We start from the raw sequence: 135085 nt of genomic DNA, 5'->3' as shown, positions 1-135085 counted from the left end.
CTGGGAAGGACGCTGTCAACAGTGACACCACGTGGCAGTGAGAAGCAAAGGCAGGAGCAGGCTAAGCCTCCAGGCTCTCTAAGGCGGACCAAAGAGCCCGAAAGACCCCTTCCTCCCTCCTGTTTAGGATTCACTGTTCCATGGAGCTCTGGGCTCATGAGGTGGGGTTCGCACATGACAGCTACAGACCTGATGCAGCTGATTCCAAGACACTGAAATGGGTAAAGATTCCTGGATGATGTAACTCTGTACTCCTTTCTCGAACCTGTTTTCTTACTTCCCCAAGCGCTCAATTCAGAAAAGTGGATAATTGCTATTACTCACACGATGAGAGAGCAGTGCCTAATTAGAAAAATGGAAGCGGAGGTCATTTGGAGGGTTGCTGTTGTACAAATTCAAACAAGGTATTTCCCAGCTCCCCCCGGAAGCCTTCCTTGACCCTGAGTTGGGTGTTCTGCCAAGGGTCTGTGCAGCCCCATTCCCAGGACTGTGCTTTGCTGTTGACAAGCTCTAGCTTCCAGTGGCAGGGACAGGGCTTTGTTCACTAGTATATCCCCACTGCTTTGTGTGTATAAAAACCAAAGGATTATTTTATACCTAATCCACAACTCAGACTCAGGGAAGGTCTGGGAAGAATGAAACTATTTTTACTTTGATGCCTGTTGCTGTATTTTCTAGGTGGTGTTTTCAATTTGGGGAAGGCTGTTGCCCTCTATCTGGAAGTCTGAACTTTAGTTTTGAAGGCAAGCCAAAAATGCTACTTCCTGAACTACTGCACCACCTGCCCTGGGCTGGCTATGAACATTCTTTTCTTAGAAATTTTACTCAAAATGCAACTATGTGACTTAATAAAAACTTTCACACACAGAAGAAAACTACTTTCAGATAATGTAAAATCACTTTTATTTTTATCATATCCAACACTTCAGTGACCCATATATAACTGATTTGGGAGAAAAGACTGGTTTTAGAAATATTTATATCTTCTCTAAGGGTTGAATATAATCTTTCCAATGAACAGAAAAGCAAGCTCTATCATATGGTGAACAGTCATATGAGGAGTCCTCCTGAAGCTTAAAGGAAAGTTTGCAGACATATAAAAATATATACTTATATATGGAAAAGTAGAATAAACATTGGGATTCTACCCTAAGAGCTTGTACAGGTAAAAAAAAATATGTTTAATATGAACTCAGATGATTTACTCTGTAACGGATTTCTAGAGTAATTCAGAGATGTTTAGAGCCCAATTTCAAGGAAGAACTCTATCTTCCACTTCAAGGACAGAACACTGGGCTAGGAAAGCTGCTTGTCTGACCCAATGTGGAATTTCTTATGATCTGTATACTCTTCTAGGAAACGCAGCAGATGGTTAGGGAGTTGAAGCCTAACTAGCCACTGAGCCTTAATGATGTTACTAAGCTCAGCTCTGGAGCCAATATTCCTGAATTCCCCATTAGGGGAGCCCAGAATGTGTAATATATAGGCGGGAACTGGCTTTTGATTCCTAGCCCTTTGCTGGGTACTGACTACCTTCAAACTCTGGTCCCTAGACTAAGAAATTGGTTCCCATTTAGTCATGAGGAAATCATGAGAAATGCATTGTATTTCAGAGATATTTCTGGCTATCTCTTCCATCTGATGTTTGGGAGCAAAGGGCAGTGGGAATGGGGATGACAAGGCACTTCTTTTCTGAATCTGAGAGTGGACTGATGAACACACAAGGAGCAAAAGGCCCGCTCACTAGTTGAACACTGGGACCAGATTCTTACAGGAGCTGGGCTTGTGGCTGGATTGGATCCTCAGGATGAGGACCAGAAATATTGCTTTATGGGACCACAGAACAGAAGATAACGTCTCCCTTTCTCTTCCACCCCCTCCTTCCTTCCCTCCCTTAGGAAACCCCAGTGGTAGAGGTTGCCTTCAACCAAGTAACTTTCTAATTAACAAGTATGTTCATTGTGCTTTTCTGCTTGTTGAACAGCAAATTGGCTTTCCTCTTCTTTGTTCTTCTCCTTCTGCCTATAGGGCAATTTCCTCCTCTCCACTTTGCAGGGCCGATAGTTTAGATACAGTGCTACGGTGATCACACCCACTCCAAGGGCGACAATAATAATCACCAAGACGGTAGAACTGATTCCTTCATCCAGTCCTGCGGAAGCACAGAATACAAGAGAACTGGGAGGGTTAGCAGGCAGGACAATCACCCTGCCTCAGCCCACCAGGCTTAAGTGTCGGCCTCACCCTCCCCAGCCCACTGAGCTCTTTCTTGTCTCCTAAGAATCCCAACCCCCTGAGGGATCTCCACCCTGGGCCTGGCAGCAGGGGAGCCGAAGTCACCTTCAACAAGGACCGCAACGTCTTTGCTGACAGAGCCCAGCTGGTTGGTGGCTGTGCAGCAGTAGGTTCTAGAGTGGTTCTGGGTCGCCTTCTGTGGTACTTCAAGGTCAAAGACTGTTCCATTCCAGGTACATATCAAGACCGGTGTCGGGTTTCCCTTTGGGACACAGGCAAGCATCTGCTCCATCCCTTCCAGCCAGGTCTGGTTGCCAGGGCAACCAGATTCCTCAAATCGTGGCTTGTCTGGAAAGAGAGTCCCCAGAGGAGTCAGTTCAGTGTGCCACATTTCCTCATGACCGCCATGCATTAGCTCCCTCTCCCTCCCCTAACCCAAATGATGTGTCCCCTCCACCCAACAGCTTCCTTTCCCAAGGGGAGGACCATCAGTTCCCTGCTTTGAACTACACTTTTTCCTCCTTGGATGAATCTGAGATGCAACAGGGCATTTTAATGGGTTAATACTAAATGAGCTTGTTCAGTGGTGGTCCTGGGGTCCCTGCTCCTCATCTTTGCTTCTCTGTGAGGGATATCATGGGTAGAGGTGAACCTAGAGACAAGGATTTTTCTACTTTTCAAAATACAAGTTTTCATGAAGAAATCACCCTCCTCAGCATAGGCTTCAGCTGTTTTTACTCCCTATGTTCTCAGCCTTTGGCCCTCAGCCGGATCACTTTCTCTTTTGTTCCAGTTTCCCCCAGGTTTCTCCCTACTCATTTTCCCATGAGTAAGGTAAGCTTGCAGTGCTTTACGTTTTATTTTTTCCTTTGATTTTCTTTTTTAATGAGAAAAATGTGGCAACTCTAACAATGCAGCTATTGGCTAAGATCTCTGGAAATGTGAGACTAACAATCCATGTTTTGACAAGAAAGATCAGGCTTCTACTCACACAAGACATGGAGTTGGATCACAGTGGTTTTGCTCAACTGCTGACCCTGAACCTCCAAAGAGGCCTCACAGGATAAATTCCGGCCATCATCTTCCTCACTGGCATTAAGTGAAAGCCAGGCAGGCTCCCCAGGCGCAGGAAGATCTGGGGCTCCCTGAAGCCGCAGAGTAGGGCTCGGGGATGTTAAAATATGCCCCGAGCAGGTCACGTTAATTTCTGTTCCTGCCAATGGGTACATTTCTTCTATCTCTAGGATTGGTGGAGGGAAGCCTGTAAGGAAAGGAAAAAGAGAATCAAACATATTTCTCAAAACTGGCAGCGACTTCTGTACTCAGCTGCTGGTGGTACCCCTTGGGTAGGCAGACAAGAAGGGAAAGGCTTTGGATACCATTACTGCTTCTATGCTGACTGGCAGGAGCAATGAGATGGTTTTGGAAATTTGAGAACTTCTCTGTAACAAATGCCACATGAGCCTATTTGGCTGTGCCTCTGTGGCAAGGAGAACAAGATGTCTTTTCATCTTACGGATTTCTTTCTCACCTCAAATCACTGTACCTAGGAATAAGTTCAAGCGTCCACAATCACTCTGTCAGTAGGATGGTCTAAAGAAACAGGGTGAAGGCTGGATAGAAGTGCTGCCTCAATGCATCCCTGCACTTATCTGAGAAAGATGAAGACCAGAGTTCACTTTGGAGTATACCAAGCAAAGGTTCATGGGGACACCTGCAGCTGAATAACCAAGCCTTTACTCTGGAAGTTTTCAATGGCAGAGAACCTTCAAGGGAAGGGAAGAGGCAGGTCACTTACTATAGACATACACTGGCTGGCTTGTTTTCTGTTCCACTGGACCCAGAGATGTAAGGCAAGACAGCTCCTGATCACCAATCTCCATGGCCCGAACGGTGGCATTGGCCCATATTGTGTCTCCCTCCCAGAAGAGAAAGGGGCTAAGCTCCTGGTCTCCCAGGAACATGTGGATCATTACCTCTTCGGCTGGGAACACCCTAGCCACCTCGCAGCTCACCGTTTCTGCCATCCCAACCTCCAGAAGTGAAGAGACCCGGATTTGGGGGCTCTGAGAAAATTCTGTGAAGAAATGAAGAGAAGGGAAGAAAGGAGAAAGGCCATGATAAATTGTATAGGACCCCACAACGTAGGGAGTGCGGCTAAAAGCTCTCTGTTCCCCACAGTGAGTTTAAAACTCAAGTAAAGAAGCTCAATTACTCTTCCACCCATATCCTAAACCATATGGGAAATGAGTCCTAAAGGCCAAGGTAAGATGAGGAAAATGAGCCCCAGGATTCCCTCCACACCTGGGCTCTGACTCACCAAAGATTCGGAGTACCTGGAGGGCTGAGTTGCTGTGAAAGAGCCCCCCACCATGTGAATTCAGGTCCAGTTCTGCACGGCAGGAGAAATTGCACCTGTCATCCTCCCGTTGGGCTTTGACACTGATGGTGACCTCAGCTCTCTGGGAAGCCATAGCTAAGCTCCTAAAATTCTTCCGCTGTAGTTCTTGGTCATCCTGGAGAAGGGTGAGGGTGAGGTTCTCCAGGGGTGTGACACTGGGCACATGACATGTCACCGTGAAAGCTTCATCCACGGCCACCCACGCAGGCTGCAGCTCCACAATCACCTGCTCTGGTGGCTCTTTAAGACCAAGAGATAGGTTTGATGAGAGAAGGATACTTACCTCTCCAGAGAGAAGGTAAGAGGACAGGAAGCCTGTGATAGAAGGTAGGACTGCTACTCTTAGACCATCTGACGAACAGCATCAGCTCTCTGCCCTGGATGAGATGAGTCAGGCTTCTTCCCATCGAACGGGGCTAAAGTCAGAGCCAAGACATGTGACTGCTGAGAGGCCCCTTGCTTTGCCATTTTGGAGAGCCCCTTTGCTTTGGAGGGGCCCCTTTGCTGCCATTCTGGAGAGCTTCTCTCTTTTACCCGAAGTGCTTCCGAGGTGTGAGCAGCATCTGAGAAGCTCCTGGGCATCACATGAAAACTCTACCATAGCTAACCAAGCTCCAACCCCAGAGGCCACACTCATGGCTACATCTTTGCCGATGCTATTTGCTCACCTGAAAGATTCTTCTTACCCATTCCCATCACTTCAAATCCTAACCATACACAGGGGTGAAGTTTAAGAGCCTCCTTTTCTGTGGAGACTTCTCCAACTACCACAGCCTATAAAGACCCTCTTTTCTCTAATCCCTATTTATTCTAAGAATTTGTGACAATTCAACACTAATTTTACACCTTTTTTTTTTTTTTGTAATTTACAGATCAGCATCATTAGCATATGCCTCTTGTATCTGAACATATTCTCAAGCCCAGATGCCAGGATGCACTCTGTGGTCTGCTCCTAATTTAAAAGCCTACACCAAAGGGAGACAGAAATAATTGGCTAGAGAATCCCTACTGTATGACAAAAATCTTTAGTAAGGGCCCCAATTCTCTCCCCTAAAAGAAATTCTCTAACTATTCCCTATGTAAGGCATAGTAGTCACGTACCCCCTCGCTTCCCTTCCTCCCCAGCCCTCGGCTCCACTCACGGTACACAGTGATGCCAAGGTTTATGTCCTTTTGGATCCCTGCACAAGAGAAGAAGCATTGCAGGATGGAATTCTGTGTGACATCTTCCAGCAGAAACTCCTTCCACTGAGGCCCTTTGCCCACCTGGGTTTTCTTTAATAAGGTTTCAATTCCACCGGGTCCTGGGTCTGGACAGGTAGTGCTGCAGTTGACCATAAGGGACTGTCCATACTTTACAAGGGCCTGATCTGGCCAAACAGAAACCTCAAATTGCTCTTCTGGGGCTCCTGAAAAGGTCAACCAGACATGCCAAAGTCTCTGGTGAGGACCACAAGACTTAAAGGGAATACAGAGCCTAGTCTACCTATGTACAGGTTAGAGAATAGGAAACCCACTCTGAATAAACAGGAACAGGGGACAGGACAAGAAAAGGGCCCTAAAAGGACAAGTTAGAATCCTGACTCTACCACCATTCCCCGCCTTGTCATCTTCTAGGGATTGATTTCTCCATTAGTGTCCCTATGGAAACTATGGTGTTGCTAAAAATCATGCCCATAGAAGCTAAAGAAACCTTCCCAAAGAGACTCACCTGGGTCAGGGATCAAGGCCAGCAAGGCCCAGACACCAAACAGTAGCATTTCCATCCTGATGAGAAGGGCCAAAAGCTGGAGAGGAAGAAGGAAAGCAGCAATGCTGGAGAAAGTGACCAAATAAAGAGGAAAAGGAAGTAGGAAATTCTTTCTTTGATACTGCTAAAAGTTACCTCCTTTCCTGACAACCTACAGGGTCTGGAGAAACTGCAGCAAGAGTATCAGTGCTGTGGCTGTATTAAAAGAAATTCTTTCATCTATCCATTTCAGTTTGGTTTATGTACACAGCAAAAAGACAACAGGAAAATATGGGAAATAATGAAGGGGTATTAGGTTAAGTGAGACTTCTGTATCAGTTTGTGCTGCACTTATCTGTTTACATGTTTGGTTCTATTTGAGTCAATAGAAAATGGCTGTCAGCGTGGAAATATGAAAAATGAGGTTTAGAGAGATGAAATTTGGCAGTGTTTATCTGGCCCTGTCCAGTGGAAAGTGACCCAGAATCAAGAAAACATGTTCACTAGACTCTTGTTCTCTTATGGGAGAAATGTTTCATCAGGCTTCATGAAATATCCCTCAAAATAATCCATCTTTCTGATCTGCCTCCAGGCTCACCAAGCAACACTTGGATTACACTTTGGCTGAGTCAAGTCTTAAACGTCCACTTCTTTTCTCTGTCAATCTATACCAAGAGTTTCTTTCAAAATCCAATTCAAGCTAATTTCTTTTAAGAAAGGAATTTCTTGACTAATGCTATTTTACTTCATAATCCCTTTACACATTATCTGTACACTTGATTCCAAAAGTGATTTCTGAAGCTATCTACCTTAAAATATAGTTCACCTCAGTGGGTTATTTTAATGATGTAATCATAACTGTACTGCTGCTGCTGCTAAGTCACTTCAGTCGTGTCCGACTCCCAGCCACCCCATGGACTGCAGCCCACCAGGCTCCTCCATCCATGGGACTGGAATTCCTTAAGAACAAAAGATAATTTTATTACCTTGCTTCTGCAGCACCTAGCACAGTTTCTAGCACATCATGCGTATTCCATAAACAAATGACAGCCCTATAATTCTGCATTTTTTCATACATTAGGTTTTGTACAAGACTACCATTACCTGTATGCTGGTCTGAAAGAGGGTTTTTTCGGTCTCTTTTATTCACACATAAAACAATAGGCTTATCAAAATTTACCCTCCCAAGTAAACACTAACATCCAAAACAATCACTTCTGCAGGCTATAAATTTAATCCAGTAACGACACCATTATTTAAAAATTTTTTGGAAAGTGATCTAGAACTAGATTTTAAGCTACATAAGAAACACCAGTCTCTTTATTAAGCTATTCTATTATTCTTTGTGCAAAAGTGATATTATTCACTCATCTTATTCCCCAAACTTAACTTTGAGTGACTTAACGTCTCTTTCAAAGGAAGATGTCCTATCATGGAAGAGATAATAAAGTAACATCAGACTGTGAAGGAAATCTCAAAACAAGAGTTTTGAGTAATAACAGCTCTGTGAAAAAAGTACAAAATCCCCAATTGGGGCTACTTATATTTATATTCATACATTCTTTCTGCAAACAATTATTGAGCCAGGCTTGTAGTAAGATGTTGAAGTTACCAAGATTTATCCTATTACATAAGAATTCCTGGGAGTTAGTAGGAAAGACAAATGTAAATACAAATAACAATATACTCTGCTGAGCGTTATTGGGAGGGAGTACACAGGCAGGTACTCCAGCCACTAAAAGGCTGCGAGGAGAATGGTGGGCGGGACTTCCCTGGTCCAGTGGTTAGAACTCCGCCCTTCCAGTGCAGGGTTTCAGGGATGCTGGATGGCTTTGGCTGTGTAGCTGAACTGGACTTCCTGCCCAAGTTTGGGATGCTCACTATCCATTTACATTCCAAGGGTATTTGCAGTTTCTTATACAGATTGAGTCACATCCTACTCTTTGATCACTCTCTCTTGCCTCTGCCTGGAATTCACTTCTTCCTCCCTGAACACTGCTTCACCCAGCTCAATGTATCTTTGCAACAAGACCCACAAGCCCGAGCTTCCAAGGCCGTATCCCAGCACACCCTCGGACGCTTCGGCTGCTATCTTCTCCCTCAGCGGCACCACCTTCTAACACCCTCCTCCTGATCCGTTAGGCCTGGGAGTCCGGTCTACTTCCGGCCTGGACTGTAAGGGCCCTCTGAGGGCAAGGCCTTTTTCACTGATGGATCCCAACCACCCAGAACGGTTACAGACGTTCAACGACTATAAAATGAACGAATGAACTAAATATATATTGACAAATATGTGAGTGAGGGGCTGTGCCCATCGTTCGTATAAGAGAGTATAAAGGTCAGTTCTGCCTCAGATGGAGTTTCCTGAGAAGCGTGTGCACTGCCCCACAGGCCCTGAAGGCCTTTAAAAGCATATAGTATTTAAAAAATTTAACTATGTGGGAAATATACTCAGTGAACGCTCCTCAACGATTCCCAAGTGTGAGGAGGCAAAGCCCGCCAAGAGGTCAGACCCCCACAAATTTGACAGGAAAGCCGAGGTCAGACCCCCCAAAATTTGACAGGAAAGCCGGGAGGAGACCCCGGCAGGAATCTAAACGAAGAAAACAAGACCTAAAATCTCACTGAGGGCCGCTCCTCGCTGCTCCAGCCGCTCCTCTATCAGCTCCGCGGCTTCGCCCGCTACGCCTTCAAGAGCCGGCCACGCGCTCAGACCGTTTGGTAGGCACTGCCGGGCGAGGGCGCAAGACGACGCTCCTAGCCGGAGGATTTGCCTATTCTGCCTAGAAACCCATGACGTTTGCGCAAAAGCTTAGCGAGGGTTGGCTGAGGCAGGAAGCTAAGACGACCGAAGGGGGTTACGGAGAAGATGAAAGTAGGGTTGCCTGTATCCTGCTTGGCAGAGAGCACATATTTGACTCAAGGTAATGCTTACTGCATAAAACAACGTGAAAACAAAAGGTAAACGGTCGCTGTAGCAAGTAATGGCCCTATAAGGAAAACAAGGGATTGTAGGCAGCCCTGCCTATTCGAGGGGTGGTGCGGCCTGAACAGGTGGACTCCCGCGCGGGAGTGGGCTGCGCGCGCAGCTTTGTTCCTGCCTTGGTCCTCAGCGCGGGCTTGGCGTTGTGTCTAAGTTAGTGACTCGCACGAAGCCCAACTGGGACTCTTCCCGGCTCTTCCTGGGTGGACTGGGAAAGGGATGCCCTGCCAGTGCCTGCTCCCGTTTCTGTAGCCCACTCCCCACATAGAAGTAACACGCTTGAGAGAAATATTGGTTCAGGCTTCACTTCCTACCCAATATGCGTGCGCCCTTGCTCCCCACCTGCCCCAGTCAGGTCCTATCAATAAGCAAAAAAAACTGGGGTGAGCTTATAAATCTTACTTTGTTGCCTCTTTCCACCCTGACACCCTTTTGTCAACTTCCACGTGGAACGTCTCCGGAGGGTCGTGTCTCAAAACCCTTTCCCTGAGCCGAAATTAGGCCATTTGCTTCGGCATCCTTTTGCGGCTCTGGCTCTCCTGTAACCACTGGTCTGATCCTAAGCCGTGGGCTGAGTTTCTTGATGGAGTGAAATTTGAAGATTTGGAAGGTTTTTTTGGAGCGCTTACTTCTCTAGTACCCTAGTACTACCTAGTACCACTACCTCCTCTCTTTCCCTACTCACAGTGTCAGGGAGAATGTTGGATAGAAGAAAAGCTTTGAGGCTAAACAATTTTGTCCATGAATATCTTACTAGCTTTAGGACTACGGGAAATGTAGGTAACTTACAGTGTCCTCCTCTGCCAACAGGAGTGGCGTTTAGTTTGTTTATATGAAAGTGCCTACCATTGTTTTTGACACTAAACATAGGTGTGCAATAAATGGTCATTAGTTTTTTCCTTTTCCAATCTCAGAAAGGCTTTTCCTGATTACTCAAACTGCCGAGCTTTATTTTTCTTTATAGCACTTAACACTACCTGACTTTGAGCTAAATATCCAGCGACCAACTTAAATGGGTGAGCTGTTCTCTTCCCAAGTCTGCATTTAGTGATGTTGGCTGGTTACCTGAAAACCAAAAACTCTTTAATTGAAGTATAGTTGAGTTACAATGTGTTAGTTTCTGGATATATTCATATTCATGTATATAGAATAAACTATGTATATTCTTTTTCATATTCTTTTCCATTATTTATTATAATGGAAGTATATGTATATTATATATACATATATGTATGATACATATATATCACTGAAATTGTTAGAGGTTACAAATTAGGGTTTGATTGTATTTTTCTGAGAAATGGTTGGTAGACATTCACTAGTACACCACCATATATATCTGTTTGTTTACCTGTTTATTATTTTCTCTCTAGAATATTTTTTTATAATTTATTTTTTATTTGTTTGTGCTCTGTCTTTATTGCTGCACCAGGGCTTTCTCCAGTTGCAATGAGCGGGGGCTACTCTTCCTTGCGCGCGGGCTTCTCATCTCAGAGCATGGGCTCTCAGGCACACCGGCTTCATTAGTTGTGGTGCATGGGCTCAGTAGTTGTGACTTGAGGGCTCTAGAGAGAAGGCTCAGTAGTTGTGGCGCACTGGCTTCGTTGCTCCATGGCATGTGGAATCTTTGTGGGATCTTACCCGAGCAAGGATCAAACCCGTGTCCCCTGCATTGGCAAGTGAATTCTTATCCACTGTACCACCAAGGAATTCCTCTCTCTAGAATCTTGTGTCAAAACACGAGGGCATGATTTTCATCTATCTTATTTATTGCTGTCACCTTAGCACTCAGAACAGTGATTGCACATAGCATGCACTAAATATTTAGTAATTGAGTGAGCTAGGAGTCTGTGAAGAGTGGTGATTTCATACCTTAATTTTCTTTGTGGGGAGGTGTGACGTAACTCCTTAAGAAGACTTCCAGTTTTATGATGCCAGCCTCTTTGACTGCTTTCCGTTTTCCCTCTGCTTCCTCATCCATTGTTGCCAAAGGTAGGGGCGAGGATGAGAATCTGGATCTGTCAAGAAAAGATATCACCACCACCCTCTTTTAGGCAACAAGCTTGGTGCATCATCCCCACCCTTGGTGTCCTTTAAAAGTAGGAGAGAGTGGAAGATTTGTGCTTGTCAGACACATACTTTCAACTTATCCTAACCCCAGATGACTCAAAAGGCCAAAACGGGGATGACCCCTAACACTGTTTTTCAAAGAAGTATTTCTTTTGCCTCTTCATAAAGTTCCCAACAATTACTATTGTATGGGCTAGTTTTTGGAGAAGGCAATGGCACCCCACTCCAGTACTCTTGCCTGGAAAATCCCATGGATGGAGGAGCCTGGAAGGCTGCAGTCCATGGGGTCCCTGAGGGTCGGACACTACTGAGCGATTTCACTTTCATGCATTGGAGAAGGAAATGGCAACCCACTCCACTGTTCTTGCCTGGAGAATCCCAGGGACGGCGGAGCCTGGTGGGCTGCCGTCTATGGGGTCGCACAGAGTCGGACACGACTGAAGTGACTTAGCAGCAGCAGTTTTTAAAGCATTTGGAGATTTCTGAGAAGTTTTAATTGATAGGTTTCTATTTTGTTTTCATGGGAATATTTTAAGAAATATTTCGTTTGTCTGAAGTTATAGAGTAACTTAAAGAGTTTATGAAAATAGGGACTTTCTTGGTAGTCCAGTGGCTAAGACTCTGCATTCCTGATGCAGGGGCCCTGGGTTCAATCCCTGGTTGGGGATTAGATCCCGCGTGCTGCAAAGAAGAGTTTACATGCCACAACTAAAGAGTTTGCATGAGGCAACAAAGACCGAAGATCCCCTGTGCCGCAATTAACACCCGGTGCAACTAAATAAATAAGTAAATTTTTTAAAAAATAAGTATTTTTAAAGAGTTTATGAAAATAGAGTATATATCAAAATTTATCAAGCTGCAATTTAAATATGTGAAGTTGATTGTCAATCATAATTCAACAAAACGTCTTAAAAAGTCATTATAGAAACATTTGGGGCTTCCCAGGTGGTGCTAGTGGTAAAGAACCCACCTGCCAATGCAGGAGACATAAGAGACTCGGGTTTGATCCCTGGGTCAGGAAGATCACCTGGAAGAGGGCATGGCAACCCACTCCAGTATTCTTGCCTGGAGAATCCCATGGATAGAAGAGCCTGGCTGGTTATAGTCTATAGGATTGCAAAGAGTTGGACACAACTGAAGCGACTTAGCACATAGAAATACTTAATATTCTACATTAAAACTCTTATTTTTTTTTCAGTATTAGTAAACAAATTTCAGTTTCGTGTGAGAATGTTTCAGTTTTTTAACACATTACTTTAGTATGTTATTTCTAGCAAAATGTATTTCTGATGTGATGCTTCTGTTGCTTTACCTAATTTTTAGCATGTTCACTGTTTTTTGTTTTTGGTCCTTTACAAATTTATTTTCCTGGTTAATGCATATCAAATGTAAGGCTAGTTCATAAGCTCTAGCACAGTAACCTCTTCAAGCCACCCTCATTTCTCTTTTGTGGCTTTGAATAGTTTTGCTCATTTATGTTAACTGTTTCTGCAAAGTGGTACCAAGTCAACTTCCTAATCACTGCTTGTGAGAAATAAAAGTTTCAGCACTTATAGTTGGCAGAATTTTTTTCAGCTTACTTTTTTCAGGTACTTTTGAATGTCATTTTCTATATTGTCATATGCTCATATTTTTACTATGCTTTTTCCAGTTCCTCAGCAGCATATCATCCTTAACTTTAATTTCTTCAATTAAAATTTTAAGCTTCAACATGTTTAAGGTTGTTTATATAATCCCATGTAATAAAAATAGCTGTGTCATGTAAATATAGCTGTTCTTAAAGTTCTGATAATTTTATAAAATGATCACTTAGTGAATTGAATTTTGGCAAGTAAGCTCACTCCAGCCCACCCTTCCTTTTTATGAATGGTGCTTTCCTAGGGAAGTGGAGAAGTCATGCCTTCAGATGTAGAATTGCTTTGGTTCAGGTGGTTCATGGTCACGTGACTGGGTTATAGAAGCAGCAGGTCTGAACCTGACAAAAGCAGAAGAAACCCCAGCTAGAGAGCTATCCTTTCCTGTACCTGTGTCTCTCATTTGACTACTTTTTTACTTGATTTCTATGTTCTCCAAATCTGCTGCCTCCCTGATCCCTCAAGACTCTCTCTCTCTCCCTCTTGTTGTTGACTAGTTGCTAAGTCATGTCCGACTCTTTTGTGACCCAGTGGACTGTGGCCCACCAGGCTTCTCTGTCCATGGGATTCTCCAGGTAAGAATACTGGAGTAGGTTGCCATTTCTTTGGGGATCTTCCCAATCCAGGAATTGAAACCGTGTCTCCTGCATTGCTGGCAGATTCTTTAGCACTGAGCTACCTGGGAGACCCCCTCTTTCTCTCTTACCTGCTTTTTATTCCTGGGACTGGCAATACCTGACTCAGGGCAACTTGTTAATAGAGGCTAAATAGCTAGTTAGGATCAATATAGCCTTAACCAGAATCAGAAGAGCTTATGATTAAGGCTTAAACATCAGGAGTTAGTATGAAGTGAATCAACCCTGGCGACCCATCAGAGTCAAGGTAAGGATAAGATCTGAGTAGGGAGTAAACAAAGAAAAATCCAGGAATTCAGGTGGAGGGTCACAAGTCAATACAATACGTCCACGGGAGTGAGACTGTAAAGCTCAAGAAAGATTTGAGTCAAAGTTAACTATTATGGTTGTTGTTCAGTCACTCAGTCTTGTCCAACTCTTTGTGACCCCATGAACAGGAGCATGCCAGGCTTACCTTTCCTTCACCATCTCCTGGAACTTTCTCAAACTCATGTCCACTGAATCGGTGATGCCATCCAACTATCTCATCCTCTGTCATCCCCTTCTCCTCCTGCCTTCAGAACTGTTATGGTTAAGCTGGTTTTACTGAACCTTCTGTCCTGATGGATTACCTCCTGATTGGAAACAACTTGAAACAGAGTTCTGGGATGGGGAAGCAGAGGTAACTTTTATTAGAGTTATTTCCTGAGCAGGCATTGTTTCTGCACCGTCCTGGAGTTCACACTGCAGGAGTGTGTGGATGGAGACAGAGCCCCACACAAAAGTCACAGCACAATAGGATGAGTACTCTTAGATTTACAGTGTTGGTGGGTGAGGATCAGAAATGATGGAGACTTCTAGAGGCAGTGACATTTGAGTTGGTCTTGAAGAATAAACAGACTGTTGCATAGCAGGGAACTGGGGAAGAATACTTACTCACTTAATAAATATGTATTGAGTACTTTACTCTATGCCAGGTATAGTTCCAGGCAGTGGGGACACAGCAGCGAAAAAGTCCCCAGCTTAAACGAGCTTACATTTTAGTGACGTCATAGAAGAACCACAGCATTAAAGGCATGTTCAGGGAAGGGCAGGTTCAGTGTGGTTTGATGGTAGAATTCATGGGATATTGTTGGGGAATAAAGCTATAGAGATATGAGGAGGACAAAGAATAAAGAGTCGATTGTGCCATGTTTATAGACTTTTCTGTACGCCATTGGCTTTTAACATTTTAGAAACCTTTTCTGCCAAAGATATCTTTTCAAGGTCACTCAACATAAAAAACAATAAAAGTAGAGCTCCTTGGTTACAGCAGGGATATGGAGGCGGAGCAAGGGAGGAACTCCTAGCTCAGCCCTCTCAACCTCACTTTCCGCTCTCCACAAGAGCGCTGAGAAACCCAAAGGACCCCAGTGGGTTTAAAACCCACTAGTGAAGGTGATGGCAGACACGAATGTGGGAGCACTGTTCCTCTGCAGCTAATAACAGACCAGAGGTAATGGAACAATAACAACTACCAACAAGAAATCATATACAGTGGGTAAGTGCCTGGATTGTGGATTCTCAGGTCAGATTAGAACCAGATTTGAATCTCAGCACCATCACAGGAAGAACAAGCAAGTATCTGAATCTCTCTGCCTTGATTTCTAAAACAAATGTAAAAGTAGTATTTACATTATATACATTGTAGGGATTAAATGTGGAGAAGGCAATGGCACCCCACTACAATACTCTTGCCTGGAAAATCCCATGGACAGAGGAGCCTGGTGGGCCGCAGTCCATGGAGTCGCTAAGAGTCCAACACGACTGAGCGACTTCACTTTCACTTTTCACTGCATGCATTGGAGAAAGAAATGGCAACCCACTCCAGTGTTCTTGCCTAGAGAATCCCAGGGACGGGGCAGCCTGGTGGGCTGCCGTCTATGGGGTCACACAGAGTCGGACACGACTGAAGTGACTTAGCAGCAGTAGCAGCAGCAGGGATTAAATGAGGTAATGTGTAGTAAATGCTTAATAAATGTTAGCTATTCTCTGCCTACTGTCTAGGAAATCTTTCTCAATTTCTACCATGTCTTAGATATATGTTTTCCCCCTAAAACCTTGAGGATATTTTTTTCATAGCAATTAACTCATTGCTGACATTATCATTTTATCTCATTGCACTTGAAGATCATTCACTTGTTTACACATACACAGAGGGTTGTACCAGAATTATTTGGGAGGTCTTTTTCTGAATACAGCACAGGGATCCAGTAGTTGTGTGTGTGTATGTATAGGGGGGTGGCTTGGCAAGGATAGTCTGGAATAGCTCCCCAGCGGATTCACCCCTACTACTTCCTCTGGAACTGCTGTTGCTCTAGCAGCTTGAAAGGGCTGAAATGGACATCAACTGCATTGTCAAGAATTCTTTACCCACTCTGCAGTGGTGGGGAAGGGCCCTGGTGGAACAATTCCAGTGGTTTGTTCTCAGACTCGCAGGTAACCCACTTTTAGGGAGAAAGAGGAGAGGGATCTCTGAGAAGACAGGAGAGCAGCAGCAGCAACAGCAGGGTCTATCACTGAAGGATAAAGCTACCAGGAAGTAGAGATGGGTAGAACTAATAAAAAAGGGTTGCACTATGAACAGGATCTGGGGTGCTTTGGTGCAAGACTTGGTTGGGGATGAAAACATAAAACAGAGAACTTATATGAAAAATTCTATCTTCGTGTACTGAGTAGCAACAGCATTGCTTGAGAGCCTGTTAAGAATGCAGAATCTTGATCCCTAGCCTAGAACCCAAGCTTACAGAATCATAGTCTGCATTTTAAACAAAAGCCCAGGTGTTTCTTATGCTCCTTAGAGTTTGAGGAGCACTGGTCTGTATCATGGAAAGTCACAGAACACCTGGCAAGGCTGAAGCACTTTTGAGTACCTCTGACATAGGGCTGATTTCTGAAAAAGTATTGAAGTTTTGAAAGTCGCTATAAATCTTGGAGACAGACCTTATTTAACTCTAGGAGTCTTCTCGGAATGCAAAATTCCTTTGCCTAGAAACATCTCTTGTGGATTAAAGTTATTACTAGGCTTCCTTAATGGGAGGCAGAGGCACATTAAAAATATGCGATAAGAGCTCGGCGCTTGGCCAATTCAACCCTTCACACAGTGGATCGGGTCCGGAGCAGCCAAGTCCGTTGGCAGCTCTGGCTTTTAAAGTCAAGTTGGCAGCTGCCCTGCCGCAGAGAGAAGCTCGTTGTCTTTAATTCTAAAAACGTAGAAACGAGGACAAAACTTTTTTAGGGAGCGTGACCCGGTACCTCGGGGATTCGACTGCACCGATGAGAAATCAGCAACTACTCTTACACCGTAGTCTTACCTCCTGACCTTCGACCTCTGCCCCCCTTCCCCCGGCATTTCCGTGTGCCCCTTCCGCTCCCGCCCCTCCGGTGGAGGGCCGACCCAAGGGATGTGGGCGGGGCTTCGGGGGCCGGAGGTTAGGGGCGGTGCCTGTTGGGGGCGGGTCTCGCGAGGGGCGGGATTTGAGGAGACATCCTCGCATTGGGCGACTAGGTATAGGCGGGGCTTAGTGCTGGGCTGGGTTAGGCGGGGCAGGGAGTTAGTTACCGCCTCTGGGTAACTGGACGCTGGCGGCCAAACCTCGGAGGCCCGGGGAGGCAGCGGGCCCGTAGCGGATCCCGGATCCGGAATTTTCCGGGCAGGACCGGAATCAAGATCGGCCCTGCCCCAAAGTGGGTTTCTGAAGAACTCGCTAACTTGGATTAGGAAAGCCCGGAATCCGGATCAACAAGCCCCAGAACCCGGAATTTAGATCGGAAAGTCCCGGAGCACGGAGTGCGGAGCGAACTCAGCGCGGAGCGAACTCAGCGCGGAGCCCGGAGTCCGGACTGAGACACCGCCGGACGGGACGGAGCGATGTCGGGCCGTGGCGCGGGCGGGTTCCCGCTGCCCCCGCTGAGCCCTGGCGGCGGCGCGGTTGCCGCGGCCCTGGGAGCGCCGCCTCCGCCGGCGGGACCCGGCATGCTGCCCGGACCGGCGCTTAGGGGGCCCGGGCCGGCTGGAGGCGTGGGGGGCCCCGGGGCCGCTGCCTTCCGCCCCATGGGCCCCGCGGGCCCGGCGGCGCAGTACCAGGTGAGGAGGGCGGATGGGCGGGTGGCGCAGCGAGCACTCCCGGGTCAGGGGGCCTCGAGTGAGGGCCCTGGGGCAGCCTCCTGAATAGGGGGCACAGAGGCTCTGCATGTGGATTTCACGGGGCATGGTGGGGGGCAAGGCTGGGGACCCTCGGGCTCGGCCAGGTGGGGGTGGAGGACTTGAGGGAGAATGTAAGAACGACTCGGGTGGAGGGTTTGAAGCATTTGGGAGCGTCTCGGGATCTTCCTTGGAACAGGGATTCTGAGTGAGAGATGGGAGGCGTAGTCGAAGCTAGTGAGAATGAGAGATCTAGTATAGATTCTCGGGTAAAGGGTCCTGGGAAGTGATGAGAAAGTTTTGGGAAAGAGCCCTCATTGAGAAAGCAGGGTTACCCTGCATCGGTCTTGGTCCTACTCCAAGTCTGCTCTGGGTTTTTTTTTCTCCCCCTAGTTGGGAACTGGCAGAGTTTTAGCGTGTCTGAGATGGCTCCCAGCTGCTAAGGAGGAGGAAGAAGGGCCTGGCTTCCCAGGGGCACAGAAGGCAGAGCGTGGGGATTGCACCCCGTGCAAGGGGAATCTACTCCTGGGCCAGGCCCTGGCACCTTCACACAGGGATGCCTCTAGGTTAGATCAGAGAGGGTCGTGGACAGGCCTGAGGAAGGAGGAAAGCTTAGTCCATTTTGGACAGACTTTCTGGCTTTCTGCCTGGTGTCAGAGTGTCCAGGAGTTGATTAGTCTGGAGGAACAGAGAGGCACCACTGAGTACTGCTGGTCTGGGACTGGAGGAGCCTGCAGAGAGTTGCTTCAAAGGGTTCTGTCTGACCCCTTCTGGGTCTGGCTTTGCAGAGGACTTCTCGGGTTGCAGCTTCAAAGGCCATCAAGAGACTGCGGGGTCAGTGTGTGAGGAATCAGCCTGACACTGGGGGTGGGCTCATCAGTCCCCAAGTCCATTGTTTCTGATTGCCCCAGAATGCTTGGGAATTGCCCTCATCCTTTTCCCCCCGCCCTCCTCTCCACTTTTAATTAGCCTTTAGGTTCTAAACAAGGACATATCCCAGTCTGTGTGCCCTAGCACTTGACACTGACGTCTTGCTAGTCTCTCAGGGCACCTGGGAGATTCTCATGTCTCCTCTCCCTTTCGCCCCCAGGTAGAGGTCCCGTAAGTGGATCCTCATAGAGTAGGAGCCCTGGGTCCCCACTTTGTGAAGAGATGCTTCACTGGGATGGTGATTTTTCCTCCTTGCTCCTCATGTTCCCTCTTCTCTCTGAACCAAGGATCTGGCTATTGACAGAGACAGACCTGGTCCCCAAGACTCCAGCTGGGATTCATCTTTCCCATCTTGCTCTCACTCCAGGGGATTCATGGGCCCAGAGTGTCACTGAGGGATCCCTGTGTCTGTCATTCCAGCTCTTAGATGAGTTAGCTGAGGAGCCTCCCTGGGGGCCATTGGCCCCGGGGAAGGCTCCAAGAACCAGATAGGAGCCTCTCTAATTTCCTAAGCCTGGGGAAATCCCTGAGAGGACGGATTCCAGGATGATTTTGAGGGAGTGGCCTTGGACCTGTGGCAAGGCTGAGCGAACTGGCTGGGTACCCCAGGCTTCCAGGAGAGGGGACCTTGAGGAAGGCACGGAGCCTCTGCCTCCCTGGGCTTCCCCTGCAGCTTCTCACGGCCTCCTCCTCCTCCAGGGAAGGGGCATGTGTGTACGTGTAGGGGGAGGGGTGCAGAAGTAAAGATAGATGTCTGGGGAGGGAGGGCCCAGTTCACGTCTGCTGACTTCAAGGAGGATCCTGTGTGGCCTCTTTCCAAGTCCAGTTACGTGACTTCTGGGAGAAGGGACTTGAGATCTGAGGAGCAGGGGGTGTGTCTCTGCTGGGGCATGTGAGGTGAGCTGGAGGAGCGAGGCTCTCAAGCTCACGTGGGGCAAATAGGGGAGCTTACTGATGGAAGGGAAGTGATGACCCCACCTCCTTGCAGAGTGTTTCAAGCTGTGGGTCACGGTCTACTAAGGAGCTTAAAGAAAACATAATTAAAAAAAAAAAAAAACCACTACACCCCCTCCCCCGCCCCCCGCAAAGAACACAGATTGCTGGGTTCACACCAGAGAGTTGAAGGTATTTTGTATGTCTGCAGAGGTAGGTTCTCTTCTTGGTCCTTAGGCCCAGCCTTCAGAGGCACCAGGGGCCAGACTGGAGGCGGCAGCATCAGCCTGGCCTCCCACCCCTGCTGTCGTGGGCGGTGGAGCCAGAGTCCGGTTGAGGACATGGGCTGTGCTAGGCTGAGGGAGAGGAGGTTACTGCTCACATCTGAGGCTCAGGGCGTGGAGCCAGGCCTCCCTAGCCCTGCTGCAGGAAAGGGGTCAGGGAGCCTAAGAGATCAGGGCTCTGGTCTTTTTTTTTCTTTTAAGTCTTGGGTTGTTTTTTAGAAGAGGAGGAATTACTGGTGCTTCAGAGCCCAGGTGTGGAGCTTGGCCAGGCTGAGCTGGGACTGCAGGAACTGTAAGCCGCCTTTCCAGGGGCCCCTTACCCCCTCGGGAGAAGCCTGGGGCCCTGGGCGAGCTGGGGGGCCTCGCAGGCCTCCTTTAGGCCAGGCCTGTGCCGCCTGGTTTTGGGACTTCCTGTTCCGGGAGCACCTGCCTAGGCGGGCTGCGTGGTGCTCAGGACCTCCCACTCTGCAGGTTCCCTGCCTCAGTCGTTCCACCCCCTCAGCTCAGGCACTGGTGGGAAACACTGGAGTCTAGGGTGCAAGGGGGCCGGGCTCTCAGCTGTGACCACCCTGAGTTTTTTTTTCCTAGCATCTCTAGCTGTGTAGCTATGGCTCATTAAGGCAGAGAAGCAGGCTGTCTTTGCCTCTCAGCAGCTCAGAGGAGCCTCCTGCTGATGAGGAGACTTGTGGCAGGACTCCAGAGGTCCCTGACAGAGCCCCCCACGTTGAACCCCATCCTCCCAAACGCTTCCTTCCCACCCCACTCCTTTTCCCCTCCCCCTGTCTTTGGGTCGTGTTTCTTATGTTTTTCTCTGTGTTTGCCTCTGGTCAAGAATCTGACCGTCCTTGGTGAGAACGTGGGATGAGTGCTGGATGAAGAGTTGGAGCCGGAATCTCATCTCTGTGATGCTGGCGGGGAAGGGGGTTGGGGGGGCGGGGGTCCTTTGATTTGGTGTGAGTCCCCACCCAGCCTGGCTTGGTTGGCTGGTTGTGCTGGTTGCATAATCTGGGCCCTGGGGCCAGCCCTGTGAAGCTGCCAGGGACAGTGTGTGCGAGGCAGAGCTGCCAAACAGGCCTTGCAGGCAGCAGCAGCCACGAGGAAGGGGGTGGGGGCTCCTCCCCAGTGGGTTCCACAGTAATGTTGGGGAGCCGGACCTCAGTGGGAAATCCCTTCTGCAGGCCTTGAAAGGAGCCACCTCCCACCCAGCTTCCTCTGCTGATCCTAAGACTTTGATCCTTGCATCCCAGGCTAATCTTATCTCCATTCTCCAGCTTGGCATTGCCAAGCAGCCCCAGCCACCAGGTGGCGTGCGGACCGCAGGCAGAGGCCAGATGCCAGCTGCTCTCCCTTCCGCAGACCACTGGGGAGCCACAGCTTCCCCTTGGAGTCTTCAGGCCTAGAGGTTGGGGGCTGGGCAGCAGGGAGGTGAGAGAAGGGTCCAGTTCTGGATGGTGAGTAGAGTAGGGGCCATATGGCGACCAGATGGCCTGTGTACTCTGCCTGAGGCCGCCCCCACCCGTCGGGACAGGCTCCAAGCCATCCTGTTGCAGCTTGCTCACCTGGGGTACCGCTGCCGATGGGCCTGCCAGCCTGTTGGACTGCCGTTCCCTGCTCGGTCTCACCACCAGGCTGGTGACGGGGACGGGCACTGGGGCTGTGCCCCATCATCCTGCTCGCATCACAGCCACAGCCCACCTCCTGGCTACAACACTGCCCCCGGCTTCTGCCTTAAGCTGGGGGAGGAGAGGATGGAGTGCTCGGTGGGACCATCTGAGAGCCTTGAGGCCAGCTGGTCCAGGGAGCCAGGCAGAGTGTTGCTGGGGCCAGAAGGTGGTTGCAAGTGGCGATGGGCCCTGAAAAACTCCCCCAGGCCCTTCTTCTCCCTTCAGGCAAGGTTCTCCTCCCACCCCCTGGGCTCTGCGGGCCTCATTCGCTGGCACGGCTGCCAGGGCGGTTGAAGGGGGCGGGGCAGGTGTGGTTTACACTCCTGCTCTCAGGCGCCTGCTCCCCTTTGTTCCTGGCACTCCTGCCCGGGCTCGGCGGCCCTGCCGTGTGCTGCTCAGGACTGGACCCTGCCGAGGAGAGGGATGGAAGGAATGGGTTACGGGCCCCGTTGGGCCCCACCCCTGACCTATGCATCCCCATTGGCTCACTTCCCCCAGCGGCCTGGCATGTCCCCAGGGAGCCGGATGCCCATGGCTGGCTTGCAGGTGGGACCCCCTGCCGGCTCCCCCTTTGGCACAGCTGCTCCACTTCGACCTGGCATGCCACCCACCATGATGGACCCGTTCCGAAAACGCCTGCTTGTGCCTCAGGCCCAGCCCCCGATGCCTGCCCAGCGCCGGGGGTAAGACCATCCTGTTTCTTCTTCCCTTCTAGCGTAGCTCTGGCAGTAACAGGGTTTCCGCGTGTCCTAAGGGCTGTGATGACTGAGGAAGACTCCTGGTTGTCTTGGGAAGGTCCTGGGGACTGGAGCGGTGGGGAGGCGGGGAGGTCCTTTGGACCATGGACCTCTTCATTGGGTTTCTGTCCTCTTAGGTTAAAGAGGAGGAAGATGGCAGATAAAGTTCTACCTCAGCGAGTGAGTATGTTGGGAGAGGGCCTACGAGGCCCACCCAAGGGCTGGTTGGCTGAGGGTGGACTCAGTCTCCCCTCACCTTGGGGTGAGGGAGGAAGTGAGGAAGGAGCCAGAGCTGCAGCTGAAATGAGCTGATGGATCCTTGCTCCCTCCACACCTCCAGATTCGGGAGCTTGTTCCAGAGTCTCAGGCGTACATGGACCTCTTGGCTTTTGAACGGAAGCTGGACCAGACCATTGCTAGAAAGCGGATGGAGATCCAGGAGGCCATCAAAAAGCCTCTGACGGTGTGTGCAGCCCCAGCCGCTCCTGGGCCTTGCCAAGCTTCTCTCCCTCTCCCTGGCCTTGTTTTCCAGGGGCCAAGTGAGGGTCTCAGATGGGCTAGAGCAGGATGTTTTATACTATAGGATACAGCCCATTTAGCATGAATTTGCTTTAATGTGGTGAGGCCAGCCTGTTTTTAATGGAACATTAGGGTTGTAGAAATGATAAAACTTCACAGTAGCAAAGGAATTATGACATTTTTGTTTTATGTATTTGCATATATGTGCAGATCCTGGATCGTAATTTAAAGCATTAATATTATACATCATGGTCAGACGTTTGAAAGGCAAAGCTGGAGGGTAGATAAGGATAGTTCCTGTCTTCTTCCCTGTCCCTAGAGAAATTTTATCTAGATAACAGTTCCTTGAATGGTGGAGGCTTTCCAGGAGATGATGTTCTGTGGCCATGATGAGTGTTTGAGTTTCACTTAAACTATGAGCCAGCGACTTCTGATAGCACCCTCTGTGCGTCTGTCATACCACCGATCCCCTGTATTGGACCTGTTGGTACTGCATCTGTTTCCCCGTAAAGTTGTGAGTCCCTTGAAGGTGAGGGATGAGATATCCTCGCCCAGTTCCCAGGGCCTCACTAGGGGCCTGACCCACAGCCCTCTGTATAGGTGTGAGACGAGTTCAGACGGGAGGATTGGGTAGCAGCTGGTCACTGTCTAGTTAACCTGTTGTCTTTCTTTAGCAAAAACGAAAGCTGCGGATCTATATTTCCAATACATTCAGTCCCAGCAAGGCAGAAGGTGACACTGCAGGAACCACAGGGACCCCCGGAGGAACCCCTGCAGGGGACAAGGTGGCTTCCTGGGAACTCCGAGTAGAGGGAAAACTGCTGGACGATGTGAGTTGGGGAAGGAGGTGTCTGGAGGGGCGGTGGTGTGTGTGGGTCTCAGACTTGGGCCAGACACTTGGGCACTTCCGGGGTCATCCTGCTGGAGGGAGAGGGCACAGCACCCAGTCCAGAGGTGGGAGGTTTGTGTGGTTGTTACAGTGGTGTTCCTGCAGATGGCAATAGAGTGTCCTGAGGAAGGGGTGCCCTTGCTAATTCCGGTCCTTTACTGACTGACAGCGGGGCTGCCTCAGGCCCCTTTCCGTGCCTCAGGTCTCACTTTTCCCCGCTTCTTTTGGGGCCTGAGAATCCTCAGTACCCTGAGCTTTAGGACTGAAACAGTACTCCTCTGTTCAGGGCTTAGTATGTGGCTTAGGCTCGAACCTTCAGCGGCACGCGTCTCACCCTCTTTACATCCCCAGCCTAGTAAACAGAAGCGGAAGTTTTCTTCCTTCTTTAAGAGCCTTGTCATCGAGCTGGACAAGGAACTGTACGGGCCTGACAACCACCTGGTGGAGGTGAGAGCGGGCCTGGGGCTCGGGAGCACAGGGTGCCGTGCCAGGTGGGCAGAGAAATGGCCTCAGTCCCCTCGCAGGGCCAGGTGCGTATGTTGCCCGCCCCTTTGGTGATGAGCTTGACTCCCCTTCCTCCTGCCAGTGGCACCGGATGCCCACCACCCAGGAGACAGATGGCTTCCAGGTGAAACGGCCCGGAGACCTGAACGTCAAGTGCACCCTCCTGCTCATGCTGGATCATCAGGTGACAAGTGCCCTGAGGCCACGTCTGGGGTCGCGGGGACTCTCGTCTGGGGCTAGGGGCAGGTGCCTATCGTAAACCCTTCCTGTCCCTGCCCTAGTCTGCTTTGGTTTTTTTTTTTCCCTCCTCTGACTCCTGTCTGTCCATGCCAGCCCCCGCAGTACAAGCTGGACCCCCGCCTGGCGAGGCTGCTAGGGGTGCACACGCAGACGAGGGCTGCCATCATGCAGGCCCTGTGGCTCTACATCAAACACAACCAGCTGCAGGACGGCCACGAGCGCGAGTACATCAACTGCAACCGCTACTTCCGCCAGGTTAGCGGGGACACCGCCCCCTCCCCACCGGCCCCCGCCTTGCTGTCGCGCCACACCGCCCCGGGACGGGCCACTGCCCCGTGTGCCCGCCAGGGCGTCACCCACCCTCTGGCGCCCTCCCCAGATCTTCAGCTGCGGCCGACTACGTTTCTCTGAGATTCCCATGAAGCTGGCGGGGTTGCTGCAGCATCCAGACCCCATTGTCATCAACCACGTCATCAGGTAAACGGGAAGGGGAGGAAGGCTGCTCGCAGGGCAGTTTACCTTTGGCTTGAATTAAAGCCAAAGCAAAGCAGCACGTTTGGTTTCTTGCTCCCTGGGTGTGTGTGGTTTGGCCCCGGGCGGGTGGGAGGGAAGTTAGCTCCCTCTCCCGTGTGCCGTGTAGCGTGGACCCTAACGACCAGAAGAAGACAGCCTGTTACGACATTGATGTGGAGGTGGATGACCCGCTCAAGGCCCAGATGAGCAATTTTCTGGCCTCTACCACCAATCAGCAGGAGATCGCCTCCCTTGATGTCAAGGTGGGCCCCAACCTCCTCTGGGCCCCAGTGAGCGTGGGCAGGTGTCGGGCATTTCCATTTATATAGCACCTTGGGATGAGACCTGAGTCCTTTGGGGTTGGGGCTGGAAGCGGATCTTGTCGGGGTGGGAGCCAGTCTGACATGTACCCCTTTGCCCAGATCCACGAGACTATTGAGTCCATCAACCAGCTGAAGACCCAGAGGGATTTCATGCTCAGTTTTAGCACTGACCCCCAGGACTTCATCCAGGAGTGGCTCCGTTCCCAGCGCCGGGACCTCAAGGTGTGCCCCTTTTTCCTGAGGGTGATCCCACGTTAAGCTCTGGGGGTTCTGTCCCCAGCACCCTTCTTCTGGCTCAGGGGTGGGAATCGTGTTCAGCTCTCCTCCTGGCGCTCTACAGATCATCACTGATGTGATTGGGAACCCGGAGGAGGAGAGACGAGCAGCTTTCTACCACCAGCCCTGGGCCCAGGAAGCAGTGGGGAGGCACATCTTTGCCAAGGTGAGGCGGCTCTGCCCTGGCTGGCCTGGAGGGCACACCGGAGGGCAGGGTGGGCAGCCGGGCCTGAGCCGCTGGTCTGTCCCTCCTCCAGGTGCAGCAACGAAGGCAGGAACTGGAACAGGTGCTGGGAATCCGCCTGACCTAACTGCTCAGGGACCCCTTCTTTTCTTCCCAGACTGGAGCCACACCCTCAGCCTGGAAGGGGACCACCCTCTGGGGCGCAGACACGTAGGATAACGAGGGGGTGAGGGGCACGTCCAGTCATCCTCGGCTCCCCGGCTTTAGTTTCTTAAGTGTAGTGATAGGATTCCTTGTTGCTTGGTCCTCCAAAGCCTTTTACTTACACATTGGCTTTAACTGGGTTCACGAGAAGCCTCCTATGCCCCCTGCAGGCAGGCCCGAGAAGGACCTGGAGGCTCTGCTTTGACATTGTAACCAAGACCTTTTGGAACCAAAGGCCCCTGGCTTTGCTTGTTTACAGACCCCCTTGGGGCGAGTGTCCATGCTGGCTCCAGGGAGCGGGGAGAGGAAGAGGGGCACGGCTCCCTTTCTTCCCAGCCTTTCCAAACCAAAGTTCTTTGCCATTCCACCAGCCCAGCCTTGCTGCTGGTAATTTCCTTTCTTTCGGGTTATTTGCACTATTTGTGGAGCAGGATTTTCTATGCGGGAGCCACTTTTTTATGGGGATGTGTTAGGGGTTTTCAGGGAGCCCTACTTGGGGGTCCCTCCTTATTTTCTTTTCTCAATCTATGCAAGCGGCTCTGGCCGCCATCATCTCCTGCGATGCCAGAGGGCTGCCACCCCGGTTCTTGGGCCCAGAGGGTAACGCCTCCTAGGGAGAGGGCACCCTAATTTCTCTGGCGTGGCCCGAGGCATGGGTGTGAGTGTGCTCGGTGGAGGGCAGTGGGAGACGGGGAGGACTGTTGCTGCTCTTTGGAGCCTGGTAAGGAGGGTGGGCCGAGGGCTTGGCAAACGCCACATCTGGCAGGTTTGGAAATTTCCAAATAAATCTTTGTTTATTGGTGGTACCCAGACTTGGTGATTGAACAGTGCGGCCGCTGATTAACAGACTCAAGTCCTCAAGGTCTTGACTGGCAGAGCTTTATTTGAGGGATCCACACGAAGGACATCCACCTCACTTCCATAGTTTCTTGATGGACATGTTTTTCTCACTGTCCTTTTGCATGACCTGGAGAGAGAGAGCATTTGAGTTAGAGAGCCAGTGAACAAGTACCCGACCCCACTGCTCCAGAGCCACCACCAGCAAAGGCAGAAAGGTGTGGCCCCGTACCTTAGCCACTGCCATCTCAAAGTCCTCCTGCGTGACGTGGACGCGGCGCTCCCGCAGCGCGTACATGCCAGCCTCGGTGCACACGCCCTGAGCAGGGAAGAAGGCGGCGCTGCCGTTGTGCCCTGAACCCAGTGCTTCCTGCCTCTGCCCCCTTTCCCTTGGGCACTCCTGTTACCTTCACTTCAGCCCCTGACGCTCCTGGCATGAGCTCAGCAATTTTTCTCAGGTTGATCCCCCGGGTCAGGTTCATTTTCCGAGAATGGATCTTCAAAATGTCCAGCCGGGCCTAGCGATGGGAGGGGAAAAGCCTGAGCCCAGGGCCTACCACCACAGCTGGGGCCGCTGCCAATGCTGCTTATTACAAACCTCCTCGTTGGGGGGTGGGAATTCAATTTTTCTGTCTATGCGCCCTGGGCGGAGCAGCGCCGAGTCTAGGATGTCAATCCTATTGGTTGCCATGATAACCTGAGTGGACAAAGCAGGTGGCGTCAGCTAAGCCCTTCCGAAGGCAGGCTGCACCTCACCCAGGGCCTTCCCTTGGTCCTTCCCCCAGCCGACCCCACCGTACCTTGATATTCTTGGTGGCCTCAAAGCCATCCAGCTGGTTGAGCAGCTCCAGCATAGTGCGCTGGACTTCACTGTCCCCTCCAGAGCCCCCCTCCAGCCTCGAGGAGCCAATGGAGTCAATTTCATCCATGAAGATGATAGATGGAGCGTGTTCTCGGGCCATGACAAACAGCTCCCTCACCATCCGCGCCCCTGTGCGGAGACCAAGCCGGGTGTCAACGAGCTAACGAGTTCCGCCCCCTCCCCACCTTAGTTTCATGTTTATGACCACAGTTACCTTCCCCGATGAATTTCTGTACCAATTCAGAGCCAGACACACGAATGAAGGTGCAGTCTGTATGATGTGCCACGGCCCGGGCCAGCAGTGTCTTCCCCGTGCCCGGAGGTCCGTATAGCAGTACCCCCTAGAGAGCAAGGGTGGGGCTCAGGGAAGGAAGCTGGCCCCCATGTTTCATTCAAGGAACATTTACTGAGTGTTTGCACTGTACCAGATTCCATGTTAGACACTAGAGATAAAGAAGTGAACGTCAAAGTCCTTTCTGGAGCGTAAACCCAAACCATTCGATGGCCTGGTAGCGTCTCTTCCCCCAGCCCCTGGCTGAGCAGGACCAGTGGAAGCAAGCTCCAGTCTACCCGGGGTGGGGTAGCTGTACAGTAGCAGCATGGCCCTCGCACAGAAGCTCTGCTCACCTTGGGCTGCGCGATGCCCAGTGCTTCAAACAGCTCAGGATGCTTCACAGGCAGCTCAATCACTTCTTTGATCTCCTTGATCTGTTTGTCCAGTCCACCAATCATCTCGTAAGTTGAGTCTGGCACCTTCTCCACCATCATCAGGGACACCAGCGGGTCCACCTTGTTAGGCAGGATCTTGTGCAGAGTGTAGCTATCATTTCTGAGGGCCACCCGGCAATTGGGTGTCACCTGGGCAAGGGACAGAGGTTCAGGAAGTGGTGTGGTGAGAGCTGACCCCCACCTCCCACCTCCCGGGCTGCACTCACATCATTGATGTCGATGTTCTTGTCCACGTCGACGACAAACTTGCCCTCCGGATGTACCTACAGAAACAAGGGCGTATGACCGTCCCTGACAGTTACCAAATCACTAACCTCACCCAGAAGACCCATGAGTCTTACACCAAGGTGAGAACAATGTCCTCACGGCGCATAAAGGTACGGGAATGCAGAGGCAGGTGGCTGGTGCCGGGTCCTGCTGCCTTTACCTTGACTAGCACTTTTTTCTTATCCATGGCCCGGACTACTTCCCCCACGTAGGAGCCCTGTTCCTGCAGCAGCTGTAGCTCCTCCCGCAGCAGGCGAACTAGATGGGAAGCAGACACCATGATTAATCAGAAGTTTTGAAGGGAAGGACTCAAAAAAGAAAGTCTAGAATTCACGTGTTTAAAGAGATTACAATGAAACTCAAGAGAGAGATGAAGCAGTGGGCACTTAGGTGAAGACTCGCTTCAAGGAGACTGAACACTCAGACCTCACACCAGTTGCCTCCATGCAGCCCTCCCATCTTTCCCTCCTCACCTTTTGCATTAAGCTCATTCCTCTGTGCCTGTAGCCTCCGGAGATTTTGGCTCTTATCATTCACAATCAGCTATTGGAGAACAAGAAGCAAAGGGTGGAAAACAGGAGGAGGTTAAAATCTTGGCTAAGACCCTCATAGGCTGATATGAGCTGAGTGAGGAAAGCACAGGGCACCTGCATTCCCCATTCAGATTCTCCAATATGACTTCAGCCTTGACCCTGTCCTCCAAGAGCACCTCTGGAGCGCAGGACAACCATGGGGGCGGGGTGGGGGGAGCTGCTTGTCTAATACTGGTCTAGGAATAACACACCGTAACGGAGACAAGTAACAGCTGATTAACATAGTTTCTCAGAGTGGGAACTTGGGTATCGAGGGAAGATTTCTGAGTCAGAATGCTAAGTTCCAGCCCCACTGCTGGCAATCACCAGCTGAGTTAAAGCCAAAGAAAACCATGAGAAAGGTCTAGATCTGTTACCAAACTGCAAGTGGGTATAGCACCCCCATCCTGGCTCTTTCCAGGATTAACATAAGGAACAAAGGAAAGCACACATTGTTGTTCAGTCGCTAACTCGTGTCTGACTCTTTGTGACCCCATCGACTGTAGCACACCAGACTTTCCTGTCCTTCACTATCTCCTGGAGTTTCCTCAAATTCATGTCTACTGAGTCAGTGATGCTATCCAACCATCTCATCCTCTGTCGCCTCCTTCTCCTCTTGCCCTCAGTTTTTCCCAACATCAGGGTCTTTTCTGATGAGTTGACTCTTCATGTTGGGTCACCAAAGTATTAGAGCTTCAGCATCAGTCCTTCCAATGAATATTCAGGGTTGATTTCCTTTAGGATTGACTGGTTTGATCTCCATGCAGTCCAAGGGACTCTCAAGTTTTCCCCAGCACCACAATTCAACAGCATGAATTCTTCAGTGCTCAGCTTTCTTTATGGTTCAACTCTCAAATCCATACATAACTACTGGAAAAACTACAGCTTTGACTATATGGACCTTTGTTACACAGGTAAAGCATTTCAAAAATGACAAACCAAATATGATACTCACAAATGTACCTGAAGTTCCTGAAGAATTTATTTCCTGAAGAAATGTACCTGAAGAATTTTCCCTTGCGGCACGCCTCCATCCAATTTACGTTATTTTCCTTATTTCTGTGGTCCTTGCTGCTTCTCTAGGCTAGAGCACTGGGCTGTTCAGTTTCATTTCATTCAGTTCCATGGAATCAGCATTTTCCAGACTCCTCAATTCTTTCTTCTCTCACTCTGCCCCAACCCTTCTCTGATAAATGTCATTTCCTGACCCTATGTCTTCTCTTCACAAGAAACTGTTTCATTAGGGTTTTAAAAGGAACGACTTTTGGCTAGGGGGTACTTTTATGTTAAAATTTGACTCTTGAAGATGTGTAAGAAACTGTGAACATTAATTATCTTCAAAAATGTGGGATTTGAGGGGAACACGAGACAGTTAATTTCATATATTTTATACTATTAACTTGTTATCAATACTACTTTTTCCACTGCGCCGCAGTGGAATTACATGGATTTGTAGAGATCCGCTCATCCCCCGTCTAGCTCCCTCTGGACCTTTGAAGTCCGTTCTCACCTGGAGTTCTTCAATCTTGGACAGATAATATTGGCGGAGTCCACTGCCTGCTTTCCCCTCTTCCAGCTCCATCTGAGGACAAAGTGTAATTATTAACCAAAAGGCTAAACATCCAGGGGATAAAGCTACTTCCACGTTGATTTCGGAGATTTAAGGTTTGTGTTCTCGTCCCTCACTCCATCTCTTCACAACCATTTCCTTAAGACTAAACTAAAACAGAATGAGAATGCCGCCTACCTCTTAAGACTTTCAGAAGGATCAAGAAACAGCGCACCCGGAACGCTACACAATCCCGAGATGTTATTTGTACAGGCGCAGCCAGCAGGAAGCACGGGGCCCCCGACTCCCGCAAGAGTGGGTTCACGCTCCCACTGCTCTCACCACTCCTCCTCACTCAATCGGCTTCCACCCGGTCTTCCACTCCCGGCCCCGCCGTGACCCGCCGCGGGCGGCGCTGACACAGCAGATCCGGTCCCAGACAGGGCCCAGTCTAGATTGGCCCACCCACCCCGGGCTCCCCCGACCCGCTGGCCCCGGCTGGCTGCCCACCTCGGATCGCACCTGCTTCGCATCCAGCCCCAGTCCCCGCCCGGCCGCCGCCGCCATACCTGCTCTGGTCCGTCAAGCGCCATCTTCCCTCTTCCGCGGAGACCGCCGGCATCAGAGCCGCTTTGGCGCGCAGGCGCAAAGCCGGCGCTTGCTGGGGTGGGGGTACCAAAGACTCGGGAAGAGAACAGTTCCGGGTCAATGGGCGGGGTGTGAGGACGGAAGGTAACAAATAACAAGGGCCATGAGGGGAGAGACGGGGGTACGCGAGATCAGGATCTTTGGTGTAAAAGGCACAGAACTCCTAGTTACTCTCTAGAAATTCGGTTTTGGCGCCATTTCTCGTGGTGCCAGCTTCCAACATGTAAAACCTGGGGAAGGATTACAGAGAATAAGATTTGTGGCCACGCTCTAAATGGCGGAAAACTTGGAGCCGGGACGCGAGGGACGCAAGCGGAAGCGGAAGTACGTATGCTGCCCACATGTGTCTCTCCAGGGTGGAGAAAACGGTGCTGGTTGCCGGTGAGTGGTGTCGAGTGGGACTCTGAGTGTCTCCGCGACGGCGAGTGGAAAACGGAAAGCGGAATCTAGTGCTCCGGGAAGAGACGTTCCAAATTCTGCTTTCTCTCCCGATTGAGTGGTGCCTCCACGTTACACCATGGGCAAAAAGAGCAAAGTCGGAAAGAGCCGGCGGGACAAGTTCTATCACTTGGCGAAGGAGACCGGTGAGTCAGGGTTCGTGCTGTCAGAGCGGGCGAGCCACCGACCTTGGTCGGTTCGCCCCGCTTTCCGAATATTGAGTTTCTTTTCCGCAGAAGGGGTAGTGGGTCGGGAGGCCGCAGAAATCCCGTTGGGAAAGCGCTTCGCGGACCTTGTTACAGTATTTTGTCGCCGCCTCCAGGTTACCGGTCCCGCTCTGCTTTCAAGCTGATCCAGCTGAATCGCCGCTTTCAATTTCTGCAAAAAGCCCGAGCATTGCTGGACCTGTGCGCTGCACCGGGTGGATGGTGGGTAACACCTTGGCACCTGACGCTCCTTATGGAAACTTTCTGGGTTCCAGCCTTGGATGACTGAGAATTGCGTTGAGGGGCGGGAGGGATACAATAATACCAGCCTCAAATTTCTGTACACCCCAGAACTGTAAGCTTCAGGAGGGATTTAGAACGTGTACATACGTTTGACTGGTACTGACCAGCGTTCTTCAGTTCCATTCAGTTGCTCAGTCGTGTCCGACTCTTTGCGACCCCATGGACTTCTGCACACCTGGCCTCCCTGGCCTCCCTGTCCATCACCAACTCCTGGAGCTTGCTCAGACTCATGTCCATCGAGTTGGTGATGCCATCCAACTATCTCATCTTCTGTCGTCCCCTTCTGCCTTCAATCTTTCCCAGACCAGGGTTCTTTGCGTTCCCCAATCAGTAGAAATTGATTAGGGGCCAGACAGGAAATTCAGGCAAAGCTTTATTGGGGCCCCTGCTGCAGCAGGAGGGCATGAGAACGAGTAACACGTTCCGTTGGTTGCTAGCTCCCGGAGGGGTATGAGCTGATTCTTTATATGGGGTGAGGGTTGCTGTGTATCTAGGAGCCCAGCCTTAGGAGTGGCTTAGGTGGTTTGCTCACCCCTTTGGTGATGGTGAGTGTCAGGGGCAAGTGCAGGACCCTGCTTTTGCTCTAGCTCTTCATAAGTGGCAGTGGATTTGTTTGTTTTTTGTCTTTTGTATCTTGTCCAAAATTTACCCCAGCTGGGCATGCATACAGTTATTTTTAGTCACTTGTGGTTTGTATTTTATTACTTGAGGAGTTGTTTGTTCAACTGCAAACACTGCAGCAAAAGGTCCCAGGTCCTAGAGACTCCCAACACTAGGGGTGGGAGATCAGATTGTCAAGGGAGAGGGAGAGGTGGTCGAGGGTATTTTAATCTTTACTTCTCTTTTATAGGCTGCAAGTGGCTGCCAAGTTTATGCCCGTATCCAGCCTTATTGTGGGTGAGTGACCGGTGGCTCTCTTAGGTGTGCCAGGGGGTGGGAGAGTGACACACTATGGTTCTGCATTTCCTTCCTCCCTGCTTGAGGCAGCCTTTTGGAATCCTCTGCCCTCTTTTCTTCCAGGAGTGGATCTGGTCCCAATCAAGCCTCTTCCCAATGTGGTGACCCTCCAGGAGGACATCACAACAGAACGCTGTAGGCAGGTAATAGGAACCTTCTTTGTCCCATTCTTTTGATAAGTAGACATCTGCATCCATCCCTCTTCCCACCCTGATCCCCTGAAGGCACGTTTTTCCTGTTTACCATGCCCTAAGCAGTGTCCACAGATTCTCTCTCTGACAAGGCCCAAAGACACTGTCCATCCAGCCTTTGTTTATTCACGAAAGAGGTCTTTGGAGTTAGAGGAAGTGCAGAGATTTCCATGAAATCCTTTCCAGCAGGTTTTCTATAGACTAAGCTCCACGAGGACAGATAGGTTTGCTTATCGTTGTATCCCCTGTCCACGGCACAGGAATTGGCCTGTGGCGGGCACTCAACAAATGATTGGGTGGACAGATGGCTGAACCCAGTGATTCTGTTCACAGCCATGTCTGTATTTCAGTTACAGTAATCTCTTCCTTCTCTGTAGGCCCTGAGGAAGGAGCTGAAAACCTGGAAGGTTGATGTTGTGCTCAATGATGGGGCCCCCAACGTCGGGGCTAGCTGGGCCCATGATGCTTACTCACAAGGTGCCGGGGTCAGAGGACGTGGAGATGAGGGTGGAGGCGGGCATGCCCTCTCAGGCTGCGGAGGTCCTCAGCTTACCATCTCTGTCCCATAGCCCATTTGACGCTGATGGCTCTGCGTTTGGCTTGTGACTTTCTGGGCCGTGGTGGCTGCTTCATCACAAAGGTTTTCCGTTCCCGGGACTATCAGCCCTTACTGTGGATCTTCCAGCAGCTCTTCCGCCGTGTCCAGGCCACCAAGCCCCAAGCCTCTCGTCATGAATCTGCAGAGATCTTTGTAGTCTGCCAAGGTGGGTGTAACTTCATTTGTTCTCTTGATTCAGTCTCCTACCTACCAAAGTACACTTGCTTGTGAATCCTATTATCTTAGGTTTCCTGGCTCCTGACAAGGTTGACAGTAAATTCTTTGACCCCAAGTTTGCATTCAAGGAAGTTGAAGTTCAGGCCAAGACTGTTACAGAATTGGTGACTAAGAAGAAGCCAAAGGTGTGTTAAGGGAGTGGGCCCACTCTCAGGTCATGGAACATGGGGGAGGCTGGGCCTGGTGGGTCCTACAGACAGCCCAGAAGGGACTGACTGCTCAACCTTCGTTATTTCCCTTCTTAAGGCTGAAGGCTACGCTGAGGGTGACCTTACTCTCTATCATCGAACCTCCGTCACTGATTTCCTCCGAGCTGCCAACCCTGTTGACTTCCTCTCCAAAGCCAGTGAAGTGAGTCCCCAGACTTGAGGGCTGTGGGGGAGCCCTGGAAACAGGGCCTGAGCATCTCCCTATTCTTCTCCCCCCAAAACAGATCTCACTAGACGACGAAGAGCTGGCACAGCATCCAGCCACCACCGAGGACATTCGGGTGTGCTGTCAGGACATCAAAGTGCTGGGGCGCAAGGAGCTCAGGTTCACGCTGGGGGTGGGCAGAAGTTCTGGGAGCCCCGAGGGCAGCGGGGAGGCCTGGGAGGGACATGATGCTGGATCTTGGGGAACAGGATGCTGCTGTGCTGGAGATGTGGGGTCGGGGCCTGAGTCCTCGGACTTATGTGGCTCACACGTGAGGTTTGGGGTATGGACCTAAACCAGGAGGAGGTTGGGACGGCGACAGTAGGGTCAGGAATGGTATTTCTGGGGCAGGTCCCTACTGAACTGGAGAACGAAGCTTCGGCGATACGTGGCCAAGAAGCTGAAGGAGCAAGCAAAGGCACTGGACATCAGGTGAGGAGGGAGCTAAGCCAGGGCAGGTGCTGAGCAGGTGTTGGCGGGAGGCGTCTGTGGAGATAATCAGCTCCTGGGACACTTGTGTCAGCCTCAGCTCCGGGGAGGAAGAGGAAGGAGAGGAGGAGGAGGCCGCAGCCGGGACTGGGCCGCAGCCATCTCAGGAGGAGGAGGAGGAGGAACAGCTGAACCGGACTCTGGCGGAGATGAAGGCCCAGGAGGTGGCAGAATTAAAGAGGTGAGGGGAGCTGGGGGACCACCACGGCCGAGTCCCTTGGTGGGTAAAGATCCGGAAGAGTGTGAAGGCCTGGCTGGGGAGTCTCCAGAACTGGGCAGCTGGAACTCTTCAACCCTGCCCCTCAGGAAGAAGAAGAAGCTGCTGCGTGAGCAGAGGAAGCAGCGGGAGCGCGTGGAGCTGAAGATGGATCTTCCCGGGGTTTCTATCGCAGATGAGGGGGAGACTGGCATGTTCTCCCTGCGTACCATCCGGGGTCACCAGGTGAGGTGGAGTGGGGCCCCCGCAGGAGATGGCAGGACCTGTGTGGGTGTTTAGAGGTGGGCGCCCTGGAGGCCTTTGGTTTGGTACGCTGAATGGCTCGTGGCTGCTGTCTTCGCCCATAAATGACTTGGTGAGGGGAGGCTGGGAAAAAACAAGAGCCTTGTATTTCAAAGACCAGGAGGAGACGTACATCTAAAATAATGGTAGAGTAGGAAGCTTTGTGATGCTAAAGCTGAAACTCCAGTACTTTGGCCACCTCATGCGAAGAGTTGACTCATTGGAAAAGACTGATGCTGGGAGGGATTGGGGGCAGGAGGAGAAGGGGACGACAGAGGATGAGATGGCTGGATGGCATCACTGACTCAATGGACATGAGTCTGAGTGAACTCCAGGAGTTGGTGATGGACAGGGAGGCCTGGCGTGCTGCAATTCATGGGGTCGCAAAGAGTTGGACACGACTGAGCGACTGAACTGAACTGAGGAAGCTTTGTGAGTGTGATGTAGATTTATTTGTCCTTGTAGAACTAGAGTATCAGAACCACAAGGCTCTCGTTGCCAGATTAGGTGATAAGTGATGCAGCCAGGGTTCCTGGGTTTCCAGCGCGTATGCTCGGGGGTCTGCCTCGGGGAGGCGGGCACAGTGTTGCTCAGTTCACTGGGACCAAGTCAGCGCCTGGCTGCACTGGGCTGTTGGACGGTGCTTTCTGCTGAATGCTAGAGAGTCTGCTTTTTCTGGTAAAAGCAGCATCACAAATAAAATGAGCTTCTGTGGGTCTTGTGTGGAAAGGTAACAGCTGGGTCACATCATACTGGAGCCAGAGAGCATGCTGGTCCTGGAGCGGACCATGCCTTTCGCATGCTTTGCCTCTCTCCTCATCTGTAAAAGATATTAACAGAAACCACCTACTAGGGTGCTAGGAAGGAATAAACAAAGATGGTTAGATGTGATTGCTGGTGTGTAAGTCAGGAAATAGTAGCTGTCTTTGCCATGAGAACAGATTTTGGAGTTGACAAGTGGTTTATAAGTGAAACAGTTCTTCCTGTTAGATGTATGTTGCTGGGCTCCTTTATTCAACGGAAACAACAGTTGTAGACGTTCTCCAGTGATAAGGTGCCTTCTGAGTAATTCGAAAACCAGTGATTTTAAAACATTTTAAAGTTTGGCACCAGTTAGGCCATGGGGTGCTTTTCCATAAACCTGTTCCTTCCAGTAATTGAAGAAGAGAATGCTGAGTGGCGTGGCCTAGGATGGGGTGTTTTAAACAGTTAACCCCGTCACCTCCCTGTCTATAAAAGGAGGTAATGTACTTGCCACAGTGTGTTTTCTAACGTTGCTGAGACTAAGATGGTGAACCGGGAGGGCTACAGCAGTGTGTTCCTTGTCGTGCCCTTGACCTCTGTTTCTGTCGCTCCTCAGTTGTTAGAGGAGGTAACACAGGGGGACATGAGTGCTGCAGACGCGTTTTTGTCCGACCTGCCACGAGATGACATCTATGTATCAGATGGTGAGGATGACGACGACGCATCTCTGGGTAGTGACCTGGATCCAGAGGAGCTGGCAGGAGTCAAAGAACCTCAGAGTCTAAAGGACCGAAAGTGGTAAGGAGTGAGTGAGTGTGAGTGTGAGTGAGTGAGTGAGTGAGTGAGTGAGTGAGTGAGTGAGTGAGTGTGTGTGTGTGTGTGTGTGTGTGTGTGTGTGTGTGTCTGCAGAGGTGTCTATAGGGCACCCTCAGCTCAAGTCCCCAGTGGGAGTGGGGGGCAGCAAGCCCTCCAGGGCATTGACGCACCCACTGACCTTGGGACTACAGTGTACGATTTGCTGAAGCGGAAGATGATAAAGAGGAGGAAGAAGAGAATCCACTGTTGGTACCATTGGAGGAAAAGGCGGTGCTGCAGGAAGAACAGGCCAGCCTGTGGTTCTCCAAGGTAAGCAGAGGCTAGGGGCCGAGACAGACCAGGGCTGGCATTCCCCGAGAGAGAGGGGGTGCCTGACGATTCCCCCATCGCAGGACGGCTTCAGTGGGATTGAGGACGACGCCGACGAGGCCCTGGAGATCAGTCAGGCCCAGCTGTTGTTTGAGAGCCGTCGCAAGGGGCAGCAGCCGCCGCCACCGCCTTCCAATGAGGAGACCAAAAGCAAGCCTCCCCCATGCCAGGGTGAGGCCCCTAAGGAGGTGGGGGCTCCTAAGGGATCAGAGGTCGCCCCTGGGCCTGGAGAGGAGGAGCGCGATGGCAGCTCCGACAGCGACAGCAGCAGCGAGGACGAGGAGAGGTGAGTGGTGGCGGCTGACGGGAGGGCTCAAGGAGCAGCAGTGGTTCTGGCCCATCGTCTGGGAGCTGGAGCTGGAGAGCTAAATACAGATGGTTCTGGTTTAAGTGATCTGCAGTGCAGCCTGAGGGCAAGGTTTCTGGAAGTTCCCCAGGCAGTTTTAATTAAGAACTAGGGTTGGGTCTGGGTGGCGTGGGGTACGGTGGGACATGGGTGCACGTCCTTCCCCTCTTGCACAGCTGGAAATCACAGCGCGGGAAGAAGCGCGGCCGTGGGCCTAAGTCAGAGGACGACGATGGGTTTGAGGTGGTGCCTATCGAGGACCCCGGTGAGAGCGCGGCACTGAGTGGGAGGGAAGGCCGCCGGAGGTGTGGGTATTGGGGCGGAGCTGTGACCTCTGCTTCCCTCCCTAGTGAAGCATCGGATCCTGGACCCTGAAGGCCTTGCTCTAGGTGCACTTATTGCTTCTTCCAAAAAAGCCAAGAGGGACCTCATAGACGACTCCTTCAGCCGGTGAGGGGCCAGAAGTCATGAGAATCGACCTGGGCAGGGTGTGGCAGGGCTGGTTTCTGTGAAATCCTGATCTGGTGTTCTCTCCACCTAGGTACACGTTCAATGAGGACGAGGGGGAGCTTCCAGACTGGTTTGTGCAGGAGGAAAAGCAGCACAGGATACGACAGTTGCCTGTCAATAAGAAGGAAGTGGAACACTACCGCAAACGCTGGCGGGAAATCAATGCACGGCCCATCAAGAAAGTGGCTGAGGCCAAGGCCAGAAAGAAACGGAGGGTGAGCTTGGGGCTGAGATGCTGGGTGGGCTGGGCTGGGCAGGGGTAGGAGAAGAGGCTGGCCTGACTGTGAGGTCCCCCGACAGATGCTCAAGAAGCTGGAGCAGACTAAGAAGAAGGCAGAAGCTGTGGTTAACACGGTGGACATCTCAGAACGGGAGAAAGTGGCACAGCTTCGAAGGTGAGGGGCCGGGGGTCACCCACAAAGGTACACGGAATCAGGGAGCGGCAGGAAGCCTCTAACCTGTGTCTTCCGCTTACAGTCTCTACAGGAAGGCCGGGCTTGGAAAAGAGAAACGCCAGGTCACCTATGTGGTAGCCAAAAAAGGTGTGGGCCGCAAAGTGTGCCGGCCAGCTGGGGTCAGAGGTCACTTCAAGGTGGTGGATTCGAGGATGAAGAAGGACCAAAGAGCACAGCAGAGGAAGGAGCAGAAGAAAAAGCACAAGCGGAAGTGAGCGGGGCCGCTAGGGCCTCTGCGGGACTGTGAGGACGAGGAGGGGTTCAGTGCCCCTTCCGGCCTCCTTGGTGCCAGCCCTGCCCTTGCCTGCCTCAGTCTTTGAAAAGACAGGTTCCAGCTACCTGCACTCTAGTGGTCCTGGGCAGTGAGGGGGGCGTCATACTGACTGGAAGAAAGGGCTCCCATCAAAGCCCCACTAAAAATGCCGTTGGCGCTATCAGAGCCCACAACCCTTCTGTGAAGGACGTGGGGCACTGGGCAAGAAGTCTCACCACCGTTAAATCATAAGGGAAGCCCCATACCACAGTGGCAGCCACTGCAGCCTGTGCCTGGGCAAGTGGTTCTCTCGAGTCTTCCCCGGTTATCATCTGAATAAAACCAGGATAGATGTCTGACAGTTCAGTTCCTGGGAACGTGACAGATCCAACACTTGGGTGTTCGCACCCCTGTGCACTGTGCTAATCGTATTTCTATGTTCCAGCTCATGGTGAAGTAGAAATGACAAGCAATCCACAGGTCCCAGTAGTAAAACATTTACTAGAGCAAGCAGAAAGGAATGCACATCTTAAAGAAACCTTCACAAAGTCACAAAATTTGAAGTATGTATATTTCTTTTCCTTTTATAAACAAGATAGAACAAAAATCATCAAAATCATTTCAGCAAAAGATTTTTCTACCATCGTGGCAAGTTAAAAAAAATACAATGAAATAGAAGACACTTTAAAAGCTGTTGTTGGGTTTTTTTTTTTTTTTTCCATTTTAAATTTAGCAACAGTTTAGGCCCAGAGCAGTCCTGTTTCCAGGATCATCTTTACCCCTCAGCTGCAGGGACTCTGGGTCTGGTAGGCTGCTGCTTCCTGCCTCAGGGCTGGACACTAAGCTGGCTGGGAAACCTGAGCGTCAACTCTCATGTAGCATCAGGCCCCTCCCCTCCCCCCACCTCCCCTGCAGAGGATTGGAAGCGCTTCCGTGCACATCCCAACACCTCCAATGACTGATCTACACCATCAATCCAGCCTCAAATGAGGACTGCCTGGCCACAGAAAAACTTGATGTTTTTAAGGTGACACTTTAGTAAAAAATATGCACTACATACAATATAAACCTAGAGTGAGTTTTGTGCCCTGTAAGGCCCCTTCTCCCAAGGTATCCTCAACTGACCCTCGTGACACTCACCCAGAGCCAAAAGAAGCTGCCGACTCTGGCTTCTTCTAAGACGAAAGCAGCTTCCCAAGAAAATACCTGAAACGTTCCCTAGGTGAATGGGTCACGTCTCCAAACTCCAGCTGTCCACTAAGGGCCCAGGGTCTTTATACCTTGGGCCCCAACCCAGCCCTGAGACACCTAGTTACCAAATCTAAAAATAAAATTAAAGACAACTGATTTCACACTTCAGCACATACCCTCTAACTGTCCCACCGACTTTTCTTGCGCTTGGGCGGCTCGGGGACAGCAAAACCATCAGGAGTCTTATCTGTCTTGCTGTCCATCTTGTCCACCTTGGGGCTGTCCACCTTGGGGTCCATCTTGCTTTCACGATTACAACTTTCCTTCCTGCTTTCACCATTCCGACCGTCATTGGCACCCCGGCTCTCCCCGTGTCGGCCTCCGCCCCCTCCATGCCTGTTCTCTCCATGAGGATGACCATCAGCATGACGGCGGCTATCGGTGTGACGGCTGCTGCTCTCTGGGTAGCGGTATCCATCTCCGTGGCGACCCCCATCTCCATGGCGACCCCCATCTCCATGCCGTGGGCTATCGCCATGCCGATTGCCACTCTCTCCATGGCTGTGACGACTTCCACCCCGGTTCTCAGTATATCGCTCTCTTTTCCCATTGCCACCCCCAGTCCCTTCTCGGCTGTTACTCCCTGAAGCTGTGTTGTTGACCCCTGGAGCTCCGGCAGAAGGGTAGGTCACCGGGGCACTGCTGAGGTTCCCAGGACTGCCAAAGCCTGGGATACCCTTCGTGGCGCTGGCAATGGGGCTGTCAGGACTGCTGTGGCCCTGCTGGGCTGAATTAGTTGGAACTGAATTCAAGCTCCCTGCACTAGTCCATCCGCTCGCCCCAGCTGCAGAGCTTCCAGCCTTCTGGTTGCTTAAACTGGCAGCAACAAAGTGACTCTTGTACTGTGACTAAGAGAGACAAGAGCAGTGGGTGAGACAGTAAGTTTAAGAAACCTAATGGCCCAGCTAGCTAACTGGAGGTACAGAAGAATGAGAGGCGATTCAGGGCATAAGAGACACAGAACCAAACTTGTCTCAGCTGAAAAATGGCAATCACTCTCAACTAGATTACAAGAGCCTTGGCACCTTGATGTTTCTTAGAGCAGGGAGGGAACACTGATACTGTTGTAGGTCGAGGGCCCTGAGCGTGCCTGAAGGGGATGACCAGCAACAGGGGTTTGTCCAGCCTCTACACCTGCAGCTCTAGGTAAGCTGCAGTTAAGCCGATATTCAGAACTGAAAATGGGGGAAGGCCCTCGGGAAATCCAGCATCTAGTCTACAAGGCCAGCTACCATCTCGGGAAGATCAGGGCCCCTCACCACTGCCCCCAGTGCTTGATTTCACACCTGGAAAGCCGCTTTCATAGCCGTCAGCCGGTCTCCCATGGCTCCCGTGGAGGGCTTGTAGGCCTCATAATTGCTCATTACGTTGTTGTTATTTCCTCGGTCCTAAAAAATAAACACACGCATGAGTAAGGAAGAGTAAGCAGGGACGCCCACTGCCACAGAAGGGCCTCAATATGCTGGAAACTCATGAGGGAGCTGAAATAGGTGTGGGATTTTTTTATGCTTTTCAACCCATTAAATCTATTTCTGAGAACCCACCCTAACAATAAGAAATGAGGTCAGATTATGCCCAAAGCTGACCACAAGGCAGTGCAGCACATACATAACTGCTCAGGCTCTACATCCAAACCCCGAGGAGTCTGAACCTCAGCTTCAATCTTCCCACAGTGTAACCCTGGGTGCCTCAGTGTGCCAGTGTGTTTACTCTGAGTGACTGTGAAGCCTGAGTTAACACGTGTGGCTGCTTGAACTGGCCGGGCACATACTACGTGCTCGGTATTACCACCATCACCTGCATGACCCATAGCAGCAGCATCACTGTGACAAGGGGACAGACCACTTCACCAAGACACCAAGTTAACTACAGTGATCCAGACACGTAGACTGACATCTTTCTTCCTTGGCTTAAGAATCAAAGTGACAAGAAAGTTATGAGAGCCAGGCAGGGGGAGCTTTTGTTATTTGGTTGGTGAGAAAAGCCAGCTCTCGTATCTGAACCAATTTCCCAGGGTGTAGTATCGTTTGTGCGTTTAGTTACAAGATACAGCTGAATTATAGAGGGACCCTCTGGCTTCAGGCCAATGCTGGAGGGCGTGTAGAAAGACTGCTAGGCCCCACCTCCAGAGTCTGATTCACCAGGTCTAGGGTGGGCCATGAGACGGCATTTGCTCCAGGTCCAGGGACCACGCTTTGAGAACCAATGCTAATCTACGCTGATTTCCTGAGCACATCTAGTCAGTCAAGGACACACAGTTACTTCTTTAATATAAAGTCACATTAAGAACCAGCACTGTACTGACTTAACTCAGCAGATGACAGCGTTTTGAACTGAGACTCAGGTAAATAAGAACAGTCCTAACGTCATGAAAGGCGCAGGACCAGTCTGAAGGACATTGCTCTAGTCTGCACTCACCGAGTTCTCAGAGCCAAGGCCAGGCCGCTCCCGGTAGCCCAGGCCTCCGCCACCAATGTTCAGCTTTTTCCCCTTTCCTCCTTTGAAGCGGGATTTCCGAAACCAGGCATTCTGCAGCAAACACAATTCAAGGTTAAGTCACGGGAGGAAGAGGCACCCAGAGAAAGAGAACAAAGTCAAAGAGGAAACTAAAGGGGAGGGAGAATCTTTAGCCAATGTATCTGCAGCAAAGGAGGAACTGTTCGCAGGAACCACAGGTCAGCTTCTTTTTGGTAGCTTAATCCGTCAGATTTGCCAGGAGCCTTTAGCTAAGGCTTCCTTTCACTGCTCCTTTCTTCCTTCAGAGCTTCCAGGAAGGGAAATGATTACAACACACTTCAAATGCAGAGCAGTTCCTCTGGGCCATTTCTAACTTCCTCGTGGAAAATGAATTTATTTTCTATTTCTCAGACAATCTATATGTAAAATCTCTGGGGGAGCTTAGAGCTTTATCTGACTATCACAAGTTACAGTCAAAAGTACTTGAAAGGTGGCAAGGTGCTGATCAGAGAAGCTGATCAATCTGAGAGCACAGGAAGCCTGAAGCACAATGAGATGTAGTAAAAACGCCCAAAACAAAATATATCTGGTTCAGAAACTTAGTTAGGATTGGCTCCCCAGGAGAGGGAAAGGTGGCAAGGTGATGATCAGAGAAGCTGATCAGTCTGACAACACAGGAAGTCTGAAACACAATGAGATGTAGGAAAACACCAAAGACAAAATATAGTTTAGGACTGGCTCTCCAGGACAGGGAAGGAACCATCACTCTACTCTCCCCTGAAATGCCGGTCCTTTACTCCCAGGGTGGGAAGCATGGGCAGTAATACCACAGTACAACTGCATTACAGGTGAACAGCCCTGCAGGCTGACCTATGAATCTGAAAAACACAGAAGTCTCTACTATCAGAACATGTATCCCAAATACATTGGCAATTTGGGAACTGTGTGTATCAAGATGACTCAAGATTTAATTCAGTAGAATGCCTCACTCAGTTTTGATTAAACAACCAGCGTAGTCAAAGGTCTGAGAAGTAGTGAAATGCTTTTTTAAAAAAGACATCATACATTTTTAGCCCCCATCAGAAAAAACTGGGGTAAAGGGCAGTGAGGGGAATAGTAACTTTGACAGTAAAATTGCTTACAAGTGTGATATGCGGCAAGAAGGAAGACATTTGAGGGACAGATTTTAGCACAAGAAAGGATAGCTTTTCAATGTGTATGTTGCTGAGAGAATGAGAAGGCAAATCAGATGAGTTTTAATGTCCTACAATACCAATCTATGCTTTGTAAGTGCTACCTGCCCAACTTTATTGTCATGTTTCTAGGTTACCTGCCTCTGGCATACTGAAGTTTTTTCACTGAAGTGTGTCCAGCCACTCACCTGCATGGCCAGATCTAGGAGCTCCTTGGAAACATGCTGATTGGCTCCTTCCAAGTTCCGAACAAGGTCACCAGCAAAATTGCTGTCCTTGGGTGTCAGCAAGGTATAGGCCACGCCCTTCTCACCCGCTCGTCCTGTGCGGCCAATCCTATGAGTATGGGTGTCAATATCTCGTGCCACATCATAGTTAATGACAGTCTTAATTGAAGGGATGTCCAGACCACGGGCTGAAATAAAATACCAAATTCTTTTATTCTTTATCAGAAGTCAAAACACCAAAGTCACCCAAAATGCTTACTTCCTAAGAAGCCACATTCCTCTTATCTAAGCAAAGCACACGGTTTGATGTGCTGAGATATAGGTACGTGAGCCACCCTTCTAGAAGGAACGCTACTATTATAGATTCTACAATGCTAGGTACACTAAGTGTGTAGGGACACCTATCTTCTACTACCAGTAACCTGCCGTGGCCTCTCTCTTGACCAGAAATACGTTGGGGGAAAAAAAAAATTTACAACCAACATCAAATGTGTCTTGAGGCTGAGAAGTGATCACCTTTCTGGAAGAAAATACCAAGTTTTTAAGTGTAGCTATTAAAACTCATCAGAACAAACTCAAAAATCACACTTCAAAATTTTTTTCTGATCTCGAGTGAAATATGTCAAACTACATAAACTAAGATATCTACTACATTTAGGGACACAGCCTACGATGTAACTGTGTTAACAGTTTCATCCTCAAGTGTCTTCCAATTGCAGGGATTCTTTTTTTTCAGAGAGGAATACTAAGTGGGAAGTGGTACTCAGAGTTCCAGACTGTGATCACCGTGCTCTGAGCCGCTGCCTCATGGGGTGTGGACAGCCGGGCCAGCAGAGTGCCTTCAACTGGCCTCTTCAGACGTTACAGGTCTACGTAGCCAGACAGAGCAACCCATACAACACAGGACCCGAGGGTTACTGGGGAAACGCATACCCTACCTGCAACGTCTGTGGCCACTAGGACGGGGATGTCCTTTTTCTTAAAGTCTGAAATAACCTTGTTTCTTTCACTCTGATCCATGTCACCATGGAGCAGGCCAAGATTATGACCCTCCTGCTTAAGGTTATTGGCCAGCTCTTCAGCATTGGCTTTCTTAGTAACAAACAGGAGGACACTCCCTGAAGAGGTAAACTCCACTAGACGCCGGGTGAGCCAGTTCCATTTACTAGGTCCAGAATGGAGAATCTCCACAATCTGAGTCACATCTTCATTTGCCTGAAAAGAAATGAAAAAGATGACGGCAACATTTGTGCCACAGGGCACCTGAGTAAGAACTCGACACCACACTTTCCACCTGCGTCTAGAAGAACCATGAACAATCCCTGTATCCTTGGGCTTTCCTTCAGCAAGTCAAGTGCAACTCAAATTTTACATCCCTTCTCAAATCACAGTGCTCTCCACCTCCCCTGATGCACCTCCTGCATTGGCAGGCGAGTTTCTTTACCAGTGTGCCACCTGGGAAGCCCTCCACTAACATGTGTACATACACCTAGATAATCTCTAAGCCCCAATGCTCTGCAATACTTTTCTACATGCCTATTCAGATTATTCCCAATAGAGTAAGAGGTCCTAGTACAATTCATATCCACACATAGAAGGCACTCAGCAATCAAAGTGGACAATGTTTAAAAGCTAACTGCACAGAACTTTTGGAGAAGGCAATGGCAACCCACTCCAGTACTCTTGCCTGGAAAATCCCATGGACGGAGGAGCCTGGTAGGCTGCAGTCCATGGGGTCGCTGGGAGTCGGACACGACTGAGCGACTTCACTTTCACTTTTCACTTTCAGGCATTGGAGAAGGAAATGGCGACCCACTCCAGTGTTCTTGCCTGGAGAATCCCAGGGACGGGGGAGCCTAGTGGGCTGCTGTCTCTGGGGTCGCACAGAGTTGGACATGACTAAAGCGACTTAGCAGAAGCAGCACAGAACTTTACTAGCGTACTAAGCATATTAAGGAATTCTCAAGGTTGCCTTATTTGATTTCCTAATCACAATTCAGAGAAATTTTCCACATAGGGCATATGTATAGGTGAGGAAAACAAAAACTTAATTCCATAGGCCTTTCAAATCTCCCCGCTCCACACTGCGCAGGCCGCCTCCCACAATCACTGAAGATGTTACTTCCATGCAAACCGACCAGCATCTTTCAGACAAGACTTGCTCTTTTTTTCTCCAAAATAAATTTTTTTAAAAAGAAACCTTTTATTGTGGAAAAAATTTTAACACTCAAAATGAATAAAATGAACAAAATCAACTCCCATGTAACCATCACCAGACTTCAACAATTATTAACATTTTGCGAAACATATTTCACCTATTGCCCCCAACCCTTGTGCTTTTAAAGCAAATTTGAAACACGTTGCCTCATCCGTAAGTGCGTAACGTTTTTTCTCTCAATAGTGAGAAATGAAATCCATGTCACCAGTGTGAAAAATAACCCACTGGGACTCCATCTGCCCTGCTCAGGCTTACCTCTCCAATATCTCCCTGTACCACACGAATGGGGTCAATCAGGATGTCTCTGGCCAGTTTTTCGATCTTTTTCCGAAAAGTTGCACTGAATAAGAGAGCTAAAAGGTAAACCATGTTAAAGAAACAGTATCACTTCTTTTTTGAATACTCACTAAAGCTCCTACTGACATTCACTGCTCAGTTTTTGAAAAACGAAAGCCCAGTGAAGTTTACAAATTAATTCACTAAGGAAAAAAAATTACCATTGTTTTACTTTTACACATTTTCAGTTAAGGCAGATGTTGCTGTCAGTATGGTTCAGAAAAAGGCTCTCGACTTCAAGTCAGCAGATCTGCACTGTGTATCGCCTCTAGACAGTGATAAAACGTTATGAACTGCGGCATGTCATTTAATTCTCAGTCTCGGGACTATCATGTGTAAAAATGAGTGAGTTCTATCTGGTGATCTCTAAGGTCCTGTCTAGCTCAGATAAACTGTCATTATCTTCCCCTTTATGGTTCCTCACAAGTACAAACATGATTATTTTTACTGCCATAACTGAGAGTTATAAAATAAATAGGTGTTTATTCTGAGTACAAATGTGGCTTAAGGAAACTGCTTCATACGTACTCTGTCTGTCAGGACGGACATGACTTGCTATGGATCGCACCTGGTACTCTGGAAGAAGTAGAAGAATAAAATCAGTATTATAACTCTGCGTGGACAGTTTGGGATACCTGGAAAATCATTTTATTAATAGCAAAAATCTTTCTATAAAGACATTATAGGAACTAAGGAAGTTCTGAACTCCCAGACCTGTCACTCAGTGTGAAACTCAGAAACACTTAGCCCAACACCTAGCTGGGTTAGGCTCAGTGGTGCTCCACTCAACAAAGACAGTTATTCAGAATTTTCACACAGCTGGTTAAGTCAAGGAGGACAGGAAAGCAAAGGCCTTGAAGGATATGGCACCTACCTCCCGAATAACACAGACCTTGACCTCCACAATCAAAGGCAGGTGAATAAAAATAAAGCCTAGAATATTCTCCCTATATTCACAGGCACTTTCAAATGTCCTCAACCCAGTTAAGCCTAACATACTTTTCCTGAAAGAACTCCTAAAAATAGCTAATGTCTTAGCTTTATCTCTACGGTCCAACCCTACCCAGGAGTATTTTTAGCTTCTCACACAGAGAAAAAATTAAGTCTAGAAAGACATGGAAAAAACTAGTGTCATTAAGATAGAGAAAGAAGAATCTGGTATTCAAAGCATACCAAATCCCATGTCAAACATTCGATCTGCTTCATCAAACACAAGGTAGGAGACTCTCTGAAGGTTGGTAGCTTTCTTCTTCACATGATCAATCAGTCGACCCTACGAGAGCCAGAAAATGAACAGGAAGTCAAGTCATCCCAGTATCTGCTGGATACTGGTTCCAGCCTCATTCCCTATGAGGAAGCTCAAGTCCCTTAAACAAAATTAAGCAGTATTTGCACATACAACCTATGCATACCCTCCTGTGTATTTTAAATAATCTCTACATTACTTATAACACACAGTGTAAATGCTACATAAAAAGTTGCCAACATATGGAAAATTCAAGTTTGCTTTCTTGACTTTTTTTTCCCCTGAAGATTTTCAGTCCTTGGCTGGCGGATCCCACAGGGAAACCTGCCAATGTTGAGGGCTGTTTAATTAAATGTATTTACAAGAACTTTCTAGAGTTCTGCTCCTGGAAAAAATAACACTCCAGTTTCAGACTGCAATATACAACTAGTCTGACAGCCTTGGAATTTATGCACTACTGCGCTCAAAAGAACAGAAAATCTGAAAACTCACTGGCTTCCTCCTTTACATTAATTGTGATTTAAACTGTAGAAAGAAGGTGAAAACTATTTTTTGTGAGGCTTTGTGAAATGACCAAAGTTAAAGCCTTACTGATGGGTCTTAATGTTTAAACTACAATCTTCAAGGCAGTTTTGACCATATTCTGAACTTAGGCTCTCCATAAGCACGGATCCATTTTCCAGGACAGTGTTAAGAAAAACTGTTTGATGCAGACAGAAATTTGTAGCATATAAAGAATCTTACTAGACTGCTATTTTAGTACAGCAACCAAAATTAAACCAAAGCCACAGCTATCACTGCCTCAGAGTATTCTCAACCCTGCTTCACCACATTTCAGGGGAAATGCCTTCCAACAACTGACATTTTTTCCATACCGAGAGGCTGATAAGCTATTTAAACCCAAGACATACTTACTGGTGTACAAACAACAATCTCTGCCCCTTCCTGAAGGGCCTTGGCCTGTTCCCACATGCTCCCTCCTCCATACACAGCCACTGATCGAAGATTGTATGCCTTCCCAAACCGCTTACACTCTGCATGGATCTGCAAAGGTAACATAACGGCATATGAACACACACCTCTGTGACACTAACCTCTGTCACAGTCCAAAAAGGAGTTATGAAAAACACACAAAATGTGATGTCAATAGAAAATCAAAAGGTAGAAAATACAAACACAATTTTATTCATAGAGAAAATAAACAGGCTACCATTATCACATCTTAAGAGGCTATCTAAAATCTTGTTGTGATTATTCTTTTTCACTTCTCTTCCTGACCCCGTTATTGCCTTTCACCGAACAAAAGGCAAATCAACTGGTTCCCAAATCACTTGGTTATACAGAAAATACATAACATGCAATATTTTCCAGAAGTTTCCTGAGAGCACAACAATGTGAATCTACTTAATGGCACTGAACTGTATACTTAGAAATGGTTAAAGCAGTAAATTTTGTGTATTTCACATAATTATTAAAAAAAGACACAAAGTTTCCTGGTGATTCTACCCAGCTGATTAGTCCTCATTAGTTGACATATGGAAGGGGGCACTCTACATAAAGCACATACCTGCTGGCAGAGCTCCCTAGTGGGACACACAATCACTGCAATTGGTCCATCACCTGGTTCCAGTTCTTTCTGGTCCATTATATGAATCAACATGGGCCAGATGAAGGCAGCGGTTTTCCCACTGCCTGTTTTGGCAATACCAATCATGTCTCTACCACTTAATGCCACAGGTACACCCTAGAGGAAAAAGAGAAGTAGAATCCACTCTAAACTTTCAATTTTAAAGATGAACTGAAGGCAACCCTGAGAAAGGGCAAATGACTAATAATGACATTTATTTCCAATGGGACAAAAATGTCCTAGGCTATGCACACTGGTTATGAAATAACAAGAAATACATGGGGGAAAAAAAAGAATGAAACATCTGGATTCCCATAAACTTCATTTATAGGAAACATTATCATTGCTAAAATTTAACAAAAAATTGTCCCCCCTCACCATGAAGGTATAGAATGTCTCATCCACATACTGAACTGTGTGGAAAAGAATGAAGTCCATTTATAAATGGGAAACGGAAGCTATTACTTTCAGTTATAAATGAGAAGTTTCAGGCCATGGACAAAGGAATCCTCTTAATTGACAGTGCTACATTTCTCCACACACAAACTTTTGTTTAGTTTAGGCTTAATGAACAGTTTTCTTCAGATCATATTTTCAAGACATTTATCAGAAACAAAAGAACACTTCTTAGTCCTTTAGCAACTTTTTAAAACAGGTAAGAAGTAGAATGATTAATACAGCACACTAGTGAAAGATACAAGTAGCCAGATAACAGGGCTCTGACCCGAGGGCAGAGTGGGCTACATTTTTATAATCAAAGAAAAGTGACGAAGGGGAGAAGAACACCTCATGTCCTAGGTCTCAGTTGAGTCCCTAAGACAGGTCACCAAATGAGGGCCCCTGGCTTTTGCACAGGGAAGAATTCAAAAGCGAGCCATAGTGAAATGAAGGCAGTTTATTTGGAGATTCACGTTTGACGGACAGAATGTTGTCCATCTCAGAAGGTGACAGCAGTCAGTAACTTAAAGAGTGGTAAAATATTCACTTCTGCTCTTTTTTTTTTTTAATTTTTAAAGGTTTCAATACAGTTCTGTATTAAAGTGTTTTATTGCTTTGTCAGTTTAAAAAAAAAAGATCACAATATCATTCCACTTCATTTTTCTTTCGCTGTCTTTACTTCGGTTCGGTTCAGTCGTTCAGCCCTGCCCAACTCTTTGTGACCATGTTTACTCACCTGGCACTGTATTGGAGTGGGCTGTGTGTACTCAGACTTCCGAATCTGGTGCATAAGTTGTTCATCAAACCCAAAATGAGCAAAACTACTTCCTGGTCTAGGAGGTGCAGCACCAGAGACCTAGAGACAAAGACGACTTGCAGGAATGACTTGTACTTCAATATAAATAGCACTAGAAGGTCAACAATATTTACCTGTAGCTCTCCAGTGTTTAGTTGGAATATGAAGAAGTGAAAACCTAAGTCTATACCTAATAGCTTACAATGTGTGAAAAGGTAAAATTCAAATAATAACGGACCTAAATCTCGCATTAAAAAAACTCCAAAATAAATATTTCTGAGATAATGGTCAGGTTATTTTATGATTACGGGCCCTGAAATCTCTTCAATCACAATTAATTTTCTCATAAAAAATAAACAGAAGTCAGGTTCAAAAAACTGGAAAAAGTCAATATATTTTTTCCATGTGTATAACTATTAACCAAGTGGTAGAAAAAATAAAATTTACTCTAGAAATAGAGTGCAAATGAGGTCCAAATGCAGACACACCTATAACCCACTGGTTACAAAGATACTATCTACTGCTCCAATCTCAGTCATGCCTGAAGAGACAGTGTCCTGCTTAGTGCAGATGCAGACACTGCAAACGCTGAGTGTCTGAACTGTACCCAGGTGAGGAATGGGGCTCCACCTCCATGCTGACTCCAACAGTGCTAAGCTTTCAATGCTTCTGGGGTAATGCTGCTATTTCCAATCAGTGTTTCACTTAAAAGTTTTTTTTTTAAGGGGTATTTCTTAGAAAACAGACAAGTACATACACACACACAAAACCACTCAACCACCTACCCCTCAGGAAACAAGTTCAAACATCACGTAGCAACTGGTATGGCCAGAAAGTTGTCCACACCAGAGCAGACATCATTGTACTATCCGTATGTTTCACTTAATCTCTAGCAGCACCTTAAACAAATGTGGTCAAGGTACAACCCAAAGCTTTTTAGTGGACAGTTTAAAACTATTATTCTGATATTAGTGCATGCATATTTTGTAAAGTTGTTAATTTCTTCATCTAATTAGAAAATCGTGCTGTATATAATGTGAAAAGCAAGTGCATCTTAATCTTGAAATATTTTAAGACTTCCCATATTGTTCACATCAGTTAATCTTGTCTCCTCTTTCTAAAGATGGGGACCACTTGCCTTTAGCCCACCCAAAACAGTTCTTAATTAGCACATTGCTCTCATGGCAATCAGAAACACTTACTGATTAGTTTTAAGGTCATATGACCTATTGTTCCAACACAACACACAGTTAAAAAAACTACACAAAGCTGACTGAACACATACATATAGCAACTCATGTGTATACATAAAATAAAAAAAATCCTATCCTAAAATAGCTGTAAAACTAAAACAGTAAAATCAAGACACAGAGTCCAAGGGGTCTAATTATTACTCTACCAAAGACAGTTCAAGGACTTTTGGAGAAGAAATTCAAGATTATTTCAGTATGGATAAGTAATAATACTAACCCTGAACTAATTAATTAACATTAATATGAATCTCTGCCTTACTAGCTGACTTACCCGAAGGTTGAGCTTATGCCGGAGATCTATTAGCTGCTGTGGGGTGAGGTTGGTTATCTCTTCATGTTCATTGTAAAAATTTTTCTCAAATGGTGGATAGTCAATCTGCAGGTCCAATTATTCAAAGTTAGTCTAGAATTCAAGATTCGATCCTGTAAGTTTGATTTTAATGCAAAATCACCTTTCACAAATACTATACAAGTAAAGCCATAACCAGCTAGAGAGAAAAAAGGAATTCACTTATTCATGACACAAATCCTCAAAGTACAACCAGAACTTTTTCCCATTCCTGTTTGAACAGCCTTGATGCAGACTAAGGAATCTCTAATGCCAAAGGACTCAGATATTCCACCCTGTAACATGTAAATATGCTTTCCGGTAAGCTGTTCACCTAGATCTAGGCCTCTGATAATATTTCTAAGGAGTTCCATTCTTTTTAAAAACACGGAAATGTTTTTGTTAACTTAAAAAAAAATGTACTGTCGGGCATTTCCAATTCCAAAGAGGGAAGAAGTCGTTTCTGCTACTCCTCTCATAGCTTACTGTACCAAGAAAATGAAACACTAGCATATCACCACATATGAATCTGGCTAAATGATTCTCTTTCTGACATGATATGTCTACAACAAATCTATTTTTTTTTAAGGAGAACTTAAGCATTTGATAGGTGGTCAAAAACTTCATAATTCTAGATATAGCTTAAAATTAATTATCATTCTATGGTACTATCAACAAAGAGAAAGAACTAAGTTCTCCTTTAGCATTATTAACAGGACCTTTTATTACGCTCCCCACAATGCTGCACCAAGCCCTTTTCTTCAGTTCTCTTATCAAAACAGAAGCTCTATGAGGGTAACAATTTTTGTCTTAACAAAAATCTACAAATATCGAAGTTTTTTTACACACACACTTTTTTTCCTTTGGTTTCCAAGCAAGAGGGGGAAAAAAAAAAGAATGTGAAGAAAGGGTATTCTTTCTTCATTTCTGGTCTCTCCTGGCAGACTTCTCATTACATTAGGACAACCATGGGATATACCCCAGGCAGGATGAAGTTCGAGTACTCTGTCAAGTATCTCAAATATCTTATTAGACAACTATTTCAAATACTTGTACTTGTTTCCTTATTATATTTTCACTCTTTATCACGGATGCAGCCTCCTAGATAGATTTCATTTAGGTAGCTTCATTTGCCACATGTAAAATGCCAACTGCTTAAGTGGTTAACAGCTGCGCAAAAGGAAAATCTAAAGAACTGAATATAACCCACACTCTAGTCTAGACCAGTAGCTCTCAAACTTTTTGGTCTCAGGTACCCTCTACACTTAACAGAAATACAATGAGATTTGATTTTAAAAATGGTTATTATCTACCGTTATTTATTGTATTAAAAAAAGAAAATTTGTAAATTTATAATTCATGTTAAAATAGCAAACCTCATGACACTTTAACATATATGCTTTAATAAAGATAACTTTTATTTTATAATACTATTTCACATTTTTCCAAATCTTATTATTTTCTATTGCATTCAAATTGTTGCAATGTGTTGTTCTGATTAAAGCCAAGGAAGAAAACCTGGCCTCCCAAAGATATGTAGTTGGAAAAGGGAAAAAGAATATTTATTAATAACCTTTTCAGATGCTTGCAGACTTTTACTCTTGACACTACACTCAACCTTGACAGGTACACATTTCTTAAAGGTTATTTTCATTGTGTAATCCAAAACCATATGGACGAATTTTCACATTTTGTCACACTATAATTCATGGGTCTATCCTGCACTTTGAATGGGGCCTTTACTCATGCATGATTCTGTAACATCATGCATTGGCTCTCTGAAAATACTGGTTCACTGAGATGGCTTGAAGATCATCCAAGACATTTCACTGTGTAATTAAAAAAATACACATTTCATGGCTGATTATCAACAGACTTTAAGGATTAGAAAGCTGTCACCTATAGCCACCACCCTGAAAGCGCCCAATCTCGTCTGATCTTGGAAGCTAAGCAGATCGGGCCTGGTTAGTACTTGGAAGGGAGGAAGCTGTCAAACTCACTGTGATGAATACAGTGTCCCAAATTCTAATTTCTGCATGAAAACTTGAGTCTCTATCACTGACAAGAGACACTTTTGTTTTCCTTGATGTGCCATTCATTTTCTTAAGTGAAAATGGTGTCCCATGAAAAAAAGCAGCTAGCTCAGTTCACGGGAGAAGGCAATGGCATCCCACTCCAGTACTCTTGCCTGGAGAGTCCCATGGATGGAGAAGCCTAGTGGGCTGCAGTCCATGGGGGTCGCTAAGAGACAGGACTGAGCGACTTCACTTTCACTTTTCACTTTCCTGCATTGGAGAAGGAAATAGCAACCCACTCCAGTGTTCTTGCCTGGAGAATCCGAGGGGCGGGGGAGCTTGGTGGGCTAACGTCTATGGGGTCGCACAGAGTCGGACACGACTGAAGCGACTTAGCAGCAGCTCAGTTCACAACTTGAGCACCTAAGTGTCTTTCTTTGAGACAACTGTCATATCTCAGCATGCAATAAAAATGTTTACCTGCCCTTTCCCATTTTGTCACATGGAATGTAAGAGTAATGTAAATAATTTTTGTTTCATCAAGGATACTCTGACGTGAAGCTGGCTTCTATTTTCGGTACTGTGACAGTCAGGCAGGGAAGAAGGCAGTGACCACCGGGACAACGGGCACCACTGTCCCGATTCAGGCTAAGGTATCAGCATTGCCTTCAGCCATCAGTGCCGATGCCGACGCAGTGAAGACGGCAAATCACCTCAGCATTACCACGAAAACTCTTTTGACTCTGTAGACTCCGTGCAAAGACCCTTCTAGGTGTCCTTGGACCACACTCTGAAAACCACTGCTCTAGATCTAGAATCACTAGGGCATGCAAGCTCTAGTCTGATATTTAACCTGGATGAAATACTGATTTTTTTCCCCCAAGTGAGTACACAGATATCCTCATTTCCTTTTCCTGATTTAAGAACAGCCTTTCATCTGCCCCAGATCTGGGAGAAATAGTAAAGATTTACAGCAATTAAAAAGCAAATGCAGGTCCAGGGACCCACAGTTAAAGGAAGATGGTAAGTGATGGTATGGAAAACAAGTACAATTGCTTGAATACAATTTTTCACTTAAAACTGAATGTGAGCAAGAGACTCAGCTGTACCTTGAATAGTACAGGCTACAAAGTCTCAACCATTCAGTCACCTTCTGATTCAATCACTTGGCAAATACGACAAAATTCCAAAGAAATATTCTCATGACATAATGAGGAGTACGAATCAGAGGAGTACTCTGATATTGGGAAAATCTAAATATTAAAGCTGAAGAAAACTGCATCAGCTTGAAAGAGAAAACTGCATCAACTTGAAAGAAGAGTCAAATTCAGCAATACCATACCTCTGAATGATCAATGGGAGGAAGAGGATCAATGATTTTTTTTGAAGGTGCAATTGGATTTCCATCACTATCATATTCCAAATTATCTTCCTCCTCCTCTTGAACCACACCAGCAGTTGGATTCTCTGCCATATACCGAAAATAAGCTTCCTGCAGGAAAGCACAAGATCATAATCATACCCAAGTATAACAGAACATTTTTGCTCCTGTAATTAGTGCACACAGCGTACCAGATGACTGCACAGTATACATACCTACCCAGTAAGATAAGACTCTTACTAGCAATTCCTTTAACAATAGCAGTATTCAGAGGGACAATCAGAGGAAATGAGACAGTTACTACCCTAAAGTGATTTAGGTTGCTTAACAGAAGACTTATAAAACTGTCAGTTCCACAGCCTTCCTGGGGTGGAGTGTCTACTACCTACCCTGCTGAGAGCTGTGGAACACATGCTGTGGCTTTACCAATCCAAGTTTGGAAGCTGACACTGATTAGAAGGGTCACCAACCTAGAAAGGGCTCACTCTGGGTCCCTTCTCTCCATCCCACAACTGAATGGGGAAAAAATACTAAAGGACTGTCATTTAACGAATGTTCCATCTTGAAACACAAGAATCACAAACAGAACCCTTAGAAACAGGTCAAGGTTAGGTGTTACGAGAGGTTGTCTATAGATCCCACACTATTCTACTTCTTGATTTATCAGAATAAACATTAATTTTGGATTAAAAAAAATCACGCTGAGTAAAGCTCATCTTTATTTGTGATATCGTACTTGACCAAAATTTCCATCTTCAACATGGGGGAAAGCCACATGAATCTTTATATTACCAACTGGTCACACAGGTAGAAAAGGAGCAAGTCAAATGACATTCCCTGCTGAACGTCAGGAATGGCCATTTCAGTGAAGACAAGCTCTAGCTTGTCCCCAGGACAGACTTTGTGGGGTGAAAGTAAAAGATAGAAATACTGCATAGGAACTCACTTGGTCATCTTCCTCTTCAATGTCATCTCGAATACCCCTGGAAAAACAAGCGGAGAAACAAACTTCCCTGCAAATGTTCCACATACCCAGCTCCATACTTATAGCACATTAGTGTTGAATTCCATACAGGACAGGAACTCTCAACACTAACAATAACAAAGTAGCAGTAAGCACACTGGAAGCCATCCATCCACCACGCATGTCTGATTTCACACTATAAGCTGCAGTTTGCATTTCTTTTGAATGGGATGATGTGGTACCCCTAGAAACATCAAATATATCAATACTAACAAGAATATAGGGAGTAAAAACTTGTGAAGAGATACCCAAGGGCCCTAGCTTTGTATATCCCACACAACAAACACAATGCAGTTGTGAAAAGGATTTTGTATTAAAAGCAGAAACAAGAAGAACACCTGCATTTGGTATACACTAAAGATGGTCACAACTGCCTTAAGGTGCCCCAGAGTTTTTAGCTCTGAGTAACTGCATTCAGCCAAAATCCTCAGGGACAGGGAGAAAAACTACATCAACTCTTTTTAAAATCTGGGACTAAAACAGTTCATGTGGAGAAGTGGACCTTCTCCACTTGCATCTCTCAGGAACTATGAAAGTATAGTTGCTTAATTCCCACAACCATTGCTTTTTAATCAGACTTTCTGCCTACCCTAGAGCACTTGCTATCCCTAGGGCAAGCAACACCACCAGTGGAGGGTAGCTGGAAGGGAACACAACACAAAATAAGCACCCAAGCGAGGGCAGACCCTCCGTCTGGCACAGGAGCCTTGGGGAGGGGCTGAGCACTGACTGCCAAGCAGAGGGCAAAGTCCAACCTGCCTGCCTGTGCTTGGTAGCAAAAGCCTTAACAAAAGTATGTTCAGCAAGGGAAAGAGGAGAATTCTCTTTCCTAGAAAATAAAAGTATTTCAAGCTCTGACTAGATGCTAAAGCATGTCGCCCTCAAATCAGATTTTATTATTTATTAATAATATACATAGTTTTTTGTATATAATTACGGTTACATCTTAAAAATCAATCACATATGCATAAACCTATTTTATATTAGTTACGGGGACAAAACTCAGAAAAATGAACCCAAACTAGTAATGATGCTCTCTTGCTTCCCTAAAAACTATTTACAGTTGAATACCAAAGAGAATGCAAATGCAGTCATCTCTATTACCTACAAAAATATTATTTAAGGTAATAACTTTAAGTCAGGACATTTGTGCAGTTTAATTTTTCTTTATAAACTTTGGGGGAACAGGCTTTGCAATAATGTAGCAATTGTCATGTAACCTTTCTGAAGGAGAAGAAAACAACTTACTTTACGTTTTTTCTTTCCTTGTCCTTTTCTTCAAGCCTCTTCATGTCTCTAGCCGCCTGATCCTAATGAAACAAAAGGCCGTATGGAATCACCAACTAAAAACATTGAAAGGAAAATTTCTTTATAAAGAATTTTTAGATTCAAACAAGCACCATCACAGTTTTAGCTATGCATTTTGACAACTGCACTGATGCAAATTGTTTTTTGACAATTATTTTTTAGAGAGAAATACCCATGTTCTAAAAACTTGACTATATATGCAGATTCCATAGTTTTTATCTGCAAATATACCATGTGTGGAAAAATTAGTAAAAATGCTTGATTGACTTTTTTTTTTAAAGAGTGCCATTGCCTTCTCCGTAATTACCAAAGGGGCTAGTAAAAAAATGCAGATTTCTGTATCTGGCTCTAGAAAGGTGGTTCTGAGCCTTGGGTGATTCTATCCCCCGTGGACATCTGGCAATATCAGGAGACATTTTTTGGCGGGCACAACTTGGGGTGGGGGCAGCTGTTACTAACATCCAGTGGGTGAAGGCCACAGATGCCTCTAACCATCCTGCAACGCACAGAACAGCCCACCAGAGAACTACCCAGCCCTAAATGCCCTTAGGGTGAAAACCTTGCACTAAGTAAACTGCAGCCATGAAATCAAAAGGCGCTCGCTCCCTGGAAAGAAAGCTATGACCATATTAAAAAGCAGAGACATCATCTTGCCAACAAAGGTCCGTATAGTCAAAACTACGGCTTTTCCCATAGTCATGTACAGATGTGAGAGCTGGACCATGAAGAAGGCTGAGCACCCAAGAACTGGTGTTCTGAACTGTGGTGCTGGGGAAGACTCTTAAGAGTCCCTTGGATTGCAAGACCACCAATCAATCCTACTGGAAATCAACCCTGAATATTCACTGGAAGGACTGATGCTGAACCTCCAATACTTTGGACACCTGATGGGAAAAGCTGACTCACTGGAAAAGACCCTAACGCTGGGAAAAGCTGAGGGCAGGAGAAGGGGACAACAGAGGATGAGGTGTCTGGACAGACAGCATCACTGACAACGGACATGAGTTTGAACAAACTCCAGGAGACAGTGAAGGACGGGGAGCCTGGCATGCTGTAGTTCAGGGGTTCAAAGTCAGACACGACTTAGCAACGGAAAAACAACAAATAAATCTACTAAATCAGAACCCTTTGGGGTGGACTTACATGTCCACCCCACTTACATGTGAAATACATGTACTTTTCCCATTTTTCATAGGTAATTTTTATATAGCAAATTGATAATTATTGATCTAAATTAATTCTTTGCTTTATACACGTGAAAATCAAGGGTAGAAGAATAAACTACTTTTCGCCAAGGTTAAAACGCATTCTGCTAACTGTTTTTTGTTGTAAAGCAATGTGAGTTTTTCTGACTTCTTTGATTTGCATTAATGCAATACCTTGGCAACAACACTCTCCCCAAGATCAGATAACATCCAATCTCTCCGTCCGAAAATCAGCAAAATGCCTTTGGATACTACAGCAGAAAATATCTGGAAGAATGATGTTGTATCAAAAAGATTTAACCTCCAAACAGCTTCAACTACTTGAAATTCCAAGCAAGAGAATTTGGACCATTCTTGGATACTCCTACTCAAAAAGGGCTATGCCAGTTTGCACTACCAAAAATTAAATCTAAATTTAAACCTCAAAAATCAAGAGTTGATTTTTATTCTAATTCATCACTAGGGATCTGAAAAAATAATGAGAAACACAGCCCTTTGGGAAATGTCCATGTATCAAGAAGATTAAAAAAAAAAACCTAAACCAATATGTATATGATATCTCAAACAAAACAAACCATTTATCCATTGCCTTTACTTCTAGAAAGAATCATTTAACACACTGTATTTACAAAATTGCTACCATCTTGCAAAGCACAGGTATGTTCTGAGTAGTTCTGGTAAGCATTATGCAGAAATACACAACACAAGAACTCAGATGCTGAATGATACAGCAAAAAGAACATGGGCTTTGGAGTTGAATCCTGGCTCTGCTACTTTTTAGGTATACACTCTTTGGAAAGTAATTTATTCTAAATCAAAGGTGGGAAACCCAAAATACTCAATGGGTAGCAATTTCACAATGAATGAAGTGAGGCAAGATAAGGAAAGTTCTATACTTCTGACACGGACATGTTTTGCTTGCATTTTACTAAGTTGTTTTTGTTTAGCTGCTAAGTTGTGTCTGACTCTTTGTGACCCCACGGACTGTAGCCCTCCAGGCTTCTCTGTCCATGGGATTTCCCAGGCCAGAATACTGGAGTGGGTTGCTATTTCCCTCTCCAGCAGATCTGCCTGACCCAGGAATCAAATGCACATCTCTTGCTTGGCAGATAGATTCTTTACTACTGAGCCACCAGAGGAAGCCCTGAATATTCTAAAGAAGGATGCTCTAATTTTTCTTTTAAACACATAGCCCTGAGTTTTATTTTCGGATATTTGACAACAGACCCACACTCAGGAAATCTACTTCTCCACTATAAGAAAATTATAACACAAATATGACGGTAAAAGGCTCTAAGCGATGGCCTCAGTGTCAAGAAGACAACAGGGACTGATGGGCGAAGTAGAAAAAGCCTGCCTTGCCCAAAGCAGGCAGTTATTTTGTCAGCAACAGCCTGTTTTGTGCCACACACGAATGCAGTCCCAGTCCTGCCACATTTTTCACTTTTCAGGAGACTGATCTTTTAGACAAAAATCTCCGGATCTTAAAAAATGTTGGCTCCTATTTTTAAAAAGCATCGTTTACACCAAACAAAACCACATCTTTACTGGATTCTTTTCCCCCCCTGCTTCCTCAGAGGAGAGATGAATTCTGGCTGAAGACTTCAGGTAACAAGTAACTGAGGAATCTAGAAGGACTTTACTTCATAAACAATGAAGCGACAGTTTCTGAGTAAGAGGAGTAATATGACAAGAAACACGCTTCAGCCCAATTACTCTGTAGCTGTCCACTACATGAATAGGAGAGCAGAGAGCCTAAAGAAAGGAGGGAATTAATTTAGACCAGGTAAGAGTTAAGGTAGAGGGGAAGATGACCATAATGGAAACAGAAACAGATACAAGAGATACTGTAAAGACTGACAGAAGCTGGCAAATGATGAGAGGAAGGCAGTACTATGTTCTGCAAGAGCTAGTTCTCAGGACTACTAAGCAAGAAAAATCAGATCTGCATCCCAGCTCTGCCACACAGTACCAATGTGGTTTGGAGAAGTGATCTGGATTATCTCAGGGTTCAGTTTTTTTTATCAGTTAAGAAGTTTTATATAGTTTTTCTGCCTATTCACCTTTGTTATTCTGAGGAATAAATAAAGCAAGACATGAACATGCTTGATCAGTTACTAGAAAAAAAAAAAGAAGGGACTTCCGCAGCAGTCCAGTAGCTAAGACTCTGCCTTCCAATACAGGGGGCACAGGTTCCATCCCTGGTCAGGGAACTAAGATCCCACATACCACACAGCAAAAAAGAAAAAAAAAAAAAAAGAGAAAGAGAGAGAAAACCCAAACAATAAATGAAAGAGAAGAAATCACAACAACCACAAAAAAGCCATAAGAGAATACTATGAACAATTAGATGCCAACAAATCCAACAACCTAGAAGAAATGGACAGCTTTCTAGAAACATGCAGCCCACCAAAACTGAATGAAGAAGAGAAACAGGTAAACTGAACAGACCAAACATAAGAAATTAAATAAAATCTATAATTAAAAAACTCCCTACAAACAGAAGTCCAGGACCAGGTAGCTTCACTGGGGAATTCTACCAAAAATACAAAGAACTTACACTGATCTTTCCCAAACTCTTCCAAAAGACCACAGAGGAAGGAACACTCCCAAAGACATTCTATGAAGCCACTATCACCCTGAAACCAAAACCAGACAAAGACACTACCAAAAAATAAAAGTATAGGCCAGTATCTTTGATGAGTATATGTGCTGTGTGCTATGCTAAGTCGCGTCTGACTCTTTACGGCCCCACGGTCTATAGCCGGCGACTCCTCTGTACATGAAATTTTTCAGTCAATTACTGAGTCACTTTTTGCTGTACAGAAGAAATTAACACAACACTGTAAATCAACTATACCTTAATAAAATTGAAAAAAAAAGAGGGGCTATTTGAAGGAAGAAATTAAAGCCAATTTGGGAATTTTCTGGCAGTCCAGTGGTTAGGACTGTGCTTTCACTGTGGAGAGCCAGGGCTCAATCACAGGTTAAGAAACTAAAATTCCACAAGCTATTTATTGGGGCCAAAAAAAAAAAAAGTTAAAGGGACCAGGGGAACACATCCATGTAAAAATAGCCAATATGTTTCTAGAAAAGCAGAGCTGAAACTAAAGAGAGACTATGGATCTAAAGATATTAATTTATTCACACAGAAGTTAATTTTGGAAGTGGGTGAGATCACTAAGGAATGTATAAAACCTGAAGACAGCACATTAATAAAGAGAACTGTAGCAGAATCATATGAGAAACTGGAAGAGAATCACAAGAATGACAGATACAGTCACATGGCTAGGTAAGGACTTTTTTTTTGGTGTAATCACATGGTAGTTGTTTTTTAAGAGTTATAGACATAGAAATACCAACAGATGAAATGATATGTCAGAGATTTACTTTAAATAATGTAAAAGGGGGTGGGAGGTGTCAGATAACAAAAGACTGGCCAAAGTGTTACCTGATAAAGCAGGGTGAAGGGCATATGGGAACTCATCTTATTATTCTACTTTATGTGTTTGAAATTCTTCATGATACAAAGTAATTAAATAGAAAAGTCAGAGACATGGGAGAAAAGAAAAAAATACAAAATCACAAAAAGCCTAGTGAGAAGAGTTTTAAGGAGGAAGAGGTCACAAGTCTCATTTTCTACAGCAAGGTCACGAACATGGATAAAAAGAAATAAACACCAGAAGTACGGAATACAGAATCTGTAATTTTAGCAAATTCCTTAAGTTTAATTACCTTACATAAATATGTATTCAATAAAAGCTAGATTGAGTAAGATAGTATTCACTCCATTTAAGACTAAACCAAGAATTATTAAAATAGAACATACTACACACACGCACACTTGAGCCACTATGTTCAAGGGCTACAGTTCACATTCCTAGGCACCAATCATCTCTGAAAATGCTACAGGGCCATGGAAGTATATTTAAGAAACTATGGAATACAAGAGCAAAATTCTCTCAACAAAGGGCCAATAAACAAATTCTGAGGACTGAAGCACTAGGTTAATCTGACCTGTTTCTAATTGCTAAAGATGTTAACGTAACAGAGTTGATACTTGCCTCCACTTCAGCCATGAATGCCTCTAAGGGATCATCATCACTGTCAGAGTCTACTGGCTTGGAATGGAATTGCTGGCGGGTAGGTGAGTTCTCAGCAGGAATGTAAGGTAAATCAACGTTGCTAGAATCTTCTTCCTCATCTTCAAAATATCTGAAAATTAAGATTCATGATTGATAAAGTGAATGTTTAATTTGGGGGTGGGTGAATCTTTCATTTAACAAAATTTTTATTATGGTATGTATGTTACCATTAACAGATTTTGGTCCTTAGGCTTAGGACTTAATTATTAAGTATCATTTGATATATGCCAAATTCTAATATGGCAAAAAAACCACAGCAGATTCTCCATTTCAGTACTGTCTGCTAAAAATTACATTTCCAGTTCTGTCAAAAGGGATGAGTTTCCAATACAAAATTATCAACAGCATATCACTGTTGAACAGATACAGCAAATATTAAAGCATGCTATGGAAAAAATACTTTTGTATGAAATATCAAAAGCCTAGTTTATTTTTCACCACACTTTAAAAACTTTTAGAGATTAAATTCATAAGGCTAGAGATGTTCTTAAAAAGTTCTGGGCTATTTTCTAAGAACCAACAAAAAAACTTCTAGAATTGAAAATAAATGCTCAGGAGTATAGCCATTATTTTATAACTATAAAAGGAGAATAACCTTTAAAAACTGTGAATCACTCTGTTGTACACTCAAAACTAACATAACATTGTACACGAACCACACTTCCTCACCATACTGTGTTACGTATTCAGAAAACAACTTCAACATCTGGAAAAAGTACCACTTTCCCTCTAACAGATATCCCAGAAAAGAATATTGATATAGCTATACACTAAAACAAAACAAAAATACTGTTTAGAGCTTATCTCAGAATTAAATGAAAGAGTAATACAACAGAATATTAAAGAGATCAAAACTACAGTCTAAACTTCAAAGCATTTCAAGTCTTCATTTTAAAAGCTCTAACCATTCTTACATGCTATACACACACACACAAATGCATATTTCTCTATACAATAGTTTCATTTAATGTATCCCTGAGCTGGTAAACTGGTCTCTAGAATAATGATCCTGGACTTTGCTAAATCTTAAACACTTACTTATGAACTTAATTGCTAAATAATATACCAATTTTTTAAAATGCTGCTAAATACGTTAAAAACTGTGATCTTGAAGGTTAAAAAAAAAAAGCTCAACAGTGTAACGACCAGGCTAGAAATAATAGCAATACAACATTTCTTTAGATCTGGCAAAAAAAAAAAAAAAAAAAAGAACTTAAAATCTGTAAAGAATTAGAGCTCAAACTTTCAAACCCCAGCTTTTCAACAATCACTTTATTAGACAATCATGTTACAAAAGGTAACTGGTAAATATGGTTCCTGAGAACTGTGAGCAAAAATCTGAGATTTTCCTACCACTGTAAGATGTTACAACACAACAGTTTAACAGTTTTAAGGACTTCAGTGTTGAGTCAAACTATGTCTCTACCAGTTCTGATAACTGCCTGTGTTTACCAAACAACTTCTATGCTTTAAATAAAAAACTTCAGTGAAGAACATCAAAAACCATGTAAATTAAATAATTCAATTTTAAACAAAACACTTTAGCCGTATTTAGGTTTCAATGGCCTCAAATCCATTTTGGAACAAGGAAAAATAAAGGACCACACAAGTATTATATTCCTTGGGAATGAGTGAATGTAACAATTTAACTTGTTAGGAACAATGCAATTCAGTGAGATAACCAATTTAAGAAGTCGTTATTATTTGAGAAACAAATGGTTTTTTTGCTTCAATTTTTTTGATGGAATGAATACCTCAAAGACTAACCTTGCTAAATTACCAGATATTATTACCACTTACGCATTTTCTTCATCGAAATTGGCCCGTTTAGAACCAATTTTGTAGAAAGAAGGGAGCTGGGGTGGAGCCGACTTTCCAAAGCCAGAAGCAGAGCTGGCTGCCCCAAAGGCACTATGGGACTGCTGCGGGAGCTTCGGCTCCTCCTTCTTGCCAGCACTGATGGCAAAACCGCCAAAGCCAAAGCCCCTCTTGGTGCCGGGGCCACCTTTATTCCAGTTCATGGTGTCAGGGACTGATCTGTTAGGAACAAGACACATGGACAAATTTAACTTTATATAAAAGTGAACAGCCCACTGATGTTCATGTCTCTTCCAACCTTTACCTACAATTTTAAACATTTGCCTCTCAATTAAAATTTTAATTTTGGTACAAAAAAGATTGGCACAACACTGTAAATCAATTATACTTCAATTAAAAAAATTTTAACTTTGGACTTCAGATATGCAATATGCTAACCTCAGATACGCAGATGACACCACTCTTATGGCAGAAAGTGAAGAGGAACTCAAAAGCCTCTTGATGAAAGTGAAAGTGGAGAGTGAAAAAGTTGGCTTAAAGCTCAACATTCAGAAAACGAAGATCATGGCATCCGGTCCCATCACTTCATGGGAAATAGATGGGGAAACAGTGGAAACAGTGTCAGACTTTATTTTTTGGGCTCCAAAATCACTGCAGATGGTGACTGCAGCCATGAAATTAAAAGATGCTTGCTCCTTGGAAGAAAAGTTATGACCAACCTAGACAGCATATTCAAAAGCAGAGACATTACTTTGCCAACAAAGGTCCGTCTAGTCAAGGCTATGGTTTTTCCTGTGGTCATGTATGGATGTGAGAGTTGGACTGTGAAGAAAGCTGAGCACCGAATTGATGCTTTTGAACTGTGGTGTTGGAGAAGACTCCTGAGAGTCCCTTGGACTGTAAGGAGATCCAACCAGTCCATTCTAAAGGAGATCAGCCCCGGGTGTTCTTTGGAAGGAATGATGCTAAAGCTGAAACTCCAGTACTTTGGCCACCTCATGTGAAGACTTGACTCATTGGAAAAGACTCTGATGCTGGGAGGGATTGGGGGCAGGAGGAAAAGGGGACGACAGAGGATGAGATGACTGGATGGCATCACGACTCGATGGACTTGAGTTTGAGTGAACTCTGGGACTTGGTGATGGATAGGGAGGCCTGGCGTGCTGCGATTCATGGGGTCGCAAAGAGTCGGACACGACTGAGCGACTGAACTGAACTGAACCTTAATAAAACAGTCACATTTTCTTGTTTTTTGATACACATTTTTTAATTGGGAGATAACTGCTTTACAATTTTGTGTAAAGTTGTACACAAAATTGCTGGTTTCTGTTGTACAACGATGGGAATCGATCATAATTTCACACACACACACACCCCCTCCCCTCCATCTTGAGCCCCCTTTCTCTCCGGGTATCAGTCATACTTTTACACACACATACACTCCTCTCCCTCTTGAACTCCCTTCCTCTCCCCTTGAAACAGTCACATTTCCTAAAACACCGAAGACACCGTAATTTATTTTACTGAGCTCTCAATTGGAACAGGAATTCAGTATTTAATATCATACCCTTCAAAAAGATTCGATTGCCAGTTGAATATCTTATTCAGTTAGCCTACTGTTAAAGATTACAAAGAAATCTCCTGAGCATCATTCAAACTCATTTAAAAATAAAACTTTTTATCTTATTAGTCTTGGTTTCAAAAAACTTTTTAATGAAACAAGTTACCTAAGTTTCACAGAACAGCAGAAAACTCAGAAAGCAAAAAAGAACAAAATTTAACACTACCTGAAACTCCTCTCCCAGATACACAATTTTGTTGATATATTTTGCTTTTTTTTTCTATGCGTGTGTATACACACACACAATTTAAGATCAAAACTGAAACCATACTGTACAAATTGTTTTATTGATTTCTTCACCTTATGATACACATGACTATGTGAATAAATACACTTCTCTACTTCTGTTTCTTTTTTTTTTTAAGTTGTGAAACATATCCTGTGTCTTTGTCTATACTCTTTATTATTTCCTTAGGTTCAATTTTTTAAAAACACAACTGCTTATCAAAGGGAAAGTGCGTTTGAAGTTTCACATTTATGGACAAGTGTCCATTATACACTGAGTAACATGGTAAGGGCATAAAACAAGGCTGGTGGTATGATTCAATGTAAAAATGTGTACCTGTACCAAGACAGCTGGAGGGCTATTTATCAAAATGTTAATACCAATCATTTGAATTTTACTTTTTTTCTCTTTTAATAATGGTATTAAAGTCTACCATTAATAAGAAAAGTTTATATTTTTATAAAAGACTCTGAAGTCAATGTGAAAAGAGTTTCAAAAACTGCTTTTTACGATGGCACTGTTGAAGTGACTAGGAACAGGAACAATATGCTCTGCTCTTCTGGTTCTATACCCCGCTCACGGTTCTGTTTTACTGCTGTTACACAGTACTTGGTTCAGTCTGCTTAGTATTGAATTGGATCTATGCTACGTCAATCTCTACCCTCAGCTCCAGGTAGGGACTGTCTGTACTCATTTTGGACCTTTCGTAGAAAATATTCACGGTTAGGGAAAGCACTTAATAAGTAATAGCTCACTCAAACATAATTAAGACCATTTCTTGCCTTCTTCTGGAATTCCTTAAGAGGAATCAACATAATTCTAGTGAGATGATATTTAGTTAGAAGATTTACAAGCCAGAAAATTTTAGCATCTGAGAGTACTGTTTAACCAATCTGTGAGCCTGGCCTTCCAAAAGCTGTTCCTAAGCAACAAAAATTACAGATTTTGAATTTTAACCTTTTCCCTAGGGTATATAATGCGTAATAAGAGGCTGTTAGTAATTAATCCATTAAATTTTGGATTCTGAATTTTATCCCTTTTCCTTCTGTATATAATGCATAATAAAAATCTAATAATAAACAAGCCATTGAAATAGGTAAAGGAAGGATGGAAAAAACAAACGTTGGTAGATTTTAAGAATTACATGAACAATCTCATGGCTTATTGAAAGCCTGTTGAGAAAGTTCAGGCATTGTATTGGGCGCTGGGCATTTATCTATGAAAGATACAGTCCCATTCTCAAGGAATTCAGTGTAGTTTTAGGCAGCTTACAAAAAGAAATGATGTGTAGAGGTATTACAGAAAGCGCATTCATTGATGGCCCAGTAGAAGAGTACCCAACCTACCATGAATGGGGGACAAGGCAGTTTTTCTGGAGATGACAGTGGTGTTAATTTTTTAAACCTGAAGAGGTATTAGACCAGGGAAGAAGTGCCAGAGAGAAATTTTAGATCAAAGAACTGTAAATGCTACCACAAAGGACTGGAAATAGTTCAGTGCAGCTAGAGTTCTCTAGGACTTTTGGGAAAGTTGCATGCACATGTTCAGAAAGACAAACGGCCCAGATATAGGGTTGGTGTACTATGCTAAGAATACACCATACAAAAATATACTCTGCCAGCTGTAAGGAATCATTAATTTTAAGCAAAAAAGAGGACATGTTTTGGATCACCATTTTAGAGACATCAGATGAGAGATGGCATGAAAAGTTGGGACACAAGGAAAGTGGTTAGGACATTATCATAAAAATGTAGATAAACCACAACAAGGTACTACAAAACTAAGGAAGTGGCTATGAGGAAGGGCGGGGTGTAGATCTGATGTTTTACTGAGGTATTTACGAGGAAGAATCAACTGGGGAGAATGACCAAATCAGACGTGGAAGCTGAGGAGGAGGAAGGAGGAGGAGGAAGAAGGAAGAGTCTAGAATAATTTTGGAGGGTTCTGGCTTTTACAGATTGGGTGAATGACAGTGCCATTAACAGAGATGGAAACCCAGAAAAGTCACGGGTGGAGAAGCAGGTAGAAAGTGAGATCAGTTCACAGTACCTATGGGAGCACTCAGGATAGCTGGCAAGTAAGGTCTGTAAGTGCAGAGAGAGATCTGTGAAGGAGTTCTAGGTACCACATGAGATATCCGCATTTGAGGTTACTAATGTAGATAAGCCAGCAAAGAGGGCAGAGAGAGCGAGAAAAGAGGTGTTAGTGGAGGTCCATACTTAGGAAGGATCGGGAAGAGAAGCTCATGTGAAAACCTGAAAAAGAACAGAGAGAGAGACACAGAGGGTAGCAGAGAACAGTGACATAGATGGTGCGAAGTTTTACAAGCAGAAAGAAATGTCCAATGTTAATAACAAAAGAGGAGATGGGGCGGGGGATGGGGCGCGGCGGGCTAAGAACTGAAAAGCCCCTGTTGAAGCAGTAGGGAAAAGGTTAAGTGATGATTGGTAAGGGGTAGAGGCTGAAGACAAGGCCAAGAGGAGTACAGATTACTTTCTAGGCCTTTTATCAATGTGAAAGAGAGTGTGAGGTGTTAACGAGAGGAATTTTGCCTTTTGTTTAAGGAAGACATCTAACCACGTTTATATGCTAAAGAGGAAAGGCCAACACAAATAGAAAAACTGAAGATTTAGGATGACAGGAAAAATCACAGGAACAAGGTGTTGCCGAGAGCTGAAGAGAAAAGACCAAAACCTTTAACAAGGAGTAAATAACACTTCCCCGTAGGCTGAGGACAGGAGAAAAGGATGGGCATAAATTAATCCCACTAAATAACCAAAGGGCTCAAATTACAAGAGAAATAAATCAAATACTTGGTTTTAAAAATTCAACTTCTGCAGACAGGCAAGCAGCATGACCTTGGGCAGGTGAGAGTTGCTTAATAGCTTAAAAATATGCAATACTTTAACTCTTCCAAGATGTGGGTCAACCCAAAGACTGAGAACCCTTAAGTGCCCCCACACCTTTCACTAGTGTGATCTAGGTCACACTGCCCATGTTCCCCAATTAACTGTCTCCAGCAATGCCAAACAATTGTGCTTTCTACAACCCACTGACTAGAATGTCAGCGCCACGTGGGCAAGGACTTTCTTGTTTTGTCCAACATAGTATCTTTAGTGCCTGGTGTACACAGTACTCAAAAATTTTTCGTTGAATGGATAAATATCAGGCTCTTCAAAATTCATCCCAGTATCTGTGAAATCCATCAGCTCCTATTATTATAAGCCTTGCTATCTAGCCAACCAGCTGTCCTGATGAAATCTAAGCCAGGTCATCCTCAGATACCACTGATTTTGACTTTCTTGAACCGTTTTCCTACTATTAGTCCACGTGTATGGCTACAGGTCCTCAACAATCAGAGGTCTGAGGGACTGTAGCAGATATAAGAAGCACAAGATGGCCAACCTCATCTCTATTTGGTTTTATCATTTTTTTTTTTAATGAGCCCTCCTCTGCTTAGGTTATAAGTCAATGAAAGTAATTTGCATTCTCTAGGCAAACACTGGAGAAGAGAAATCTACTCAATAGTTAATAAGGAAGTCAAAACATAGTGAGGACATTAAAAAATTAATGTAGTCCACCATTCATGGGTCTTCTCAAAGCTCCCTTTATAGTGGCTTATTAAAAAACCATAGAACTATATGATATAGCATTTCCTCTCCTGGCTGAGTATATGCCCCAAAGAACTGAAAACAGGGACAGACATTTGTTACACCCATGTTCCAAGTAGCATTATTCACAAGACAAAAGGTGGAAGCAACCCAAGTGTCTACAGATGGATGAATAAACTAAATGTGGCAAGATAAATACATAGCAGTAGTACTCAGACTTAAAAAGGAAGAAAATTCTGACACACACTACAACACGGATGAGACTTAAGGACGTCAAGTTAAGGAAATAAGCTGGACTTCCCTGGTCATACAGAGGATAAGAATCTACCCGCCAATGCAGGGGACACAGGTTTGATCCCAGGTCCGGGAAGATTCCACATGCCCTGAGGCAACTAAGCCCTCGGGCCTAGAGCCTGGAAACTGCAACAAGAGAAGCCATCGCAATGAGAAACCCACACACCACAGCTAGAGAGTAGCCCTCGCTATTACAGAACTAGAGAAAGCCTGGACACAGCAACGAAGACCTAGTCCAGCCAGAAATAAATAAAAGAAATAAGCCACTCACAAAAGGACAAATATGGTATGATTCCTCTTACATGAGGTACTTAGTCAAACTCAGAAGCAAAGTAGAAGGGTGGTTGCCAGGAATTAGGAGGAGAGAGGATGGGGAGTTACTGCTTAATGGGGGCAGAGTTTCAGTTTTCTAACATGAAAGAAGTTCTGTGGACACTGTGGTGCTGACGGTAGCAAAACAGTGTGGACGTACTCAGCGTCCGTGACCTGGCCACTTGAAAGTGGTTTTGATTTTTCATGTGTTATTTTATAAGTTAAAAAAAAAACACCCTTGAAAATCAAAGAATCAGAATTCAACTACACATGTATTTTTAGAGTGTTATTTTATCTGGTTTATGAGGGAGAATGATGCTGTCCAGACCTCAGTTTCTACTCTAAAATGCAAATATACTTGTGAAATTTCAGTTACATTTTTTCTCTTTAAAAAATACTGTTTTTAAAAATAAAACATTTACTTTGAAAAGAATTAGCTAATAGAACCATAAGCAAAATGTATCAGCATTTGCTTTAAAGACAGCAATATGAGTTGGGTCTTAGAAATCACCAACATGTTTTATGTAGACCAATAATCACCTTCTGTTTTGTGCCCAGTACTGAGAGGTAACATCTCTCCCTTCCTTAACCTACAAGAAGTGAGGGAAACAGCCCTATGAGGTAAAGTATTAACTGAAGTAACAGTGGGTCAGAAATAAATAGCAATAAGAGAAAATAAGAATTCCCACCTCTTTGGCAGGTGTTTGTTAATATTTTGGAACTAGGGAAAGTCACACTCAAAGGGGGTGAGCACTCAAACCTCCTTCGGGGTTTCTCCAGACCCTGACCCCTCACCTTCTGGCCACACACTTCTGATCCCATCATTCCCTTCAATTCAACAGCTCTCTAGTTACTCAATCAGGCTGGAATGAGACTCTCCATTGTGGCAATGAACCGCTTTACATGCACTCTGGTGAATGCTCTTCCCTCAACCTGCATTCTGTTCCCACCAGATCTCTCATTTTATCTATCTGCCAAAGCCTATCCTTCAACACCCATCTCAAATACCAACTCCTAGAACTATGACATGAATATGATTTCCCAGAGAAAAGCTACTTTCTTCATTAAACTCCTGTTCTAGTCTTAAAACACCCAACATCTATTCAAAACTATCTGTGTTCTTTTTTTCTCTCTCCAGCTCCATGTTACAAACTCTATGGCTTATTCATTTTCTTTTTCTTTTCTGTTTTCCAGAGAATACACTCATCATTCATATTTATTCAACATATAGGAGACCTGGGGAGATTCACAACTTGGCCAACGAGAAAAATTAAGGACAGCATAAAGTATCAATACCTGCTTGGTACCGTTTTAGGCACTAAAATGTGATTTAGTAGAAAATCTTAACAGCACAGTAAAGCAGCACAGACCATGGAGGCAAGCTGCCTATGTTTAAACACTGGCTTTGCCAACTAACTTGATGTGAACTTCTTGGAAGTTATTCAGCTTCTCCGGCCTTACTTTGCTCGTCTCTAAGATGGTGAGACTATCACCTACTTCATAGGGTTGGTGTGAAAAACTGAATTCACATACAAAAATACACCCGGAACAAAACCTGGCAAATGGTGCACAATGTGTATTAGCTGTCATGTTTATCATTATTTTTTTTTTCCCCAGAAATCAATCTCTCCACTGGTTAATGGAGAATATCAAGCTAAGACTTCTCAAGTTTCTTTCAACTTAGAGATTCCATACCCTGGTGCCATATGACACTGAAAATGTCAGAGATCACTACAAGTTGACAAATGGGGACAGGTTTCAAAAGAGAGCTAGAACCCAGAAGATGAGTTTTTTATTTTTTTTTTAACACGGAAAGATATAAGCTGAGTAGAGAAGTATGATGCAAGGAGGAAAGCTAGAAACAGCAAAGTCTAGGAAAGTAGAATAAGTGTAGGAACATAAGGAAGATAATTTGGCTAGTTTATGTTTTGAGAAATGGTGGAAAATAAGATATAAATGACTTTAAAAATAGTGGACTAAAAACAAATGATTATAAAATGTTACTTTTTCATTATCATTAACATTGTGTTTTTGGAGTAGGAGTAAGATTTCTAGTGACAGTTGATCACCATCTACTCTATCTAATAATCTGCCTTGAGAATAACTCACACACTATAAATCTGATTATTTAGCAAGAATCTGTACAAAACCCAAGAATTTCAACACATTCTTCTAAAGCCAAAATAAGTAACTGCTAGATTACACTTGTTTTAGAAGCATCTCTTTTCTCTCTGCCAGCTTAAAGAAACTAAGAGCTGATTACATAAAGATGTGATAAAACTAAAACATAAAGAACTGTACTCTTCCACAAATTGCACTGAATTATTAACAGTGTAGGTCAGATCTTACCATTCCCCTGCTCAAAACTCTCAGTTTCCATCTCAGGCAGAAGAAAAATGAAATCTTCACAACAGCCTAAAAGGTCCTGGTTATCTGGTGCTCCCTGCAACGCCTTGTTCCCTTCCCTGACCTTATCTCCTAATAATTCCTCCTTTTTGCTCACAGTACTCCAAACATGCTGGTCTTGTAACTGTTCCTCTAACAAGCCAGCATTGTCCTCTTCAAGGTCTTTATACTTGCTGGTTCCTCTGCCTGGAAGGATCATTCCTCCAGAAACTAGGTGGGCTCACTCCCTCACCTCCTTATCTAGTCCACTTAAACATCAGCTTGTCTGTAAACACTTCCCTGACCATGCTGTTTAAAAAGGCAACATCTCCCCATTCCTCTCTTCAGCTTTATTTTTTTTCACCTAAAGCATTAACCATCTTCTAACATACAGTATAATTTATATATTTGTTTTCTCTCTTTACCTCACTACAACGTTTCATGAGGGTCAGGGTCACAAACCAAGCACACTGGTAGGGAATAGGCACACAGAAGTTATCAACAAAAATATTTCTTGAGTGAATGAACTGCATATTAGGCCATAGTATGTCCCATCTGGGTACAGGAAAACACAACATACATTTTTTTTCCTTCACCACTTAAAGTCTAAACATGAATTCTGGTGTCAAAGACCTTCCACTGGGCTTGGCTCTGGAAAGTTAAAGCGAATTAAAACAGCATCTCTGCTCTTTAGGAGTTCGGTGGTGTGTATACAGAAAACAGATATATACAAAGATCATTCACAAAAAAACAAACTGTATGGGAACCCTGAGGAATCTGAATGACCGCCCAAAGGGGTGAGGGGGCAAAGCTTCCGCTAAGGTGATAAGAAAGCTAAGATTCCCCCGAAGTCTCGACTAGTATGATTGTTCTTCCTTATATTATTGGTGCCTAAGCTTGCAACTCCATATAAATTATTTACCCACATTAGAAAGGCTCTTTAGCAGGCCATAGAAAAGTTTTGTGAGGAGGCTGATGCTAGTCACACATATACTCAAAACTACACAAAGATCACCGACTATGCCTTTCACTGTCTTCAGATTTGGCAACTTTGGCCTGGCAGGTCCCCCGATCTGGAGACTAGCATCTGCTAACTGCTGCTGGCTCGGATCAGAATCCTCCCCATGCCTATGCCTCCCGAAGCCCAGAACCCTGCAAATCCCTTCCCGGACGGGCGAGCGCCGCCTCCGGAAAGCCGCCAACTGGGCCTCATCAAGAGTTGTGGGAGAAGCGGGAGCCGTAGGAGGGCGACGAGGCTCCGAAAGGCTCCTTGAGTCTTCAGTCCCGCACTCCTACCCCTCCCCGGGCCCCTGCGCCTCGGCTTCCTGGAAGCTCCGCCGACTCTTTGTTAAGAGAGGCCGCGGTTCCCTGGCCCTCACTAGGCCCCGCAGTTGCCTGTGGTGCCCCCAAGGGGTTACGGCCCCGCGTCCAGACCCACCTCGCGCAAACCTGCTGCTGCGGCTGCGGAGGCAGCTGCTGCTACCGCCGACTCGGAGAGAACCTCACGGCCCGAAGTACGCGCGGTCCAGGCCCAGTCCCGCCGCGCTCCTCCCTCTCCGCCCCCTTCGCTACCGCCGCCGCCGCCACCGCCTCTTGGCCCGTTGCTGACGGAGGGGGGAGGGGAACAAAACCGGACATGCGCAGTGCGGAGAGCGCGGGCCGAAGGGCGGGGCCTGGTCTACGGCTCCCGGAAGGCGCCCCGGGCGCTGGGCCTTAAGGCTCCCAGATAACTTCACAGACGCCTCGGACCTGAGTGAGGAGTGTTCATGGCCCGTATAGGGAGTGGGTCTGGGAGTGAAGAAAGTAGTAGTGGCAGGGAGCTGCCAAAAAAAATAATCCCCCACAAGGGGCTCGGGTGGAAAATACATGCACATGAAATTGCCGATTCCCTAAACTCTGCTCCTTAGCAAATACGACCTGGGCGACATTTCTCCGCGTGCCCCTGGACACGTGGTCTTGTAGAGCATGGTGACTTTTAACTTCCGGAGCACGGGTTCACCGTGATGACAACTAGACTGAACCCTAGCGGAGAGCACTGGGATAGGCGCCGGCAGCTCCGGCCCAGGGGCGGTGCTTATGTAATTCTCCCGGCCGCCCTACCTCGTCTCAGCTAGGCGGGGGAGCAGGCGGTCTCGCGCAGTCCCCAGGGCTGTGTCCTGGCCCCGTGCCGCGCGCAGGCGCGGGCCGGCCTCACGCATTCTACGTAACGTCTGGCGGAGGCTACGTGAAGACTGGCGCGGCGTGACTGAGCTGCCTGGTCAAGCTGTGTCCTAGAGGCGTCGGGACAGTGAAATCGCGGCGACCCGGCAGGCGGTGGCCGGGACCAGAGGCAGGCGGAATAGAGGCGGCGGCTGCAGGAGCAGTGGGCCGAGTTCTAGCCCCCGGTGCAGGTAAGGCGCGGGCCGTGACGCGGTCGGTGGGGCCTGGCCGGGCCGAGCGGTGACGCTGAGTTGCGTGGCCTACCCGGGTCCCTATTCCCAGTCCGGCCCCTAAGTCCAGCCTTTTGGTGACATGCTTCTATCCTCGCGCCTTCTCGCCTTCTCGCCTTTCCCGATTTTCTTAAGAACATACCAAACTTTGTCCACCCCGAGTCCCTGTTTTCTGTTGGGAGTTCTGTTCGGGGTGACTTTAACGGTTTTGGGCAACTTCCAGAACTCTGAGCAAGTGCCAACCCGCAGAGCAAAGTTAGAGCGTGCAGCAAGAATAGTGGAGCAGAGAACTGATTCTCCGTGCTGGGGAGAGATTAGGCCCAGCTAGTTTGACAGACAGAAGCAGCAACCTCGATGGTGACTCTTCTCTGCAGGTTTCTAACATAAGACATTTTTATCCAGCGTTTGGAAGGAGACAGGCTGGAATGTCTCCATGATCTCCAGAAGCTTTAGGGTCTGGCCATTGTCAGAAAGGCCCACTCTAAAACGCCAACAAGAAATGATTTCCACACTTAACGCTCATCTTTCGTTTTTAAGTCCTGACCCAACTACAGCCCACTCCAGTATTCTTGCCTGGGAAATACAGTGGGCAGAGGCTTGGCGCTACAGTCCATGGGGTTGCAAAGAGTCGGACACGACTTAGCGACTAAACCAACCGCTGAGATTGCCGAATAAGCTAGGAGAAGAAATCAGACAGGACTTGTCAGTGCCAGTGTGGCCTGTCCAGGGAGTCTTGGGTCTGCCCCTCCGGCAGGGTTTGTGCATTTGAGAAATGAGTTGACAGGTGCCTGCAGAGAGACTTCTGAGACTGAAGGCCAAGGCACAGATGGCTTGGATAATTTTAACCTAAATACCCTTAAAGGGGCTCTGTTACAATGCTGAGTTATCTTAGAAGTGCTTCTGTGGTGTAAACATTCTAAGTGGAAATTCACAGACCTTTTGGCAGGCAGGCAGTCAGGCTGACTGTGCCAATGTTAACCTGTATTTGCTTCTCTATTTGAAAAAGTTTCTAACACGGATCTAAAAGGGAATACTAAAGATAAAGTATTTTTACATCTTACAGGGCGTTCATAAGGCACAGTGGAAGGAAGTAATAGGAACTGCTATTTATTGCGGGCCTTACATGTGCCAAGCACCTATCTCCTGTCACATCCACTGTAGCCCTACGAGGCATGGAGTGAATGGACCTCCTTTTTTTGTACCTGGGAAACGGATTTAAGTAGTTTGCCCAAGATCATACAGCTGGCAAATGGTAGAGCTGATGTTTTGTTTTGCTTTTAATTTTATTTATTTATTTTTGGCTCTGCTGGGTCTTCGATACTGGGAGGGCTTTTCTCTGCTTGTGGTGCTTGGGCTTCTCGTTGTGGTGGCTTCTCTTGTTGCCAAGCACAGGCTCTAGGACCTGTGGGCTTCAGTAGTTGCAGTTCCCAGGCTCTAGATCACAGGCTCAATAGTGGTGCTGCACTGGCTCAGTTACTCCAAGGCATGTGGGACCTTCCCGGATCAGTGATTGAACCCACATCTCCTGCATTGGCAGGTGGATTCTTTACCACTGAGCCACCAGGGAGGCCCAGAGCTGATGTTTTAAAGCAAATCTAACTCCACCGACATAGGTGCTCCTTTTCATACTTTTTCCACTTTTGCCCATGAAGCTGAAGAGTGAGTGGAGACACAGCAAAAACCTCTTCGAGACTGTTGTCAAGAAGGCATCTGTGTTTTCTTATAAAATGTCCCCTGGTGCTAATCTCAAAGATGAAATGTTGGAAAGGATAGAATATTGACCTCTCCTTGGAGGCATTTTTCAAATCATTTGTGCCTTTCAAAATTTATCAACTTTGTCCGATTCTAAGACTATTGCTTGAGCCGCCATGAGTTGGAGGGTATTGGGCAATAGTCTTTGATATTGAACCAATTTCCTTTATGAATTTATGGTATTGTAAATATGAGATACAGAATATTCATGATGCCAGAGCACCTTGAGAGATTAGTCTGTACTCCCTTTTGCCACCCATTCACTCTCAGTGCTCAGCTCCCTGCATCCTGCACCACTTCCTTGCAGTTGCCAATCATGACTTCCTCATTAACATTTGGAAATTTTTGGTCCGTATTTTACTTGAACTTTCTGCTGCAATTGAAACGAACCTCTGTTTCCTTAGAGATGTGTTTCTCCTTTGGCTTCTGTAATATGATAGCATTTGAACCAAAGTCTCTTTTTCTCCATCCATTCCTTAGTTTCCCATTCTAATTCTCCCTACTATGCCCACCTTTGGCACCCCACTCCAGTACTCTTGCCTGGAAAATCCCATGGACGGAGGAGCCTGGTGGGCTGCAGTCCATGGGGTCTCGAAGAGTCAGACACGACTGAGTGACTTCACTTTCACTTTTCACTTTGATGCATTGGAGAAGGAAATGGCAAACCACTCCAGTGTTCTTGCCTGGAGAATCCCAAGGACGGCGGAGCCTGCTGGGCTGCCGTCCTTGGGGTCTCACAGAGTCGGACACGACTGAAGCGACTTAGCAGCAGCAGCAGCATGCCCACCTTTTAGCTGTTATGATTTGTTTCAAGATGTTTTGGCCCTTTTTTTTTTTTTTTAATCTAACTCTTCATGCTCCCTGGGGATCTGATCCATTCTTGAACCATCTTATTTCCAACTTAGGCTCATAGCCTTATTTCAAACTGCTTCCTTTTCTTCTTTTGTAAAATAAGTTATAATACCTTTTGGAATTGTGAAAATTAAGAGAGAAATGTTAATCAACTAACGTAGTGTTTGAAAACACTCCAAACCTTTCAGCCGGTACTAAATTTAGTTTATTGTCTTCCCCCCATTTTTTCTCCCCTCCTTTGTTGTTCTTTATCTCAAGGACGGCTTTGTCCAGCTGTTAATCAAGCCAAAACTTGGAATCACTCAGAATCTTCTTTTCCCACATTCTTTATGATGACAAATAGAGTTTTTAAATACCTGTCAAATCTATTTTCTTGTTCATTCCCAATACCACTGCCAGTTCAGTCATGTTTTATCTTCTGTCTTTCTCAGCCACTTCCAGTTTTTCCCACCTCAGGTGCCCCTCTCGGATTCACCTGTGTATGAGCTGTCAGGGTTAAATTGGAGATCTGATTGTGGCACTCTGTTACTTAAATCCTTTAGTTGATTCTCATTATCCACACGTCTTAGTGTGGTGTTTAAATAAGAACCATCATGTTCTTGGGCTTTCCTGGTGGCTCAGTGGTAAAGAATTGGCCTGCCAACACAAGAGACTCAGGTTCATTCCCCAGGTTAGAAGATCCCCTAGAAAAGGGAATGACAACTCTTTCCAGTATTCTTGCCTGGGAAATCCCATGGAGGGAGAAGCCTGGTGGACTACAGTCCATGGGGTCGCAAGAGACTCAGACACAACTTAGCCACAAAACAGCAACATCATCACGATCTGGCCTGTGCAGGCCTGTTTAGCCTCCTTTATCCCATTTGGGTCTGCAAACCCAATGTTCTATCATTCCAGACTTCTAAAATGTGCTGCTTCCTGCCTCTGTGCTATAGCTGTTCCTCACATTACAGTGCCTTCTCTTGAGTGCAAGAACTATCCTTTTATTTTGTAAAGAACATTTTATTACAAAAACATCATAGAAAAATTAGAAAAATAGAAAAATCATGCAGATTGCCCATACTCCTATCATATATAATAACTACTCTTTGTATGTAGATGTATGTGTAACCTTCCAGACCTTTTTGTTTGAGTATTTGCTTCTAAAACAACACGGGTTGGGTTCTAACTTCATTCATTAATGAACAAAAAGTAAGCTTGTTTTTGTATATATGCATGATTTAACCAGTTTTAGATTTTTCCTATCATGCTGTAACACATATCCTTAAAGCTAGATTCTCTTGGCATAGCATCTGAAACAGTGATGTGCTCATTGACAGTATGTTTGATTTGCTTTGGTAGGAGCATTTTATGAAAAGCAGTGAAAGCCAGAGGGGTTTTTATGTTATTTTACAGGAACTGGTTAGCCTTCATTGGTTATTGAATCCTTGTAAAACAAGAGTCATGTCTGAGAAGAATAATGGTAGTTTTTAGAGAGAAGTAGGGAGAGAGTTGAGACAGGGAAGACCATTTAGGATAATACTGTACTTCTTGAGTAGGCGGTGATAACTTGGGTTATGGTGGCTTTGGGAATCTAAGAAGGAAACACCAGAATTTGGTGACTGGTTAGATTTCAAAGGGAAAAGAAGATGAGAAATTAGTATCTTGCTCTTTTCAACAAGTAAGACCTAGAAATATAGGACTGATACGAATATCAAAATAGAGAAATTCAAGTACCTGTTGAGTTTGAGGTGACTTTTGGGCAGGGTCAGAATGCAGCCTGAGAGGCAGGCTGTCTGTACAGTCTGCAAATTAAGAATTGTTTTTGCATTTTTAAAGGGTTGTTGTTGTTGTTGTTTTTTAAAGAATACGCAACAGAGATAGGTATGTGGCCCACAAAGCCTATGATATTTCAGTTCAGTTCAGTTCCGTTGCTCAGTCGTGTCCGACTCTTTGCGACCCCATGAATCGCAGCACGCCAGGCCTCCCTGTCCATCACCAACTCCCGGAGTTCACTCAGACTCACATCCATCGAGTCAGTGATGCCATCCAGCCATCTCATCCTCTGTCGTCCCCTTCTCCTCCTGCCCCCAGTCCCTCCCAGCATCAGAGTCTTTTCCAATGAGTCAACTCTTCGCATGAGGTGGCCAAAGTACTGGAGTTTCAGCTTTAGCATCATTCCTTCCAAAGAACACCCAGGACTGATTTTCTTTAGAATGGACTGGTTGGATCTCCTTGCAGTCCAAGGGACTCTCAAGAGTCTTCTCTAACACCACAGTTCAAAAGCATCAATTCTTCAGCGCTCAGCCTTCTTCACAGTCCAACTCTCACATCCATACGTGACCACAGGAAAAACCATAGCCTTGACTAGACGCACCTTTGTTGGCAAAGTAATTCTCTGCTTTTGAATATGCTATCTAGGTTGGTCATAACTTTCCTTCCAAGGAGTAAGCGTCTTTGAATTTCATGGCTGTAGTCACCATCTGTAGTGATTTTGGAGCCCAAAAAATAAAGTCTGACACTGTTTCCACTGTTTCCCCATCTATTTCCCATGAAGTGATGGGACCGGACGCCATGATCTTCGTTTTCTGAATGTTGAGCTTTAAGCCAACTTTTTCACTCTCCACTTTAACTTTCATAAAGAGGCTTTTTAGTTCCTCTTCACTTTCTGCCATACTACCTGATATTTATTATACTATACAGAAAAAGTTTGTAAGGCATCACAATGGACAAGTCTGTTAGATGTTTGGTGATGTAGGGCTGGTGTTTAGATAAAAAGAGAGGAGGACTAGAAATATAGCCTAAATAGATTTGGTGATTGAAATCTAGCTACTATTCAAACTCTGCCTCACATGCACTCCCCTTTTTTGTAAAACCTTACGCATTTGGTAAGATGATTTCATTATCCTTAATATTTTCATATCATTTGGCACATTTTGTTGCCAGTCAGATTTCATTATATGAAATGGGCCAGTTAATAAAACTACTTCCTTCAGAGGGTTGTTAAGAGGATTAAATTAGTTGCTCTTTGTAAAGCCTTTAGGACAGTGTGTAGCACTTTGTATCTTAAACATTTGCTTTGATGGTGATGATGATTTGCACGTATAAAGTTGATTTAATGCTGAAGAGCTTTTCTATTTATGCATTATTTTTATTACAACTAATATAATAGTTGCATCACATTCTTTTATTATTCCTCTTCCCAGTTTCTATATAAAACTTTTTATAGGCACTCAAAAAAAATGCTTCCTGAATACACAGCATAAATGGAAACCCAACCTAAAGGAATTAAATGACTTGTCCAAGATTTTACAGATAACTGGTGAGAGAGCCCAGACTAGAACCCAGGCCTCTTGAGCCTCACCTTATTGTTGTTTCTATAATACTATCTGAAATGAGTAGTATTCAATAAGAAAAGTGGGAGAATCTTAGATTTATTTTTTAACTATTTACAAAATGTGATCAGTATATGTAGAAAAGCAGTCCATTTAGGGTTTTTTGGTTTTGTCTTTTTTTTTTTTTTTTAACAGAACTGTTAAGATTTTATTCAGAATTCCAATAACTATGTATATTAATTTATGCACAACTTATATTCCTAAAGGTCTTGCAAATTAGGAGGAAAGCGTGCTTTACTTTTCAAATAAATATTTGTTTTACACTACTTAATGAAGAGGAATACATTTCTTCATGTAGGCCTTCCTACAGTAGCATTTCCTGTTCTATTTTTTTTTCTTTTTCATAATTGCTTCTCTTGCAAATATATTTCCTTTAAATCTCTTTCTCTCTCTGTTTTTTTGTTTGTTTGTTTATTGACATATAGTTGATTCATAAAATTGTGTTAGTCTCAGGTGTACGGCAAAGTGATTCAGGCTTTTTGTTCCAATTACATTCCATTATAGGTTATGAAAGGTTCTTGAATATCATTTCCTGTGCTATACAGCAAATACTGTTGCTTATTTATTTTATATATAGTAGTTCATATGTGTTAATCCCATATTCCTAATTTGTCCCTCTCCCACTACCTTTCCTCTTTGGTAACCGTAAGTTTGTTTTCTATGTCTATGAGTCTGATTCTGTTGTGTGTACAGATTTATTGATAGCATTTTTCAGACTTCATATATAAGTGATATCATATCTGTATTTGTCTTCTTTCACTAAGTATAATACTAAGTCTACACATGTTGATGCAAATGACAATATTTCATTTTTTATGGCTGAGTAATATTCAATTGCATATATATATATATATATATATACATATATATATATACACACACACACACACACACACACACACACATCACATCGTCTTAAGCCAATCATCTGTTGATGGGTATCTGGGTTGTTTCCACGTCTTGGCTATTGTAAATAGTGCTTCTATCTCTCTAGTAATTAGTGATGTTGAGGATCTTTTTATGTGCCTGTTGGCCATCTGAATGTCTTCTTTGGGAAAACATCTATTTAAGTCTTCTGCTGATTTTTTGATTGGGTTGTTTGTTTTTCTAACATTGAGTTACACAGCTGTTTATTTTGGATAGTTACCCCTTGTTGGTTGCATCTTTTTTTTTTTTTTTGACTCATTTTTGACTCATTTTTCAGGTGCAATGAAAGGCTTCCATGCTTTCTGTGTTATCCTTTTGATATTTGGGAGTGTCTCTGAAGCCAAGTTTGATGATTTTGAGGATGAGGAAGACATCGTAGAGTATGATGATAATGACTTTGCTGAATTTGAGGATGTCGCAGAAGACTCTGTCACTGAGTCTCCTCAAAGGGTGATCATCACTGAAGATGATGAAGATGAGACCACCGTGGAGTTGGAAGGGCAGGATGAAAGCCAAGAAGGAGACTTTGAAGATGCAGATACCCAGGTAAAGCTGCTTTTCCACTGATTTCTCGGGAAATTAGAAGGATGGGACATGGTGTAACTAGCACTTAGGGAGACCTTTACTCTCTGGTATGTTCCTTTTTGTTCAGCAGGTGGAGCTCTTCTAAATGTTTGTGGTTCGTTGCCACCTTTTACATTCAACAAAGAATGAATTGTATTTTTCTCTATGGAAAGCGGGGAAGAAGTGGGCTAGATGTGTATTGGTGTGTGGGTGGGTGGAAATTGTGTCATTTGGAACCCAGGGTTCAAATGCATGGAGAGTTGTCATTTGTTTAAAATATGTCATATCTCTGTGTCCTGCCCTTGCTGTTTTCATGTTCTGTTTTCCTCTACAAATGGTGCCTGTAAAAATGAGATAAAACTGCTTGTGAGATTTATGGGGGAAACAGATTGTGCCTCGTTTTTGTAGGAGGGAGATACCGAGAGTGAACCATATGATGATGAAGAATTTGAAGGTTATGAAGACAAACCAGATACTTCTTCTAGCAAAAGTAAAGACCCAATAACAATTGTTGATGTAGGTATATAGATTTTGAATCCCAAACTGACAAACAAAATATCTTGCTGTCATTAATCTCAGAAATATAATTAGTGACATGCAGCTGGCGTTGATATAACCCTGGGAGCCGTGGAAGAGTTTGACATCAGTTCCTCTGATAACACTGTGCACATAGAAAAGCAACCCCTATGTTTTTATTTTAGCCTTCCTAGTTTTATTTACCAAGGAATGAAGAAGATAGACTTTGGGTTTATTTGGGGGATGGGGCTCAGAATCAAGATAAATACAGAGGGGTTTCCAGCTTTTCATGCCGTATGATTATCCTCAGATTTCCTTAAAGAATCTTTTACAAAAATGACCTAGAACACGGAAATGGGCCTATTTTCAAAGCATAACCATATTCAGTGACAGTTATCTAAAGTATCCGCTTCCATGTATGGATAGTCTCCTCCTTTATCCCTTGAGTTAGCTTTGTCCTTCAAAGCCTCAGTCAACATTAAACGGAATGACTGTCCTTCCTCAGGTTCCTGCACACCTCCAGAACAGTTGGGAGAGTTATTATCTAGAGATTTTGATGGTGACTGGTCTGCTTGCATACATCATGAATTATATAATCGGGAAGAATAAAAACAGTCGCCTTGCTCAGGCCTGGTTTAACACTCACAGGGAGCTTTTGGAGAGCAACTTTACCTTAGTAGGTAAGTTAAGCTAATGCAGGTCTAGCCACCTGCTTGAAAACTACGCGGTAAGAACTGCTTCTTATTCTCAGTATCAGCATCTAACTGCTTTCCTGCACTGTGAAGAGGATGCTTTTTTCCCTCTCTCAAGAATCCCTTTTTTGTTAGATTTTTGCATAATGAATACATTGCATTTATGAAATAGTTTTCTTATCTTTCATTATTCATCATTTGCTATGCAGCTTCTGATAGAATTGAGGTAATCAGTGTTATCAAAACAGGTTGATAAAAATCTAGCCAACAGCAAAGAGTTTTGACATTTTTGGTAGCTTGTGAAATGCTTTCAATTCATCTTTTAGAAGCCCTGCAGAATTCCTTCAGGTTTTGGGCACTTTGGTTTGAGATCCACTGCAGGGGTGTACAATGGAGGATCACTGTGTAGGGTAGGGGGTCAGGTGGGCTCACCCACCTTCACCTCTGTTTGGCTTTAAACACTTTATTCCCCTTTGGTAGTAAGCAAGTATCCCTCTCTTCTGCTCTTAGTGGGACTGTGTACTATGTTTCCTGAGTGCTTTGCATACATTGTTTCTTATTCAATCTTTAGAACAAAATTGTCAGTTGGATATAGTTTCTATTTTCCTAAAGAGGGAACTGAAGTCCAGAGATGTTAAAACTTGTCTAAGCTATTCGGTTGCAACCATGATATATTAGAACCTAGTCTACCTACTTTGCCTGGAAAATCCCATGGATGGAGGAGCTTGGAAGGCTGCAGTCCATGGGGTCGCTGAGGGTCGGACACAACTGAGCGACTTCACTTTCACTTTTCACTTTCATGCATTGGAGAAGGAAGTGGCAACCCACTCCAGTGTTCTTGCCTGGAGAATCCCAGGGACGGGGGAGCCTGGTAGGCTGCCATCTATGGGGTCGCACAGAGTCGGACATGACTGAAGTGACTTAGCAGCAGCAGCAGCAGTCTACCTACTTCCAAAATCCATGCTTTCCACAATAGTATACTCTTTCAGTACTTTTTGACCTGGAAATTAGGAAAAATATAAGCAGCCTTTAATGTCTTCACTTCCTCTGGTATGTGTTTAGTTGGTGTATCAGTCTGCTTTACCTTGTAAGGTTGGACACTTTTTTGGTACACTTAATGAATTAAATGAAGAGAGGAAGTGACTAGAATTTGAGCTTTTTCTAGTTCTAAAATTGGAGAAGGAAACGGCAACCCACTCCAGTATTCTTGCCTGGAGAACTCCGTGGACAGAAGAGCCTGGTGGGCTACAGTCCATGGGGTCACAAAGAGTCAGACACAACTGAGTGACTTAACGCTTTAACACACACTAGCTCTAAAATACAACACTTAATACCACTTTTATTTTGCTGCTGAAAAAGCAAACTTGGATAAAGTTAACTGAAAGGAGACACAATGAGGGAGTGCTGACTAGTTAATACTAATGATATTTTTTATTCAGTACATAGGTTTTGTTTTAGTTCTTTCTTTTTAAAAAACTTTCGGCAGACACCTAAATTGACTTTGTTCTATTTTGTACCTATTCTTGAGATATTTATACTCCAAGCTGGATGTCATTAACTGATAAGGACACGCAAGTAATGCTAGAGTCCATAATTTTTGAATGGCAACAATAAGAAGTAAAAGGAATAATGCCTATCTCTTGTAATCTATGTGTAAAGAAGACTTCTATAAGATAGCTAAGTATTGCTCACCTAAAGTTACCATCATGTTGGGGTCAGAGTAGAAGAGAGTGTGGTGATTAGGCCCAACATTTCCAGCGGATCATGGTAAGTGGTTTTACCCCCAGGGGATGATGGAACCAACAAGGAAGCCACCAGCACAGGAAAGCTGAACCAGGAGAATGAGCACATTTACAACCTGTGGTGTTCTGGCCGGGTGTGCTGCGAGGGGATGCTTATCCAGCTGAGGGTAAGTGGGGAACTTAAAATGAGATCGAAAAATCATCTTTGGGGAATTACCTGGTGGTCTGGTGGTTAGGGCTCTGCACTTCCACTGCAGGGGGCCTGGGTTCAATCCCTGGTCAGGGAGCTAAGATCGTGCAAGCTATGCAAGCAAATAACTTAAGTATTGTCTTTTTACTGACTGGCTAATGTAGCGTGTATTTTATGAAGCATGTGAGTTCCCTTCTAAGGGCTTTTCCTTATAGCAAGTAGAAGTTGCAATTGTTCTCTTGGGTTTCTTTTTTCTTGTTTTCTAGTTCCTCAAGAGGCAGGACTTACTGAATGTCCTGGCCCGGATGATGAGGCCAGTGAGTGATCAAGTGGTAAGTATTCGACCCCTAGTTTTCTCTGTACAGATTGGCTTCTTCACGTCTTAGAGCTTATTCCATTTCTTGCCTGGATTATACTTGGACTTTGTGACAACTTATGTCCTTTGTCCCCTCCAAAATGGAACCTTTTCTGTTTAGACAGATAATGTTCTACACAATTGGCAGCTAGCTGCAACTGGGGGTGCGGGGGGTGACCCAGGAGCTACAAATAATATCTGGTTAATAAGGGCTGTATCAATAATATACAATATTTTGTATATTTTTATTGGACTGAAACTCAATTGTTATTTAAAAGCTCTCCTTTTTTTGTTGTTGCAAACCTGTTTGTTTATGTAATTTTTCTAATATGGCCACAGATGATTTAATCTACACATTTTTAGAGCCTCATCAATTAAAACTCAAAGGAGGAAGTTTTGCTGCATCTTCAGCATCTTTTTCATAGAAATTATTCTTTATTGTGTTGTGGTAATCAGTTTTAGTTCTTTCCTGAGGTAGATTTAATCTTTGCTTTTCCTCTGAGCCAGGCAGCCTTTTACCTTTTTTTGTTGGTTTTTGTTTTTCTATTTTTCCCCCTGCAATCATAAACAACCTCAGCAAACAAGAAGTTCTTTGTATTTTTAAGCCCTTTTTATCAGGAGGGTTCTGCTTAAGGTGTTAACTTTGTATAGTTTCCCTCAGTGATCAAAGGGTAGAAAACCTTTTCTTTAGCAGCTGCCATCTCCTCAGATCTTTGCCATATCTCCCTCTGTTAACATTTCCTTCATCCTTATATATACTGGTAAATTTTTACCTAAACTTTTAAAGAGTTAATAAAAGAAATAGGACCATGTTTTATCATACCAGACTCTTCAGGCTTATAACTTTATCTCTCTGGTCCAGTGTAGAGCATTAAAAACCGTGTAACTTGCTTCTGGGGTGTTGCTAGCTCCCAGTGCTGGCAACCGATTCTCTGACTCTCCGGATGCCAGCGGGGTGGCCAGCAATTCAGTTCAGTTCTGATACTGTCTACCTGGAGTTAGTGCCAGACCTATGAGTTAAAGGTCTCAGACCCACAAGATTGCCCACACTTCACAGGTCCCAGGCCACCAGACATCTGATTGCCCAGATATAAATATATAGAGTTCCCGCAGCCGTCCCCTCAGAGTCAATAATTTGCTAGAATAGCTCACAGAGCTCAGGAAAACATTTTACACTTACCAGTTTGTTGTAGAGGATGAAGTTCAGGAACAGCCAAATGGAAGAGAGGCGTGGGGCAAGGTATGGGGGTGGGGTGATGCACAGAGCTGCCATGCTTCTGGAGCTTAGGCCCTCTTCCCAGGGCCATTCAGGCTTTGGCAGAATTCAGCTCCCTGTGGTTGTAGGTTCCCATTTTCCTGCTAGTTGTTGCTGGGAACCATTCTTAGCTCCTTGAGGCCTTTCTCAGGCACTTGCCATGTGGTCCGTCCAGCTCCCACCGCTCCCCCCCCCCAATCCCCTCCATCTCCTCGTCCCGCTCCATTGCCCTTTCACACTTTGACTCTTTCTTTAAGTAGGGCCCAGTCCCGTCTGAGGACTCCCTTGGTTATATCAGTCCACCTGGGTGGAGGGCGGTGTCCCTTTTGATTAACTCAGTCAGCTGATTAGGGACCATCTTCCAAGTAACACAATATCATGGGAGCAATAATACCACATTCCCAAGTCCTGCTCATATTCAAGGAGAGGATGTGGCAGTCGGCAGTAATCTTGGAGGTTGTCTTAGAAATCTGCCTATCATAGAACCTAATAAGTGAGGTTTCTTTGTTTTTTTTTAAGCAAATAAAAGTAACTATGAATGATGAAGACATGGATACCTACGTGTTTGCTGTTGGTGCTCGGAAAGCCTTGGTGCGACTGCAGAAGGAGATGCAGGATCTGGTATGTCAGGTTCTTCTAACTCAAATAATACGTAGAAACTGTGTCTCTTTATTACATAAAAGTTCAGCTTCAGGGCATAAGATAATTATATAACTTGACCAGTTGTATCACCTTGAAACAGGTCAGTACCTATTCTCTTGAGAAAAGAAGTTCCTGTGCATAATAAAATATCGTGTCTTACTTTCAACCGCTTTTTCCTCTAGAGTGAGTTTTGTAGTGACAAACCTAAGTCAGGAGCGAAGTATGGACTGCCTGACTCCTTGGCCATCCTGTCAGAGATGGGAGAAGTCACAGACGGAATGATGGACACAAAGGTAAAGACAGTAGCAACATACATTTGCAAACCTTGGCCATGCACAGGGCAGCCTCCCTGAAAGTTATGCTTTAAGTTCACCATTTTATCTTCCTTTCCCACACAACCATGAAAATACCTTCCTTAAAACACTAGACTCACTTGTCAAGGCAATTTTATTAGCCAAGAAGTTCTCTCTAAACCAAGAATCAGTTGTCCCTAGGATTGCTAATGGCATTCAGGCTTTTTGGAAAAGGACTACAACTTTAATCCTTATCACCATATCATTTAGTATTTTTTTTTTTTTTTTTTAAGTTTCAGTGAGAATAGAAAATGGGTATAGGGATTTCCCTGGTGGTCCAGTGGCTAAGACTTGGTGCTCCCAATCCCCAGGGTGCCTGACTTCAATCCCTGGTCAGGGAACTAGATCCCACACGCCAGAACAAAAGATCCTGCATGCAGCAATTAAGACTCGACACAGCCAATAAAGAAATAAACTATTTTTTTTCTCTTGGTCGTATATGGTAGCAGCACATCTTACTATCATAAAAATATAAGATAGCTGAAAGACAGTTCTAAATGTAAGTTCTGGGTAATATGGTTGTGAAGAATCCCTGAAAATAGTTTACATTTTATGTGCATGCTTTCATTCGTATTTTTCTTTGTTTGTTTTTTTTTTGGGGGGGGGTGGGGTATGGTTGCTTTTTTCATTTGTATTTTGAACGTTATTTTGGATGAATTCTCAGTTGCTCAATAGAAAGACTTTTGATCATTGGTGTGACTAAAAAAGGTGCTAGTTTCATTGTAAAGCTTTAGGCTTCATGACATTGTACAAAAGTCAGGAGGATTAAAGAATGAATATCTTTATGAAAAAAGGGAGTTGCATCAAACCTACTTTAAAAAAAATAATTTTCTTTTCTTTATTTCAGATGCTTCACTTTCTTACACACTATGCTGACAAGATTGAATCCATTCATTTTTCAGACCAGTTCTCTGGTCCAAAAATTATGCAAGAGTACGTATGAGATAAAAATATTGATCAGTTTTCTTCACTAGCTTTCTGTGTTGAAATACCTGCAAGGTGCTTCTGCAATTACCCTTCCCAAATGAGTTTTCCTTTGCTTTGACTGCATGCATCGTGAAGGTAATTGAAAACCTATGGGAAACAATCAAATAAGGCCCCCCCCCCCCCCCCCGTTAGCATGTGTCACTGCATGTACGCATCACCCACTCAGTGAGTAAAGGAGAATCTTACAGACTGGCTAGTACTAAGAAAATACAGCTAGTAATCTCGGTCTTTTATAGTCTAGGGTTGGTTTTTTTTTTTTTTTTAATTTATGATGTGAATCTGTGGTGTCTGACTTGTGTTTGATTGATTGCAAATGTAAGCATTTTGTAATTCGTGGCCTTTTCCTCCTTCTTTAACGGTTGGGTGAATATATTCTTTCTAGTGTATTATCAGATACCTTTAATGCTTGTAAAGTTTCTGGCTTTATAAAAACATTGTTCAAACACACATATTCAGGACTTAAATTTGTTGTTTGATTTCACACCTGGTCTCAGGGGAGCACATTTAAGTTTACCCTTGGTGTAGAATTGGTTCTGACCTAAATTTTTGGCTAAGGACTGTGGAGTTGAGTACAGTAGAAAAGCCAGTTTGGATTTTAGTTTTGTGTCAAAATCACCAAGATAATCAAAATTGCTTATGCCTCTAGATAGCATTACATCATCCTTACCTTGCTCAACTCAGTAATAATACTGTGGGCAAAGTATCACGTTGCAGATTCATGGAGCATCTTATATGGGGTGGGGGTATGGAAGGTTGAAAGTCAAAGATTACAAGAGGAATCTTTGGTGAGTCAGAAATGAATTATTATATGCTACAGTAGATTATTTCTAAATTTATTCTGATCCTGACTCAAAAAACAATAGCTTTCATTATAGGAAGATAGATAAAGAGTTGGAAATAAAACTTAAAATCTGTCAAAATAAAAAGGTTTTAAAATATGGGCCTCATACTTAAATATAGGCTCATTTCTGGCTCCCCAGGTGAGATGAAATATATCCTGCCTAGAGGGGACATCACTGGAGGTGTTCAAGGATAGGATAAAGATCACTTGGGAATGCATCCATCAGATAGACGAGAGGACCAGATGACCTGTAAAGCTCCTTCGGTCTCTGAGATTGTATTTGACTTGGGGATACCAAGACAAATAACTGTGCTGATTATTTGCAGGTATCTGTTCATCTAAGTGAATTGTGTGACTTATGTGCATGGAAAGTCTCTCTCTTATGTTCTTCTAAATAGCCTTTTATTTTATGACAGGGAGGGTCAGCCCTTAAAGCTGCCTGACACTAAGAGGACACTATTGTTTACATTTAATGGTAAGTGTTCTGCTTCCTGAGTTTTGTTTTCTGTGAGATGATCTTAAGGAGAATATGGCTTCTTTCTAAAAGATAGCAATAAAAAACTACAATAAAACCAACCCCATGGCAGCATCTTGGTTACTAGGTTTCTTCAATAAGAGATCCTTGTATATATTTTAATTTCTACTTGTTGCTGCATTTTAGCTATCTAAGAAACTTGGAGAAAGGAGCCTATTAATATAAAAAGTTAATACCAGAAGTCTAAATGCTGCCATTAACTCAATAAGAAAATGGTTTTGTTTTCCAGTGCCTGGCTCAGGTAACACTTACCCAAAGGATATGGAGGCTTTATTACCCCTGATGAACATGGTGATTTATTCTATCGATAAAGCCAAAAAGTTCCGACTCAACAGAGAAGTAAGACTTTATTTTTATTATAAGTTGGAGCCTTTTTGTTGTTCCCCTCTCCCTGTTGGGGGGCAGCAGGGAGGAGGGGGTCATCTTTTGCTTATTTCAGTGATTTTATCTTTGCTAGCTGGCTTGAAACGGCTTGGTGGGAGTGGTTTTATAAAAGAATACTGAATGGGATTTTGTTTCTGCTGGACTGAAATGGATTTCTGATGAATTGCTTTGTTTCCTGGGGAAAGGGCAAACAAAAAGCAGACAAGAACCGAGCTCGAGTGGAGGAGAACTTCTTAAAGCTGACGCATGTGCAGAGGCAGGAAGCAGCCCAGTCCCGGCGGGAGGAGAAGAAAAGAGCTGAGAAGGAGCGAATCATGAATGAGGAGGATCCTGAGAAGCAGCGCAGGCTGGAGGTAAGACAGACTTTTCTTATCACTGGGGTAAAACATTTATAAGGGGATGTCTGTTGGCGCCATCTTGGCTGTTAAATGTAATTCTTTGTAGGAATGTGCACAGGCTAAAAGCTTAGCATTTTCTTAGTATTTGGGACAGTTAGCACTATAAGAAGAAAAAGGAGGAGTAATCTTCCCTGTTCAAACCGTGTTAGATTGAGTCTCGATCCTGGTGAATGATATGAATTATTCTGTTCCCAGCACAAGCCCTTTCTGAAAGTTCCACTATCATCTTTCAGGCCAAACACGTACTGAGGTAGAAAGAAATTAGGAATTTTAATAAAAGCCAACACATGCACCTACGATCCAAATAAACTTGTTTTATAAAATTTCTATTTTGATTATAGATTAGCGAATTCTAATTTTTTTCTTTGTGTTTTGTTTTTTATTTTGTACAGTTAGAATCTCAAACTTAAGAGTTGCTTTTGTTTTAGGATTTTTTAAAAATTTATGTTTAATTGGAGGATAATTGTTTTACAATATCATGTTGGCTTCTTCCATACAACAACATGAATCAGCCAGAAGTATGCGTATGTCCCCTCCCTCTTGAGCCTCCGTCGCCCCCATCGCACGCCTCCAGGATGTCACAGAGTGCCACCCGCAGCTCCCTGTGTTACACAGCGACTCCCCACTAGCTGTCTGGTTTACATGCGATAATGCGTGTGTTTCAGTGCGACTCTCTCAATCTGCCCCACCCTCTGCTTACCCTGCTGTGTCTGCAGCCTGTTCTCTGTGTCTGTGTCTCTATTCCAGCCCTGAAAATAGGTTTGTCAGTACTATATTTCTAGATTCCATATATGTGTGTTAATACATGAAATTCTTTTTTTTCTGACCTCTGTCTGTATAACAGGCTCTAGGTTCATCTACCTCACTAGAAAGAACTGACTCAAATGCTTTCCTTTTTATGGCTGAGTAATATTCCATTGTATATATGTACTGTAATTTCTTTATCCATTCATCTGTTAATGGACATCTAGGTTGCTTCCATGTACTAACTATTGTAAATACTGCTGCAATGAACATTGGGGTACATATTTTTTTTTTTCAGTTATCATTTTCTCAGGGTATATGCCCAGTAGTGGGATTGCTGGATCATATGGTGGTTTTATTCCTAGATTTTTAAGGAATCTCCATACTGTTCTCCATAGTGACTGTATCACTCTACATTCCCACCAACAGTACGTGAGGGTTCCCTTTTCTCCACACCCTCTCCAGCATTTATTGTTTGTAGATTTTTTCATGATGGCCATTTTGACCAGTGTGAGGTGGTACTTCATTGTAGTTTTGATTTGCATTTCTCTAATAATGAGTGATGTTGAGCATCTTTTCATGTGTTTGTTGGCCATCTGTATGTCCTCTTTGGAGAAAAGTCTGTTTTTAGGTTGTGTTATGTTGTGTTTCAAACATTAGCATGTTCTCATATTTTGTGAATTAAGATACCATGGTCCAGCTGTAAAATTTTAAACCTTATAAATGCTAGTCAAAAAAAGAGAAAAACAGAGTCCTGGGAAATGCGAATTTTAATGAGAATAACCTCACGGATTGAAGAAAATACTTGGAAGTGGAGGAGGCAAGCTGCTAAGAAAAAGTGAGCCCTCGTGTGGTACTTTAGTTGCCAGGAAGAGTCATGCCATCGAGCGAAGTGACCAGAATACCACAGGCCTCCTCTCATCCTACCTATTCTTAGCATTTTTTGTTTGATTTGGTTTGGTTTAGTTGATGGATATTTTTCCCCTGAAAATAGAGCTCTGTGTTTGTGCAATCTTCTTTATAAATATAATTGGCTTTTTAATAGACACACAGGAAGAATCTACATGGACTCATTAATAGATAATGCCTTTCAATTTTCTATGAAAATGTTTTTCTATAAAAAAAAAAGTTCTCCAAATATTTCTAGGGTTTGAAACTATAATAGGCTTAAGAAAAAGGGGGGCCCAGAACTTAAGTCAGATTGTAAGTTGCTTGTAGGTATAAACCATGTATTTTTTTTAGAACCACCACTTTGTAATATCTAGGCCTAGTTATCTTATGAGAAGATCCAATGAATTAAATGGGAAAGGAGCTTACCCCCCTCCCCACCCCCCCAAAAAAATTCTGTAATGAATTTCTGGCTTGAATGGCTCATGTATACATATGATCTTGACTTTTTTGCCACTGCTGGTGGAGCTTTGCTTGTTTTGTTCCATATTTAATTTGAAAAATATAGAGAAACATATACACAGATATTGGGACTTCCCAGGTGGCGCTAGTGGTAAAGAGCCTACCTGCCAGTGCAGGAGACTCAAGAGACATCGGTTCAATCCCTGGGTCAGGACGATCCCCTGGAGAAGGGCATGGCAACACACTCCAGTATTCTTGCCTAGGAAATCTCATGGACAGAGGAGCCTGGCAGGCTACAGTCCATAGGGTCACAAAGAATCGGACACGACTGAAGTGATTGAGCATACACTCAAGCATACTCCTAATTCCTAAATAAAAATATGATAAAAATTCTCAATCAGACATTATGGATTGAAAGGTGTTGGGCTCGGGTATAAAGGCTATGCTAATAAGAGATTTATAATTAATAACTTGATCAAACAAGATCTTAAGGTTTTCTGAACTGAAATACAAATCCTTTGCATATACATACGTTAAGATGAAAGTTGGGCTACTCTTTCTTGTATTTGGGAAAAATCAAAATAACAAAGTCTGCATAAGTGTACTGTCTAATTTCGCTCTAAAGATTTTAGTTACCTTTACTTCAAGTTAATTTTCATTAACCAACATACGTATTAGCAATTCTTATAACTATCTTCTGAAATGTTATTTGTGGTGTTAGTCTAAACAGTATAGGCAGTATTCAGTTCTGATTTTTTTTTTTAACAAGTACTTAAATCTTAGTTTGGATTCCCTCTTTCTCTTTAGGAAGCTGCTTTGAGGCGTGAGCAAAAGAAATTGGAGAAGAAGCAAATGAAGATGAAACAAATCAAAGTGAAAGCCATGTAATAGCCATCCCAGAGAGCTAAGTCCTAATGCCACCTTTAAGTTCAAAATTCACAGGAAACAAAAGCTACCAATTCGTTTCTCATCTTAAAGTTTCCCTGTGACTGAGAAATCCTTATTTCATCACCTGTTCTGTTTTGGCTTGGAGTGTTACAGAGGTTATAGATACATTGGAAGGAGTCTGTTTCAGTCATTTTCTTCCAGATAGTCAAATTATTTTGATTATTTTATAAAAGGAATGATATATGAAATCTGTAGTTTTAAAACATCTTAAAAATTATAACATGAATCATAAGTACTTTTAGTGCTTGATATTTGAAGAAATATCATGAAATTTATAGATATATAATTAGATTGCTGCTTTTTTGTTTAAGCTAGGCAGTTGAAATAGCAATGAAGATTGACTATAAACCGCAATTCCACAAATAACAATTGGAATTACACAATAAACATTTCTTGGTGTTCTCTTCTGTGTCTACATTAAACTTGTGAAAAAAAATAAAATTTAGAACACTGTATGTGGTATTGAAATTTCAGGGACGCAACAGTCTAGTTTAGTATATGTTTATAGGTGGGAGGTGCTTATGACAGTATCATAGGCTATCTGTAGGCTTTAGGATACTTACATGTACATGGAAACTTCTAGGGATAGGAAGAAGAAGAGCACGGTTTTCTCCTTACCTGATACAATGAGCTCATGACAATGTGAATGCTGTATTTTAAGTGGCTGTATGTTTTCTTGAGTAACAAATGCATGAAAATTACCTGCTTCACCTAGGTGAGATCAGTGGTCTGCGTGAAGTCAACAAACGTTCTCCTTGGTTGCTGCAATCTGTCGGATGTTCATGGAGAAGCTCTGTACTACTCTGTTATGGCTGTGTCCCTGTGCTTCTCCTTCTGCTTTTATATCTTCCACAGTTGAGGCTGGGTATATTTCTTCAAAGAAGTAGCCATGAATATGCATAAATATACTTTTTAACATGAGCTTTCCTAAACTACAGAGAGTTCTTCCTGCCTCTTGAGGAAGGAACTCTTGGGGGAGAGGCCCATCTGTTCTGCACGAGCATTTAGCTTGTTCAGATCTCTGCATTTTATAAATGCTTCCTACTAAGAAAGCATTTTTTAAAGTCACTGCTTGTACCAGGTAATTTTTGCTGGGGCTGGGAAAGGGTTGGGTTTTTTGTGGGAGAGGGGTGGGTGGGTATTTTTTGTTGATGCTGTATGTGCCAGTGTGTTCCGAGGCAATAACAAGTTGCTGTGAAAACAGCATGTGCTGCTGCCTTTGTAACTGCATGGAAACTCTCCACATGGGTTTTTCTCTAGGTCAGTGCAGAAATGTGTAAGCTGGGAGATGCAAATGTAATATTTTTTTTAACAGTTTATGAAATTAAGTTATTAAATATAACAAAAATAAGATAAAGTTGAATTACTTTAATGCTATATAATTCTCAAATTAGCCTTGTTTTACAAACCTTTAACCTGCATTTTAGAAATCAAAGTTGATATGCTTAGCTATCTTTTGATTAATAAAAGCTTTCTTAAAGTCCCACACATTTGGACCATGGCAGCTAATTTTGTAATTTAAGCATTAATATGAACTACCTATGGACATATATTAAACTAATTGACAAAAGTCTCAGAGTGCCGCCTTTACTTTTCTGGGGTTTCCCTACAAGAGTATAAGCCCATAGGAATGTCATTCTTGTTCAGTAAAAGTCAGCACTGAAATGCTTTTCCCTCAAAAGAGTTGGCATTGACAATAATCCTTTTGTTGTTTAGTTGCTAAACCGTGTCCAGCTCTTTGTGATTCCCTGGGCTGCAGCACACCAGGCTTCCCTGTAATTGTTAGCAGGTTTTGGTTTTGGAGTTTGTTTTTGTTTCTTGGCCTTGCTATGCGGTTTGCAGGATCTTAGTTCCCCAACTGAGAATCAGACCCATGCCCTTGGCAGCAAAAGCGTGGAGTCCTAACCACTGGACCCCTCTCCTAATTCCCACCAGTTGTTTATAGAATGTTTTCTATTTTTAGAGCCCTATTAATAGGCTTCTCCCCCCAAGTCCCCCACTAAAGTTAAGACACCATTGTCTCTCCTGTGACTGAGAGGACAAAGAAAGGAGAATGTTGTTGACTGTCACGTGTTAGAAAACCACTAAGCCATCCAATCTTGTCTGCATTGCGTGGGCATTTAGCATTGTGTGGTCGTTTAGCAGTACCGCAACAAGTGCTGGACTGGAAGATAGAGACTTGGTTTTTAGTGCCAGCAAAACCAGTTACTAATCCTTTGACTTTGGGTAAGTCACTAACCTCTTTGAGTCTTGTTCTTCCTTCTACAAAGTAAGGATAGTAATTATTTTCTCAACCTGCCTCACATGTAGATCAACACCAAGAGGTAATACGTGCAAAATTCTCCTGTAAATGATAGCACTATAAAAGTGTATCATCTAGGTTTATTCTCCAAGTGGTGTATTTTTGCTTTATTCTGTTTTGCTTTTCTTTCTCTCAGTGGAAACCAAGCAGATCCTTTCAGAGTTCTGTAAGTTCTAGATATAACATGTGTGTCTACACAAACCATGACAGAGTTTATTGCGGTGGGGGGTGGGCAGTTTAGAATTCTGTTTCCTTAATGATAGAACCTTTCCTTGTCAGGCACCATTGTGAAACTTTCCTTTAAATGGGACAATTTGCATTCTCATTCCACCCATCCAATAGGAATTGGAAATGGGAAAATTATTTAGAGCAGTGTTGTACAAGGACCTGTTGGTTTCGGTGCAAGGGATGAAATACTGTACTTTATCATTCCAGCTTCTTTAAGTTCTGGGCTCTATTCATTTTAAATGATTTGAAAAGAGATAAGAGAGAGGAGAGAGTTATTACACTCGTAAGAGTGGCTTCTATTACAGACTGCTAAAACAATAGTGAAAAATACTGCTTTTCTTAGTTTCTGGAATTTGGTGAAGGGCCAAAGATTTATTTGCATTTGGATAAGTGTGATGGTTTTATCTTTGTGCAAGTTGAATGTCATCATCTCAGCTGTGATCTGAGAAGTGATACAAATTTCAGAAAAAAGTTTTGTGTTTTTTTCCCCCCTAAAAGGAAGAACTTCATGTCTATTACTGTATTTGCTTTTAATGGATATTACTAGGTTTTATTTTCGTCTTTTAAAATTAAAAGACACCCAGTCCTTTTAAAGTATTTAGTTCCATATAAGTATTTAGGTTATTTGCTGTATCAACTTTGCTTTCCTATCACATTTTCAACTTAAATGCTTAAATAGCTTTCTTTTACCTTTTCTTGCATGTACTTATATTACTTACCAAGGTTGAAGCAAAGCTAGAATTGAAGCCAGTTTTCTGCTTCAGGAAAGAGCTCTGGGTTTGTGGGTTACGACCCAGGTGGTGTTGTAGTGCTGTAACAAGTCTCTTTCCTCATCTGTAACTGGGCATCATCTGCTCTGACCTTTCTGAAATGCCTGTTCAGAGGATCGTATTAGATCATAGCTATAAAGTGCTCAGGACTTCCCAGGGGGCACTAGTGGTAACGAACCCGCCGGCCAATGCAGGAGACACAAGAGATGCAGGTTTGATCCCTTGGTCTGGAGGAAGGCATGGAAACCCACTCCAGTATTCTTGCCTGGAGAATCCCAGGAACAGAGGAGCCTAGTAGGCTACAATCCTTAGGGTCGAAAAGAGTCTAAGACACGACTGAAGTGACTTAGCACACATAAACTGCTTAGACATAAAAAATGCTCTATAAATAATGCTGCTCAACTTGTTAAACTACTCATCGTAAGCATTTCCAGCTGTCAATCAAGTATTCTAGGCAATTAGTTTTACTGTTCCCACAGTTAATTTATGTGCTATCTTGAAGAGGGCATTGCAGTGCTCATCAGTCCCATCTCCATTCCTCTAGGCTTCAAGCAAATTTCAGAAGGCTCCAGAAATCTTGAAGAGTTCTAGCCCTTATTATACATAAGTGAGAAGCATTACGGAGCTTGTGCACCCCAGAACTCATAAGTCAAAAGCAAAGCAAGAAGACACTGAGTTTGTAAACTTTAAAAATTGGCCTTTCATTACACCAGTTTTCTAAGTTATCTGGATTTAGGAGGCCTTTCTGCAAGGAAATTTGCGCCTTTAAACAGTCTAGGCCGACGATTCTCAAACTAGTGGGCAGTCATGAAGATGGTGAGATCTTTTAGCCCCCTTGACCAACTGACATCCAGCTAGAAAATGTAGCTACAGGGCTGGGTATCAGATGGGAAGTACTTCTGTATTTAAATTCCCTATCCTGGTGGCTGCATTATATTTGGCATCTTTTCAGGGACTGACTCCTCCAGTACTCTTATTTCCAAAGTCTACATGGCAAAACGATCTTTTCCAAAGAACATCACAAGGATTTTACTTCACTTTTTGCTACTTTATCTTGCTTTGTCAATTTACCAAGTTCGCTGCTGGGTAAGCATCTTATTTGATAATGAGAGAATAGTGAGAATACTGCTTGGGAATGCTAAAGTAATAGATAAGATCAGACTGATGTGTGTAAAATTCAGGAAGATCCAGAGATGCACTGCAAAGAGTTCACATTGACTTTAGGCATCAAATTTCCATCAGTCCCTGTTTGAATGTAGCTGAACTCACCCATCTTGGAAGTTAAACCAATATAAATCTGTCAAGGATCTTAGCCAGGAAGGGCCAGTGTTCATTATTGGATGCTGTAGATCCAATTTTGGATCCAGCCCACTCCCACCCCCGCCTCCGTGAGAGGAGCAAGTCACTGAAAAAAACGCGGGCTCACGGAAGTCTTGCTCCATCACTCATTGCTTCATCCTTTCTCAAGCCCTGCATCCCTTGGCTGAGGCTAGCCTCCCCGGAAAGGCAAACTTAACAGGTTTCTGCAAACGGCACATGTCTCAAAGTCGTGGGTACGGAAGGATTCAGGACAAAAGATCCAGAGAGGGACAAAAAAAGTTGAGCAGTTTTCCTCCCTTTATAGAAGGCGGCACAGAGAAAGGGTGGGTTTCCCCTTTGTAGCTTGTCAGTCTGGTGCCCGAGAGGCCAAAGTGAGGGGCGTTTAAGACATCTTCAAAGAAAGTGCGAGACTGATTTTTCCTAAAGTCCTACCACAGGAAAGGAAAAAGGACCCGCCAAAAAGTAGCCAAGTCAGCAGCCAGCGTTGGTTTGCCTTCCTCTAGTCCCCTTGACTCTTCATTATTGAAATCATCCCACTTCCTTCCTGCTTCCGGGACCGAGGCTCACAGAGCCCTTTTCAGACCCCGAAGAAGACCACATCAAGGACAAGCTAGGTCTCTGGCTTCCACACGCGGGGGACACAGGTTTCATCTGTTGGAGACCGAATGCCCTCAGGTTTGCGCTGCGCGTAATCAGGTGACTCAGAACTGGAGAACCGCTTTGTGCGATAGCTGCTAAGAAAAACCCCGCCGCACTCGAGGAGATGCAGGAACCACGCTGCTTCTCCACTAGCCTCGCCCTGGTTCAGGGGGCTGGGGCGGGGCGGGGCTTCCCCAATGGCCACGCCCGAGCCTAGAGGGCCGGGGCAGGGCGGGGCTTCCCCAAGGGCCGCGCCCGAGCCTAGGGGCCCGGGGCGGGGCGGGGCTTCCTCTCCCGCGCTGGGTGGGGCGGAGCTTCCCCACTTGCCGCGCCCGGGCCGAGGCGGCCGGGGCGGGGCGGGGCGGGACGGAGCTCTCCTCTACCAGCCCTCCCCGCGTCCCTCTACTGCGCATGGCACGCTGCGTACCTCCCTCCCAGCAACCGGCCTGGCGGCAGCGCGGCCTTAAACCAAGGAGGCGGAGCTCAGACTGGGCCGGGACTGCTTGCTAACTCCAGGACCAGGTACCGGGCTGGCGGGGGCCGCCTGGTGCGCTCCGGGGATCAGTTCCTCCTCGCCCTGACGCCGATTCCTTCTCCTCAGGGGCGGGCCTTCATCATAGCGGCCACCCTTCGCCTCCCTCGTCCTCCGCGGGCCCCCTTTACACACGAATCCTTCTCGATTCCCACAATGAGGGGCTGTAGCCCGAGAAGAGAATAGGCTTGGGCCTGGCCCGGAGACACCGCAGCGGAGTTGCCGGGCGGAAGAGGCGAGCGCCTGCTTTCTCTCTCCTCTTCCCCCCCTGATTTCCAGGTGGGAAACCTGGGGCCCAGGTGACAGTTTGTCCTGATGTAGCGAAGAGGAGGCATATCCTCTCCCCGCACCCCATTTGCGCCTCCCTCATCCGCATCTCTTCCCAGGCGGGACAGGCAGCAGTAGGTCAAGCCCTCCTAAGAGAAGAGCTCAGGTATTCCTGAATCAGCCTAAACAGAGCTTCTGATTGTCTTGTTTTCCAAAATGCTTAAGTGCCCACAGCACCTTGGGGTGGAGATGCGGGATGGGGGTAGGGAAGTGAGCGCGAGGGAGGGGAGTGGTTAAATAAAATTGTTCAAGTTTTCAGGAAATGGGGAACCAACTTTTCTGCCCAGCCTTCTGCTAAGGTATCCTACTATATTCGAACTTAACTTCATCCCAAAGAGGAAAAGACGTGCCAATTGATCCTTTTCTTACTGTAACATTTGTTGGGGTAGAACCAAATTCCAGTATGTTTTTGTGGCATTAAGACAGTTTTTCATTGACTGATCTATGCTTTTCTTTAGAGATCCCCAACATTGTTTCTTGTCCCTGAAAGTTGAAGAAACCAAATCTTTTCTGATTATCTGCCTCAAGCCTATTCAGCCATAAGATAAAGTGTTGAATTGGTTAAATCTGTTGCCCTTTAACTAGATTTCTTAGAGGTGTTGTGACCCAAATGCAGTGTTTATAGTTGTAATCCCAGACATGGAAGAAGTTTAGAAAACCAGTGACAAAAATAGGGGAAAAAGAAAAATTGATAAGGTAAATAAATTTTCCTTTCTATACCATTTAGCATCTGGTCAGTGTTGTCAAATCAGATGATGCCTTTTCAGTCATTACATCTTTACACTCAGTCTTGAGGCTTCTCCCTAAGCTTCTCTGTTATCACTTACAGCTTCTCGAGCACAGGCTTTGGAATAGACCTGATCAGTCCTCTATTACTTGCCCGTGTAACTTTGGTTATTGGTTGTTGTTGTTGTTTTTATTTTAATTTTTTGGCCATGTCATACAGCATGTGTGATCTTAGTTCCCCACCAGGGATTGAGCCTGCTCCTCCTGCAGTGAAAGCAGGGAGTCTTAACCCTTGGACTGTGAAGGAAGTCCCATGTCTGTGTAATTTGGGCATTTAACCTGAGTCCTAATTTCCTGATCTGTAAAACTAGGATCAATAATAACTTATTGTGAGCTGATCTCCATGAAGCATTTAACACAGATGCTGGCACATGCTAAGTTCACCATAAGTGTCTGCTGCTTTGATTATTTTCACTATTAATTTAACAGACACAAGAGTGTCCATGTTAAGTGTTGGTCACAGTAGCCCCTGGGAATGCAACAGTAAACAAGATGCATTCCCTGCCTTTACAGACTCTAGTGTAGGCCGTTGAGAGAGTGGTCTGTATAAGGATTGAATACAGAGGCCAAGCATCTAACCCGGGTTGGGTGGGGCAGTCTTGTAGGACTTCCTGTAGTAAAAGGACAGACAAAAGATGAATAGATTGGGAAAGCGTAAGTGGTCCACGAGGGGAAGCAGGATCTTTAAAGTTTTTCCTTTGGGTTCCATTTCCTACCTGCCTTTGAAGTTGTGCTCAGTCGTACCCAACTGTTTGTGACCCCCATGGACTGTAGCCCACCAGGCTCCTCTGTCCATGGAATTTTCCAGGCAAGAATACTGGAGCAGGTTGCCGTTTCCTGCTGCAGGGGATCTTCCCAACCCAGGAATCAAATCCTTGTCTCTTTCGTGTCCTGCATTGGCAGGCGGATTCTTTACTATTGCGCCACCTGGGAAGTCCATTGCCTTTGATGCTCCATGTCCTACATATGAATTTATCCCAAGGCTTACTTCCCAGCTTTCTGTTTTTCTCTCAGCATTTTCTTCTAAAGTGAATTTCTGTCACTTGTACAGCTTCAGAGCCATCTCTAACCCCTCTTTTAAGCATCAGCCTTACTTTTCTAACTAAACGGTATTTCCACTTGGGATATATAACTTTTCTTAACTGCAGCATAACTTAAAAACTCAAACTCATCTTTCCACCAAAATAACTTCCATCTCTGACTTTTCCTATTTTGTCTTTGACACACTATTCTTCGCAGTTACTCAGGCACACACACACAAAAAAGTCATCAGAGTTGTTCACAGGTAAAACAGGTTCCCTGATAAGGTAGTGAGTTTTCAAGCAGAGACTTGATAATCTTATATCCAGGTGTTTATAAAGCTGTTCTTCCAAAGAGTGGAGGATAGACTCAATGACTTGTGGTGTCCTTACTAACTTATTTTTCTTTCTCCTTATCCATCTGTTTTTTTCATTGGAGGATGATTGCTTTACAGTGTTGTGTTGGTTTCTGCCTTACAACAACATGAATTAGTCATAACTATATATATGTATCCCCTCCCTCTAGAGCCTCCTTCCCACCCATCCACATCTGTTTCTCAATATTCCTTCTGCCACAGGCTCATATCACCACAGATGTGGCCCAGAATAATTGTATTCCCTCTTTTTCTTTTTTTCATTATACTGGATTCTAACTAACATTCCTTTCTCTGGGTTGTTTTTACCTCCCTCCTCTCACATCTCTTAGCAGATTATACAACCCCTTACAACCTTCAGTTCAGTCGCTCAGTTGTGTCCAACTCTTTGCAACCCCATGGACTGCAGCACGCCAGCTTCCCTGTCCATCACCACCAACTCCCGAAGCTTGCTCAGATTCATGTCCATCGAGTTGGTGATGCCATCCAACCATCTCATCCTCTGTCGTCCCCTTCTCCTCCCAGCTGAAACACCAGGGAAGCCCCTCACAACCCTAGCCCACCTGAAAAAAAGAATAGAAATGTGGCCGATTTTTTTCTAGATTCTTCAAAAGCATATCTGAGTATTTATTTTAGTCATTTTACTTTGAAAATCAGCTTTGTTCAGATATAATTTACCTGTAACAAAATACACCTATATCAAGTGTACAGTTTGTTGAGTTTTGACAAGTACACTTACATAACCACCATGCAATAAAGATACAGAACTTTCCCATCACCCTGAAAAGTTCTTGTGTGTCTCTTTGAAGTTGGTCCCTTATCTCACTACTGGGTCCAGGCAACCAAGACTTGCTTTCTGTCGTACTTTTGCTTTTTCTAGGATTTTATGTGAATGGAAACATTATGAAGATTTGTGTCTGACTTTTTTCCCTTAACCTGAAATTGTTGCCTATATCAGCAGTTTGTCCCTTTTTATTGCTGAGTAGTATTACATTGGTGTCTGTTCAGTTCACTTCAGTCACTCAGTTGCGTATGATTCTTTGCAACTCCATGGACTGCAGCATGCCAGGCCTCCCTGTCAATCACCAACTCCCAGAGTTTACCCAACTCATGTCCATTGAGTTGGTGATGCCATCCAACCATCTTATCCTCTGTCATCCCCTTCTCTTCCCACTTTCAATCTTTCCCAGCATCAGGGTCTTTTCAAATGAGTCAGCTCTTCCCATCAGGTGGCCAAAGTATTGGAATTTCAGCTTCAACATCAGTCCTCCCAATGAACACTCAGGACTGATCTCCTTTAGGATGAACTGGTTGGATCTCCTTGCAGTCCAAGGGACTCTCAAGAGTCTTCTCCAACACCACAGTTCAAAAGCATCAATTCTTTGGTGCTCAGCTTTCCTTATAGTCCAGTTCTCACGTCTGTACATGACTACTGGAAAAACCATAGCCTTGACTAGACGGACCTTTGTTGGCAAAGTAATGTCTCTGCTTTTTAATATGCTCTCTAGGTTGGTCATAATTTTCCTTCCAAGGAGTAAGTGTCTTTTCATGTCATGACTGCAGTCACCATCTGCAGTAATTTTGGAGCCCCCCAAAATAAAGTCTGACACTGTTTCCCCATCTATTTCCCATGAAGTAATGGGACTGGATGCCATGATCTTAGTTTTCTGAATGTAGAGCTTTAAGCCAACTTTTTCACTCTCCTCTTTAACTTTCATCTGGAGGCTCTTCAGTTCTTCTTCACTTTCTGCCATAAGGGTGGTGTCATCTGCATATCTGAGGTTATTGATATTTCTCCCGGCAATCTTGATTCCAGCTGTGCTTCATCCAGTCCAGCATTTCTCATGATGTACTCTGCACAGAAGTTAAATAAGCAGGCTGACAATAGACAGCCTTGACGTACTCCTTTTCCTATGTGGAACCAGTCTGTTGTTCCATGTCCGGTTCTAACTGTTGCTTCCTGACCTGTACCACATTTTTATTTATTTATTTTTTAAATTTTACTTTATTTTTAAACTTTACATAATTGTATTAGTTTTGCTGTACCACATTTTTAAAATCTATTTACTAGTTGGTAGATGCCTGAATTGTTTTTAACTTGGGGCTATTTTGAATAATGCTTTTATGAACATTCATATACAAGTTAATGAGAAGATATGTTTTCATTTCCCTTGAGTAGATGACCTAGAGCAGAATTATTGAGTCATGAGAAGCTATTAAACTATTTTCCAGAGGGGCCGTAGTTGTTTGCATTCCCACCAGCAGTGTACGAGAGTTCCAGCTGGATGTCCTTGTCAGCACTTAGTATTGTCAGTCTTTGTTTAGCCATTTTGATGGGTGTTTAATGGTATCTCTTGGTGGCTTTGTGTGTGTCATCATTTCCTTGATGACAAGTAATGTTGAACATCATTTCATGTGCTTAGTGGCTGCTCCTTTATCTTCTCTTCAGATCTGTTGTTGCCATTGTTTAAACTGGGTTATCTTATTATTGAGTATAGAAATTCTTTATATATTCTGTATATAAAGTCCTTTGTAGATACACACACACACACACACACGCATGCACAGAGTATGTTTTCTCCCAATCTTTTCAGTTTCTTAGTGGTGTCTTTCTAAGGCAGACATTTTAAATTTTGATAAAGATTAATTTGTCATATTTTTCTTTTATGTTTCATGCTCTTGATGTTCTGTTTTTGAATCTCTACTTATCCCAAGATCATGAAGATTTTCTCCTCTCTTTTCTTTAGTAGTTCTTTTTCTTTAGTTCTATGATCCATTTCAAGTTAATTTTTGTGTGCAGTATAAGGTCAGCATTGAGGTTCATTTTTTTCTAAATAAATATCAAGTTGTATGCAGACTGTTTTTCCCCATAAAATTACTTTGGTCATTCTCTTGAAAAGTAATTGACCATATATGTATGGGTCTATTTCTAGGTTGTCTGTTCTGTTTCATTGACCCATGTATCTATCCTTAGACCAAAGTACACCATCTTGATTATTTTAGCAATAAAGTAAGTCTGGAGTTCAGGTAATAAAAGTCTTCTGACTTTCTTTTTCAAAATTATTTTGGCTATTTTAGCCAAATATTTCCGTGTAAATTGTAGCCTGAGCTTATCAGTTTCTTTTGAAAGTCTGCTGGGATTTTGATAAGCATTGCACTGAATCTGTAAGTCAATTTGGAGAGAAATGACATCTTAATAATATTGAGTCTTCCCATTTATGAACATGGCATATCTTTTTATCTAGATAAAAAGGTCTTACAGGTCTTACTCATAGTTTATTAAAATTATTCCTAATCATTTTATGTTTCCATTGGTTTATTGATGGTATTTTTAAAATTTCATTTTCTGATTTGTTGTTGCTATATATAGAAATACAACTGGGTTTTATAATTGATCTTTATAAATTAATTTTCTTAAGTATAATGATTTTTTTTGTAGAAAACTTAGGTTTCTACATAGGGCTTCCCTGACAGCTCAGTTAGTAAAGAATCCGCCTGCAATGCATGAGACCCCGGTTCAGTTCCTGGGTTAGGAAGATCTGCTGGAGAACGGATAGGCCACCCACCCCAGTATTCTTGGGCTTCCCCTGTGGCTCAGGTGGTAAGGAATCCGCCTGCAATGCAGGAGACCTGGCTTGGGAAGATCTCCTGGAGAATGGAAAGGCTACCCACTCCAATATTCTGGCCTGGAGAATTCCATGAGCTGTACAGTCAGTGGGGTCGCAAAGAGTTGGACATGACTGAGAGGCTTCCGCTAGATTTCTATGTATACAGTCTTGTTATTTATGAATAAAGAATTTTACATCTTTTTTTCCCATCTGTATGCCTTTTATTTCTTCTTGCCTTTTTGCATTGGCCAAGACCACTAGTACATTGATGAAGTGATAACGTTTTTGCTTTATTTCTGTCCTTAGAGGAAACTCATTCATTCTTCTTACTATTAATAGATGTTAGCTATAAATTTTTATGTGTATCTTTTACCAAGTTGACTTGGTAAATCCCATTTCTATCCTATTCCTTTTTGACTATTCCTAGTTGACTAAGAGTTTTTTGTTTTTTTGTTTTTTTTTTTAAACTTGTGGCTTAGTGTTGAATTTTGTTAGATGGTTTTTCTCCCTCTATTGAAATGATTGTATTTTTACTTGTTTACTCAGGTAATAAGATAAAATTACATCATTTAAAAAAATTCCTTAAAATTGGTTGTTCTTTATTTGCAAGCAGCTTCAAAAACAGTTTTGTGTATGTTGATTCATTTTTTAATGTTAAACTGATCTTTTATTCCTGAACTAAACCCTCCTTGGTCATGATGTATTATCTTTTAGCCATTCTAGATATAAATTCTTAACTATAAATAGCAAACATAGAACAAAATCAGGATGATATGAAAAAACATACATTTGAGAAGTGGCAAAAGGTCTTGGGAATGGGTAACAAAAATATAAAACTTAGCAAAAAGGTTGGAAAATAAAGTTTGAAGAAGTTTCCTGGAAAGTAGAAAGTTGTAAAGTAGGAGTGAAATATAACTTTAGTGGATAATCCTAGAAGTACACCTTTAACTATTAGAATTTCTGTTGCTATTTCTTGCTACAAAACTAATATTCCCCAGAATTGGAAGACCCACATTTCCACATTACAAAGTCTGAATACTTTGTAGCTAGTCTGGATTATAGCCAGAGGATGGAGGGCCTCAGGAAGGCAGTCTCCAAGGAAAAATTGCAATGAATGAGTTTGAGTGTATGGAAAAATACATTGATAAGACTAATAGCAGAAATGTTGAGGTATTTGGGAAAAGTTAATAACTACATGGAAAAACAAGCAAGTGAAAAAATGAGGCAGTTATTAACTCTGCTGGGGGTGGGGTGGGAGAAAGTGTGTGTAAGACAAAAGACATAGTCATCTCTAACTGTTTGCCTCTGCTAAGAACCAAGTCCTCAGGCTTCCTAGGTGGCACTAGGGGTAAAGAAGCTGCCTGCCAACGCAGGAGACATAAGAGACTCCTTATGAGTTCGATCCCTGGGTCACGAAGATCCCCTGGAGGAGAGCGTGGCAACCCACTCCAGTATACTTGCCTGGAGAATCCCATGGGCAGAGGAGCCTGGCCAGCTACAGTCCGTGGGGTCACAAAGAGTTGGACACGACTGAAGCAACTTAGCATGCAAGAACCATGTTGGTGTACTCAGTAATGTAAATTTGGACCATGGTTTTAACCAAAAATTATGTCAGAACTATGTTGGGAGAATGAAGGCAGGAAAGTAGGGTGCAGTTGATGTAGGAGAGCCTAGTTTTCTCCTACCGTGGTGGGAAGTTAGTAGATAAATGTCTAAAATGGGTAAGTCATCACATGTAAACAACATGTAAAAACGATGATTAAAAAGAAGGATAAACAACCAGAAGAATTAAAGGTAATTGCTTCTACAAAGGGGTCAAGATAAATTAAACATTTTTTTTAAAACCTATAACAAACTTCACTTTCCTTACAGAGAAGCAGTATTTCGGAATGTATTTGGCCATAGTACATCCAGGTTTATTGTCACTGAAAGTTTCTCTAAAATGTCTTTATAGTCCAGCAATTTATAGGTTTAGTTCAGTGCTTTTAATGGTAGACTCAGTAAGTTTTTGTTAATCAACAAATATTTCTACAAAAGCGGACTTGACTAACAACTTGTGTCTATTTTCCTTTTAGGTTTAAATTTTTGAAATTGAAGTAGGTCTACACGTTAGGAACTCATGTCTTTTCTTGTAAGTAAACCAGAGCGAATTAGGGTGAGTGTTTCTCTTCTGCCTTTACTATTTTTTATTTTCTGAAAAGCAGTGTGTTTTAGCAAATATTGTAGACATTTTTTTTTTCCAATGTGATGCTCAGAATCATATAGAAGGGAGAGATATAGAAAGTCAAGCAGGTATTGCAGCCTCCACTGCACAGAACAGAACTTGCAGGCACACGCTGACCAGAGACACAGAATATCATACTGCCCGCCAGCTTGTCTGATAAGAAACAAGGTGGCTTATTTTATGAGTATCAGTCACACATTAAATGAGTTGCTGGCCCTTTTCATTGTAGATATGCACCCACTAATGATCTGCCTATTTTCTGCGCGTTTTCAGTGAGTTTGTGGGTTTTAAAAATCAGCATCAAATTGTAATCATTGGAACACTTTTTTGAGCCCAGGCCATCAGCAGTAAAAGCACAGAGTCCTAACCACTGGACTGCCAGGGAACTGCCATCATAGGTTTTGACTGAAGACTCTGAAAAATTTTGTTACACCTGAGAACTTCACTAGCTAAAATGACCTCAGGAACAAATACTGGGTTTAACTTCCATGATTTCGTAAAAGACTGTCTTATTTATTATCAAATATTCAAATCCAGTAGTAATCATTTTAAAACTCTTTAACAGTATATATGTAATATGAGACATTGTGAATAGACCACCACCTTTTGTGGTTTGTGTAATCTCAGCTCCTTGACCAGGGATTGCACCTGGGCCATAGCAGTAAAAGCCTGGAATCCTAACCACTAGGCCACCAGGGAATTACCTGACTATACCACTTTCTTTAAATATTAAGGTGTAAATTATATTTTGTGGTACAATGCATATGAATATTTTATATGAACTTTTTTTTTAGAGTGTTGCTTTTTTACTTGGAAAAAATTGATACAGAGAAGGATAGAGAATGATGGTATTGTTTCAATTCATAGTCCTTATTATGCAGCTTTTTTTTTGCAACTTATTTCTGAATGTTCCTTATCCTTTTCTTCTGTTCATGTGGATAAGAATAATTTATATTGGAAAGAATAAACTTTGCTATTAAGAGGGAAAAAAATACAGAATACTTTGCTGTTAAGAGGGAAAAAAAATCCAGACTCCTGAACTCTGCCCAGTAGAAAGAATACCCTCAAGCCAATGGGCTTCCCGGGTGGCACTAGTGGTAAAGGTTTTCACCTGCCAGTGCAGGAGATGTGGGTTCGATTCCTGGGTGGGGAACATCCCCTGGAGAAGGAACTGGCAACCCATTCCAGTATTCTTGCCTGGAGAACTCCATGGATGGAGGACCCTGCCGGACTACACTACAGTCCATGGGGTTGCAAAGTCAGATGCAGCTGGGCACACGCACAGGCAGCCACTAACTTCCTATTGTAAACTCTGAATGTTGATTCAAAGTGATACCAGCCCTTAAGTGAAATGCAGCCTTGTTCCCGTTGTTTTTATGTATGAGCTGCTTTTCTCTCTCAACGTGATTCAGGTGAAACCAGACCTCTGATTAGTATGATGGAAACCCATACTTGTTTGAAATAGGCCAGTTATATAAACCATAGATCAGTCATGCTAGTTCAGTCCTTGTAAACTTGGTAGAAAATTTAAACGTTGATGATGTCTTTAGAACCCCTACTGGATGAAAGAATATATAGCTGGCTGATTCCTTTTACAAACTACTAGGGGCTTGTGATGGAGAAGGCAGTGGCACCCCACTCCAGTACTCTTGCCTGGAAAATCCCATGGATGGAGGAGGCTGGTAGGCCGCAGTCCATGGGGTCTCGAAGAGTCGGACACGACTGAGCGACTTCATTTCACTTTTCACTTTCATGCATTGGAGAAGGAAATGGCAACCCACTCGTGTTCTTGCCTGGAGAATCCCAGGGACGGGGGAGCCAAGGGGCTGCCATCTATGGGGTCGCACAGAGTCGGACATGACTGAAGCGACTTAGCAGCAGCAGCAGCAGCAGGGGCTTGTGAAAACCTGTTTCATCCGTTTTCTGTGCTGTGAATTCATATTTTTTTCAAATTGGCAATAATGACCCAAAGCATGTAGAGTAGACAGCCATGGACTGACTAAGATGCAACCCAAAGGCAGTTTTATATACAGGAAGGACAAAAACAGTTCTCATTATTAGGGCCAGTACTACTTGTCATCTGTCAGATTTAAGAAATGCTCACCAAATTAGACAAAGAAGAATAGAGCAAGGAATTAATCTATTGTTTTTGGTCTATTTAAATCCCAGTTTCTTTTCAAAACTTTTCCTTAGTAATGTAGCTTAACTATACTACATGATTCAGTTTTCATAGTTGTATTTTTGTCTTTCTAATTTTTTGTGGCTAATTTTTTGTGGCTTGGAAGAAGTACTAATTCTCTCTGGGGTTTTCCTCTTTAGCGGTGGGTCTCGGAAAAGTTCATTGTTGAGGGCTTAAGAGATTTGGAACTATTTGGAGGTAAGTACAGTATGGCTTTTAGCCATCAGTTCAGGATAAATATCTCTACCCTTTTCTTAATTAAAATCAATTTATAGATATTAGCAATTCCAAGGGAAAGTTGTTATATTTATTTGGTTACAGCTGTTATATTTATTTGGCTCTTTTTTGAATCCATGGTTTCCCCCAAATTTGAGGGCTAATCTGGCAGTTAGTTGTCCTTGGCCTGTCTTGATTGTTAAAAAGCCAGTATTTACTTAAAAGCACACATGTTTCTTCTAAGTATTTGTCAAGTTGAAATACTTAAAGGGAAAAAAATAAGTGTTTAAAAGCCTCTAGCCTTGAAGATTTAAAAAATAAAATTATGATCAGGACAGAGGTAGCAGTGATATAAAAGTTATGGTTTTACTGATGAATCTAATTGACTCATCTTTTCATGAGACTTAAGAGACTAAAGAAAAAAATCTGTCAGCACAAAGGCGCTAACTTCCTATTGTAAATTCTAAATGCTGATTCAAAGTAAAGTAGATTTGCAGTTTGGAGGTTTAATAGACCCAACCCCTTCCCTTTGGCTATTTTCAAATTGAGCTGTTTTGGGAACTGTGATCTTAACTGAAGGCAAGGAAAATTCCTTTTCTATAAAAATAGTAGTGATAAAGCCCCATTCTTTGTGTCTAAACACCACAGATACTCACTGTAGCTCCTATAGCTAAAGAAATGGCTTATCAGATTGAGTATATTGGTTAGCTGATCCAAAATACCCTGAAAGACTTGAGTAATTGAAAACTCAAACACGTTAGTTACCAGGTGGTACCTATTAATTTATTTTCCCTAATGCCACTCAGAAAACTTCTGGAGTTGAATTATTCATGAACTTTGTCGAAGGGCTGTGTAAAAGACAAATGAGAGTTTAGAAAAACGATGAGTTATTTTTGTTTTGATTATAAAGAATAAAAATAATTACACAATACAGGCAAGGCTTATGGAACAGAAATACTATATCTGCTCCCATACTCATTGTCTTCCCATCACTAATGGTAACACGATGGTTTAAAAGTAAACACTGGCATTGATGAAAATTGAGTTGGAAGTCCAGTTTACATTAGTTTAAAATATTCCGGTTATGTGAATTAGATGATTTGAGTGTCTTGAGTGTAGGATTTCTGGGTGTCTTGATAATTGCCTAGTCTCTGATCTGAGGAGGATGAAGAAATTGTTCTGTATATCGTTTACAGCTTAATGAAGTGTATATTGAGGTTGATACAGCTTGGGCTTTGCCTTCTATGAAGACTGGGTTTCATTTCCTTTCACCTGTTCACCTGGCTTCTTATCTTTGCCTGTAAGAAGCTGTCTTAAGCAACCGCTCCTGCCGTTTGTACACCAGGAAACTGATCCACGGCACACACACACATCTTATTTCGATAAATTGAGGCTAATTTACCCTGCAGATATTTTGGAGATGTGTAATCATTCCAGTCCTTTACAGTTAGAATCTTTACTTCGATTATTTTTCAGAATGGAGAAAATAAAAAGCACAGATACAGAAGTTGTCCTCTTTTGGAGCAGAAAGTTATTTAAGCTGTGCTTTGCTTTATTCGTGTTCACCAGGTGTAGCAGAGGGCCCAAAAGCCCTTGCTTTCATTCAGAACAGAATGTATCTGACTGAAGAATCAAATTCAGTAATGGTCCCACAAACACAGGTTGCTGTATTAAAACTTCTTTTGTCTTTTTTTTGGCAAATCTATTTTTTATTTCCTGTACTCCCTGGGAAATCACCAACAGTGTCTATAATTTTATAATGAATTTTTATAAAACTATAAGACTCTGAAACCAGCCTATTGAAAGTAATATTGCGTGCTGATGGAAAGTAATTGTATAACTGAAACTATAGCAGTTGAGTTGTACTCAGTAAATACCTGTAGAATAAGAGTCTTGCCAAGTTTCGAAGAGCCATAGATTCATATTTAAAACCCCATGTATCTGCAGCATTTTTACTGTGCATCTCTGTGTGTGTGTGTGTTTATATGTAGCACTGTAGGCAGTTTTTGCTATAATGACTTAAGTGGTTTCTATTAATAAATGTAGTCCTAAGTGCAGTGATTGCTGTTTTAAATGTGGGTGTGTCTTCTGCCAAAAACACAAAATGCCAACAACCAATTTCTCTACTCCAGAGCAGCCTCCGGGTGACGCTCGGAGAAAAGTAAGTGATTTCCTAGGCTGTTGCACCGTGGCTGTTGCATGGAGTTGGCTTGTGGAGCTCTGTTTGGTTTTTTGGTTGGCTTATCATTTTACATTTCTGCTCGTCTGCCCTTGAGTTTTATTTGCAATATCATTCTTCTTGTGGGGACTCAGGTTTCACCCCGGAGAGATTCTGATGTGTACTTTGAAAACTGAAAAAACATCTCAGGCACTCTTTCTCTCTCCTCCCCGTCTAGCTCTCCCCGTCACCTGGCCGCCCTCTCCAAAAAAAAAAGAGAGAGAAAGTTTCAACAGTCTAACGTGGTTATCTTGCAGTGACTGGTGGTACTATATTTTCTGTCCTTAGTCAATTAATAATAGATTTCAGTCCACAGAGAGAATATAGATCTTTGTCTAGATTATAAGGCAGGACTTCAGATCTACTTTAAAAACAAACCCCCAGATTTTAATGTACAAAACAGAAAATGTATTCTTTTATTGGCAGAAGTTTTAAGAATCCTGTCCCACTTCTGACTCTTCTACTTTATTTTACCAACGGGAATAACAGCAGCAAACCAAGCTGTTTCTGATACGGTGACTCAGTGTCTTATGCAGAGGGAATCAGAGCGCTTTCCTCCATAGACCTCTTTCTCTTTTCCAATGACGACCTTTGTGCCTTTGGCAGGCAGCTCCAAGGTGGGTGAAAGATAATGCTGCTGACTAGGAGTTGATTTTTTTTAGGAGTTTATCTTTGAGCGAAGCTTGCTTGGCAGTGCCTGTCTTTCAGATCTGAATATTTTCCAGTCGGGAGACCAAAAACGTGCCCTATACGAACAGTTAGGTGTTCTTCCGGAGTCCAGTGCCAGTTGTATATAGTTTTATGTTTCCCCAGCTGCTGATTTTATACCAAAAGTCATCCTGTGTGAAACCTGTGGGAAGTTGAATGTACTTATTTGTTGGGCATTTCATAGATAACGTCTCTGTGTGCTTTATTGCATTTTGTTTTACATTCTTTAAACAAAGTTATTTAATGGTCATTTCTCAATATCAGTAGCTTATGTATTTTTCAAATGCTTCAGAATGAACAAAATACTTTTCACGGTAGGGGAAACTAAGAAAAGACTTTGATAGAATAAGTTTCTTTAGGCAATTTGAGAGTACACATTACACTAATAAAACTACGCCATGCTATGTTTAAAGAGAATGGACTTCATATCTCATCCTTTTCATCTGAATTTTGACCTTGTCTAAATCTGAAACAGTATAATGGACTAACCTGTGTTTCTTGTGGGAAAATCAGACCAAACCTCTTCCTTTCAAAATATTATTGCCTTTGTTTGTTTTCCTAAATAAAGATCAGTTTCTCTCTGAGTTTAGACCGTGGAACATCCACAATGCAGAAAGCCTCCATTTTGGGGTCATTTCCAGGGAGCTGGGGACAGAATGGTAGAGGGGCCAAGCAATCAGCGCTAGTTCACTGCATAAACTTCCAAACTGCCCAGTGAACTCATTCATATTCCCAGTTACCTAAAGAATTTCATTTTCTAAAACACTTTAAAGTACTTTTCTGTAGTCCACAAAGACAGTTGAAATACTACATTTGTCAAGTTACAAGCTAATCATATCAGTACTTAAATGAATCATTCCTTACCTAAGCTCAACAGAAGTATGGCTTTAGTGCATAGATAGTATGTCTTATATGCACTCTTGGCAAGAGACGCGGAGATGGGTAGTTTTAAGAAAAAGTATCCCATCTGTAGTTTTTCCAAAGGGAATTATTTAAAATGCGTGTAAAAAAATTTATCTCAGGACTCAGCTGTCTTTCACAGTCCTCTTTTTCAAATTAGAGAAACAGAAGGCATTTTGCCTAGAGGTCAGAGGAGAGACCTTAAAACACAGTCGTTCCGGATGTGTTCTCATCGGGGCCAGTTGTTGGCTGCTAATAACACGGACTTTCTCACATGCAGGTGTCAGATTCTCATCTGCAGAGTTCCCCTGGTAACAGGAGCTAGGGAGTGTGTTGTAGGAGGGCTGGCATTCACAGGCTAGGTCTGTATGTTGAACTGTCTCCAATGGAACGGGCTGGTACATTTGCTTCTCCTCTTCAACCCATGGGAATAACAAGGTCATGGGCAGAAAACCTCCTGAGTTCAAATGTTGGCTTAAATTTTCTTTCTTTCTTTTTTTTTTTTTCCATTTTTTGGCCACACCGTACCAGGGAAGTCCCATAAATGATTCTTTTTTAAGTAGATGCCAGCATGGTTGTATGCATCGGGGAATACATCAGTGAAGAGACATACAGGCCCTGTCCCCACAGAGCTTATATTCTAGCATGGGAGACCAGACAGTAGACAGATAAACTGCGGTGATCACTGCAAAGAAAATGCCAGTGACCCCAGTGGGGAAAAGAAGCGAGATGACATCATAAAGTGACTGGGCGCCTGTTTGCCTTTGACTAGAATAGATGAGTTGCAGCCTCGGAGGTGAGGAGGAAGCATCAGTGAGAAGATGGGGAGGGCAGGGAAGGAGCAGGTCAGGAGTGATCCAGACAAAGGCACAGCTGGCGCGCGTTTGCTAGGACCACTTGCTCGCGGGGGTCAGGTGCAGCGAGTCTGGGCAGTGAGGCAGCGGCCGAGTCAGGTGGATCCTCGGAGGCCAGAGTAGGGGCTGGGTCTGAAAGCACCCCCTTGGATTTTCTGTTAACTGGCGACCCTGATTTTCCTGAGGGTATATTGATACTTGAGAAAACAGCAAAGCAGAGCGAGAATATGTGTAGCAGGTTTCAGGTTCAAGGTTATGATGGCTGTCTCCTCGATGAGCGCATCCTGCCGCTGAGATTCTCCACAGCTGGGGGTCGCCACCTTGGAGCTCTTTTTGGCTTAGGCTTTTTGCTCAGATCGCTACTCCATTTTGTTCCTTGATGGTCTGAATCTCTCTCAGCTGCGGGAGGCACCTGGCATGTAACCAGTATCTGGTCTGAAGATGAGACTTTGAAGAAGCTGCAGTGGCTGTTAAGTGATCCTGGAACCTGTTTTCAGAGCATCTGAAAGCACAGCTACATGCAAAAACCAAAAGCAAACCAACCTTAACCATGGATCAAGCTCTATTTAGGAGTCTCTGTTTTCTCCATTTTCTCTGTTCCACCTTCTTTGTGGAACAGGAGAACGACCAAAAAGTAGACAGCAGGCGAGGGAGGAGAATACATGTTTACTGAATACCTGTGATCTACCAAGCAGCGCTGAGCTCTGTACATGTTTCATCTCGTCCCATTGTCACAGAAACTCCAACTCCGTGAAGCGGGAATTATTCCAGTGATGAGATAACGGAGATCCCAGGGGTCAGAGGGGCTTGCCCAGGGTCATGGCACAAGTGACAGACTGAGTTCAAGTTCAGCCTCTCCCTGGCCCATAAGCCTTGAGTCTTAGCATTATCCCGTATGTTTTGCTTCAGATAGTCTTTCCCGAATTATCTTCCCCCAGATTTAACAGATGTAAGACACACAAGGCATCTTTGAGAAATATGTTAGGTTAAACAGTGTTAGTTTTTGTCAAACTACAGAACTTCTCAAAGCCTTTAACATGCGTGCACCCCTTGTGATTGTCCACGAGGAGGAGTGTGCTGCATGTTGTAACTTAACTGGATGTGTCGACTGTTTTTTATGCATTAACTGCCAGGATCAGTGTTCCATGGGGCCTACTTTGGGGAAATCAAAAAGTGGTAGAAGAATGGACAAGAGACAGAGGCATTTTCACTCTGGAGAAAATCCACATGTCCAATAAATACATGAAAAGATGCTCAACTTCATTAGCAATCGGAAATGTAAATCAAACCCACAAAGAGACTGGCAAAAATTAAGTCCAAATACACCAGGTATTGAGGAAAAGCTGGGCTGACAAGAGCAAGAGTATTGCTGGCGGGAGTGTAAACTGATACAACCTTTGTAGAAACCAATTTGGCATTTTTTCTCCTAAAGTCAAATGTTCATATACTCTGTGACCTCCAGTTCTACTCCTCAGTATAAGCTTTAGCGTAACTCCTGCATGTATGTGTCAAGGGACCCATTCGAGTGTGTTTTTAGTAGCACAGTTCATAATAGCAACCCCAAAAGCCCATCAGCATTGAAGGATAGACTGAAGTTGTTCATAAGGTGAATATTACACAGTGTGGCTAAATACAACAATATAGGTGAATCTCAGACATATAAAGTCAATCAAATGAAGACTACAGTTTGCTGACAAGGCTCAACTTTGCTCGACTGGGTTCTCCTTAGTGTAAGCGCTGCTGGAGACAAAACCCCATTTGGTTTCTTGCACCACTGGCAGCATCAGTTGTTTTGAAAGCAGATGTGTTTCAAACGTCAGGGACCCCCCACAAGGCGATACCAGAACATTGCTCAGCTCACACACTCCGCTGGCTCATGCTGAGCCAAGAGCCTCTGAGTCTTTGAAGACCTTTTCCTAACCAGAGGGCAGGTTTATGAATGCAGCCTATGAAATACGAGCTGGTCTAAGAGTCTTCATTTCAGTTAGACACACATCTGAAGACAAGAGGATCCAAGAGAAAAGTACTGATAGTCCCTAAATAATACAGATAAAGTTAGATCCGGAAGAAGGACACTGAGCCTATTAAACTGAAGGAAGAGCGATTGGCCTGCCATTTACTTTTTTGGGCATTTCCCATCAGGACCTCACCTGTGATGCCCGCATCCGAAGTGGCTGAGACCCAGCTTCATCTGCAGCTGAAGTGCACGGGGAGCAGGTCCCTTCTGCTGCCTGGGATGAGGGCCGAGACTCGATGGCTCTGTTCCCTGCCTGTAGCCCCATGTGTTAGCTGTTTTCTAGCTTCCCTTAGAAATGTCAGGGAATGACTGGTCTGGCCTCTTTTTTTTTTTTTAAATTTAATTAATTTATTTTGCTGTATGGGGTCTTAGTTGTGGCATGCAAATTCTTAGTTGTGGCCTGTGGGATCTAGTTCCCTGACTAGTGATTGAACCTGGGTCCCCTGTATTGGGAGCTCGGAGTCTAAGCCACTGGACTGCCAGGGAAATCCCTTGGCTGGCCTCTTGGTTTGCTCAAGAGGGAGACTCTTATGGCCAGTAGTGAGATTCAACATTTGATCTTTGGGAATTATTTTCGTCAGGATCTTAAAAATAGGACCCTAATTGCAGCTGGAAATCCAAGAGAACCCCCTACCCACCCATTTCCCTTCTCTTTTCTAAATGTGCCTTTCTCTGGACATCCTTCCCAGGTAAGAATTTCAGAGCTTTTAGCTATGAGCCAGCTAAAGCCACAGCTTTTAGCTATGAGATGAGCCAGTTGTTGGGAAGGACAAGCAAATCAACTCAACTACGCCTGACCCTCATCCCCATCCACATTTGTAGTTAGCCCTCACGCGTACTCTCAATATAGTGCCAGTGGCGGCACTGAACTGGTGAGATTTTACTTTACCTTTCTCATCAAACGGTGCTGGAACTGCTCCAGAATCCAGATTTGGGTGTTTAGATGCCAGTCTCCTCATGGGTCTGAATTACCGTCTTCCCCATTCCCACCCCTGCCCCCAAGTTTCTCTGACTAACCTTTTTTTCTTTTCCTGTAGACCAATGAGGCGAGCTCAGAGTCGATAGCATCCTTCTCTAAGCCGGAGATCATGAGTAGCTTCCTGCCAGAGGGAGGGTGTTACGAGCTGCTCACCGTTATAGGTAATGTCCGAGACTGTCACGCTCCAGGGAACCGCAGTGGTCTTTTCAGCATCCTCAGATGAATGTGTGCCAGAAGCTGTCAGCCAGTTATCAGGATATGTGGTGACAAAACTGGCTTTTTGGGGAAGGTCTTCTGTGGTTTTCTTCTTCAAGGTATGGAGAAAGAGATCAATCACGTTTTCAGGAGAGGAGCTCTTTTTCAGTTTTTTTCTGCACACTCCTGGTGTCCTGGGCCATCATCAGTTAGGATAGGTGTCTGAGAAGGAACTGATGGAAGAAGAAAAAATTAAGATATAACAGAAGTGAAAGTTTTAATCTGAATTTTCTTTTAAAATCAAGTCTTTTTTTAAAATTGGGGAATAGTTGATTTCCAGTGTTGTGTTAATGTCAGGTATGCAGCAAAGCATTTCAGTTACTCATATACATATATTCATTCTAAAATCAAGTCTCTTTAAAGAAGATGAAAGCTGGTATTGCTCTTGTCCCTGTTTACAGCCTTCTTCTCTTTTAGGCAAAGGATTCGAGGACCTGATGACAGTGAATCTAGCAAGGTACAAACCAACAGGGGAGTATGTGACGGTGCGAAGGATTAACCTCGAGGCTTGCTCCAATGAGATGGTGACGTTCTTACAGGTAATCGGAAAGGACTGTGACACTTGGAGGGTGGGCTCTTAGTCCCAGTAGTAATTGCAAGGCATGTTTACATCTGTCTTCTGAAATAGCTGGCAGGAAACGAAGGTAGACCAAGCCAAGAAGTTAAGGAAGCTCCCAGTGAAGAATCTTGGACGTTTGGTATTAAGGATTCTGCAGCACTGCTCAGCCCGATGTATATTTCCCTCTTCTCTAGAGACGCATTGTGGCTCATGTATTCATGTATCTGTTATTCAGCGAGGCTAAGTAACTCGCCCCTGGTCACACACACACTAGTAAGTGACGAGCTCCACACTCAGACAGTCTCTTTTCTGGTGCAGGGAGGAGGGCCTGAGTCAGTGTATTTTAAGTACAGTTGGTTGGGCCCCTTCCCCTTCTTCAGTTACAGCGTTTTTCTGAATTCAACTCCTCTGAAGGTGCTCTGATACCAGTTCATATGTTCAGAGTAGTTTTGTGGGTCTCGGGGTGGGACAGAAAGTCAATCCTAGCTCAGTTATTTGGAAAAAGCATACCTGAGTTTGTTCGAGAGCGCACTGGGTTCTGTGATTCTTTTCTTCATTCTGTAGAACTGTGGACAGGTTAGAAGGGGCTGGCTGTTTGGCCTTGGCTCATTTCCCAGAGGCCAGGACCCTGGAGTTTCTGCAGTTCTTTTGTGCAGTTTTTTTTCACATCTTTTGTCCAAATTTACTTTAGAATTCCATCAGTCTTAGGCTTTCTATAGCTGCTGCTGAGGAGAGGAGCTCTCAACCTGAGGTCGCTGGAGAAATCTCTTCTCATGTTTAGTAGTTGTTCTTAAGGCGCTCTTTCCACATTTCCGTTTCTAACAACACTTTCCTTTGTAATAGGAAAACATTTTTTGTTGTTGTTGTTTTCTTGTCTTAAAGAGGAGTTGTGTGCCTTGGCCCTTGAAGGTGAGCTAAGCTTTTAACTTCCCAAGTCTTCAGTCTGCAGTTTGTTTTCACGTCTCCGAGGCAGTGCACTGCCACCCTCTGCTGTCTCAGCAGTTGCCCTGGCGGTGGGGAATGGTTCTCAGGCCCTTTAGGACTGGCTGGCAGAGCCGGAGTTAGGCAGAAGCTGGTGGAGCAGGGCTGACTTCCCTGCAGAGACAGCAGAGCCCGGCTCCTCTCACCTCAGTCCCAGCCGCTCCCGGGACTCTCGGTCCCCGTAGTGTTCACGCTGCCACTGTCACGTTGTGCCTTCTCCTCGGGGACCCTTGGTTCTTTTTTGTTTTTTAATATTTATTTGGCTGCACCAGGTCTTAGTTGCAGCATGAGAACTGTAAGTTGCGACATGTGCGATTGAGTTCCCTGACCAGGGATCGAACCCGGGCCCCTGGCGTTGCAGAGTGTGGAGCCTGAGCCACAGGACCACCAGGGCAGTCGCTGCCCCCTGGTTCTGACTGCAGCTCACCAATGCTTACAGGGGGAGCTCCACGTCTCTAAACTCTTCAGCCACCCCAACATCCTACCCTACGGAGCCACCTTCATTGCGGACAACGAGCTGTGGGTCGTCACGTCGTTCATGGCGTACGGTGAGTGGGCAGGGGGTCCTGGCGGAGAGGGGTTCTGTGCGCTCTGCCAGCAGCTCGCTCATGCGCCGCCTACCTACCCTGTCCCCTCGGCCCTCTTCCTCAGGCTCCGCCAAGGACCTCATCTGCACGCACTTCATGGACGGCATGAGCGAGCTGGCCATCGCTTACATCCTGCAGGGGGCGCTCAAGGCCTTGGACTACATCCACCACATGGGCTACGTGCACAGGTGCTTGCTTTCGCAGGCCTCTCAGCCTTTCCACGAGCGGTGTCTGGGATCGTGAGCCCTCAAAGGAACGGTTGAAGGTTGAAGTCAGTGAAGCCAGAGGTTAAGTCGAGGCACGAGTCCTGCCCTTCCTCTGCTGGAGGCGCGGAGCATTTGCCCTGTCCGTGCGAAGCTGCTGACTTTCTCTTTACTGAGCAGCTTTTTCCTGAGGACTGTGTGAGGGGACTGACTATCCAATGTGGGCCTCTGCACCCACCCGTTCCCTCCTTGGAGCACCCCTGCTGGGGTGTGCTCCCCGGAGTCAGCCCTCAGCTGGGAGGCTCAGGAAAAGACAGATTGCTCAGTAGATGGTGTTGGGGAGAAGCAGTTCGGGGTAGGAAAGATGGTACAACCAGGACCTCTCCCTAATTCCATGTGCGGAGGAGTAGTTCAGATGTTTGCAAGGCCTAAATGCAAGCTCTAGGCTTACATAGAAGGAAATGCAAGGAAATATTTTTGTGACCTGAGGCACACCATAACTTCTAAATGTTTTACACACACAAAACATAAGGCCCAAAAAAAAAAATGGATTTGATTTGATTATATCAAGATTAAAGCTTTCTTTCCAATACAGGGCACCAGGGACAAAGTTAAGAAAGGAGTTAGAGTGTGGAAGCTGTTCATTTTGTCCAAAACCGATTTTGTGAATCCGTAAGAAAAAGATAGCAAAGCAATAGAAAAATGAGCAAAGGATATGAAGTTTATACAAGGGAAAACCCAAAACACTAATAATGGTCATATGAACACTCCAGAGAGGCTTTGCAGGTGGCACAGTGGTAAAGAACCCGCCTGCCAATGCAGGAGACCTAAGAGACTCAGGTTTGGTCCCTGAGTCGGGAAGATCCCCAGGAGTAGGAAATGGCACCCCACTCCAGTATTCTTGCCTGGGAAATCCTATGGACAGAGGAGCCTGCCAGGCTACAGCCTATGGGGTCACAAAGAGTCACACATGACTCAGCAAGAATTAGAAAATCAAATGAAAACAAGGTTATGTCACTTTATGCCCGTGGGGGGCCTGGCAGGGATTCAGAGGCTGGGTGAGGACCAGTGTGGTGAGGAGGTGGGCCTCCCATCCACATGGTAGAAGGTGGCCCCACACAGCCAGTCAGCGTCACTCAGACCCGGGGCCGTCGGTGCTGCGTTTGGGTGCACACCCCAAAGAAACCCACAGGCACCTCAGGGGATGTGTGCATAGACATCTGTGTTCATATTTGTGCTGATTAGAGTCAACCTGAGTGCCCTTTCCTAGAAGAATAGATTAGTAAATGTCAGACCCCACTCCAGAGTGCAGGTGGCAATTAGAAGCAACAATGAGGTGTATACCATTGGCAACACAGTGGAGCTCAGAAACATAACCCTGAAACATGGGCTGCCTAACACAGTACCATTAGGTCAAAACAGAAAATGCGTGCGAAACAGTAGTACACTTTGTGAGAACACCTACAGACGGAAAGTACAGATTAAAGAGGAAGACACTAGAGGAAGCAGTGGTCTGTGAGCATAAAAGAGAACTTGAACAAAACATAAATAAGTTTTAAAACCTCGTAATGTGTAAATGGGGTCATGATGTTTTTTCTCTTTCCGTATGTTTGGAATTTTTCACAAAAATACATGTTCAGGTATATATAATATGTATGTATATGTGTACTCACATATTATATGTATATATATGTTGTTTAGTGGCTAAGTCACGTCCGATTCTTTTGCAGTCCCATGGACTGTAACCCACCAGGCTCTTCTGTCCATGGGATTTCCCAGATAAGAATACTGGAGTGGGTTGCCATTTCCTTCTCCAGGGGATCTTCCTGACCCAGGGATCAAACCTGAGTCTCCTTCTTGGCAGGCGGATTCTTTAACACTGAGCCACCAGGAAAGCAATAATCTGTATGTATGTGTATAATACACACCCCAGGGGAGAGAGCTAACTGGGTCTAGTGTGTGAAGACAAAGGTTTGTGCTGTGAGGGCCTCCTCTGCCGCCTGGTGACACACACCCCCCGCCCACCAGGAGCGTCAAAGCCAGCCACGTTCTGATCTCCGCCGATGGGAAGGTCTACCTTTCGGGTTTACGCAGCAACCTCAGCATGATCAGCCATGGGCAGCGGCAGCGTGTGGTCCATGACTTCCCCAAGTACAGTATCAAGGTTCTGCCCTGGCTCAGCCCGGAGGTCCTCCAGCAGGTCGGTGCCCTGGATCTCAGGAGCCCCTGCCCCCACCGACTTGTGATACCACCCTCCAAGGAGGCCTTCAAGAAGTTCTAGGGATGGGGGGGCGCCCTCTGCTTCTGAGCGGAGTCGGGGGTTCTTGGAAAGAGGGCTCCCCTGTTGGCCGGTAGACCTGGGAGGCCCCTTGCAGCACAGGTATGCTGTGTCCCTGGCAGGTGATGCCGTTACCCCTGGCGGGTCCTGAGCTGCACTGAGACTCCCTTCAGAGATGCTCCCATCTTACGGGAAGAGAGAGCGCCAGATTCTCGAGCATTTGGCGCTCTGCATCCCTGCTCTAAGCGGGGCACTCCCCCCTGCTCCCACACAGCCTTAGCCAGACACTCTTTAGTTCTAAAATAGCAGCAACTCCTCAGCGTACAGGTGAGGGAAGCCTCGCAGCTCATCCCAGTTTGGGGAGTTTCTGCTCCACCTGCTTCTTTGTCTAAGAACAACAACCAAGGCTCCAGTGGAGTGACCTGTGGCTCTTCTCTCCTGATATAGAATCTCCAGGGTTACGATGCCAAGTCTGACATCTACAGTGTGGGAATCACGGCCTGTGAGCTGGCCAATGGCCACGTCCCCTTTAAAGACATGCCTGCCACCCAGGTGAGCCTGCAGCTAGGGATCTCCTTCTGTCCTCCTTTCCTGTCTGCCTCCCACAAATGCTTGTTGAGGACCTCACACTCTGGACACCAGCCCGAGATGCTAGGATGAATACCCCAGGCCTTTCCTCCAAGAGCCCCAGTGTGTGTGGAGAGGGTATAGTTGTGTGACTGTTCACTTGTGTCTGTGATAATTGTGGTGGAAATGGAGCCTGGGAGGTGGGGGTCACAGAAGTAAGCGCTGCTCATGATCACAGGCCTGGAGCCCACATACCAAGTGTCTATTTTTACTTTTAAACTGACATTTCCCCGCCTCCACCCAATTTTTGGCTGCACCACATGGCATGTAGGATCTTAGTTCCCCAGCCAGGGATTGAACCCATGCCCCCTGCAGTAGAAGTGTGGTCTTAACCAACTTGACCTCCAGGAAAGTCCCTGAGAAGTTTTTCAAGTTTATAAAATATGTTTTGTTTTTTTACTTTGATCAGTATACCTGAAAGCTGTTGTTCTTCAGATACTAAGTCATGTCCAGGTCTTTGCAACCCCATGGACTGCCACACGCCAGGCTTCCCTGTCCTCCACTGTCTGCCGGAGTTTGCTCAAGTTCATGTCCATTGAGTCGGTGATGCTGTAGAAGGCCGACTTCTAATTTAGAATTAGACTTCTCAGGTTCAGTGCTACCACTTTCCAGTCAATACCTTTGCAATCTCCAGCCTCCTTCTGTTCATGCTCCCTCCGCTTTTTTTAATTTACTTATTTTTAGTTGGAGGATAATTGCTTCACAATAGTGTGTTGGTTTCTGCCGTACATCAGCATGAATCAGCCATCAGTGAACACATGTCCCCTCCTTCTTGAACCTCCCTCCCACCTCCCACCCTGTTCACGCCCCTTTGAATTGCCTGCTGCCCTTGGCTTCTTGGCGCACATGCAGCCAGGAGTCTGTATTGTCTCCCTTGGAGCTGGACTCAGGGAAGAGACTTATCCAGATCTTGCCAAGTCCAGGAAGTGGACTTGGGCTCTTTGGGCAAGGATTACCTGGGGCCAAAGTTCCTGGAGCATGATCTCGACCTGGAGGAGGTGGTGGGGGCCGGAGGGGGTGGGTTGTGCCCGTTGAGTAAGCCTCTCCTTGAACCCACAGATGGCCTGCCCCGTGGGGACACAGGCGGCTGGAGAGGGGCCAGAGGGCAGCTCTAGAGGAGGGAACCCGGGGCGGCTTCAGGGAGGGGACACTTGAGACTTGAAGGCAAATAGGAATTAACTAGGTGAAGAATGGGAGCTTCCAGTGGAAGGAAACTTTTCAGCAGAGGGAATAGCCTGTGACAGACCCAGTCAAGAAAGCACAGAATCTGAGGACAGGAGGTAGTCATATGGCTGAAGTGTGAGTGCTTCTGCGGGGCTGCCAGGTGGCGTGGCTGGAGAAGGAAGCCCAGGCAGGTCACGAGGGCCTTTGTGGGCCAGGCCAGCATGTTCCGTTCCTGTCCTAGGGCATGTGGAGAACTGTCAAAGGCTTCTGAGCACAGGAGTAATAGCATCAGATGCGTGTTTCAGAAAAGTGAGTCTCGCAGATGGATGAGCTCTGATGGACTAGACAAGAGGGTGTGGATGTCTGTCTAGGTACAGAGTCGAGAAAATCAGAGTAAGACAGTGACAGGCCTTTTCCCACTTCTGTCTTTGCTGCCCCTGAATCACTCATGTGTTTGGGGAAAAGTGGACTTGTGAAGGAATTCTAGTCCTTCCGGGGGCCTCTCCAGCCTGGCCCTGGCTCTGTCCTCCCCAGATGCTGCTGGAGAAGCTGAACGGCACGGTGCCCTGCCTGCTGGACACCAGCACCATCCCCGCCGAGGAGCTGACCATGAGCACCTCGCGCTCCGCGGCCAACTCGGGCTTGAGCGAGAGCCTGGCCCCCAGCACCCCCAGGACCTCCAACGGCGACTCGCCCTCCCACCCCTACCACCGCACCTTCTCGCCCCACTTCCACCACTTTGTGGAGCAGTGCCTTCAGCGCAATCCGGACATGAGGTGCACCTGTGGGGCTTGGGGTGGGCCTTGCGGGGAACCCGGGGCTGGGGCGGGTGTTGGAGAGGACGCACCTGTCCCAGAAAGGTCTGGGTTCCCTGGAGGAGTCCGAAGTCCCCACAGTGGGAGCGGGTGGCACAGGGTTTGCCAGGAAGCCAGCTGGGTCACTCTGGCTGTTGTTTCTTGAGCCGAGGGAAGGAGAGGGGCACCTGAGGGTAAGGCAGTGGCAGCAGGATTCTGGAAATGGCACAGGGGTGATGCTGGCCTCTTCTTCCTCTGCAGACCAAGCGCCAGCACCCTCCTGAACCATTCTTTCTTCAAGCAGGTACAGTAGCCTTCCCTGGGCCCCCTGCTGGTGGTTTTCCTTGCCTGTGGCTCCAGCCACCCTCAGTCCCCTTAGTTTTGGGTCTTTAGATATTATCTCCTCCTCCCTGGTGGAGGCTCAAATGGTAAAGAATGCCTGCAGTGTGGGAGACCCGGGTTCAGTCCTTGGGTCGGAAGATCCCCTGGAGAAGGGGATTCTTGCCTGGAGAATTCCACGGACAGAGAAGCCTTGCAGGCTACAGTCCAGGGGTGGCAGAAGAGTCAGACATGACTGCATGACTAACACTTTCACTTTCTCGATGGGTCAGAGACATGACCATGTTTCCAAAGTCCATTAAAGGCACTGCTCCTTCCTCTCCCCTCAGAGACTCCTGCCTCTAGCAGCCTGCTTGTCCCTGACCCATGGTCCCTTGCCCCACCATGTCCTGAGGCTGGAAGCAACAGGATCCACCCGCAACTCTCTCCCCAGATCAAGCGACGTGCCTCAGAAGCTCTGCCCGAGTTACTCCGACCTGTCACCCCCATCACCACTTTTGAAGGCAGACAGTCTCAGGATCACAGTGGGATCTTTGGCCTGGTAACAAACCTGGAAGAGCTGGAGGTGGACGACTGGGAGTTCTGAGCCTCTAAAGAAGGTGCCTGTTCTCCATCCTGGGCTGCGTGCGCCTCCGGGACCCTTCCTGAGGGCTGGCCACATTCCCACCCTCTTGGGGGCAGATGGGGCAGAAAGGACATTTCCACCAGGAGAGCTGGCTGCTTAGGGACTGGAAAGGCAATTCTTGGAGAGAAACTTTACTGCTTCAAGGCTTTTGAGACATGAGGGAACCCCAACACCCAGGGATTGGGAGGGGCCAGAAATCTAACATTCCCTGTCCTGTGAGCTCAGGCAGCCTGACCTCTGCAGAAGAAAGAGCCACTGTCCTGGCCTGGCCGTGGGGGTTGTGAAGTCCAAGCCCAGGGTTATATTTGCCTGGGGAGCTGTGGCTTCCCATGCTGGCTCTCCCATCAGCCTAGTTCCTTTCTTCTCCCCTAGTCTCAGATCCTATAGGTCTATGGAGGGACCCCGCCCCATTCCCCCAGGCTTCTCCCTAATAACTGAAGGACAGGGTATTTTTTTCTCTTTAAGCACTAGATTAAGGCTTGGGTGGTCCATCCTCCTTTCACTCGGCCCCTGACACCTCACTTTGGTTCATCTGGGTAGCTCCTTCCTTTCCCACCAGGAGTCCATCTAACTGACCCCTGCTGGCTGCCTTGGTGCTGCCCAGCCTGAGGGGCTTAAGTTCTTATGCCATGTTAGTTTCATTGCCAGAACAAATTAAAAAGTTCCAGAGAATCCACTGGAGAGTGACATCGTTGTGCGTTGGCCATGCAGGCTCGGACACAGGTCATCCCGCCCTGGGTTCTGCCATCTGAGAGCGTTTCCATGCATGCCCATGGAGGCATAGCAGTGACCTCCTTCACGAGACAGCCTCACAACACATGTTTCCTTTAAAACCCATGATAGATTTGTTTTTATCTGATGTTGGGACCATTTTAGCCTGTCTCCATCAAAACACTTTGGAGCAGGAAGGGTCTGAGTGCTGGCCCTTCCTCGGGACCACATCTGGGCCAGTGGAGGCCAGGCAGAAGAGGCTCCCTTTTGGAAGCAAAGGAGGTGAAGGGGGTTGTTTTGCAACAGAACTTGTGGTGTCTCCTTACCTTGGAAACTAATACTCAGAGAGCAGGTAATCCAAGACCCAGACCCGGTCCTCCCCTTTGTCCTGGCTGCTGGCCAGGAGTCTGGGCCAGGGGTCAGGGGATGACTTGGGTCTCCTCCACGCTGCTTCCTCCTGACCTGCGTGTGCCCCGGCCGGGCCCCTTCCCCTACCCGTCCCTCAGGGTGGGCGCCCCTCCAGCGAGCCCCAGCCTTCAAACGTCAGATCAGGGAAGTGCCCCTCCCTCTTCCCTGTGGCTGCTTCAGCCCATCGCATGCCCTCGCTTTCCCTTTCCTGAGAAACTATAACAACACTTTGAAAAATAGAAGACCTTCCCCAGTTACAGGGGTTAAGGAGAAGGCAGGACCCTGGCGGGAGCGGGGAGCCCTGAAATGGAGGGAGTGAGCAGGCCAGCTCACATTTATTTCCACTCCTCCTGCCCAGCTCTTTTTTTTTTTTTTCTTTAAACCTCAAGTTCCCTTTTCTTTACACCATTATCAGCTTGTTTTCTTTACTCTGGTCTGCTTGCTTCACCTTGCCATCAGCTCATCCTTAGCGCCCAGAGTGCTGATTCTGTGGGAACTGCTGCTGCTCAGCACACGGATGGTCCTGGGAAGGGCAGGGGGGCCGAGGGGCAGGCGGTGCCCAGGGGCTAGCCCAGCGCTGCTCTCCACACCTCCGGGGGCTTCACCTTTCTCACATCACCACAACCCCCTTGAGAATCTGAAGACAGGTGTGGAAGCTCAGCGAGAAAAGAGAGGCCCCTTAACAGTTTCAGTTCTCACACACCCCATCCGGGAAGGCCTGAGGGCTCCAGCTCAACCCGAATGTAAATCTTCCTCCAAAGAGGGACAGGGGTCTAAGGAGAAAAGTGAACCACAGGGAGGGTGCCCTGAGGCAGCCATGGGAACAGCCTGGGGCTGGGGTGCCCGATGCCTCCCTCACTCCCGTGCCAGGCAGACAGCGCTGAGCCCTTCTGTTCCTGACAAGTGTGTGGGCCTCGTCTGGAGCCGCTCCTTCTGTTCCTGCCACCATGTGGGCAGGAGCTATGTTTAGCGCTGTGCTTTGTGAAACAGCTTCCAGCCGGATGGCAGGCGCAGCTCAGCAGTCCCTGGCGTCCCTGCAGAGATGCCGTGGGGACAGGCTCCCCTGTGCTCTTTGGGGAGCTGAGAAGTCAGACGCCTGGCCTCCTGTGTACCCGGGACTTGTGGTGCCCACCGGCTTGGCCACAGGGACAGGGGTCCAGAGGCCCAGCCTCGGACGCCAACCCTGGTGCTCGGCTTTGTTACTTGAACAAGTCACTTCAGATCTTCAGGCCTTGCCTCCTGTGTCAAATGAGGTTTGGATGAACCCAGGTTTGCATGTTTGAAGGCTGGAAATCTTTCCCCAGAGGGGGTGCCCTCGACCTCTCAGGCAGCGGTGCCTGCTGGAGCCGGGAGTGGGGGTTGACTAAGCCGACAAAATCGGGCCCCAGAGGCGCTTTGGGACGGGGCCCTCGCGAGGGCCACTGCAATGGGCACCGCAGGCGCAGGCTGCTGGGCGCCAGAAGGGGCTGAGGGCTGGTGGCCACGGGGGCCCCCAGGGCCCTGCCTGTGGCGGGGCCGAGCCTCGCACGGCAGGATCGCGTGCCGGGCCGCTCCTGCCATCTCTGCGTCCGAGGGGGCGTGGGAGCCGCGCGGGGACGCCGGCAGGGCCCCCGGAGCGGGGAAATGGAAGCAGCCAAAGGCCCAGGCGCGCCCAGTTATCCTTTGCCGCCGCCTCGTCGGGAGCGCCATTTGTCACCCGAGTCATCTCTCCACCTGTACTGGTCCCTGACCCGAGGCCTCCGGGGCGGACCCTCCGGCTCCGGTCCCTGCCTCGGTCCTGAGCGGGCCGACGGGGCGACGGGTTTCGCGAGGCGGGCAAGCGCGAAGCCCGAGGGGCGGTGCGGAGCGCGGGGTCAGCGCGGGGGGCAGACAAAGGCGGGGGACGCCGAGCGAGGGGAAGACAAAGCGCAGAAAGGGGGTCGGCGGCGGCGCCGGGGCCCCGGAGGCGGCACCGGGCGCGGCGGAGCCAATGGGCGGGCGCGGGGCGGGGGCCGGCGGGGGCGGCGCCGCGATAAGGCGGCGGCGGCCGCGGCCGCTTAGGGACCACTGGCAGCGGCGGCAGCTCGCCCCCGCGCGCTCCTCGCACCCGAGGCTTCCCCCGGAGACCGACCCCCGTCCCGCGGCCCAGGCCGGGGCCCGGTGAGACCCGCGGGCGGGCCGGGGGAGGGGCCGGGGTCCGGCTCGCGATTCGGGCGGCCCAGGTGGGGGCTGTGGGCGCAGGGGCCGCCGCCCACCGGGTCCCGACGCCGAGCGTCTCAGTCCGTCGCTCTCGCCCGGGGTCCCGAGGCCGGTGTCCATCCCCTCGGCTGGGCCCGCCGGGGTCCTGGGTCTGGGGTCCGGTCCACGCGGGTTCGGAGCGGAGGAGCGGGCGGCAGCTCGGCGGGGCGGGGCGGGGCGGGGCGGGTGGCCCAGCCGCGGGCGCTGTCCAGGGGCTGGGTCCGCCGAACAGAGCGTACCCGAGGCCCCGCACTGGGCAGCTTCGGGCCGGGGTCAGGCCGGGGCAGCCGCTTCTGGCCGCGGCCCCACTGGGGCCGCCCGCCTCTAACCTCCACTCGCACCAGGCGGCGTCCGGGTCCGCGAAGCGTTCGGGCGGCTGCGCGGATCCCCTCCCCCAGCCGCTGCCCGCTAACTCCGCTCCTCCTGGGACACATGGTTCCACTCAGGGACCCCTGCCCCCTGGGGAGCCGCGTGGAGGCCGAGCGGGCGAAGCAGGGGGTGGGTGAGGGCGGAAGTGGCAAGACCCAGAGCAACAGGAAATGACTTAGGGAAAGTCCCAACCACAGCCCCCCAGCCCCCTGCCTGTAAACACCCCTACCCTCACCCTGGGGGCTGGGAAGGGCTTGTAGGGCCCTCCCAACCGACTTCCCCTTGCAGAACCCAGCGGGTGCCGCGTCTCCACACTGGGCCTCCATCGCCTCCAACGAGCCATGTTCCAGGCCGCCGGAGCCGCCCAGGCCACCCCCTCCCATGTAGGTGATCAGCCGGGGTGGGAGGGCACTCCATCCCTGCAGGTGTCTGGCCTGAAGGGACGAGGAGCTGCCTGTTTGCCGGTCTCCCTCCCCTTCCCCCTTGAGTGTCCCTGGGATCTGGGCTGGTGATGGTCTAGGGCCCTCCTCAGCTGACCCTGCCCCACCGCCTCTCTCTTAGGAAGCCAAAGGTGGCGGTTCCAGCAGCACGGTTCAGCGCTCCAAGGTAGGGCCCCGAGGCTGGGCTGTGCAGGGAGGAAGGGGTGGGCGCCGGTCAGGCCCCTGATGGAGTCTCTCCTGGAACAGTCCTTCAGCCTTCGGGCCCAGGTGAAGGAGACCTGCGCCGCCTGCCAGAAGACCGTGTACCCCATGGAGCGACTGGTGGCCGACAAGCTCATTTTCCACAGCTCTTGCTTCTGCTGCAAGCACTGTCACACCAAGCTCAGGTGCGCCCCCGTCCTGACCCCGCCCCAGCCCTCCTGACCCGGCCTGACCTGACCACAGTGTTCTGCTTCTGCAGCCTGGGCAGCTACGCAGCACTGCACGGGGAATTCTACTGCAAGCCCCACTTTCAGCAGCTGTTTAAGAGCAAAGGCAACTACGATGAAGGCTTCGGCCGGAAGCAGCACAAGGAGCTCTGGGCCCACAAGGAGGTGGACCCCGGCACCAAGACAGCCTGAGGCCCCTCTGGCTGTCCACTCCCTCCTCCCCCCACAGAGGGCCTGGAGCAGGCATCGGAACGGTGGGAGAGAGACTGGACGGCCGGCCCCGGGTGAGGGTGGAAAGGGGATGAGGCCATTTTGCTCAGGCAGAGGGTTGCAGGGGCAGGGCTCTGCTCCAGGATGCCTTCCTTCTTCCTCAGCCGGTGGGGGTTCGGGAACCAGGATTGGGGTTTGCTCACCACCCTACTTCCTGTTTCTTTCAGCCTACCCCACCTCACCCCAGGGCCCCCCTGGGAGGCCCTCAAACTCAGCTTCCCTATCTAGGTGCCTTTTCTCCAGCAAGGAGTCAGCATGCCCCCTCAGGGTCCCAAGCTCCCTCACTGCCACCCAGGGGCCTGTGTGGCCCCCACGTCTCCCCATCTACCTCTGCCCTTAGCCTGGTCCTGAGCCATGGAGACTGGAGGAAGGTGAGCCAGGGTGCCCCCTTCTGGGCCTCTCCAAATGTCCCCCAGGACCCAGTGGGGGAAGGGAGGGGAACTGCAACAGCTCTGGGCCCCCTCCACCTGCAGAGGTGAGGCAGGGCATGCCTGTTAGGGCCGGGACCACCCCACAGTGCGGAGGCAGCGGAAGGGAAAGCACCCGCCAGGCTGAGAGCCACAGGGACTGGTGGGGGGCTGGCGGGGCCACATTCCCCCTCCTCCTCCTTCTGCCGGTTTTGACTGTTGTAATCAATCCTATTTTAAACGTGTTTCGACAGATTCTGACTCTGTATTGTATGGCCGATGGGGGGCGGTTTGTGGCAGGAAGGACTCACCACACAGAGGTGAAGGGGAACAGCATCAGGCCAACGCACTCCTGGCCCTGACTGGTGGCGGTGGCTGGTGGTCAGGGGTCTATCAGGCAGCCTGAGAAAAGGGGGTGTTCTTCCCAACCAGGTCTCTCCATGCTGCCGAACTCAGTTTGAGGACTGAACCCCACTGGGTCTCTCAACCTGTGTTGCCCAAGGCCGGGCCATCAGCGGGTGACAGTGCTGAGCCTCACTGCACTTTTGCCGAGTCCTTACCTAGATCCTCTTTGTCCTGGCAATCAGGAAGGGATGGTGAACCAGCGGATCCAACAAGTTGTGTCCAAGAGCTTAGTCTATATGCCCTTTCCTCAGCAAGGAGTCAGTGTGCCCCTTCAGGGTCCCTCTTCCTTCTGCTTTTCCAGCTCCAGGGACTGGGGCACTCGGTCACCATCCCAAGTAGTCAAAGGAGAAACAGCTCTTCTGCTTCTCTTGGGGACAACAGTTTACAGTGACACAAACAAGGAGGACCTAAGACCCCACCCCTCAGGAGAATAGACAGGAAGTCCGGACTGTCCTGCCCCAGACCCAACTGTCCTGGTTTCCCCCAGCTGACTGGACTGTGTAAATTGGCAGAACAAGAGGGCAGACTCCTAGGGGATTACCCGACCCTAACGCTATGCAAGTCCTTAAGTTCCTCAGTGACCTCGTGCCCACAGAACAGGGCAGGAAGCAGGGCCTCGAGCTCCGGTGGTAGACAGGCCACTGTGCTGTGTTGCCTTTGGAAGTGACAGAGCTAACAGGACGCAGAGTAGGCATTCTGAACCTGGGTCCTCAGAGCATGAGGGGAATGCACAGAGCCTCACTCAGGGCAGCTCTAACTTCTGCACCAGAGGCTTCAGCTGGAGACGAGGATGGTCTTCCTCTGCTCAGAGATAAGCAACAGCATCACATCACCCAAGAGCTACCAGAGGTGGCTCATGGCGGTACCTGCCCTGCAAGGATGTGACTCCAGTCAGCAAGGACTTCCCGGGGCTGGGAGGACTAGTGGGTGCCACAGAA

The 135085-nt window shown here is 45.5% G+C and overlaps 8 protein-coding genes across 31 annotated transcripts; 5 read left to right on the top strand and 3 right to left on the bottom strand.

Moving 5' to 3' along the window:
• Positions 1-886: 886 nt before the first annotated feature.
• Positions 887-11363, bottom strand: LOC113878114 (intercellular adhesion molecule 5). 2 transcript variants are annotated; one of them, XM_027518972.1, is made up of 8 exons: positions 11221-11363; positions 6348-6423; positions 5779-6045; positions 4556-4876; positions 4034-4312; positions 3227-3496; positions 2341-2583; positions 887-2152 (listed from the first exon to the last, which is right to left on the bottom strand). In XM_027518972.1, the coding sequence occupies exons 2-8, from the start codon at positions 6400-6402 to the stop codon at positions 1944-1946; spliced, it is 1644 nt and encodes a 547-aa protein (XP_027374773.1). In that variant the 5' UTR covers positions 6403-6423; positions 11221-11363; the 3' UTR covers positions 887-1943. The 2 variants fall into 2 exon arrangements, with proteins under 2 accessions (XP_027374773.1, XP_027374772.1); XM_027518971.1 differs by lacking the exon at positions 11221-11363 and adding an exon at positions 8991-9108.
• A 5885-nt stretch (positions 11364-17248) lies between these two features.
• On the top strand, positions 17249-26855 carry SMARCD2 (SWI/SNF related, matrix associated, actin dependent regulator of chromatin, subfamily d, member 2). Its single transcript, XM_027517605.1, has 13 exons — positions 17249-17792; positions 22159-22343; positions 22535-22577; positions 22738-22860; positions 23591-23746; positions 24157-24252; positions 24392-24493; positions 24643-24804; positions 24929-25026; positions 25190-25325; positions 25485-25607; positions 25726-25827; positions 25919-26855. Exons 1-13 carry the CDS (start codon positions 17577-17579, stop codon positions 25970-25972), a joined length of 1596 nt encoding a protein of 531 aa, XP_027373406.1. The 5' UTR covers positions 17249-17576; the 3' UTR covers positions 25973-26855.
• A 51-nt stretch (positions 26856-26906) lies between these two features.
• Positions 26907-31542, bottom strand: PSMC5 (proteasome 26S subunit, ATPase 5). Of its 2 annotated transcripts, none has more exons than XM_027517627.1 (12): positions 31435-31542; positions 30827-30898; positions 29218-29287; positions 28905-29002; positions 28684-28740; positions 28376-28606; positions 27963-28089; positions 27687-27877; positions 27485-27583; positions 27294-27404; positions 27119-27205; positions 26907-27016 (listed from the first exon to the last, which is right to left on the bottom strand). In XM_027517627.1, exons 1-12 carry the CDS (start codon positions 31456-31458, stop codon positions 26963-26965), a joined length of 1221 nt encoding a protein of 406 aa, XP_027373428.1. In that variant the 5' UTR covers positions 31459-31542; the 3' UTR covers positions 26907-26962. The 2 variants fall into 2 exon arrangements, with proteins under 2 accessions (XP_027373428.1, XP_027373429.1); XM_027517628.1 differs by lacking the exon at positions 31435-31542 and adding an exon at positions 31064-31238.
• Positions 31543-31617: 75 nt separating this feature from the next.
• Positions 31618-40028, top strand: FTSJ3 (FtsJ RNA methyltransferase homolog 3). Its single transcript, XM_027517599.1, has 20 exons — positions 31618-32097; positions 32274-32379; positions 33311-33357; positions 33481-33560; positions 33986-34085; positions 34178-34372; positions 34453-34568; positions 34690-34794; positions 34877-34977; positions 35209-35289; positions 35381-35527; positions 35653-35788; positions 37206-37387; positions 37597-37714; positions 37798-38060; positions 38297-38385; positions 38471-38570; positions 38662-38845; positions 38931-39025; positions 39108-40028. Exons 1-20 carry the CDS (start codon positions 32031-32033, stop codon positions 39298-39300), a joined length of 2505 nt encoding a protein of 834 aa, XP_027373400.1. The 5' UTR covers positions 31618-32030; the 3' UTR covers positions 39301-40028.
• On the bottom strand, positions 39820-75686 carry DDX42 (DEAD-box helicase 42). 3 transcript variants are annotated; one of them, XM_027517596.1, is made up of 18 exons: positions 75492-75686; positions 65587-65823; positions 63706-63856; positions 58377-58438; positions 57051-57087; positions 56066-56215; positions 52652-52756; positions 51068-51187; positions 49834-50010; positions 49182-49310; positions 48194-48293; positions 47549-47596; positions 46940-47037; positions 45405-45681; positions 44428-44654; positions 43008-43118; positions 41876-41977; positions 39820-41437 (listed from the first exon to the last, which is right to left on the bottom strand). In XM_027517596.1, the coding sequence occupies exons 2-18, from the start codon at positions 65805-65807 to the stop codon at positions 40709-40711; spliced, it is 2844 nt and encodes a 947-aa protein (XP_027373397.1). In that variant the 5' UTR covers positions 65808-65823; positions 75492-75686; the 3' UTR covers positions 39820-40708. The 3 variants fall into 3 exon arrangements, with proteins under 3 accessions (XP_027373397.1, XP_027373398.1, XP_027373399.1); XM_027517597.1 differs by lacking the exons at positions 65587-65823; positions 75492-75686 and having other exon boundaries at positions 58377-58471; positions 63706-63773; XM_027517598.1 differs by lacking the exons at positions 57051-57087; positions 63706-63856; positions 65587-65823; positions 75492-75686 and having other exon boundaries at positions 58377-58424.
• A 458-nt stretch (positions 75687-76144) lies between these two features.
• On the top strand, positions 76145-97450 carry CCDC47 (coiled-coil domain containing 47). The gene is made up of 13 exons (XM_027517606.1): positions 76145-76443; positions 83662-83930; positions 84357-84464; positions 84970-85144; positions 86944-87065; positions 87355-87420; positions 89218-89319; positions 89523-89633; positions 90541-90626; positions 91938-91996; positions 92286-92395; positions 92626-92793; positions 95740-97450. Exons 2-13 carry the CDS (start codon positions 83667-83669, stop codon positions 95818-95820), a joined length of 1452 nt encoding a protein of 483 aa, XP_027373407.1. The 5' UTR covers positions 76145-76443; positions 83662-83666; the 3' UTR covers positions 95821-97450.
• A 637-nt stretch (positions 97451-98087) lies between these two features.
• Positions 98088-129168, top strand: STRADA (STE20 related adaptor alpha). 19 transcript variants are annotated; one of them, XM_027517613.1, is made up of 14 exons: positions 101547-101661; positions 101951-102104; positions 109861-109916; positions 112329-112386; positions 114537-114565; positions 120139-120241; positions 120753-120874; positions 122315-122423; positions 122527-122650; positions 124694-124865; positions 125391-125495; positions 127269-127510; positions 127790-127832; positions 128301-129168. In XM_027517613.1, the coding sequence occupies exons 3-14, from the start codon at positions 109905-109907 to the stop codon at positions 128451-128453; spliced, it is 1272 nt and encodes a 423-aa protein (XP_027373414.1). In that variant the 5' UTR covers positions 101547-101661; positions 101951-102104; positions 109861-109904; the 3' UTR covers positions 128454-129168. The 19 variants fall into 19 exon arrangements, with proteins under 19 accessions (XP_027373411.1, XP_027373426.1, XP_027373427.1 ...); XM_027517609.1 differs by having other exon boundaries at positions 109861-109940; XM_027517608.1 differs by lacking the exon at positions 101951-102104 and adding an exon at positions 101741-101950 and having other exon boundaries at positions 109861-109940.
• A 980-nt stretch (positions 129169-130148) lies between these two features.
• Positions 130149-133997, top strand: LIMD2 (LIM domain containing 2). Of its 2 annotated transcripts, none has more exons than XM_027517631.1 (5): positions 130149-130864; positions 132486-132580; positions 132759-132803; positions 132884-133023; positions 133098-133997. In XM_027517631.1, exons 2-5 carry the CDS (start codon positions 132539-132541, stop codon positions 133255-133257), a joined length of 387 nt encoding a protein of 128 aa, XP_027373432.1. In that variant the 5' UTR covers positions 130149-130864; positions 132486-132538; the 3' UTR covers positions 133258-133997. The 2 variants fall into 2 exon arrangements, with proteins under 2 accessions (XP_027373432.1, XP_027373430.1); XM_027517629.1 differs by lacking the exon at positions 130149-130864 and adding an exon at positions 131602-131750.
• The last annotated feature ends 1088 nt before the right edge of the window (positions 133998-135085 follow it).

The sequence above is a fragment of the Bos indicus x Bos taurus genome, chromosome 19 (assembly GCF_003369695.1).
Source record: "Bos indicus x Bos taurus breed Angus x Brahman F1 hybrid chromosome 19, Bos_hybrid_MaternalHap_v2.0, whole genome shotgun sequence".
NCBI classification, from domain to species: domain Eukaryota; kingdom Metazoa; phylum Chordata; class Mammalia; order Artiodactyla; family Bovidae; genus Bos; species Bos indicus x Bos taurus.
The sequence above is the reverse complement of the archived record's forward strand: the minus strand, read 5'-3'. Positions and strand labels throughout refer to the sequence as shown.

Excerpts from the sequence above, each read along its gene's own strand:
- SMARCD2 (XM_027517605.1), top strand. The coding sequence starts at position 17,577 with ATGTCGGGCCGTGGCGCGGGCGGGTTCCCGCTGCCCCCGCTGAGCCCT. Across the intron at positions 17,793-22,158 it reads GCCCGGCGGCGCAGTACCAG|CGGCCTGGCATGTCCCCAGG; the intron begins GTGAGGAGGGCG and ends CACTTCCCCCAG. Across the intron at positions 23,747-24,156 it reads AGGGAAAACTGCTGGACGAT|CCTAGTAAACAGAAGCGGAA; the intron begins GTGAGTTGGGGA and ends TTACATCCCCAG.
- LIMD2 (XM_027517631.1), top strand. The coding sequence starts at position 132,539 with ATGTTCCAGGCCGCCGGAGCCGCCCAGGCCACCCCCTCCCAT. Across the intron at positions 132,581-132,758 it reads CCCAGGCCACCCCCTCCCAT|GAAGCCAAAGGTGGCGGTTC; the intron begins GTAGGTGATCAG and ends CCTCTCTCTTAG. Across the intron at positions 132,804-132,883 it reads GCACGGTTCAGCGCTCCAAG|TCCTTCAGCCTTCGGGCCCA; the intron begins GTAGGGCCCCGA and ends CTCCTGGAACAG.
- LOC113878114 (XM_027518972.1), bottom strand. The coding sequence starts at position 6,402 with ATGGAAATGCTACTGTTTGGTGTCTGGGCCTTGCTGGCCTTGATCCCT. Across the intron at positions 4,313-4,555 it reads CCAGGTACTCCGAATCTTTG|AATTTTCTCAGAGCCCCCAA; the intron begins GTGAGTCAGAGC and ends ATTTCTTCACAG. Across the intron at positions 2,584-3,226 it reads GATCCAACTCCATGTCTTGT|ACAAGCCACGATTTGAGGAA; the intron begins GTGAGTAGAAGC and ends CTCTCTTTCCAG.
- PSMC5 (XM_027517627.1), bottom strand. The coding sequence starts at position 31,458 with ATGGCGCTTGACGGACCAGAGCAG. Across the intron at positions 30,899-31,434 it reads CGCTTGACGGACCAGAGCAG|ATGGAGCTGGAAGAGGGGAA; the intron begins GTATGGCGGCGG and ends CTTTGTCCTCAG. Across the intron at positions 28,741-28,904 it reads AGAAAAAAGTGCTAGTCAAG|GTACATCCGGAGGGCAAGTT; the intron begins GTAAAGGCAGCA and ends TTGTTTCTGTAG.
- STRADA (XM_027517610.1), top strand. The coding sequence starts at position 109,905 with ATGTCTTTTCTTGTAAGTAAACCAGAGCGAATTAGG. Across the intron at positions 125,496-127,268 it reads AAGACATGCCTGCCACCCAG|ATGCTGCTGGAGAAGCTGAA; the intron begins GTGAGCCTGCAG and ends TGTCCTCCCCAG. Across the intron at positions 127,833-128,300 it reads ACCATTCTTTCTTCAAGCAG|ATCAAGCGACGTGCCTCAGA; the intron begins GTACAGTAGCCT and ends CTCTCTCCCCAG.
- CCDC47 (XM_027517606.1), top strand. The coding sequence starts at position 83,667 with ATGAAAGGCTTCCATGCTTTCTGTGTTATCCTTTTGATATTTGGGAGT. Across the intron at positions 87,421-89,217 it reads GGCCAGTGAGTGATCAAGTG|CAAATAAAAGTAACTATGAA; the intron begins GTAAGTATTCGA and ends TTTTTTTTTAAG. Across the intron at positions 90,627-91,937 it reads GGTCCAAAAATTATGCAAGA|GGAGGGTCAGCCCTTAAAGC; the intron begins GTACGTATGAGA and ends ATTTTATGACAG.
- FTSJ3 (XM_027517599.1), top strand. The coding sequence starts at position 32,031 with ATGGGCAAAAAGAGCAAAGTCGGAAAGAGCCGGCGGGACAAGTTCTAT. Across the intron at positions 37,388-37,596 it reads AGTCTAAAGGACCGAAAGTG|TGTACGATTTGCTGAAGCGG; the intron begins GTAAGGAGTGAG and ends TTGGGACTACAG. Across the intron at positions 37,715-37,797 it reads CCAGCCTGTGGTTCTCCAAG|GACGGCTTCAGTGGGATTGA; the intron begins GTAAGCAGAGGC and ends CCCCCATCGCAG.
- DDX42 (XM_027517596.1), bottom strand. The coding sequence starts at position 65,807 with ATGAACTGGAATAAAGGTGGCCCCGGCACCAAGAGGGGCTTTGGCTTT. Across the intron at positions 50,011-51,067 it reads CCACTCCAATACAGTGCCAG|GGTGTACCTGTGGCATTAAG; the intron begins GTGAGTAAACAT and ends TTTTTCCTCTAG. Across the intron at positions 49,311-49,833 it reads CTAGGGAGCTCTGCCAGCAG|ATCCATGCAGAGTGTAAGCG; the intron begins GTATGTGCTTTA and ends TTACCTTTGCAG.